Raw genomic sequence first — 114,606 nt, 5'->3', positions numbered from 1 at the left:
ACATTATGAAATCGGTCACAATTTATACAATATCCTTGATTTTGGGGCATTTTTTTGTTCTGCATGGAGGTCTGGAATCACAGCAATTTCAGTCTGGGACTAAATGGAGCAGTATTTGTCTGCTGGTCAGTGTTGAGAGTGACATGTCTGCTGGTTCGATGCTGCTAGAGGCTCTTATATCTGTACTAATGATTATTGGTCATTATGACAGTGGCTGTGAATGTGTAGTTTGTGACATAGGAGGAGAGATCTACTATAGCCTGCAAAGGATACCAATTCCATTAGTGGAGACAGAGGTGGGCTGCTAAGGAGAGGACTGAGATTTGAGGCAGATTGACTGCATGGATGGGGAATAACTGCTTTATGGCTAAAACTATTTTGTGAAATGAAACTCTTTTTTACTTAAAGAAGAATAAGGATGCCTATACAAAACTGTTAATGAGCTTCAATGAATATGTTAACAATTCCTGGCTGTCACTGATTTCTATAAACAGAAGCATAAAATATTAGAAATCCTCTGATCTTTGCTGAGTGAGTTGTACCCTGCAGTGGTAGTATTTGCACACTGCCCTTGACTTGTCCTTTCCAAACCTTTGTAACCAATATTGTGGTATCCTAAGAATATGGAGCCATCCGTCATCCATACCTTTATCCAATCAGAATGCAGAGCTTCTGTGAGCAATTAACTGCTGAAAGGGTGAATATACAAGGCTGATTAAAAGGAAAGGGAGAGCTTTACTGCAAGCCAGAGTTTGCAGATGTGAAATGGAGTCACAGCAGGAAGAAAACACAATGCTTATGTGTAATAATACATATATTTTATCAAGCACAAGGGAAAATGTGCATGTATATATAAATATATAAAATTGTATGTTACTGAAGACAAAAACATAGAGAAAAACCCTTCTGCATTAAAAGAGAAACAAAGAAACAGTGACAACAACCAACTGGGTGCAGGTATCATTGGTTCATTCAGAATTATTATTCTTATTTTTTGTGAATGCAGAAAATACATTAAGGTTTTCTTTTTAGATTGAATTAAAAATAGTTTTCATTTTTAAATTTTTTTCATTTTAAAATGGATAATCTCAAGAACCAAACATTTAAAACTAGCCTATAAACCAACTCGTATTTCTTTTAATCAAACTGAAATGACCTGCAGGCACATGAGCTCTTTGACTGTATTGTCATTACTGACCTGATTCTCTCACCAGAACCCTATAAGTCTGTAATTAATGAAATGTTTAACGTGACGAGATGCAAGATGAGATATCGGAAAAGCTCAGAGAAATGGTGTCGAGAGAGGAAGCTCTAGGATGAGTATTCAGAGTGTACCCAGCAGACACAGCATGTGAATTAAAGGGCATATTACCCTATGGATTCTTGAAATGGCTTTAAGCAGGTCAGTGAATGAAATAATTATTATGTCTACTATTTAAAAAATTCAGGCATGGTGAATTCAAACAGCATATTTATTTATAGTAGACATTTTAAACAGTGGTGGTAAATCTGGGTCCAGAAAGTAAAAGTTCCTCCCAGGATTGTGTTCCAGTGATCCTATGCATATTAGAGAACTCTTCGGGCTGACACTCTGGACACTGCAATGAACTCTGAATCCAAATATCAGCACAGGGTGAGCAACCAGGCTTTCACAGCAGACTGCGCACACTGGATCTTGCATGATTTCTACAAAAACATGGAAAACAAAGTTTAGCACAAAAAATTCAAAAGAAACAAATACATGAGTTAAACACATAAAGATAAGCCAAATCAAATGAAGTTTACTCAAGCTGACCTCTGCAAGCCAGACAAGTAAACATATCCCTCACATTCCTTCTTTTCTGGTCATAAACAGTGTTTTCTTGGTTTCTCGCCTGGTTGGTACTGGTGACATCAAACAACCCCTGAGCAACCAGGACCTCTATTTTTTCTGACTCAATTGTGAATGTCATCATGTGTGCATCTTGAGAAACACAAATGTCATGTTTAGAATAAATAAATGTATATGTATAATATTAAATTAGGGTGTATCTTATACCTTTTATCTAAAACAAAAGCAAAGAACAATAACCACAAAAAAACAACAACAATAATTTCAGGTGCAGTTACAGATTGCTGAGGTGGAAGTCAACAATCCTCTTACTTACAAAATTTTGTTGGCGAATGTGGAAATCATATTGGAAACAGAATGCCAAGATGTGTCTGGCATTCTGCTTCCAATTATAGGAGCCTATATTTGCACATTAATAGGAATATAAATTAATCAAAGTGATTATACATTGATTTCACCACATTTATGTTACTCAGGGATACTGTTTGTATTTGCAGTGCTTTATAATCACTAGATGCAAGGCCACATCTGTGCACTCTGTGTGTGCCTGTGAAGGCAATCACACTAGCCTAATATGCCTTTGATATTCTTTGCTGCTGATGTTAATAGCAGAAACTAACAACCAAATATTATTGCAACATACTTTTATTAATATGTTACTATGTTTGCTATATGACATTCAATTAGACACTTGACAAACACTTAAAAAACAATTTTACTTGTGATTCCTTTTCATATATCAATTTTTCTATTCCCGAGTTGTCATTCACAACAAATAAATAAATAAAAATAAGAATACCTCATGTTTCTTCAGAGTGTAAAATTTCCATTCCATTGTGGTCCAAGATAAGTGGCCCCCCACTTCCCAAAGCTTCTTGGACTTTCACTGTGGTCATGATTGGGACATTGAAATTCTGCTCCGTACATCTCACAACCACCATTCTTCTGTTCACAAGCTTTCCATTCTTGAATTTTCCAAGATTAACATTTCTATGAAACATTACGACTGCATTTAGCATCACCAAGAAGGCTAAAGTAAGTCAAGCAACTGGACTCCTGGACTCAAGTTCATCTTCATAGTACTATTGTGCCTTTATAGTTACAAATACAGAAACCATCAGGAGACATTACATATAAAGTGCTGCTATTTGGTTGGTTTTTTTGTTTGTTTGTTTTTGTTTTGTTTTGTTTTGTTTTGGCAGTACTGTACTGTAAAGCCTAAAGCTATTTTATCTTCATTTCATCCATCCTGTTAACTTAAGCCTTATTCAAAATGGGATTGTCATATTCAATTTATCCATAGTTACTGAAATAAAGTATGATTAACATGTACATATTCATATTCACCTCATTTTATTCTCTACCTCGACTGTTGGACTGTTGGTTAATGACCATATCCTCGCCACAATAATTTAAAGGATGCTACATTGGCCTATGTTTCCTTCCCAAATATGAACTTTAAACATACATTCGGTATTGGGTCCTGGCCGGCAAGGACGCAACTGCCACACTGGCCCCTGACGGAGCTGCCAAAAGCGCACCTGTGTGCAGACGCGTCTCAGAGAGTTACCCTGCTGAAGTTAGAGTTAGACTGCTTTCACCCAGAAAACAGCTCAGCCAACGGACAAAATAAGCGCCTTCTGCTAACAAGCTGGCTGTCTATCAGATGCTCGTTTGCTAGGCAGCATAATCAGCTAAAAGCACTTCCCCCCTGAGGTTGGACTATAGCTACACCAGCAGCTCTGTGTGTTTGTTCAACATTATAGCCATTTCAGTATCATTAATGCGTGTTAATGTCATCGACTAACATTTAACCGACTAACATGGCGATAACGTTACCAGCTAGTTAGCCAGCAGGCTAGCCATACAATGTAAAACAAATGAGCTCAATAATAAAACGACACTATATTTTGCAGTATATATGTCATGTCATCGTCTCTCAATGCTTGTCTTTGGCTTGGAGTGAAAACCACAAAACCGTTCTAACGATGACCTTTAATTGGCGATTCCCGGCTCTCTCATCACGCATAAATCCCGAAATAATAGTCAGAAACGGATAAAGTTGTTTTAGAGTTTTGTTTTTTTTTTAGTTGTTAGGATCATCCATTTTACAATTAAAAAGAAAACACACCTAGTTTTCCATACTTTTAACCACATCTAAACAAAACTGACTCATCTTCACATTCTCCAAAAAAAACACAAAAAGACAAAAAACTGAATAGCCTAAATGAACGAACCAGTGACACACGGAACAAATGTTGGCATATATCTATTGCAACCTTATTATAATTTGCAGGATTTCGCAACGTGATTTCGCAACTCTTTGTCCTGTTGTGTTCCTCTTGAATAAACCATAACGCACTGAACGCACACTCATTATTGTTTACCTGAACAATTTCGTGAGTGATATATCAGTGAAATCACACTGGTACCCCAGGTATGACATTTTATTCGCTCATCTACATGCGCTTAACAAATGATCTTAACGAAAGCAAATCATACTGTCTGAGGTTTCCCACTTGCGCTCTCTTCGATTTGCATCTCATTCGTAAAAAGGTCCGTTAGCATTGAAATGCCATTTGGAAAAAAAAAACAAAAAAACGCCTCTGCCTTAAACATCACAACTCGTTCAACTGCACAGGCGTGCGTTTTCCACGATGCTTTCACGATGTTTCTGAGCGATAAAGCACCCATACCGATGCACTTACCGGGGTCACCCTGACTTCTCCATGGCTAGCGAGCGGGTATTCCAACGAGCCTTGCTCAACTGCGAAAAATCAAATGCCGTGATCACAGTCCACGTCTCTGCATATATACCACAGTATAACATAAAGGATGAGCAAAATTGCGAAAATAAACAGAGCCACTAAAATAGCCTTAGTCACTGGAGATATAAGAGACTGCATGTCAGCATCCAGCTGCTGAAGTAGAACACAGTTCAGCACAATAGTGGAAGCGCGTGGATGATGGGAAAACCGAAACCCTTGAATTTGGGTGACGAGCGGAGGCGACGAGAGGCGCGCGGGTGCCTTACTTCAGACTTTGCACAAGTGGTCAGTGTCCAAAAGCCAGATTGTCTTCATGCGAAAGCCGGTGTCACGTACAAAATTTTGGAGTCATGGCGAGATGAGCGATTTTGCATCCCAAGTTTGACGGGTCAGCTTGGTGCCCACAGCTCGCGGCGCCCGTGCTAGAGAACAGGTTGCCTCTCACTTTCCAGTTCCCACGGGAGCTTTGGAAACTCCGCGGAACGGCGATATCTAGTAATGCCCCCTGCCTTAAGGATTAGCAAAGCGACTCGAGCAGTGATAGAGGAAACCTGTTGATAGGAAACTTTGGACACGCATGATTTTCATAGTTTGATTAGGATGACCACAGTTACGATGATGATTATTGATAGCAATCGTATGCCCATCTCGTATGTTATGTGTATGCTATGTGTTCATCTAATTCTGGTGGTTATGTTAGTGATGTCATCAGTACCATATTCCACTGCCTTGTTTTAACACCATACTGGAGTTAATGCATGTAAACCAGCGGGTCATTTAGACACTACGTTACTTGGAACGCTTGACGTGCCTCGCACTAGTCCGTGCCAGAATATGTCTACAAAGCCAAGTCTATGGTCTCTACCGACACGTAGAAACACTAATAAATTACAGCATGCTTCGGAATGGCACGAAAATGCGTTATTGGCAAGGTGCAGCGTTAGCAACCAGCGTTACGGGTTAATACGTTGGGCTTTCGTGGCTTGATGAACGTCTCCCTGGCGATACGCAGTGCTTGTTGAGATATTGTACCACGAAGGGTGGGGTGTGCCAGGTGTATACTTAAAAGGAGTTAAAGGAGTCCGGAAACTATGAGTGTGTGTTGCATTTTTGTAGCATGTAACCAAAGCAATCTGCGCCAAAGACAGCGATATCCAAACACCTCTTATAAATCCCGCAATTAGCAGAACTTTAATACTTTAACGCTCAGCATTACACGATATAAGTCGCTATAATCTATGTTCCCAATACATTACTAATAGGCCTATCAAACGGGAGTAGAGGTGGACTCTTAGGGCGTAGTGCGTGGCGTTGCCGCGCGCACCTTCTGCTACCGAGCATCCTTTTTTTGCAACTACTTGACAGAAAAAAAAAGAGTTTTCTTGCACACAATTGGATCCCAGGCGAGTCAGTCACGACTGTGGGTGGCGGATCAGACTCCGCGCTGGCACACCCTGGAAACTTTATAAAACTAAAGGCTGTGTGGAAGTTGCCGACCCACTGCATGCACGCGGCCGCGGACCTGCGATTATTTAGAAGTCAGAGCTGCACAACCTGGACGGTGTCCTTGCTGAACTCCGGAGCGCTTAGTTCAGTTTCATCAGCGATGTCATGCTTGTGGATTTTGTTCTTTGGCAGTCTTATTGCGACTGGAGTGAGGACGCAAGGTAAGCTTTTTTTCAGGAATAGATGTTGATATTTTTTTTAATAATAGTTTAATCACGGTAATGAAGTTGCTCTTAAGTGTAGATAAACCAAACGCGAAAACACTTCGTCTTGCTAGAAACTAAACAGAAGTTCTCTGAAACCTCAGCCTGTAGTCGAGTGACTGAAATCATGGAAGGCTTATAAATTCATTAAAGCGGACATTATTCTACCATTAACAGATTTGCTGTCTACACCAGGCAGTAACTCACGATATGACAAACCACATTTATAATGCCCAGTAATCGGGCAGTGTTACTTCGACCGATAATATTGATATGTGATGACATTTGGTATTATGGAAAAATGGTCGTCATGCATTATTAACTACTGGAGCCCCGAGACAGACGCGTTGTGCTATGTGAAGTCATCGTCTCTCCCTCAGCAGTCCACACCAGGTCGCTGGATTGTGCCAGTACATTCTGTTCCTGATGGGCAGCGGCCGTTGGCTAGTGTCTCCTGCTTACCTCCCTAGTCTCACTAGTCGGACACACGCACACTGTGCCTTTCCCGTTCCAGTCCAACCGAATGTGCTTATGCCCCAAAACAAACACAGGCACTTGGCTGGGTGTCCCTCTGAGACCATCCCATTCAGCTGGCCTGTCAGAGAGACTGTAAAGAAAGAGTTATAGGCAACAGTAACTGAATCTCAGCTCCAGCTGCGGGACACCGCCCTTCGACTTGAGAACACATCTAAATTATAAGAGGTCTGGTCTGGATTCACCCTGAGGAGTTTCATGAGCAGCTCCTTCCCTTGGCCCCATGCGTGAGAGAGCTAGTCACACCACACGCTGCCTTGGCCTTGTTTTGTTTTTTTTTTATTGTGGGAGGTGAGCAAAGACTCTTTGTTTGGGTCCACGTGTGCATGTGTGTAGCTGGGTGGGCAGGTGCGTTGTCCACCTGTATGCTCACAGTTGTCGCAAGCATTATATTCTGTAAGCCTCCTGGAGACACGCAACACTACTGTGTAAGCAGTACCAGGGCAAAACAAAAGAACATACACAAACAGAATAGAGAACTGACTAAAGGTTTTATGAGTGAACGGTTGAGCAAACAATAAATAGGGAGAATATAGAAAGCACACAGGACTGAAGCCCACTTTAGACCAATTGTGTTGTGAAGAAGTCACATTCTACACCAGTATCAGTGTGTTAAGGTGGTTTTCTGTTTGAAATATGAAAATATAACATCACAGCAAACGTACTAACAAACCTACCAACCAACCACTGTCGAGTGATGGCAAGGTGCATCTCATTAGTAATCAACATTATGTATTGCTGTAATCATTTATAATTTTATTCTTGTGTTTCAGAGGAGGACTCTGAAGGTTCAGAGGAGGCCAGTATGTTGAGATTTTTTCACATTAGCAGAGCTATAACATTGGAGTGGTTCACACACACACACACACACACACACACACACACACCACAACTACACAAAAATACAAACACACATCTACCCATTACAAACATCATGCTTTTTACACAAAAGTGTTTCAAACTGGGGGTTTTGCAGTAAGGTTGTTTGGTAATTGCTGTCGCCTATGGTCTTTTTCAGTATCAGAGAGTGCTGTAATATGTAAATGAGCCTTCTAACAAAACATAGATTTTATTGTCTATTGGGAGCACCCTGACGAGTATTAGATGAGTGCTCTATCGGTGTTTTGATGGATGGCATTCACATGCTAAATTATTTTTGACAGAAAGATGCAGGCCAGTCTAATGTGTCGATATATGGGGAGACATGTCATAATCATAATATGTAGCAATACAATCAAAATTTAGTTTATTGTGAAACTATGGTGTCTCACATTTTGGCCACCTTTCCTTTATACATTTAAAATGATATTTTGTATCCAGAGGAGAACAAGCACTAAAGTCTGACTAATGAAATATTAAAAACCAGACTTCAGTGCAGCAGTGCTGTGCATATTTAGGGGCCCCACTGATATAACACATTAAGGATTGTAGTTTAAAAGGCTACATAAATACCTCATCCAGATTTGTTCACACTGAATATGATCACATTGCTTATGGTGAGTAGCCCGTCATATTTCATCTCAATGTTTCAGACAAAAACGAAATGGCGACAGACCTGCCCCCAGTAGAGGCAGAGGGCCCATTTCCATCTGAGGATGGCGGTATGCTTTCACCGACACTGCCTAACTCTCGTCTAGGGTCAGCCCCTAGACATCATAAGAAGCTTCTACTATGTCTAGCCATGTGGGAGTTACAAAGCTTTCTGTCTGCAAAGACATGGTTGTCTTGGTCATACACAATACTCAATCTGATCAATATTCTTCAATTCGAAGGAGAGCGAACTTCTGATATAGTTGTTAACAGGCTCATAGTCAGTTATTTAGACTTAGCTAAAATGTCTGATATTATATACATGTTGCATACATAATATGAGATATGATTAAATCTCTAGATTATTTATGCTTCTAAGCATGATTTCAATGCAATTCTGTTTAAACCGTGAACAACATCAAATCTGTGTGTAGTTTTGAGCCATGATTTTAAGCCTGTCCAAGTTGGTAAAAGTGGTTTTGTGTTAAACTAGCCTGTCCATTTTATTTATGTACTTCAGGGGAAAGAAGTCATAAGGAGGCCCAATACAATGCGTCTGCATTCTTAATTTATACTTCTGCTTAGCTCATTGTCCATTGTCTGGGGTTTTTTATGTCCCAGTATGACATGAAATACAGAAGTGTGTGTGGAGCAGACAGATACCATGACACGGCATTTTGTGTCTTTCAGGAGCTGGCGGTCCAGAAGCTACTACTGAAGGTTGATGCACTTCAAAAAAGTTTTGATTTGTGGTGAAATTGATAAAAAAATGGATAAATGTCAAAGAATGTCGCTAGACAAAAACTCCTTCTCTTACATTACTCTGACATTAATAAATACAACATCAGACATTCCTGTTCACAGAGACAGTGATGGTACGGGCAAACCTGTTACTGATTATATCTTTAACTTTACAGCTGGCACAGCAGACACTGTACAAGCTGTTGAGGAACCGGCTGAAACAGGTTGGTCAAAATGCACAATACACATGCACATATGAACAAGTACACACACATGCACACACATTCATCCACACATAAGCAGAATATTTGGTGGTGATTCTCAATCATCTTTTGCAGTGTTGCCGGAAGATGAACCCGAGGTGACTGTTTCAGAAAAAGGTGAAGACCTTTAGGCATATACACATCGACATGCACTGTATTAAACCAGTTAGTAAAACAGCTAAAAATGATTTAGAGGAATGCGCTTTGTGAATATGATATGAATATCTGTTCTTTCTACTATAGATCCTCTATTAGAAAAAGAAGAGGAACCAATAACTGGTACAGCAGCCTGTGTAAATACTATATAAATACAGTGTAAATACAGAACTTCCCCCTCCTGGACTAACCCTGCACTCCACAGTGTGGCACTGCGCATGCTCAAGGTTCAGCTTTGAGATGAGTTATCCTTCTTGAACGCAGGTGTTCAGCGAGTCTCTGGTTGAGGAATCCATGTGTGCAGGGCCCTTGACAACAGTGTCTAAAAGCCAAGGAGGAGCATTATTTGTCTGTGCGGTAGAACGTCATTTTATGAAAAACTGATTTGCATATGTGTGGCAAAGGCAGAGAGCAGCGACCCACCCAGGCTTAAAGCCAGGCCTTCCAGATGGCAAACATGTGCCTGCCCAGCAAACCAAAGCGCCATCTCCCTGGCACAGAGGCCAAATATTTACACTCTTGAGGGAAAGTCTTCATCACACTGCTGTCTCCTTCAGGAAGTGATGGCCTCTGTCACACCGCTCTCTCCTCTCAACAGCGGAGTATTATTGCAAGATAACAGGCCTCACTATGCATGCATCATTTCAGTGAAGAGTCTTACATACATCCTGATAGCAACAGCTTTGCTGTTGTTGGAATATTTTGTATTTCTGAAATGACAGTCTAAGGTCAAAGTTCTTGTTAACATTGCAACAGTCATTATCTAACTAAGATCATATAACTTATTTGTATGCTTGGTTGCAACTGCCACCGTGTGATTGGTGACAAATACTTTTTTTTTTCAGTCTGTGGATTGTTGAATGCAATATCAGATTAAATTAGATTAAATTATATTCTGCTGCAGTGAAGAGCCATAAGTGTAGATTGGTATGAACATAGTGACAGAGAGGGATCAGACATGGCCACCAAGGGGTGTTATGGGAATTGACTAGAAACACTGCAGAAAACAGTCCCGTGGATATACTGTTTTGCTTCTCTTGACCAAATCCTACTTGCATTCACTAGCTGGTCATATGAGACGTTCAGTCCAAAGTTCTCTTGTCAAAACGCGCAGAAATGTGACCCTGTTGTTGTGACTGTCATTATTATTTTGACAAATGCCTTCGGATATCTATCCCAGCACATGCATAAAGCAAAATAACAGACAACTTTAGACAATCTTTTTCTGAGAAAGCAGTATGTTTCCTAGGCTGCCTTTATCCTGTTAGAACATGGGTCACTAATTTAATACTGCTGATGAGCAGATGTGGCCCAAGCTTTGGGCTTTTCATGATGTACACATCCAAGGAAAGAAAGCCTCTCACATAAGCAAAGTATTTTTTTTATTGAGCATAGATTGGATGAACTTTTATTTTAAAACAATCTAAATGCATGTAATTTAGGACACGGTTGTTAGACAAGCACTTGTTACTAACATTTATATTTGTCAAATACTAAGCATTTGTCAGACATTGTTATTCTTCATTTAATAATGGTGCATAGTGCTTATGGTAATATGATTAAAAAACAGGACATAGTCTCATGGAGAATGTCTTGTTTTGTAGAAGCCCCTGAGATGGATGGCACAACTGCAGAATCAGGTAGGATGATAAATCACTGTTCAATCTCTTGATAATCTTACGTCTTCTGAAGCACTCGGTTGCCTAGTTAGAACAAAACAGGTTTAGTCTGGAGAAAATTCATGCAAATGGACATTCAAACATGTCAAATGTGTCTTTCTGTGTGTCTGACCAAACATGTACGCTGAAGTATTGCCAGGTGTTTGATGAAACGTGTGTTAAAGTTTGTATATGATTGATAGGAATCGTTCAAGAGGAGGCCCCCACTGTAAACCCTGAGGGTCCTGAGGGAGGTAATTAGACATTATAGTCACCTTAGAGATATTATATTCACCTTATATCACCTTATAGACATATTGCAGTCAACATTATAACCACTATAACAAGTCCCTTGTAAATGCTCATGGACTGGAATTGCATTTGAAAGCTTCTGTTCTGATTTCAGTTCCTAGACTAGAGGAATATTGGCCCAATGCATTCTCATCCAATCTGTGTGTGGTGATCCTTACTCATGGCACTCATCCCTTATGTTAATGGAATTCTACACATTTGGTGGATCTGCTCGATGTCTCCCCTGATGTCATGAGTTTATAGTGCTTACAAGTCAGCATAATTGTTGGCTTTTCCAGAAACCACGTTATATCGAAATATCCTGTTAACCTTGTATAGAAACCTTGGCTGTGTAACTCTTCTATAATTCTTTCTGTGTGAGATCACAGTGGTTGGTGTACACTCTGCAGTGCTTGTGTGAATAGTGAATGCATGTTTCTGTGTGAGATCACAGTGGTTGGTGTACACTCTGTAGTGCTTGTGTGAAGAGTGAATGCATGTTTCTGTGTGAGATCACACTGGTTGGTGTACACTCTGTAGTGCTTGTGTGAAGAGTGAATGTATGTTTCTGTGTGAGATCACACTGGTTGGTGTACACTCTGTAGTGCTTGTGTGAAGAGTGAATGCATGTTTCTGTGTGAGATCACACTGGTTGGTGTACACTCTGTAGTGCTTGTGTGAATAGTGAATGCATGTTTCTGTGTGAGATCACAGTGGTTGGTGTACACTCTGTAGTGCTTGTGTGAAGAGTGAATGTATGTTTCTGTGTGAGATCACACTGGTTGGTGTACCCTCTGCGGTGCTGAATGCATGTTTCCACTCACCACAGCAGAATCAGAACAAACTGAAGGAGAGTCTGATCTTTCAGGTAGGCTTTGTGTGTTTGTCAGAATCCTGCAAACTCACAATATCATTATATTTTACAGTTGACAACTAACTAGGATATGATTATAAGGTGAAATAATTCAATTATGTACATTATGTTTTTATTTTATATTATTTTCTTTTAAACTTATAAATAATTTCATAAGGATGTTGTCAGCTTTATTGTCATATATTAACCTTATTTGCAAGTAAAAAGATAAAGAGTTTTTTTTTTCCTATATACTTTTCTGTCCTTAGATCAAGTGAACAATACCTCATCACCATCAGAGGAAGAGGGTATGGAACAGTTTATCTTGCAACCAATCAGTCAATCAATCAACTGATGAATGAATCAATAGTTAATCAATCGTCAATAGTAATCACTCAATAACAGCAAAGCATTCTCTGTACACTAAATCTACAGTAAATATAGTATGCTACAGTAAAAATAGTAATTTGGCTAACTGCATGATGATGATCTCTGAGCTTTTATTAGTGTCCGCTGATCACATTGGCTAACCGCATGGTGATGATCTCTGAGCTTTTATTAGTGTCCGCTGATCACATTGGCTAACCGCATGGTGATGATCTCTGGGCTTTTATTAGTGTCCGCTGATCACATTGGCTAACCGCATGGTGATGATCTCTGGGCTTTTATTGGTGTCCGCTGATCACATTGGCTAACCGCATGGTGATGATCTCTGAGCTTTTATTGGTGTCCGCTGATCACATTGGCTAACCGCATGGTGATGATCTCTGAGCTTTTATTGGTGTCCGCTGATCACATTGGCTAACCGCATGGTGATGATCTCTGAGCTTTTATTGGTGTCCGCTGATCACATTGGCTAACCGCATGGTGATGATCTCTGAGCTTTTATTGGTGTCCGCTGATCACATTGGCTAACCGCATGGTGATGATCTCTGAGCTTTTATTGGTGTCCGCTGATCACATTGGCTAACCGCATGGTGATGATCTCTGAGCTTTTATTGGTGTCCGCTGATCACATTGGCTAACCGCATGGTGATGATCTCTGAGCTTTTATTGGTGTCCGCTGATCACATTGGCTAACCGCATGGTGATGATCTCTGAGCTTTTATTGGTGTCCGCTGATCACATTGGCTAACCGCATGGTGATGATCTCTGAGCTTTTATTGGTGTCCGCTGATCACATTGGCTAACCGCATGGTGATGATCTCTGAGCTTTTATTGGTGTCCGCTGATCACATTGACTAACCGCATGGTGATAAACTCTGAGCTTTTGTTAGCCCTCCTCCTGACAGCATGTGCTGATGATCTAGTTTTTGGCCTGTACATTTTTCCAGTGACAGCATCAGTAGTGTCTCATAAATGTGGTACTGGTTATGTGAGGCCAGCTCCTCCCATCCAGCTGGCCTTGAATACATTTTTTTTTTATCCCTGATCTAGTGTTTTTTGGTTTTTTTTGCTCCCTTCTACGTGTGTTTTAATTGGTTACAGAGTGTTCTTATTTTTAACTAAATACAGATGGTTCTTGTTTTTAATTGGTTGCAGAATCCACTTATTTCTCTACGAAAGCCTCAGGCTCAAGGCATTCAGTACACTTATTAGTGAGGCAAACAGGACAGGGAATTTATAAGAGGAAGAGGAATACTAGTTCTTCATGAATGCTGTGTGTTGATATATGTTTTTTGTTAATTTTGCAGCAACAAAAGCTGCAGCAGATCTGGCCAGTGAAGGGGACGTTTCAGGTGAGGATTACACATATCACTGGTGTTACATTTACCTTTTCTGACTCCTACATTCATTCTGTATGCATTTTCATTTTTTTCTTGCTGATTGATATTAGCACCAGACAGCCATGCAAACTGAGCAATCTTTGAACAGGAAGTAGTTTGTGATGACAGTAGTGTCCTCCTACGAGGTCAGTGGGTTCAGTCCAGGTATCCTCATATGACCTGGCGAGGTTCAATGTGAAGAAGCAATAGGTTGGCCATCACACTTGTCTACTTGTTGTTCTAAATGACTCACGTTCCTGATGATAAATGAGATGTGTTAATGTGTCTTAAAAGCTGAAAACAGCATCGGTGGTGCAGAAAACCCAAGCGATGGTGCAGGCAAAGGTACTGCTGTCCTATCATCTCTCCAACATTTGATCTTTTGCCCAAGACACCAGACTGTGTTTGTTGTGCCAAAGAATCACATCCATCACCTGACCTGCTGAGGCTGTTGTTATTAATACTAAAAACCATGTAATGTAAATTAATGTAAATCTTTGATCTCTTTCTTTATTCTGCATTATAGTGCGCATTGCTGGAGCCATGGCTGGACCAAATGGTATGATATAGATTTTTTTTGTTGTAGTGTCTGTCCTTATATTACATATTTTAATAGCTAGCAATAACAGCCAGTCTTTCTCGGCACACACTGAAAAGCCCACCTACATACAAATCATAAAGTCATTTATTTGGAAACACATTTAAAATATTTTGAAAGGCAAACACAGACACAGACAGACAGACACACAAACAGAATAGAGGACTGACTAAAGGTTTTATGAGTGAACGGTTGAGCAAACAACAAATAGGGAGACTATAGAAAGCACACAGGACTGAAGCCCACTTTAGACCAATTGTGTTGTGAAGAAGTCACATTCTACACCAGTATCAGCAGCATTATGCATTGCGTTAATCATCTGTAATTTTTTTATTCTTGTGTTTCAGAAGAGGAATCTGAAGGTTCAGAGGAGGCCAGTATGTTCAGATTTTTTTTTCACAACACTGGAGTTGTTCACACACACACACACACACACCACAAATACACATAAATACGCAGTCTTAACTGTTAGTCTACACTGCGCCCTGTATATATGAGCAAATTCACTTTAGAAGATTACCTTTGCCCATTACTTTCAGAGCTTCCTTCATTGAAAAAATGTCACCCTGTATGTTTGAACTTCACGTCATGTGTTATCTGTTGTAACTTCATGTCATGAAGTTACAATAATAATTACAAGAAATTATTTTTTACTTATTTTATGCTGATTCTCTAGCTGTTTATCTATAGTCTGTTTTTCAGATTATAGTACTGGTTAGTTATTGGAAGCATAACTTTCAGATATCTCTTTTTTGGTTCTTTGTTCAGATATACTTTGCCATTCACTGGACTGATTGTCAATGTCTGTCTGACATCATCTAGAAAGGTTCTTTCTAACAGTATGCATACTTTGAAATGTTTGTAAGACCATTACTTGCTGTTTGTTTTAGAACTTACAAGGTCTGGGCTTGGAGCGAAGTGCAGGTTTTTTGCATTGGTAAAAGCTGTTTATTCTGGTTGGGTAATTAATGAATTAGCTGCGGGTCTCTTACATGTGCTGACGTCAGTACATTCGTAATGCTCCTAATTAGTTTATTTTCCACACCCTCCTCCATTTGTGACTACAGAGTCAATCACGCTCGGTTTTGCTTGTCATTTTTATAATTTTTTCACCTCCTTCAGTCTCTCTCTCTCTCTCTCTCTCACACACACACACACACACACACACACACACACACAAGAATTTGTCATTTCTTGTTCTGCACTGTCAAACCCTGCAGATGCCCCAGTAACTTCCTGAAGGGCCCACTTGTGACCGGCGTACAAATTGTTTTGCAGCAGGTCTGTGTGGAATGAACTGCTGATACCTGCTGGCCTGCATCAGTGCTCATGATAGATCCTAATCTGGCCTATTGTATGGCATTGCTTAAGGCTGTGGCATGGTTAAAACATGACCCAGCACTACACCCACACAAACATGCACATTTTTTCACAGTATCACCAAGAACATTTATGTATGCAAGGATAGCCAGAGCTTCCCTGTTTTTGGGTAACACAAGCCACTACGGGTGCTTGGGCTACTATTACTATGTAACTGTGTTGATGTCATTCCAGAGTACCTCTGTGGTTATGCTACTCTGGTTAGTGTTGGTGTGTTTGAGCTGTAGCTGTTTGAGGTGTAGGACCTAATCACAGCTGCTTCTAATACAACAAAATGGAAATGATTTCATATTATTGCCTAGTATGATGTAATACATTATAGTTGAGGATAATTTAGACTGGAAAGCATTGTTATTTGGAGTTAGTATTTGGGATTTCTATTAAATATTCTACATCAGTGAAATATTAGGTGGTTCAGAAAATGCTGGTGAGGTCTTGATGAGTGGCAGGCACTCTTTGAAGTTCATATTGTGCATGGTGTATCTGTGACTGATGGGGTGCAGTATTGCAGGATTATTCTTCCCAAGCTTAAGTTATTTTATCTAGTTATCTAGAATAGATTTGTGTTATGACAAGTTTAAATAGCATGGAACTATAGTTTCTGTCAGGACAGCTAAATTGTAAATCCAACATTAAAACTAGCCAAGTCAGGCTTTTCCCTATGGAAGGTCAAATTAGACCAAAATACAAGAGAAGGCAACAAATAGCTCAAAAACAGCATCCAGGGTTCTATATGGTTTTATTATTCTGATATATACTTTTATTGTTTTAAACATTGATGACTTTTATTTTGAAATGACAATTGCTTTTTATAAGAGTCACCTATTCAAGAATCAGTGGCTGCTCATAAACAGAAATGGTTTTTGCCTTAGGATGATAGTGCAATACTGCCAACTGGTGGTCATATGCGCATATTTTTTGCATGATTATACTGCAGTTTGATGTTCTAGTTTACAAAATGAGATGCAACTCTAAATAAACATATTGACCTTCACATACTATATGTGTGCAGAAACCTGCGGCATGTGAGCGCTTGTTTTTGTTTCCCTACACAGGGCTGGGTTCAGGCATCGTTGCTGGGGTCGTGGCCGCAATCATGATGGCGATTATTGGCGCTGTCTCCAGCTATTTCACTTATCAGAAAAAGATGCTATGCTTCAAGGCCCAAGGACGTAAGTGCTTTCTTGTTAGACAATGTCTTCTCATTTTGGATTCTGCAAATTCAGTTTCACTGTGTACAGGAGGTTACTTTATTACTGCATAATGAGTCTGTAATAAAGCTAAACTAGTTGTAAAAATGAACTGTAATAAAATAAGCGCACAAATGTAGATATGTTCTACAGGGGGGTCAGTTGAAACTATGCATTTAAATTAATCCCACTATATATATGTTGAACCTCATCTTTGGACAACACATTGTCCTTTACAATTCCCAGTCAGAAACAAAGCACTTGCAATTGAATCAAAATTTAATTGATCATGCAGTTGACCAATGTGCAAAGTAGTTGATTAACCATGTTATGCCCCTTACCCAGGCGATCCCGAGAGAGCCAAAGAGGAGAACAGGACACATAATGACCCTCAAGGTGAGGCCTCCCCTCAGCTATGACTTCTATCAATCATTACTAACTTTAAAAGAACAATAATGAAAACAGTACTCTCCGTGTTCTGCACAGAGCCTCAGCTCTAGGCCCAGATCAATAAACATTAGACAGGGGGTATTCAAAGATACACTTACTCTGCCATCCTAATGTTTTAATCATAAAAATATGATTTAGAGTGCAAGACATGTAGTCACACACACAACTGCTCTATGTATGAAATTATGTAATATGATGCCTACAGACATTGCAGTGATATATCTGTAATGTATTAGGGGCTTTATATGTTTTTGGTATTTTTTATTTTCTTTTACAGCACTCAGCAGCCTCCTGAACTCAGCGTAATCTTCAGTACATGATGAAAACAGTTGGAGAAGGCCACACGATATAAAGCCGCTGTGAATCGGTTTACAAAAATAGTTGGGACAAAAATGCTAATGGAAATTTCAATAAATGAGATCTTGAGGCGCATTTTAGCAGTCAGAGAACTGGAATGGTTCTCATTTGTTCTTAGCGAGTGAGAGGGTGAGAAACACGGTGCCTGTCCAATATCTAAGAACACTGATAATTTGTGTCTGTGGAGTTTTCCATCAGAGCAATGGCTTTGATATTATAGTTTAAATACACTGACCACACGGGTTTCTTATTTTCTTATTTTGATTTGCCTTTAAGTTGCTTTACCACCAAGACAAAGGGACCTTTTTCATACTTACACGTCCTGCATCTTGGATTACAGTTTCTGGTATTACTGTACCTGTTCGACTGTTATATTCTGAATGTAAAATGCATACATGATGAATGTGTGTGTGTGTGTGTGTGTGTGTGTGTGTGTGTGGTCCTGTGTGTCTGTGTGTGATCACTTAGCTAGAATTTACATTTTGGGGGGAGGCACTTTCACTGACACTAAACTGTGTTTGTTTTCATATACCTTCAGTTCCTTGCTAGTACATTTTTTTAAAACAATCTAATCCCCTAACATGTTAGTTGTTACATTTCTTCCATTGACTGTTAACTATTTTTGAAAATATGTGATTTTACCAAATTGAGTCCCAAGCACTTACATTGTTTAGTTAAGAAATTTTGTAAATAACAATGAAGCATTTGAATAAAGTGTTGGTCGTATGTCTCTTTGAGCTGGTTGATGCGTTTTCCTTAGTTCAATAGGCTACTGGTAATCTAAGATTACTTTACCTACATGTTTAACATATTGTTATTGTTCCTGTTCATGCATTTATAAAAAGAAAATGTATATAAACTAGTAATAACTATATAAAGTAATTCTAGTCTTTCTGTATTACCATTAATGGATCTAACTATTGTGCTTATTTAAGATTTGTCTGTCAAATAAGACGTAAATCAATTAAAAGACGGTTACCTTTAAAACAAACAGTATTCTATTAGAAATCTTAACTTTACCGTAAATAACATATCAAACGAGCTTCCCGTTTTCTGTGAGTCCGTAGTAAGTTTCCGCATTGCAAGGAGCTTCTTAGCCTTCAAGACATTTTGAACATTTACGGTGAAAACGTGACCTATGGAGACCTACGATATTTGGCAAGTTGTGTAGAAAACAGACTGAACGAAGGTAAGTTCAATGAAAACGAAAATGCTAAATGTTTGTAACTTGACCGCCCCTGCTTCACTTGTCTAGATGTCTCACCTCGGTATAATAAACTAAAATAATCGTTTGAACCCTGACTAGATACTTTGTTCGTATTTTTGTCAATTAGCCGTTAACGGCTATTTAACTTTGTACTTATGACCTGGGCAATGGGGATGTTGTGTGTTAATTTCAGACTTGTGTCGCATTCATTTGACCACAAGGTCCACGCCTTTGCCCTTTAAACGGTCCCATAGTGGAATTTAACACCTCAAGTACTGTTTGTCTTACAGGAGAACTGGATAGCTCTCCTGATGGAATATATAAGACTGAGGTATGATCTGTGTGTCAACTCCTGCGTCAGAGTTTCAGAAAATACAGTGTAATCATAATCATAGCACTTGTTTGAGATGTCACATTTCTCAGTCAAAATGCTTGGCTTCATGAATATTTGTTCATGCAGGTTTCAGTCTCTGGGATTATTCCTCCTGCTCATCCAAAGCCAATGTCTCTCAAGTGCAGGGATCACCAAGCCCAACTTTGTACTTATGATGGTGGACGACCTCGGCATAGGGGACATTGGATGCTACGGGAATGATACGATTAGGTAAAAGAACCTCATGGATTCTTACAAGAAATACCGGCAGCTTTGTGCTGTGACTCCTAAGATTAGTGTGTGTCTTGAGTTTTCCCCAGAACCCCAAACATCGACAGGCTTGCGCTGGAAGGGGTGAAGCTCACACAACACATTTCTGCTGCTCCTCTCTGCACACCCAGCAGAACTGCGTTCATGACAGGACGTTATGCTTTGCGCTCAGGTGTTTGCCTGTAACACTTTACCTATTTTACTCATTTTAAACAGACTAGATGTACAATTCCCCAGAAGCACTGCAGAATTAAGGTGACCTACAGAGAATTTATTTAAAATGCTCACACTACCATTTCAAAATTATCTTTGAAGGACTCCCCCTGTAACTGTTTTTTTAATCTAGCTAGTATTTGTTTTTATTGATAGTGGTCTTATAATGGACAGGAGAGGAATAAATGAAATAACTGAAATTGGACAAAAATGTGTCTAATTTTAGAGCTCCCCTGTGTGTAATTCACAGCTGTCATTCATCACTAACATACAGAACAAGTATGGCATGCAGACAGTGTGGTTCTTCTAGTTAATGAGTGAATGTGTTTGTGTCAAAGGTCTTGGCAGCACAGGGAAAGTGCAGGTTATTCTCTTCCTTGGAGGCTCAGGAGGTCTTCCTCCCAATGAGACCACCTTTGCCAGACTTCTCCAGAAGCAGGGTTACAGCACAGGCATTGTGGGTGAGGCACTCACTGCAAACCCGTAAGTTCTCACTTGTGAGGTGGCATTTATCATGTTTTTTGGATCTGGATCAGTTTGAGTTTTTCTGCAGGTAAGTGGCACTTGGGTGTGAACTGCAAGAGCAGGAATGATCACTGCCACCACCCCAACAACCATGGTTTTGACTACTTTTACGGGCTTCCCTTTTCAAACTTTAATGACTGCAAGCCGGGGGAGGGCAAGGACATTCTGGTGGACCTTCAGGTGGCGCTGTGGCAGTTGTCCATGCTGGCGGGTCTAGGCTTTCTGACTCTGGTTCTGGTGAGGCTCACTGGTCTTCTGGAGGTCAGCGTGAAGCTGCTCACAACTCTGGCAGCCCTGTGCCTCCTGGGCTTCATGGTATGGTATGCACCCTTCGGGCTCATGCGGACCTGGAATTGCATCGTCATGAGGAACCATCGGGTTGTGGAACAGCCCACGAACCTGGACACGCTGAATGAACGGCTTATGACAGAGGCGGAGCGGTTTGTAGAAAGGTGAGGTCACACCGGTCACACCAGTCACCAGTGAGTTTTTTTTTTTTTTTTCTTGATCTAGCCTATGTATATACCACATAGGCTAGATCTGTATATACTATACCCAAGGGCTCTGTTTGTGGTTAGTAAATATTTGTGTGATCACTCATGATGTCTTCTATATTAGCATAAGAATGCATAAATTCTAGGTGCCTCTTATTGTTTTATGTCCCAATAATAATTATTTGTTTCGATGGGCAGCTTTCACGATAGTTACTCACATCTGGAATTTGTCATTTAATTCCCAGTGGCTTACTTCTGTGGGGCTGGGATATTAATAGTCATGTTAATTAAAGATCTTTAAGGGTTTGAGGGTCACCTGTAGGTGACGTATAATAAAGTATGTCAAAGGACACCGACACCTTCCTACACAGAGTCTGCCTTGTGTTTTGCCCCATGGAAGATAACAACTTTGATCCACCTGTATAAACAGTAAAGCATGAATTAATTTATGGTCACAGGAATCAGAACAGGCCCTTCCTGCTGTTCCTTTCGCTGGCACATGTCCACACGCCACTGTTCATATCGAGGGACTTTTCTGGGAAGAGCAAGCACGGTCTGTATGGTGACAACGTGGAGGAGGTAGACTGGATGATTGGTGAGACAAACCTGGTACTGTCTTTCAGTTTATTCTGCTTTTTGCGGACAACTCTTTCTGTCATTCTCTGTACATTATGCAATGGTTCAAACACACGCAGATGTCTCCCTGTTTGTTTCTTTAATTTTGCCCTCTGATGATTCATCCACAGTGAGTTGTATTATTTTGCTCTTCGAGTAGACAGCAGTAAGTTTCTTGGCTTTTGATGCTGATTCTCGCTTACCTCTTACAGGCAGAATGGTGAAGACTGTTGAGGAGCTCAACCTTTCTGAGAGGACACTGATGTATTTTACCTCTGATCATGGAGGTCATGTTGAGGATTCAGACACACATGGCCAAAAGGGGGGCTGGAATGGAATCTATCGAGGTAATGCACAATTATGAAAGATTTTATCTTGGTGACAAGTCAGATTGTGAAAACTAAGAGCAAGCACTGGTGGAGTCACACATTTCAGTAACAGTTTGGATTTGACATAAATGCATTCTCTATCAATTTGTACTTTTCTTCTCTTATGTATATAGTTTTGTGTTATGTAATTATTTAAAAACCTACATATGCATTTAAAGTATAAAGTTGGAGTTGTATATAAATATACTCAATTGAAAAGGGGGGAAAAAAAAGAAGCCAACTCATGATGCAGAATCTTTCCAGCATTCACTCATGCTTAGGTTCAAGGGTCTTTCTGTTTACAGTCTCTCTCTCTCTCTCTCTCATCCCCACTTAATTTCTTGTGCTATGAAGGACGCTGTGTGTCAGCCACACTGATCCAACAGCGGTCTTTTACAGCAATATGTAATCATCTGGTTCATTTGTAAGCCAGGATAAAGTGAATAACAGTTGAATGTCAACTGGTCTTGAGCAAAATTCATCTCACCTTATTCCCCCTTTTCTCTATTAATCAGTTTATTAGAGCCCAGTTATCTGTGCTTCCTGGGGTCAACATGAACTTATAAACTTCTAATAACTTCAAAAACTTAATTTAAGTAAAAAAATTTACTTAATAAAGAATTACTAGAGCAAAGCTTGATGCATGGCTTCTAGTTGTGCTAAACATTTCATGTACTTTTAACGTGCATGCTTCTTTACTGTTTTGTTCTCACTTTATTACTCCTTCCTTTTGCTACTCATATTCATATTTTCTAGCTGAGTAGTTTGTTCCGGTTTACATACTGTGGATGTATAGTTGATTATTTCACTGTTAAACCTTCATCCCATTGAGACCCATAATGTGACTTGCTTTTACCCTAACACCAGATTTTCAAAACAAAAGTTTTATACTAATTGTAAAATGGAGCTGTTGTGATTTTTCACAGCTAGGGTTATCACAAATTGACTCCTACAGGCTTCATTTTAGATTTTGCATTTTTTCTTGCTTGTGGCTTTTGTACATAACAGCTTATTTCCCCCATATTTTTGTTTCAGTTTGTCAGCATGCTTTTACAAGACTGCTCACAGCAAGCAGTTAAACAATGCAAGACAAAGCAGTAAAAATATTCAGTGGAATGTTGATTTCCAGAAGCGTCATTTCAACAGCTTTTTGAGATGGAGGGGGCGGGGTATCTGATGATCAGTTCCACACCTTTCTTGCATTTGTTCCTGTAGGTGGGAAAGCCATGGGGGGCTGGGAAGGGGGCATCCGCGTACCAGGAATATTCCGCTGGGTCGGACGTCTGCCCTCAGGCAGAGTTCTGGAGGAACCCACAAGTCTGATGGATTTGTTCCCCACCCTGGTGAAGCTAGCTGGGGGAGAGATGCCCCAGGACCGGTGAGAGGAAATGGTGGTGATACTAGATGAATCATTGGTGGCATTTTAAAGCATATTGTCCTGAGTCACTTTTTCCCAGTGTTTTGTAAAATTGTTGTGTCTGCAGTGCCTTATTTCACTGCTGAGATTTGGTTCTTTACAAGTTGCAGGGTTAGTTGCAGGGTTCTGAGGCAATCAGACCCAGCAACCTGTAGATGTGATCGAACTACTGATGAAGTTTATGAAAATCCCGATTGTACTAGATTTATCAAACCCATTTAGGACAATGACCTGTGTGTGTTCCAGTGTCTCAATTTAATTGCACTTGATTTAATGTCATTGATTTATTTAATTAATGTAAAAACACAAGTCACCTTGAATTAAATTGCTGGTGTTGGTTTGTGTGTGTGCACACATGTGTTTTCAGAGTTTTGGATGGACATGACCTGATGCCACTGTTGGAGGGGAAGACGCAGCGCTCGGAGCACGAGTTCATGTTCCACTACTGCGGCGTGTACCTGAACGCTGTACGCTGGCACCCTCCTGACAGTAAGTGTCAAACACACACACACAAACACTCCTGAACATGCTGGAATCTCCATGATTGAGTGTAGGTGGCACTGTCACATGTGCATTCACATGTGCATTTATTTCTCATTTTATTTTAGTTAGGTGTCAGTATCTTGCTACCCCATAATTGAATGTCAACCAAGGGGCTCAGCACATACTTAACATGCTCACAAATCATAAGCAGGCAGGAGGATTTGAACAGTCTTTCATCTTACCTTTCTTCTCAGGCGATTCTGTCTTCAAGGTGCACTTTTTCACACCCAATTTCTCCCCTCCTGGAGCTGTGGGCTGCTACCATAGCAAACTGTGCATGTGTCACGGCGAATTCGTCACCTGGCACGACACGCCACTCGTGTTTGACCTGTCTAGGGACCCGTCGGAGAGGGCTCCCCTGAGGGGAGAAACAGAGCCCCGCTATGCAGAGGTGCTGTGGCGGGTCCAGGAGGCTGTGGAGATACACCACAGGACACTCAGCCCCGTAGAGAACCAGCTCTCCTGGGGAAACATCTTGTGGAAACCCTGGCTGCAGCCATGCTGCGGCATATTCCCATTCTGCTCCTGTTCCGAGGACAACTCCACCTTCACACACAACATTGGGGAATTATAAAGCTAAATACCAGTGCAGCTTTGTTCAAGTTTTGAGACAAGGGAAACAGTCTTGATCAACACCTTTTTAGGCTTTCAGAAAGCCTGGGGTATAGTCAGAATTCAGCTTGCTCTTTAATAAAGTAGGGCTACCATCAACACCCCCCCCTTTGAGTTAGATGCTCAGAGATTTAGCACGCATAGTTGTATAGCTGTAGATGAAACTACTCTGATGTACTGCACAGGGTTTACATCACAGTGGCAGCTTACATTGGTCATTTGTAACAAACCTCTTTTGGCTTGTAATAAACAAAGAAAGATCACCCGTTGCCTGTCCATATTTCCATAGAAGATGCTTTCACTCTACAACAAAAATGCATATTTTAGAGGCCTAGATATCCAGTAATTATATGGTTCACTTGATTTCAGTAGTGCTTTCCAGCTTTCCGAAGGCACACAGTCTACCAACTCTTTGACTGTAAAAAGTATTATTAATATGCTCTTTTCATGTAAGGGAGCAACAGCTTTTGGAATAGTAAATCATGGAGATTATAGAATGCTACATCATGCAGTTCAAGGAGCATTTACCCAAAGCCAGTTGGTGAAGCTAGGTTCTGCACCAGGTTATTGAAGTGTTGCACTTCTCTCTATATTTTACCTTCTAGAAGGAGTTAATTATGATCTTATTCATTGACTCTAGTGCCATTATATTCTAGAGACAATTTTTTTAAAAAAAGATGCAGTTAAATTGTTATTTAACTGTAAAAAAACATTCAGAGAAATTACACTTGGACTTTAAAATTGCAAACTAAAGGATTGACCTGTACATCCTTTAACAGCCACTGTGAGGCGCTCTTTCCATTGACAAAGCCCAAGACATTTGCCCCACTGTGTCTGAAGCTATTAATAAAGGGAATATGAGCAAATATTGACACTGTGAATTGAATATGCACACTTTGATCATTTGGAGAAGACTGAAAGGCAGTAGGCCTATACCTGAATGCCAAAGCAAAGTGTAGGTTAAAATCACCTGCCAACAAAGGACCCCACAGCCAGTTACTAGACGATAACACCCCCCCGCATACTGCACCAGTACTGTGACCCTGCTCTCAAAGGGCCAAACTCCTGGAGAGTTCTGTTTCAGCTGTAATGTAACACGAACCTGGTTGTGTAGTGTGCAGAAACTGCTTACAGTTTGATTAGCTGGATCAGGTGTTTTGAATTAAGGTTTGGAACTCCACTGTGTAGAAGGGTAGCTTGTGCAGGACCGGAGTTAGAAAAACACATCTCTGTCAATGTCAGAATTACAGTTCAGAATTTCAGAATCAGCTCTAAAGTCAGTGACTTTCGTTTTTCTTTTTTTTCTCTTTCCTCATTACATGGGTTATGGGTAGTTATACAGATCAGTTTTTATTGCAGTTATTTTTCATTTCTATAACTGTTTGCTTCGGTTATTGCAGAAATTGATGGTATTGATTGCTGTGAGCGTTATTTAAAAATTATATACTCAAAATCCCTCGTCTGGTTGGTTGCACTGGCTCAAACCATATGCTTTGGTTCAGGACTGTTTTCTTTACCTGGTGAGACAGAGGTCAAACTCCTGCTGTCAGAGATAGCAAATCTTCTCCAGTGATGATATAGGCAAGGTTTATTCCTGCCACAGAGTCCCTTGCCTTCTTTTGTAAGCAGCAGGATCCCTTTGACTCTGGTGTTCTGGATAGTGTTCCACAGGAAGTTTCCATTGAAACGTTTTGGTTCACAATGGTTTAAAATAATTTTTGAAGTGCATAACAGCAGATGACAGGTTTCACTGAGCAAGCATAGGATAATCGCTCTAAAACTGATCCAAGGGTGAATGTGTTTATTTCCACACCAAAAATGGTTTGAATGATGCTTCCATATTATCTTCTCCATATAATAACCAACAATGATGTTCTTATTTTAAAGTTCTAATCTGTCAAACCCACAAATCATCAAGGCTGTTGGTCATGTTGAAGTGCTTGATGTGTATTTTGTTGTAGTTTTGTGATGGCCTTAGGCTAGTTTTTAATGAGACTTTTTTGCCCTCTTTTAATGCGTGGACAGTGAAGGTTGGATATTAAATCCATTCATCTTTATAGTGGTAACAGATGTGGTTATCGCATTTTGCCTCATGTGCCTGTGTGCATTCACAACCCCCGGAGTCCTATATTCACATTCCTAAATTTAAAGATATTGGAAATAGATTAATTCTATGCAGACCTCCCAAATTACAACATCTAACATGTAGCTGCCTTAAGATTACTTCCTCATTTCTCAAATTGTGGTCCAGGAGAAAGATGTGCTATTCTTCTACTCTTATGTGTGTGAAATACCTGTACAGATACCATATCTTTGGCATAGGCATATTACTGTTGAAGACCAGTCTGTAGGACAGTCAATTACTTCAAAGTGTTTGAAAATGGCCTGCATGTCTTTAGAAGGCACATTATTTTGTCAGGACCAACATGCATGGATAATTTTCAGTCACCTAGTTATCGAGTAGGAAACGTGAAATAGAGAGTAGCTGCTTATGGAATTTATTTATAGAAATGACTGTTGATAGTCTGACAGTGCAGCAGAGCTGTTCATTACCCATGCAGTTGCTTGTTGGAAGAGAATCTAGAAGGGAGTTCCCAGTATCACTCCAGAAAGGATAAAGCATTCATTCTCATCTCGTCCCTCGCGGTGCTTTTTTTCTGTTCAGAAGTGGCTTTCTCCCAACATGAAAAGATATGTTTTTGAGGGTGCTGAATCATTCCTTTGTTGTTCACAAAGCTACTGCCAGATGTCCATTGAAATGTGGATTTTATAGACATCTAATGTCTTTACTAGCATTGTGTGCATGCTAAAAGAGGGAGTCATTCTTTGTTTCTTAAGCAAAAGGACTCCTGCTGATTTTATACGGGTTGAGAATCACAGCAGGAATCTGCAGGATTTACAGTGTCAAGTCCTGCATTTGTCATTGGTTTCGGGTGTGTCGAGCCTGGGTCTGCCTTGGTAAGAAACTTGAAATACAACAGAACACTGCAAAGGAAGTGCATGTCCAAAGGCTTGTTTGTGGCTGCATCAAAATCAATAGAAATATCAGTAAAATGGATGACTCAATCTCTTCACTGGATTCATAACATTCATATAATTAGATATAGCTCATTAGTCAAATCCTTTTTTTCTGCTGTTGATCTTTGCATCCTTTTTCAGCAGAAATGCCACCCTAATCTTCTCACAGATAGGAAGAGCACAAGATAAACTAAGTGAATTATTTCCTAAAGATTTTACATAATGCAATCTTAGAGAAAGGGAGATGCACCTCACTGACCTGGAACCATTGAAATTCAAGTGTCCTATGAAGATATCACATCAGACCTCTTCTATCCACAGTCACATGATTTAAGCCGTCCTTGGAAGGCTAAATTCCAAACCTCTGGGTTCACTGTTCCACCCTCCCCCTTCCCCGAGAAGGATTCCTTTGTCTAACCCTGGCTTGATAGGAGACACATCATTCCTACTTTTCTTAAATTGAATAATGTAATTTCAGTATTTATGGGCTTCATGCTATTTGGACTGTTTTGGATGACTTGGCGCCTTGTCCAGTGTGGAGTGCTATTGGCCATCCTTACCTCACTGTCTCATTCTCTCTTAGAAAAAACATCATGTTAACCTTTATTATATTAATGTGTATTTGCATTATATTTTTATTGTTGTTTATTTGTGTTATGTTGTTTTATGTACTAGTATGTTTACTGCACAGATAATTAAATAAATTATAAATCTTGCACAGTGCTATATTTGCATGGTAAAGTTAGCTAAGTGTCTAGTATAGTTGAACGTCAGTAGGCTGAGCTCAGTGAAAAGGCTGACGCGTGCACCATGGCTAACGTTGGTGCTGATTAGTGAAAGGCACTGCTGTGGGCCTCTGCCTTGAATGGGAAGAAGAAGTGTATTGCACAAGGTCTGGCAGCACCGTTAGAATGGTCTTCCTGGACTCCATAACAGCAAGTGAACGATCAGCTTTCATCTGTGAGTATACACATGAGACAGTTTCTCATCGAAAGAAGGAAAAAGTAAAATATTCAAGCTCAGCCCATAACACTTACAACAACCTGATGTGCTGTAGAAATTACAATGACCTTTTCTGTGGGATTTGTAAAGCATTGAGAGATTCCAGGGTAATTCAGGAAATGGCTGAGATCAATTACATATTATTTTAAACAAAATAAAGACATACTGGAAAACTACAGAGTAAAATGTTGCTTTAAGCATTTTTCATTTTTTTTTTTTTTTTTTTTTTTTTACAGTTTTATTTTTATATGCTTTTGATTAAGTATAAAACAAAGCAGGTGAATCTCTTATACTGAATGTAATCAGTTCTAACTGAAGGCAATACCAGGCATGTTTTAAGTGACACTGAACAACTTTGAAACAAAGCCATGGTGCTTGGTTGGGGTCTAGCACATCACTGACCCATCATGCTCCCTTAACACATCATGCTTAAGGCTGTGCCAACACCTCCCAGCTCTGGGTTTCCACCATGATTATTAATATTTTCCAACATTTTTGCATGCATATAAACAACTGTATTCAAAAACTAATCTACTTGTTATCAAATATCCCCCAGGATCCTCACTCACACAAAACCAAGAGTGATCAAGACAAAATAAACAAAACAAAAACAAACGACAACAATAAAGCTAAGGATAAATAAAATGTCTGTATATGTGTCCACGTATGTGTAAGGTGGGCTCAAACCCAGGTCAGCTTAGTGACAACACCAATAGGCTACTGTGTGAGCAACCACACTAACAATTTGCAGAACAGGTCTAACCCAGCTGTTGGGTGTTGAGCCTGATTAGTGGTGTGGTTGACTCGAGGCCTCCTGGTGGCCGGATAGGAGCCTTGGCCTGGTGCCAACCCTTACAGTACCCCCCCAGAAGTGGCGGCTCCTGACGTCCCAAGGCCAGCCGAACAATCCTGCCGAAAAGCCCGAATGAGTTCATGGTCCAGGATGTGATGGGAGGGGACCCAGGACCGCTCCTCGGGCCCGTATCCCTCCCAGTCCACCAAATACTGGACTCCATCATGAATTCGCCGGATGTCCAAAAGACGTTTGACCGTGTATGCCGGTGTGCACCGTTCACCATGCGCAGACCCGGCGGGATGGAAGGGCCCACCGAACATAATATGGGCCTAAGGCGAGATACGTGGAAAGTTGGGTGGAAAGTTGGGGGAAGGGCAAGGCAATGAGAAACAAGATAAGAGTTTATGCGGCGAAGAACCTTGAATGGCCCGATGTAGCGAGGGGCGAGTTTGCGGGTATAACCACTCAAAGGCAGGTCCCTAGCTGATAGCCAAACCCGCTGTCTCGGCCTATAAGTCGGCGCTGGTCGCCACCTCGTCGGCATAATGTTTTTGAGCAGCCGTAGCTGATATGAGAGCCCTGCGCACCCTCTGCCAGGCCAAGCCACAGTGCCTGACTGTATGCTCAGCAGACCGGACACCCACGTCAGCCTTTTGGTTGGCAAACATGAGCGGAGCATAATCGTACTGGCACTCAAATGGTGACATGCCTAAAGAGGAGTGCCACAGGGTGTTGTTGGCAAACTCCACCCATAATAGGTACTCAGACCAAGAGGATGGGCAGGAAGAGGCCAGACAGCGGAGGGTGCTGGTTAACTCTCTCGGTCTGGCTGTTGAATTGGGGATGGAAGCCAGAGGACAAGCTGGCTTCTGCCCCCAACAATCGACAAAAGGCCCTCCAGAACCGACTAGTGAATTGAGGCCTGAGGTCTGACATGATGTCGCTAGGCAGCCCATGAATACGGACAACTTGAGTAAGTAATAGTTTAGCTGTCTCTTTCGCAGATGGCAGTTTTGGCAGTGCAACGAAGTGGCCGGCTTTGGAGAACCTGTTAACGACCACCAAAATCACAGTGTTGCCCCTTGATGGGGGCAGCCCTGTGATAAAATCGAGTGACCGATGAGACCAAGGGTGCAACAGACCACTGGGCCTTGTTCTGGGGTCCTTGCACTGAGCACAGATGCGACAGGAGTTCACAAATGCTCGGACGTCGGGTTCCATGCGCCGGAGAAACTAAAGCGTCTGTGTGACTCCTGGGTCATGCATGTCCCCACTCGAGGACCTGAGCTCTAACCACCTTAGGTACATACAGCCGTCATGGTGAGCCTCCATCCAGGTCCGGTTCAGCCACGAGAGCCTGATGTACTGCCTTCTCAACTCCCCACTGGATTGGCGCCACAATGCGGGCCCTTGGGATAATGGTCAAGGGCGGAGCAGAAGGCAGCAAGGATTCCCACTGGCAGGAGAGTGCACCAGGTTTAATGTTCTTAGCGCCTGGCCGGTATGATAGGGTAAAATCAAACCGGGCAAAGAACAGTCCCCATCTGGCTTGGCGTGGATTAAGTCGCTTGGCCTGCTGTATGTAGGCCAAGTTCTTGTGGTCCAGCCAGACCAGGAATGGGTGTTTTGCCCCCTCCAGCCAGTGTCTCCACTCCTCGAGTGAAAGCTTGACTGCCAGTAATTCTCAGTCGCCCACATCGTAGTTCCGTTCCGCTGAGGACAGACACCCGAGAGAATTTGGCACAGGGATGCAGTTTTTTGTCCTCTCCTGATTGCTGGGACAGAACTGCACCAACACCCATCTCAGATGCATAAACGATAGTTCTGCATTGGAAGTTCTGCATTAGGGAGCCAAAGAATAGGAGCCATGATTAGATGGCGCTTTAGTTCTTCGAATGCCTGCTGGGCTTCGGTGGACCAGCAAAACCGACCAGACGCTTTCCTGGTCAACATGGTCCGTGGGCCTGCAACCATGCTAAAGTTCTTTACGAACCTGCGGTAGAAGTTCATGAAGCCCAGGAAGCATTCGACCAGACGCACCAAGGTGGGTCTGGGCCAGCTCTCCACAGCTTGTACCTTGGCTGGGTCCATGCATAACATGTTATGGGAGACAATAAATCCCAAAAAGGAAATGGTGCCAGAGCACACCCAGTCAGAAGGGAGATGCTCACTCTGTGGGGAACCAAGATGGCTGCTGCTTGAAAGCCAGTGAGCATTGAAGGAGGAACCCCCTACAACCTGAGCGCTATGCTGGTGATGCAGGAGGGGTAGGGAGCATTGGCTCTGAACGTGAGGTGGGCAGGATTTGGGCTGGCTCTGCTAATACTGTAGCCCCAGCTCCCTCCTGACTAGGGGCAGCCAGGGGCACTGGTGTCCACGTCAGGAGGTCCGTCAGGACCTGCAACTGTTGCAGGGCCTGCTCATGTCGACCAACAGTCACCCCCTGCTTAGTCAGAGCCACCTTTACCTTTTCCAGATCTAACTGTTGAGCTGGGTCCATGGCTGGGTTTTTCTGTAAGGTGGGCTCAAACCCAGGTCAGCTAGGTGACAACACCAATAGCCTACTGGGTGAGCAACCACGCTCTAACAATCATGGGCCCATGTGCAGAACAGTTAAATCTTGGATCAGGTAAAACAAAAGTAAAATAACTAAACACCCCACTGAGCATGGAAAAAGGGAGAACAAAGAACGCCACAGGAAGAAATGGCAACCCTGATGTACTGGGGAAAGCCAAACTAAAGCTTCCAAAACAAAATGGGAAGACAGGGAGCAACTTGAATGGCTAAGGGAAGCCTCAGGAAAGAGACAGACTCAAGAGGGAAAACTGGAGAGGGGAGGGGATGTGTGAAATCACAAACACCCTCGCAGACAAGAAGTGAGGTGTAGCACAAAGGCTCACAGACCTCAATACATGACATTACCGGCTAGGCACCTGGCTCAAAACTTTAGCAAAGACCCAGCACTGAATGACTGGGTCACTGGGCTTTTATAAGGTCCAACCCAGCTGTTGGGTGTTAAGCCTGATTAGTGGTGTGGTTGACTCGAGGCCTCCCTCTGGTGGCCGGAGGGGGCCTTGGCCTGGTGCCAACCCTTACAGTATGTGTACCTGCTCATAATGTGTAGTGGTGTTCTAATCTCATACTTAATCTGTGTACATGAGCAAGGGAAGGCTAAAGAATGAAGAGAAAAGAGAGAACAAATAAGGAGGAAAAATAAAGAGTGAGCGAGATATGTGTTTGAGAGTGAGGATGTGTGTATTCAAGGGTGATAAGGAAGAGGGTATATTATTGGATATTTATGGAGAGACTGAGTTAATAAAGGGGCCCAGTCTTGATGATGATGTTGAGTGAAATTGGATAAAACAGACATTATTTCTAAGGAGTTATGTTCTATATTGAAGCGAGTCCCTCTGTTTTATACTTTTTTTTTTTTTTTAAGTTTCCCTGTTCAATAGAATGGTTTTCTTTGCAATAGTGGTGGCCATAAGTGAAATTGACTGCGGATAGTATGTGCAATGTGGTCTGCTACAAAGAGATAGTGAAGTTGAAACTTGACAGCCCAGATGAGAGGAAAGGAGTTCAGTTATTTGTTGCCAAAAGTGTTACACAGGTGTTTGCTGCCAGGTGTCATTTAGGGATACATTTTCCTTTATGTAAAGGGTAATCTATGGAGAATGTTATACTGAATGAGTAGGAGATTAGCTTTGTTAGTTATTTTGGTTATGTTATGGTGGTAAATAGGGATGGAGAGAGTGGACAACCTAATCTGGCAACCCACTGCAGTTCTAAAAGTGGTGAAGTAAGTCCATTAGTTGTAACTGTTGCCACTGGATCAATGGTTCATTAAATCTGAATTTATGTATTATATTAAAAAGAAAAAGGACCAACCAACTTTATTGACTGCCTTCTCTGCATCGAGTGATACTGTAATAGTATCATGTGGAATATTCAGTGACACCACTGAGTCGTGACCTTGATGCTGATGCAAAGAGGTGAGCCATAATATGGCATGAAGAAGACCAGCAAAAACAAAATGTAGCAGTGCCAAAAAACAGTCAAGAAAATAGTCTAACTTTGGATTTTTCTACCACCATATTTGCATAGTCAGTTTACTAGATGCCTTCCTTGGCATGTTGAATAATGGGCACCTTTGTGTCTGTGTGTGGGATGTGTGCTTTGGTAAGCACACGCAGTGCTGCTGGTGTTGTGTGCCATTTAGACTTGGATGAAATGAGAAGACCCATGTGGTGAGGATGAGGGAGACTGTTATGGGGAAATCAGGCTAATGGCTTGGACACCTCACTGCAGAACTCAGGCCTGTTCCCGGCATGTGGACAGGACAGGAGATGAGGGCTAATTGAGCTGAAGCCTAAATGACAAGGACTAAGTTAGGGGAGTTTCATTCAGGAAGTATATAGGTAGTGGGGAACTGCAGTCCGGTTGACTTCTCAAAGAGTTACTTTACCCAAACGATATTAATGACACTATCAATAACTAGGGTTAGTGTTGGCAGCAAGTATGGCATCGTGCACATTGGCTTCATTCTTTCAGTCTTTGTTGCTGGAACGGTCCCTTTAAAACATATGTTGTTGTTGGATAGTGTATGCTCGAGAAGCTATGGGACACCTGTAAATAACAATAAAAAAACACAATCGGAAAAAAGATGTCACACGGGTCTATGTGTCTGCCTCTGCCTAGTTCATCACAACTTTTCCATCACTGGTACATACAAAACAACTGATTCGCTAAAGTAGAATGGGGGAAGTTCACTATTTTTATATCATTCAACCTTTAGAATAGTTAAACTCTCCAAATACCCAAGATTACTGCCTGTGCATGTTATATAAAGACATGTCTAATTTATAAAATATACATTACATGTCTAATTTATGTACAAGGATAACATATTCTAACATGTGTAAGATAAACCATGCATCTTTGAACCACGGTATGCCATGCATGCAGTAAGGAAGTTCTGTAAGTGTGCCCAGATGTAACATTTATGTAACAGGAAATGGGATCCCAGCAGATGGAGACTTTCCACTATAATGTGCTTGTAAAAGCACAAAGGAATGCATATAGATCATATACAACTTAAACTGCTTACAATTTATGTTCATTTTTCAGCAATGTCTTGTGGATTGTTTTGCATACTGAATTACATTTTTTTTTAAATCAAATTATTTTCAGAAGGGCTTTCAATAGAGATCAAACATAAAACTAACCCATTATGCTAATTACTGGAATCCAATATGCACAACTTGGTTAAAAAAGGATATATGGTACATACTATTTTTATTACACTCTGCAAATATATGGCATGTTTGGGACCATTCCCTTGAGGTCTTCTCGACAGTAGCTGAGAGTTAATTAAGAGCCATTTAGGTTTGGATTTTGCACAGTTGTTCTTCATCAGAACAATAAAACAGGTCTATGTGAGTTGCTCCAAGTCGCCTCCTCCAAATCCAAATAGGGCTGTTTAGGAATGTACACATACAAAGGTGCCATTGGAATGTAACATCTGCACAGTCTGTTTGTCCATGATATAATGGACCTAAAGCCAGAGGGCATCAGGTCAAATAGATAACATCCAGCGTGGATTGGGTCTTTCATAACAAATGTTAACTGCTCTACTGAAGCAATGAGAGCTGAATAAGGCCCCACAGAGGGAGGTGGGCAGCGAGTGATCATCTGGGCAGTATTGATGACCCTCTGAAGGGATCTCCTGTCTGCTACTGAGCAGATGATACAGTATGTCAACATGATGGAACAATGGTAGAAGGACACCAGCGCCTTCTCCTGTTGGTTGTTCTTTCCTGAGAATCCTCATGAAGTGCAGTCATTGCTGAGCTTTCTTGACTGCTGCTTTGGTGTTGGTGGTCCAAGAAAGACCTTGAGTGATATACATACACAGGATCTTGAAAGCAAGAACCCTTTACACACAGTCCCAATTGATGTATAATGGATCATGGTCTGCCCTGTTCTTCTGGAAGTCTATTATGAGTTCTTCTGATGTAATAGTTCAGGATGAGATCATTCTCAGAAAACCATGCCGACAGTCTTTGGACTTCATTCTTGTATGAGGGCTCATCTCCTATTGAGATGCTTCCAAACACAGTCATAATTATTTAGCATAATTATTTTATAGCACCTTTCCCAAGCTCAAGGACACTACATTCAAACAAACAAATTAAGTAAAAAGTGCACAATAACAAAAAACAAAAAAGACACTACATGCATAACACTCACTTGCGTAAGGAGAACTGGTAGCATAATGAAAATAAGTAAGTATTTAACAAAGATTTAAATGATTATCCACTCATAGAGGTCTAATTAAACTTTATAATGTGGAGGCCTAAATGTTGCGGTCTTGCAAAGGTATGGGATGTATGGATGGAGAAGCTCCAGGTAAGAACCAGGTAATGAGCTGGTAGGCCATGCAAGGTTTTATATCTACTAAGAAGAACCTTGTGCAGAACACAAAAGGTAATGGGTAACCAATGTAGATTCTGAGTGATACGGCTGATATGGTCAGATTTCTTAAAGTTGGTGAAGATTCTAGCAGCAGTATTTTGTACATACTGTAACATATAGAGAGTGTTACGAGGGAGACCAGATAGAAAAAAAATTATAGTAGTCTATCTGCAAAGTCAATAATGCATAATGTGTTTCTAAATCTGCTAGACTAAGGAATGACCAGAGACGAACAATGTTAAAAATGGAAAATGGAAAATTGTTGATTTAACTTTTGATATGAATGTAGAAGAGAGTGTGGGGTCAAAATTAACTCTGAGATTATGGACGTAGGAAGAAGCTTTTACGAAAGATGAGCAAGATATTAGAGCTTTAGCATTGATTATGGGCAACTCAATTTCACTAGCATTCAGTTTTAAAAAGTTAAAAAAGACTTTGGCATGAATATAGTCAGATAGGGCTTATGGTGGTATAGTCTGAGTAGGCTAGTGCTGACTTAAATGTGAATGTTGTCTGCAAAACAGTGAAAAATTAAGGCATGATGGCATATGATCAAGTGGAAACATAAATAGTACAGAGTACTGGACCTAAGACAGAGTCCTGCGGGATGCCTCGAGTCACAGACAAAGTAAAGGTTTTGTTGCCAAGATAAAAGGACAACCAAGAAAGAGCAGATCTAGTAATACCAATGCTGTGCATTTGAGACAGTAATAGATCATGAGATATGATATCAAAAGTGGAAATAAGATCAAGAAGCATGAATATTCTAAGAGCTCCAGAAGAAGCTGCACATTATTGGTAACTCTTAAGAAATATAGTCTTTGTACTATGCAAAGGGTTGAACTGGACTGAAAAGACTCTCCCAAATTATTAACTTCTAAGTGGGACTGCAGTTGGAAGTTCCAGTGACTTAGTTGGAAGTTAGAAATAATTATCTAAATCAGCAGAGTTCAAATATGTTCTGAGATTTACAGGGATACAACCAGTTACAAAACATATATTAGTAAGGTATGTGATAGGGATGGTTATCTCGGTCTTACATTCCTTACTACGGATCTAACTTACAATATGTAAACTTGGACTTTGTGATCAGAGGTAGGAGTCAAATGTGAGAGTGGCCAGATCATACCAAGGGAAAAGAGATCATGAACAGAATGATAGACTGACGTAATGGGATAGAAGACGTAATGGCATATAAATTTTATAATGAAAAAAGTAAGCAAAATTGTTGCATAATTTAACTGAACCAGTATCTACAACAGGTGGTTTATTAATACTGTTGAACAGAGCTGGCTTGAGGCACAGCAAATGACAAAGGATAAATGAGTGGAACGAGCCCTGTTTATATGGTCTGCAGAGACCAGAGAGTAGGTCTGTATAGTAAGCTGAGTACTTCATATCTCTTAGTGAGATGATAAGTTATTGCCTTGGTCATCATCTGCCTTTTCCCCATTGCTGAAATCAAACGTAATTCCACATTAACTTAATATAATAAACCTTATAAGTGGTGGGCGAGGCAGGATGCAGAGGCGAGTGGTCACGAGCACAAACGTTTACTAAATACAGCAAACACAAACAAAATCGAAACGCGATGAACGACACTGGAAGTTAGCAGTACAAAACACGACGAACAGTTTTAGGCACAACGACAAGAGCCCGGTAAGGCATCTGAAGCTGAACGCGCACCGGGTCAAACACCGACGAATGACACCCTAAACAGGACCTTAAGCACGTGAGAAAGACAGGGCGTGACACATAACGGACTAACAGAGGGAAATTCTACTTCTCGTGAATTTCAATACTAAATTACTGTTCTTCCACTGTTGGTTTGCCAAAGCACTGGATGATTGTACATGTACAGCGTGTTTGTACCCATCAAGGGTGATTGTGACTGCCCAGGAAATAGGCTGCATGACTACTTTCATGTGCTTTTATAATTTTCTGTCACTCCAATTTCTAAATCTTTTAGTGATAAAGTCAGGCTCTTCTTTTGGTGCCATGGGGTTTTTCTTGATACACTTTCTTGTAATAAGAAGAATGTTAACGAAACCAGGGCTATTCCTCGTGACGCAGGGCAAGAAGCAGGACGTACAGACTTTCTCCACGTTTATTAACATACATGAAGGACAACGGCACTCGCAAAAACGAACACAAATAACACACACACTATATCTGTGTTACGACAGATATAATGACTGACAAAGACGCACACGCCTACAGCGATTTAAACGCACACAGACATCGCACCACTAAACCACATGCAGGTGTGCGTGGTTACAAACAAGGCTGAACTCCCACTGCACGGCGGGCCTGACCACGTGGCCAGTGGGTGTGTTTTGAACTTTGGGTGTGGTCGACGTGGCTCTGTCCTCTAACTCGAGTTTTTGATCAAGAATGTGCTGAAACAGTACTAGGACTTGTAAGACCCTGCAACAGACTTTCATTGATTATTTGCTGTTGTTACTTATTTGTCCTTTATTGTTTATATTGTAGCTGCTGTAGTATCCCGTTTCCAGATGCCTCACTCTTTGAGTCTTGGTTCTTGTCAGGGTTTTTTTTCCTACTCCTCATGGGAGCTTTCTCTTAAACAAATTGTCCTGTGTCGCCTTTGGCTTAAACTTGGACATGTGTAAAGCTGCTTTTGTGACAATGGCTGTTGTAAAAAGCACTATATAAATAAATTTCACTTTGACTTTGACATTTTTGTTTGGGGGCAATTATTTTCCATATTTTACGTTTTACAAGCTATTACCTTTTGCTAGATATTTGTGTTTATTCTCAGAGCATTTCTGCACATAACAGTGAGGGTAAAAAACTCAATGCAAAACAAATGTCTATTACGCAACAGTTTTTCATGTCATTGTTATGCCAGTACAGAAGATACTACAGAGCATCTTTCTGAGGTCCTCACGTTTACCACCATCCTCACCAGACAAGTTATATCATCAGCATTATGTCACCCGGCCAGAAACTGGGGGGGTCTAAGGGTGTTTTCACACTTGCCCTGAAAACTTTCATCTCCACCCAGGACTGATTCTGGGCTGTTTTAAGGGATGGTTTGCATTTACACACAAGAACTCTAACTGAGCCATGGATTGATTGAACAATTCAGTGTGTCACTTTTTCTGTGTGATAGTTCACGAAATCGTAGAAAGGAGTTTAATCCGTTTGCTATTTTACTTTTCCTTGGACACAAATAATGAGGTGGCAAAGAACAGATGCATTGAATTTCACCATGAAGGAGCACAAGCAGCCATTCTCGTATGATAAGATTTTTGTTGCATTGTACATCTACAAACTGCTTTTGTACTATTTTTCACAGTGGTGTGAAAAATACATTGAAAAAGCTTATCTGGTTAGCAAGCGTTTATTTACTCAAAAAATACATGAAATTTGAAAATGGAGGGTCTGGGTCTGATATTTTGTCAGCTAGAGTTAGGGCTTATGTAGGTGTCATGTAGCTTTCTAAACAGGGCCCTTCAATAAAGCTTTCCACAGGTTCCATAAAGCTACCATAAACTCACTTTGACTGAACAGTGTCCCCCAAAAAACAAAGTTTCCACTCAAAAGTTTCCGTGCATGTCCAGTTTGATCCTGCTTTGGAGAGGGTGCTGTATGATGACACAATTTCCAAGGGACTCTTTGATGTTCACATAAGAATGGGGTTGGAGGAGGGTTTGTGCTGCACTGATTAGTGTGAGCATGTGTTGGAGCTAACATCGCCCATATGGCAGATCAGACCTAGAAACCTTACTGTACAGCTTTCCAAAAAATTCGCTCTGGGAGGATTACCTGTCACTTGATGCTATGCATCATAATGAAATAAATGGATCACATTGTTTATTTATTCACATGCTGTACAATGTGTAAGTAATTGAGAATAGCTGCAATTTTTTGTTTTGTCTTTGAACACCAGCACACTGAATTTATAAAACAAGTAATGGCTATGGGATTAAACTACAAAATATCACCTTAATTCTAAATGCATTTACATCTATATTGTTAGTTGTTGATATTTCTAGGGCATATTTCCCATCGGACTTTGGCAGCACAGTGTTTACTGGCTCACACCGTCCTGTTGGGAAGATCAGTCCTCTCCGGGCTTCTGCCGGAGCAGCAGGCCTTTTGGAAGAGTTCTGTATTTAGTAAAGAAAATAAAATGAACAATGTATGTTCTTTGTCTACTAATTGCTATCAATATTAAGCTATTTTAAAGGCTATAAAATACTTAAAAATGTAAATTAGTTAATAATTAAAAAGATGAAGGAATACTTCTGTTATTGAGACTGCTACAGAGTTTTTAGGCCTTACTCTTGGCCTTACACAGCCAAATTCGATCTATCACTAAATATGCAATGATACTTAAATTTCCCCAAGTTGAAGGCAGACTTATTATTCAAATCTAATCATGACAGTGGCAAGGAAAATCTCCCTAGAGCATGAGGAAGAAACCTTGAGAGGAACCAAGACTCAAAGAGGGGGGGCATCCTCTTCTGGCCGATAACGGTCACACAATAGTAACAATGCTAAGAGAGAGAGAAAAAAAAGAAAAATAAGCAAATAATGTCTTGTCCGGTTTTCTAGAGGTCCTAGTCTTGTCCCGATGGTGTGTGTCCAAAACCCATCCCGCAATAGAATGTCCATGAAGGGGAACAGAGAAGTAGTTGGCTGGGGTGGAGGTGTGGTTGTCTACAGCAGGGGACATCAGGGAGTGGTGGGAGTAACCATGGCAACTAAGACGGTTTGAGGCTCAGTAACATCATGATATCAGGGGTAGGTGTACCGTTGTTAAAATGAAAGACTTTTTTACAATATGTTGAGCGGACCATGTTTTAATCTTTTAGCTTGGACCATTTTTAATCTTGGACCATGTTAATTTATTCTTTATTACACTTTTTCAGATTTCTAATAAAAAGAGAGATGGATTTATACTAACATTAATACTATAAGTATGCAAACATTTTTTTATTTTATAACGCATACATTCCTAGTTAAATCTAGGTCTTCTGTTGAAACATACTGAATCACAAATACATAGCATTTTTCACTTGGTTCTGATGTTTTAACTATTTGGAAAGCCTTGGCTTTCCAGTGAACAAAATTAGACATATTGAATCTGGGCTCCTTCCTGATTTGGACCTTTTTCCTCTTAGTTTATTTGGGGGGACATTTGTCCTTCTCAGACATCTGGTACTCACAATGGAATTTTAAATTGTCTCCCCCCAGACAGATGAATCTTACAGTTACAACTAAATGGGTGTTTACACAGTTTACAGTATAAAGTACATCAAAGCACTAACAGCGATTCCTATATTTTTCTGAAAATCAAGCAATGAATTAACAAAACAAACTACGGTACATTAACATTAAAAGACATGTTCTGCGGAGAGCAGAGTCTGCTAGAGATCTTACTGGCAAGGCCTATAGAAGCCTTCATACTTGTTTAGTGTAAAAAAAAAAGCAGAGAATTATCCTGCCAGCTTTGTTTTGGTCCCATACTGGTACTGTTGTTTGTTTCATGTTATGTATTGCAGGAACTAGAGAGAAACCTACTGATCTGTGGGCAAGGTTTTAATCTGGGATTTGGGGAAATGATTAATAACAAACTCAACATTAAAAACACATTTCCCCTCTTCAGATTAAATAATATTCTACAGGTCCCACTGATATGTTCAATTAAACCCATGCTTTTTGAAATGTATATAAATGCTATAGGCTTTGGTTCATAATAGATTATACTTGGGTTGTGCTTTGCTTTATATTAGACTTGTAGCTCTCAAATAACTTTTTAGAGGGTTGTTTTTCCATGGACAACTGTAATACCTTGTTGTATAAGCCAAATTAAAATGACAAAAAGGGGAAAATAGGCCACTGGATAGAGCCTGGAGTTTTGTTTTGTTTTTTATTCTTTTTTCAAATGTTGGCACTATTGTTCATAACTTCAGAATTTAAATGAATTTTCAGAGTGGAATGCCTTTTTGCTCTTTCAAAACCCCGTATTGCAGCTTTCAGCATTTTTGTATTGTAGATTCGTCCATACTTGGAGCAGAGAAGAATTCAGGAGTCTTTGTGATGCAGGTTTTGACTTCGTTCAGGTGTTGAAACAAAACAGATGATCCTTTTGATTGGAGGTTTTCTCTCTGCTGTATAGCCTCAAGCTACAGAGGGTCTGCTTGTTTTCATGAGCTCATTGCTAGATAATACCACGTCACAATACTTATGACACTCCACAGTACTAATAACTCCATAAATACAGCTTTCTCATATCTCCATTGCCATGTCTTGGTTCTTCATCTTGAACTGGTGTTTGTTGCTGCCTGGGAAAGTAGAAATGCATGGAGAGACAGCAGACCTCCATCATGTCTTTCTATGTCTCCTTACTACAGTTTTGGTCACTGTACACACTGTAGACCACAAGCCAACCTTCAACCAATTCAGTTAGCAGTGAATGTGACAATGTTATTAACAAATGCAGCAGTGCTTTCATACCCGAGTTGGCATTTCACCCACTTTTGGGGTGGTAGGTGAGCTGAAGATATCTATTATATAAATTACTTGTAGCAATATCTCATATTTCTCATCTCTCAGTAATTACTAGGTTGAGGTTGTATAAACTAAACATTACACTGGTTACATCCTTTCTATGGCCCTTCTAAAGTCAGTTTCTAAAACATAATCCAGTGATAACCCCATAGCAATGATGAGTGTTAGCTCAGTGGCTAAGGTACTTGACTTGTAATTGTAAGGTTGCTGGTTCGCTCAAGTTGTACTCCGTCATAATTGTAAGTTGCTTTGGATAAAAGCATCAGCTAAATGCCATAAATCTAAAATCATAACAGGAAAAAATCTCTGACTGCTGCCCTGATAAAGTCATTACAATTACCACATCAGAACAGGATGCCTGAATATTGTGACCTTATTTTTTCCTTCAGTTGAAGGAAAACCCAGTTTCAATCTCTGATGATGTTGAAGAGGCCGTTTCAACACAAGGAGGAGAAGGTAAAGAGATGACAGGAGCACAGAGCCAGTCCTGACGGCCTGCCGAAAAGCCTCCTGTGCTGCCTTGCACGGATTCAGTGGTTGCCGTAAAGATTAGTAGCCTCGCGGGATTATGCTCACCCGCTCAGATATCACAGCCTTTCCCCAGCTGCTCCTCCTCTCATTCATCTATGATATTCTTTAACGATGTGCATTTCCCCTAACACCACAAAAAGAAATGCATTGTCGACTTCTGTGAAACATTTCAGAGTGCTTGCGTTCACTTTGACAAAGCTGAGTTGCTAGATTACTCAGGAGAATTATTTTTGTTGATGAAAAATTTACTCAGGTTCAGATAATTTAGTCAGGTTCATGCAACTATCTCTACAAAGTAATAAATGTGTTAAGATATATACTCTGTGTGCTCACAATGAATCGGAAATATAATCGATGAATCTAGAGCAGTTTTCATATATGTTATTTTCATATATGCTATTTTCATATATGCGAATGAATTCATAGACTTAATATTTGTGATATTTATTGGAAATATAGAAGTACAACCATGTATTTCTTACAAACAAGATATTCAACAGCTTACATTAATTAGTCTTTTAAAGACAAATAATTTACAAAGAAGGCAGTAAGTAAATATATAATGGCACAGTAACGGGAGGAGAGGCAGGATACCGAGTTGAGCTGGGACGTGATAAAAGTTTATTAACACACGAGACAAAAGATAAAAACGGGATGTGAGCAACATGAAACAAAGCAGGTGACTATGGTTAACTGAAGCACAGCATACATGGGTCAAACCCTGACAAAGACCAACTAAAGAGGAGGATTTTACATATACACGGTAATAACGTAAAACAAGGAACAGGTGTGATACACAGGAGGGGTGTGGCCATGCGTATGAACACACACACACACACACACACACACACACACACACACACACACACACACACACACAGGGAGGCATAAAGGAGGAGGGAGCTGTGACAGGCACAAACAATTATCTGACTTCTGATAAATGTCCATTAGTAGGCTTGTTGAAAAATATTTCAGAAGTGTATCAAATCAGTCTCTGAGGAAAAGAAGTTACTATAAAAAGAGAAACATTTAGAATCTAATGCATGCAAACAAATATAGTAATGAATATCACACAGTGGATTCTGCTCACTTATTATATATATATATATATATATATATATATATATATATATATATATATATATATATATATATTTGTTCCCTGATAATGCGTTTGCATGTGGCATTTTGACATTTTATATAGGTCAAAAACCATATATAGAATGTACCAAACTTGTGCCACCCTTAAATTAAAGGATTTGGGTTTAATGTTGGAACACAATATCACTTATTGTGCCTAGGGTACATGTCTCTACAAATCCTATATCTTATACATCTGCCTTGTTATCTATTTGTGGTGGGCTGAGATGTTTCAGTGGTTAGAGTAGGCCATTTCTTTCCAAAGTTGCTAGATGTTCAGCATAATTAGCTTTAATACATTATTTACAAGAATACCAGTAGAAAATAATACATCAACAAATTCTGTATCTATAAAATAAATCTTTTTTATGAACAGTATTCTGACTATGGCAGTTCTTTGGGCATGTACTTACCTCATTATTTTCAATCAAAACACATGTACATATGTTGATTTGGTATCACTACCAACTAGGTTTCTGGCAGTGCACTTATAAAAACCACTGTCCCTGCTGGATGGGTTTTGAATAATTAGAAAGCCTTGCGGGTGGAGGTACCTGTTACCATAGAGACGAGGCTGAGACCCAGCCTTGAGTTGGGTTTTATCAGGCATCTCCCACGTCACCTCAGCTTTAGGGATAGCAATGGCCATGCAGTTCAACTGGATGGCCACGCCTGGTCTGGCATAAGTTACCCCTGCTGGTCCACTGGTAATGCGTGGTGGGTATGCAATTACAATAACTGCAACTGACAGAGAGGAGAATCCATATTTGTTGGCAGACTCACAGCGGTATGTTCCTCGGTCATAGACAGAGGCTTGCTGAACACTCAGCGTGCCATTGTCAAAAATGGCATACTGTCCCATTCTTTGTGGTCTGGTCAGAACAACTCCACTTGGTAGAATCCAGGTCAGGTTGGGTGATGGGTTACCACTCGATTGACAGTTCAGCTGCAGGTTTTCCCCATTGATGATGCTGATTAATGTGTTGTACTTGTTACTGATGTGGGGCTCTTTGCCATACTCCAGTGTGACTGTCCTTTCTACATAACCAGCACTGTTGCGTCCCATGCACCGATATATTCCTACCTCTGAGGCTGTAGGCTCTCTAATGACCAAAGATCCATCAAGTTTATGATGGAAACGTAAAATGCTAGTCCCACTCTGAAGGGTTGTGCCATTGGGCAGGAGCCAGGTTATCTCAGGAGCAGGTTTTCCCTCCACAGAACAGTTAAGGGTCACTGACACACCATCCGCAATCTGGACGGATTCGGTAGCCAAGCTTTTCAGCTGTGGTTTCTCCAGTTGCTCCACTATGTTGAGCTGCACCTGAAGCTGGGCCTCTCCAGCTGCACTCTGAGCGATGCAGAGCAGTTGAGCAGAGTCACTCTTGCGCCAAGTGCGTATGTCCAGGGTACCGTTACGGTGCACAGTAATCCTGCTACCATAGTATGGAGCTGGCAGTACAACATTATCAGGCAGTACCCACATGACTTGTGGAACTGGTGTTCCTTCAGCATTGCAGTGAAGAAGAACCCGTTGGTCCTTCTTGGCAGTCTGTTTTGTCATACTGATCGGGCTTTGTAGTCCATTAATAATGGGGGCTGAAACCAAAACTTCTATGTGAACCACCTTTCTGTCCATTCCTGCTCTATTTCTGGCTGTACAAGTGTAGTTCCCACTGTCAAATTTTTGAACCTTCTGAATAAGCAAAGTTCCATCAGTAGTGAGTTGGTACTTGTCTGATGCTGGCAGTACAATGCGATTAGTTGGGGAAAGCCATGATATGGATGGGGAAGGCTCTCCTTTTGCACTACAGGTAAGTGATACGGTTTCACCATGGGCTACTCTAACCTCTTCATATGTGTTGTTACGAATAGTTGGTGCTGCTGCTAATACTTTAATTTGGATTTTCATCTCATCTTTACCCATCTGGTTTTCAGCAAAACATGTGTAGTTTCCCTCCTCCTTCAAACCCACATCATTAAAGTAGAGAGTTCCATTGTCAAAGACAACGTACCTTCTTCGTCGTACACCACTGTTATATGAATGCATGACACTGTTGACCATGCTTCCATCTGGAAGGCTCCAACGAATCTCAGGGTTTGGAAGACCTGAGGCAACACAGTCCACCTTAAGATCACCTCCATACTGCACCTTGTGGTCGCTTAACTGCTTCCCCTCAATCTTGGCTGCTTTCATCATGACGTTTACTTTCAGGAGAACATAATCATCCCCCATTTTATTTCTGGCCACACAGAGGTAGCCTCCCTGGTCCTGATCTGTTACTGATTTAATAGTTAGAGTTCCATTGTCAAAAACCTTCATTCTGGGATCAAAGCTGGAAAGACAAAAATGAAAGGTTAAAAAGGAGCCAGCATGAATTATAGTCAAATTTATCTAAAGTTCATCACACAAAAAAATGTTCCAAATATCCTAATAATTCTCTACAACGTTGTGCTTAGCACACAGAAGGAAGAGTAATGATACTAACTCTGGAAAATAAATCAGAGTAATAATAATAATAATTTAATAAATTAACCTGCACAACTGCAAATATGCAGTATGCTCCAGAGAAAATAAAGGTGACATGATAGCATGTAAATACATCTTTCAGCATACTAATCATACTGGCAGATATGCAAATATAGACTGATGAGTTTTGCCATTGAACTGATATGAAACCAAATGTAAAGGGATTCTATGTGTGTTGTTTCTGTGAAAGTTGGATGAACCCATTCACCCCTGAGAGTTATCCAACTCCAGGGATTAGGAATATGGACATGAGTCCTTAATCAGATGGCTGGAATAGAGGTGGAGGCATTTACTTTTAAACCAACAACAGATGTTGCACTGACATCTAAATTCCAATCTAGAACCTCTGATGACTAGATTTTTGCTGTTCTTTCTGCTGACTGAATTTTGCTTGGTGAATTCTCTTCTGCTATGATAGGTGCTGTGAACACATATTTTTAACACAAGGACTGCTCTAAAATAACCCACAAATCTAACTTCAACTGTATTGCAAAACTATACTGTTTTCATTTTAAGAAGATGCTCCCAAATTTCTTCAAATAACAAACTTTAAGTACTGTAAAGTACAGAAACCTAAAATCACCTTTCCCCCAGTTTGATCTGATGGGTACAGACCAGAGGAAATATCACATAACAATAATTCTGCTCTGATTCCATGAAAACATCCTGATAGCAGTATACTTGAACAACAAGAAAATAATCACTGTGATAATTTTTAGTGGCCAGTACTGGTCAGCACCATAATCCCCCATTCAATTCTACTACTGGAGGATATTTATTTCATAATTTATGTGGACAACATGTAGTTTTAAGAAGTCAAAGTAGTACAAAACATCTGCCAGAAAAACCTGTAAGGATAAACCACTTTTATAGTATACAGACCATAATGTGTAAAGACACCAGTAGCTATTGCAGCAGCTGTGAGATTTATATGCTCCAGATCTAAATCTTAAACTGCAGTCCAGTTTTGCCATAGTTAATCTGGCTATTCTTTGATACAAAACACTAAAAATAATTTAATTGCATTATTTTCCAGATTACACAATATTGTATCATAAATCCAAATATTTCAGATTATTTAGGTGCAATACTACATACTGTTGATTTAAAATAAACATTTCAAATTCTCTTTATTTTTGTGCTTGAGTTATCAACCTCAAATTGTATGGATGTTTAGAATAAGACATCATCCTACATCTTGATTCAACTGATTGTAGGACAATGTACCTGTAATGTGCATCAATTAATTTCTTCATAGGAGTTCTCCAGATGATCCTGGGCTCAGGGATGCCTGAAGCTCTGCAGTCCAGACTCAGATTGCCACCATAGCTGATATCCATTCTCTGGGGAGAGGTGGAAGTTATTTTGGCTGTAGTAGAATTCCTCTTCACCAGTAGACTTACGCTCCTCTTAATAGCACCCACACCATTTAGGGCCACACACTCGTAGGTCCCAGAGTCCTTTTCCACTGAACTGCGAATGTAGAGTGTCCCATTGGGGAAAACAAATAGGTTGCTGTTAATGAACTGGGAAGGGCGTATTTGCATGCCACTGGCGGTGACCCATCGGATTGAAGGAGTGGGGGCTCCTTTCGCACTGCAGTGGATGTGGACAGTCTGACCTTCGGAGATGGTGTAGTTCTCCTCCTTCTTCTGCTGGATCACTGGTGGAAGAGCGGCAACATGTAGCCGAACCACTGCAGAGTCTGCACCTGCCACATTGCTGGCAATGCACTTATAGTCTCCCCTGTCTGGATAACTAGTCTGCTTTATATGTAGTGTGCCATTGCCTAAGAGCATGATCCTCTGCTCACCAGTGCTAACCATGTGCACCACAGTCCGGCTTGGAAGCATCCAGCTGATGTAAGGGCTGGGAAGGCCCCGTGCACGACACTCAAGATTAACACTGCCTTCTAGGTATGCTGTCACATCACGTTGCTTTGGCAACAACATCCTGGGCTTCTGGGCCAGAACCATCAGGGTGACCATCATCTTATCGACAGCATACGGATTCTGAACGGTGCAGAGGTAGCGGCCGCGATCCTGGAGCTGAGCGCTACGTATCACAAAGGTTCCATTGGGCTGTACCTCAAACCGCTGGATTCTGGTATTCACTGACATAACAGCTCCTGGAAATACAGGAAAATATGGGAAACCAACGTTATTAAATATAGACCTGCATATGTATGCATAATAATGCAGCCACATAAAACAAAGATTATTTGACATATTATATGTAACAATATTGTAACATCTGTAGCTAAAAATTATTGCCCTAAGTCAGTCCTGTCGGATAAATTGAGATAAATCTTCCTTGCATCATCTATGAGAAACATAGAATGCACACATGTTCCCCTGCTTTATATTTTCCATACTGATGATGCATTCGTCTTTTTACTCTGGGGCAGAACTGCCATGTCAGCTTGTGTGCAACAAGTTCATCAAACAACAAATTAAAAAAAATCACAAATAAAAGACAGACTCAAAACTTAAATATATAGAATGCAATTAGTAATCCAATTAGAAATAATTAACAGTTAGTGCAACAAAATACATCAAAATTTGTTAAAGATCTGTTTGTACCTGTAGAGACTTTGGTCCAGGTGAGAAAAGGTTTGGGATCTCCCACAGACTCACATGGAAACCGCACATCTGTTCCAGCATCCACCATGATTGTGCTAGGATTAACAGTGGTGATTCTTGGCCTTGACTTCAGCACAGGAACAGGTGGGGGCCGTGCATGTGAGACCATCAAATGTATGTGTCTGTTGGTATGTGTCTGAAAGGTTGTGGGAGGGGAGGAAATTGTAGTTGATGATTCAGTAGTGGATTTAGATGACAAGATAGTTGATTTGATGGGACTGACTGTTCTGAAACCCACTGATAAATTGTTAGTTGATGGTGTACTATGATTTATATGGCTGAGGTGATAATGATACCTATAATTAGAGATACTTCCATTATTTCTAACAGGAATGTAGTTTGTCAAAGGATGTCTTGAGTAAAGTGGAATCCTATTATCTGTAATTGGCTTGCTGGGTTCTGATGTTCTCTTTGCATCTGTGTTGGTAATGGTAGGGAGGACAGTAGTAATATAAGTAGGCACTGCAGTTGTTACAGTTGTGGTTGAAATAGGTTGTGTTGTGACTGCAGTCCTGACTCTAATGGCTGGCGGAATGGCTGCAGGGGAACAATCACTCGGTGTTGGCGCGATGCCAGTGGGTCTGGCTGTATTCCCAAGTTCAGACAGCAGGACTTCCCCTTTAGCAACCTCTAAATCCAGATTTGCAATGATGGAAGTGATAGCATTTTTTTCATACTGAGTGTGTGGAGGTGAGTTTGTGGTGCATTTGTGGTGAGGTTGCGGTGAGTTTGTGGTGAGTTTGTGGTGATTTGAACTTGAGCTGTGTTTTACTGTTGCGTATCTTGTACGAATAAATAGATAAGGATATAGTGGGTCTTCCTTAATGTTAGTGCCCTGGTGTGAGTTGTGTGACTTAATGTCTTCATATGGAAATATTGCAGAAGAAGGCAATGGACTGACTGGAGGAACCACACTATTGACTTCAGATGCAACACCTTCAGCAGAACTGAGTATTTTTGAGTCATAGGTTTCACTGAGGCTTTTGTCTGGGTGTGATTCAAGTATGTAAGGACTATCTGGCAGAGGCACACCAGGGCTCGATGTGGAGCTGGTGTCATTTGATTTAGCTTTACCAATGGCCTTTTGAGATGGTTTCACTGCTGAAAGTATGTTTACAAACTTGTCCTGGCTAGTGACCAGAGTAATGGCTTTGTGGTCTGGCTCAGATGTAGGAGCAACTTGTGGAAAAGCAATATGTTTAAGAGCTGTGTTTTCATTTCTCCAGCCTTCAATGGGTGCATCTTCATTTTCTCTCTTGTAAGAGACACTGCTTGTAAGAGACACTGCTGTTGGGATAATGTTAATTGAACTGTATTCTGAGAGTTCTGCAGTGGGTTGAATTTTCTGGTTGGTGGAATATTCACTCCCCTTCATTTTGTTGGCAAGAAGATTGATTCTCTGATCAAGGACAGAAACATGTATTTCATTATTTCTAATTCTATATGTAAAGGGTTTCTGGTGTTCAGGGGTAGTAACATCTCTAGCAGGAGAACCGATGCCCATGGTTTGGGCAGGTGATGAGGAAGTTGTTGTAATGACTGATGGCAGATGAGCTCCAGCAACCTTGGATATTGTAAACCGTGGGCTGCTAGTTTGCAGGGCTGAGGATGGTCTTAACCTTATTCTGTTTATTCGCTGCCTACTTCTAAATCGCTTTCTGGTGTTCCCAGAGATTCTTGAATTTGGGGGCACCATGCTTGATGGAGCCATTGGCTTGGTAAAATAGGACGGCGCACCTTTGGCTGGTGGTGTTGAAGTGGTAAAAAGCAATACTGATGAAAACGCAGATTTACCCAACACATATGTTTCATCGACATCCGCGGAGTGTGAGTGTAATCCAGAATCCAATGACAAGCTGTGTTTAGCTGTTACTTCTGAATCTGGCACAGCAGCAGGCCCTGTAGATATTGGGATATTTTCAATTTGTTGATGTCTTTGATCTTTGTCTGAAGAGCTGCTAGTTAAAATGTTGACATGGTTTCCTTCCAGGGCATTCATCTCAATGACATAATTGGATGCAGATGTGAGCTTTGCAGTGTCTGGTCTCAGTGTTACTCTGTCAAATTCAGTACTTAAATTGGCTGTAGCTATTTGATATGAGTTAAGCAGGCCTTCAGCATGTGTAACTGTATGTGTGTTGTACGTTCTTTGATCTAGATTTCTGTGATATTCTTCCTTTGTTAAACTTCTGTCATCAGAAGATCCTTCTGTGTTGTCAGAGGATCCTTGACTATTTATGTTAGGCTTTACAGTCTGAACTCTTTGGAAAAAGTTAGGTGGTGTGGTTTTTTGGGCATTTTTTTCACGAATTTTTGCCAAAATGTAAGCCCATCTCTGAGGGTCTATTTTGTTTTTTGATGTCTTACTATTTCTTCTGTTCTGAAGTTCATTGTTCCTTTGCTGTCCTATGAATAGGCCTTTCCTTATAGGCCTTCTAAGGTCTGGAAACCTTCGCTGAGAGTTCCTGAATGAATGTGGCCTTGACTGTGGCCCCCTCCTTTGGTTAATAAAAGGCCTTTTTGATGGCACTCTTACTTGGGCAGCCTCATCACCCGAGGACTCCTCAGTGTCGTCCAAAAATGTTTTGACCTTTGTAGACAACCCTGCTGCAGACTGGGGTTTCATGCGATAGTGTCTGAGAGTCTCTATTTCTTGCCTTCTCATGATATTGAGCTTTGTAGCCAGAAAATCCACACCATGTTGATTCAAAGCCACACATTTGTAATATCCACTGTCATTAGGTTTACCACGAACAATGAATAGTGTGCCATTAGAGAAGACGAATCCTTTAGATGAGTTTGCTTTGGCATTTATCACACTGCCATCTGGAAATATCCAGTCTACTACTGCATCTGGTGATGCAGTTGAATGGCAAGGCAGCGAGATAGACTCACCTACAAATTTGGATACGGCAATTCCAACCTCATCACCTATGGGAGGAGTGGAGGACTCTACAACAGATAAACGGAAAGCTAGTAGATCCACATTTCCTTGGATCTCAGTGACGCAGTAATATACACCAGAGTCTGAATGCTCAACAGCTTTGATGAGAAGTTTCCCAGTAGCAGACAAAGACAGACGACTGCTTGGGCTGCTGAAAGGAGCTTTAACCTTAGAGCCATCAGGCAGCATCCACAAAATTGATGGCTCTCCAGAACTTTGCGCACTGCAGTCCATCTCAATCATACCACCCACAACAGAGCTAAATGTAGTCTGGGTCATGTTGTTGTGTTCAATGATAACCCATGATCTCCTCTGTTGTTTTGCCTTCACACTGTCTGTGGTAGATGACATTTGGGTTGTGAGAATGAGCTTTACAGACTTGGATGTGGAATAGCGCCTATTCAGCTGCATACTCAGAAATGACTGCATGAGCCATGATGGATGGGATAAAACATTAGCTCGAACTCCAGTATAATAGTATGCATCTCTCTCAATGTCCTGCTGGTATCTATAGCTCAGTTCAGGCTCTTTGCTTAGCATTAGCTCCCTCTGGAGGTGCACAGGTATCTCACTATAGTAGGCAAGAAGTCTCCATAAACTGTCATAGTTTCCTTGCTTCATTGGACATTCAAGGTCAAAATACAAAGTCATGTTAGCTATAATTTGCAAAGACTTAGTGTAATTCCAGGTGATTTTTTTAGACTCTCTTGGTTTTAGGATTTGGCAGATCAAATCAACTTTGTTGCCATGCTCATCAGAAAGTTTCAGTGTGACATTTCCAAAAGGCAGTTTGAACTCCTCTAGTGATAGCAGCTCACTGAGGTTCTCTTCTGCTGGCACATCCCTCCCTGGAGAGCTGATTACTGGTCCCAGGCACTGGGGCTGCTTCAGTTGAGAGAATTCTTTCCCTCGTAGCTGCTGTGGCGAGGAACAAATTGGACATAGCTGACCTTTGGCATATGCTTTGTCCTTCTTACATTTCATCACCCCTAGAAAAGAAACAAAAATAAAATATTTACTACTACTGTTCATGAACAATATCCAAACAGAAACAGAAACAAAACATCTTACAGATCAAGATTTTTAACGAACTTTAATGACCTTTTCAAAGACCCTTTGATTTACCTGGATGCTGAGTGCTCCAGTCTGGGACCCAGTCCAGCCTGCAGTCACATGTCCAGGGATTACCATGCAAGAAGAGATTCTCCAGTCGAGGCATGGTCCTCAGCATATCCCCGGGCAGGGACGTCAGGAGATTGTCCGACAGATAGAGATGTTTGAGAGTGGAGACTGGGAAGTGCTGAAGCAGAGAGAACGTGCTGAAGGTGGCAGGGTGGAGTTTCTGCAGGTGATTCCCATCCAGCTGCACCAGGCGAAGTGATGTCATCCCACTGAAGGCATCTGGGTGGATGAACTCTATCCGATTGTGGTCCAGGTGTAGTCTCACCAAGCTCTTAAGGCCAAGTAAGGTATGACCAGTAATCACTCTCACCTTATTGTAGCTCATTTTCAGCACCTGAGGAAAGAGACATAGCACACACATTTTCACTTCACAGCGAGTTTCCCACCTACAGTCTCCCTAGACCAAAAGAACACTTAATTTAAAAAGTATTAATGTATAATGACAGTGATTTTGCTGTGGTAACATAATCTTGATAATTGCATTTATGATTCAGAGGTTGTCCATTTCATATCAGTGTTGGAGCTTTTTCATTGTTTATTTAGTCTATAGCAGTGATGCCCAGTCCCAGTGCTTCTTCCTTTGCAAATGTCTGTTTCTTTGCTGGAAGCCAACTAAATGAGCTCATGAAGTACTTAGCAAATAAATTAGCTGATGAGTTAGAAACATGGACTCCCCAGAGTGAGTTGGAGAGCTACTACTGCATATAATATATTATACATATACATATACATATATACACATATACATATACATATACATATATATATACACATATACATATATATATATATATATATATATATATATATATATATATATATATATATATATATATATATATACATATACATATACATATACATATACATATATATATATATATATACATATAATACATATAATATAGTATAAATATAGTCTCTGGATTTTTTGTAGAAATTACTTGCTTTCTTAGATTGTTTTCTCTTTAGAATGAGGACTTCTAAAGACTGAAAATGGGCTCTTTACCTGCAAGGACAGCAGGTCTTGAAAGATTCCATTGGGAATTTTATGGATATCATTCCCATGCATCATCAAAAGCTCCAGTTTCCTTAAACCGGCAAAGGAGTGCTGTGTAATCCGAGTGATGATGTTAAACCTGCAAGATGGAAAGCATCTTAATCAGTGATTATCTACTTGCACTGCAAAGCCATGCTTTCATAATGCTTATATGTATATATATATATAAAGCTAAGCACGTGCAGTTCATAACTGACACCGTTTGAGAATTTTATAATAGAAAGTTCCTCTTTTGGTCAAAGGTTGCTGCTTACCCAAGATTAACGCGCAGAATTGATTTCGGGATAGCAGCGGGCACGGCGCCGAGGGAGCGAAAGGTGCAGTGCACCTCAGTGGGAACGTAACACGCGCAGGGGCGCGGACAAGCGACGCTGGTGTCGAAGAAAGTCGCGAGCAACATCAGCACCGTCAGTGCAAAACTGCCCACGGTGCGCATGTTGATTTGTGTCTTCAATGGTTTAATATTAATGCTGTCAAAAAACACACAAACCAAACTTTACTATCAAACTTTACCAATTGCCTACTTTCTTTTGTCTGGGTGTACACACAGAAGCCAATCCGAATGAAAAATAAAGAAAATACGGCATTTCTTTCAATTTCCATTTGTATTATTTATCAGAGGCCTACAAAAAAAATTATATCTAAAAGTTTTAAATAACTTAACATCCCTAAAATAATGAATGAATGAATGAATGAATGAAATATTCTGAACGTTGAAACTGCAACGTAATCATTAACTATTTAACTCATTGGATTATCAAAAAATATTTCTGTAAAACTCACATGTCCATTGGTAGCTTTTTGATGGTTGGTAATAGTCAATTGTGAAAAACTTTCGTAATGTAAGGTACTGAACAAATATCTTTCGGAGTCTGTCACCAATTAATCCTGACGTCCACAGCAGTGTCGGTCTCTCATTTCCCTGCAATTGCTTATTCAAAGACAGGATCCCACAGGATCATATTAACGTCCATTCAATAGATATTCCTCATTTTTTTGTTCATGGAGCTGGTGAAAAAACGAATACAGCTCTATAAAGGCTTTAATTCAATGAAATTAAATGAATTATTTAAAATATGTCCGATATGTCCATCTAAATGCGTCCGATTCCTCACTCAGTATTCAGAACCTAAGAGTGCAGGGATCTTCACTCAGTGCAAGGTTGGAAATGTGAATTCGGACGCGGTGTCCTTAATATCCACACGGTTCACAGGAGGACGAATATTCTGCCCTGCGAAGGCAAGAGAGGACTTCCAAACTTGTCGTGACGGCCAGGACTAAATAGGAGGAGCGAGTTTGAGAAAAATATCTCATATTGCATCTCCCTCTGCACCTTTTCAGTCTGTCATTTACACACCAAACGGTTTTTTCGACTGACATTATCATTCAGTAGTTTTTTGGAAAGGTAAGAGGACGATTTGGAATAAAAAGGTTTTTTTTAAGGCTTGTATCCACTTTAAGACACTTCCCTAATCTGAAGTCGTCTCAGCACCTTCTTTACTATAAGTAAACCCTTTTATGAATGAACAATTTGTCACTTATGTTCTATCTCATCTTAGAAGTTTCGTCGGTGTAAGCACGGAGACTTAAGCCTATAAGCATTACGTGCACGTTTGGTCATCAGGTCTGTTCAGCTGGGGTGAGCATGGCCTTTAAGGGGTGGTCCAAGATGGTGATGCAGCTAAAATAAGAACGTCCAAAATAAAAGGTGTAAATAGTTGGAATTATTGTGGGAAACATAGTATCTGTTATGGGCATTATTTCAACACAAACGGCAACTATATTTAGCTTTTTCTGGTTTTTTATTTTTTATTTATTTTTTATTTATTTATTTTTTTTTAAGAATTTAAGGTATAAGTGCACATAGGATAGTTGCACAGATAACATTTTCAGAATTTTTTTTGCCAATAGATTTTTACCCACCCATCTCCCCCCCCCCACTCTCTCTCTGGGTGTGTGTGTGTGTGTGTGTGTGTGTGTGTGTGTGTGTGTACAAACTTGATCATTTAAGGTCATATTGGTTATATTATGATCTATCTGCCAACTTAATTTAAGTAATAAATTGTAAACTGTGACAGAAAATCCATAACTATCCCTTTCATGAGTCACTCAGAGAAACATCAAAGCAGTTGCTGTGTTTTTATTAGGTGCACATATAAAATGCATGATATGAGTTGGAGGTAATCAGAATGGGAGCAAAATGAGCATTGTGTTTCTTCATGTGTGTTGTCTAGGGTTATTAAGAATTTCTCTTCAAGATTCATTCTCTTTGAGACATTACACACATTCATTCTCTTCAAGACATTACACACATATTTTAACATTCACTCTAAAATGGCACTTTATACAATTGTGCTGCTCTGAATGTTCTTTGCCACATTACATTTTCCACTGTCAAAACATAGAAAACCCCTCCATTAACCCACCAGCGAGAATTATTTGCATTTTTTTTAGGAATTACATTTATAATTAGCAAGGGTGTCCCGGTACTTTTAGTTGGATGGTATGTATAGTCCAATATCAGTATACCCTCAATATACCACAAGCAAAGTAGAATTGTTTCAGCATATTGATACTAAACAGTGAACATAGGTACATAAACTCTAGTGAGACCATTTTAATATAGGATTTTTGAGTTTACTCCACATTGTAACTTTTAAGGTCTGCATAGTTTCAAATGTTATTAAAAAGATTTACAGCTGTAGTGGGCTTGCAGGATTAACATAAATATCCTAAAATAATAACATATCTATCCAATTCTAAATAAAATATGATTTGGATGTTGATTTGTTTCTGGTTTGCATGTGTTCTGTGTTCCAAGTGATAAACTGGAATTCCAGATTTCATCTGGGTTCAAACATAATCTATGACACCTTTGAAACCACATTTTTCACATTCTGCACCATCAGGTCTTCCGTCATGTAAATATAGGAGGAGTGACATATGCACATTGCCTTCAAGACCCTGTCAACAACACCTGTAGGAATTACAAATGAACCGGAAGCATTTTAGTGGCCGATACATTTTTATACTTATTTATGTACATATAAGTACACAAAAGATACTTAGACAAAGTTGTATATTGACAAAATGATTCACTGGAGAAAAAGTGACTTTATGTTTTGTTTTGTTTTAATTATTATTATATTTTTACCTGTAAAACTACAGAAAAAATAATATTAAAAAAATGAAAGATAAAAAAAAAAAAAAAAAAACCCAAAACAAATCTGTAGCTGGGACCAATCTGAAATTAACAAAATGTATATTTTGAAAAAAATAATATTGTAACATGTTCTCTAAAAAGCACAATGGAAAGGTGTTTCATATCTTATAAGTAAACCTAACCTATAATAAACCTATAACAAGTCAAAGCCACATGCAGGGTAAGGCAAACATGTTCAAGCTTATGTTTCATTGTGCCTGATTACAGAGAACCAGAGATACAATAATAAAAACTGGCTGTAACATGGTTATCTAAACACTGAACAGTGAGTGAGAATGCTAAACATACAGTAACATATTACCCATATCTCAGTCCTTTGTTTTAAACATTATAGTTTGCTGTATCATAGATTTGTCTGATTGATTTATTGCTTTTTAAAATCAAGTTTGATAAAAAAATGTAAGATTTAAATAATTTCTTTCTACAAAAACTGAAATATTATTATGATTTACACATGCTTCTTAACATTTCTGTAAAGTAGACTAAATTACATCACCAATCACATTTCAAATAGTTCAGTGTGAGCAATATGTTTGGATCAAAACCACATGGCTGAAGCTATACTAAATTCCAGATGTAGCAAATGACTACAGAGGGCCTGACTCCACAGTATAGTGGATCAATGATTTGATACTTAAAACAGCAATCTGAGAGATCCTACCTGCATTTGTAACTTAAACAAAAGTAGATATTTTTTGTTCATTACAGGACAACGTGTAATAAAGGAGGAAGTTTAGTTAATCCCATTTATGTAAAGTACATCTCTGAGTATAACTTTATCATGGAGTTGAGTTTGGATGGGTTGAGTTTTTTAAGTTTGGCTCCTATGAAGGTTTCTTTCACATGCCATCTCTGCGATATTTTCAAACTTAGTAAATGTTTTACATGTTTACCAATAAGGACACATCACAGTTAATAAAAATGGCTTTAATATTTCCTTAAAAACAAATAAAATCACCTTTATATGGCATTTGAACTGTAGAGCAGAGACACTAACAGTCTCATTTGATGGATGCTACTTTTCAAAAGTCTCTGTATTTTCAGGGGAAAGGCATAAAAGCAATCAAAAACATGACAAAGGACATGAGACAAGCGCAGAACATGGCCCTCAGAAGAAACTCAGGAGACCCATTAGGCCTGAGGGGATGAGCAACAGCACAGTAAACCGCTTTACTTTGCAGGCAAAACAGTGATGTCCAAATACCTTGAGTGGTTTAAAGGTAGGACGACCTCATTACTTGGAGGTCAGGAATGCTTTTACAAGGTCTCTGGGGGACCTTAGTAGACATGCTTTTACCCAGAAATAAAGCTGGATAAAATCAACATGATCTCACAATCGAACATTTGCACAACCTAAGATGCATGAGCAGGAATTCATGTTTAATGTTAGAGCTGGTGTTAGGTTTCATATCATTATTACTGAATCAAATGACTGTCTTGCTTGTTGTAATTCTCGCAAACTTTTGTTGAGATCACACTTAAAAAATAAACTTCTGTACTGAGTCCCAAGGAATACCTAATGCAGGTCAGGGTGGTTCTACCATACCTGTTTTTTTTCTTCTTCACACTTTACATTTTCACATTCCAGATGAAATGCAAGGCTACAGCTGAAATCTTTTGCGCTCTTACTAAAGTAGTGACAACCTTAGTGGGCTACAAGTCTCCAGCAAGCTGCACTTTGTGATCTGCTGCGTATCTGATCCAGCTACATATAATTCAGTTCAAATAGCTTCATTCAGTTTTACCACTTTCGTTAAAAAAAAGTTTGCAGATGGGAGTTAAATGAGCGATACAGACAGTTTATCTTTTAACATGACTTCTGTTGTCGAAGCTTTTAAGTTATAAAATATATTATTCTCAGCTGTAACATTTCAGTTCAGATTGGAAAATTCAGAAAAGCACATTGCATTTTTGAAATCATGGTGTATCCAAGGGTTTGTCTTCCTAACAGGTGTTCTCCAAACTTTAGAATTTCTGAATCACCTTTAGACTCTTTAGTTTCCCTCTTTTGTATATTGTATCTTGGGTGTATTGTTCATATATACTTAATCTTTTTTACTGTGTGTTGCATCTTAACAGTCCCTTAGAACACACACTGCAGCTAGTGTCTGCTCTTGATTCACTGTACTTTGCTTCCACTTTATGTGTTGTTTGGATAAAAGCACCTGCAAAATAATTATAATTATAATTTAAATGCAGTTAGTTCAAATTTGTCAACTCCTCAACATTTAAGAAAGACTGTTTTAATATGGTTGACATCCAAGCTAGAATGACTCTTTATTCCTGCTCTAATCATTAACAGAAGGGTGATCATTAGTTTTAGGAATCTTGTGCAAGGACCCTTATTGGGTGTAGTAGCATTTTTTTTGCACTTGTCTGACCCAGGAATCTAATGTCAATCTACTTCATGCAGGTGGGTGGTCTTAACCACCATGCTGTCCTTTTGCAGGTAAACATGGAAGTACCTGTCCTTAATGAGCATATGTGCAAGTACATGAGCACAGCCTAGGAGGCAAATGGAAATATCACCACAGGGCCATAGCACCAACTGACAGATGGAGCTGCCCACCAGGATTGCAAAACTAGACAGACAAATCTGAGTGAGTGTTGTTCGGACTTAATATAGGAAAGTATACTCAATGCCATACAAATGGCTGCTTCAATGCCTAGCTGTTTAAAATTATTAAGACCGTAAGGGCCTTCATTCAGAACTCGAAATACTGGAAGACAGCACTAGAAACAAACTCAAAGAGAATTGCACAGGTAACAATAAAGTGTGGTACATATCAAGGAGATACTCTGTCCCTACTGCGGTACTGTACAGCCCTGAATCCTCAAATCAAATCAACAATCTAAATTTATTTATACAGCACCTTTTACAGCAGATGTTTAATTCTCTCAGCCAGATCATCAATAAGAATGGGTATCTTTTTAAGTAAATAATCATATATATATATATATATATATATATATATATATATATATATATATATATATATATATATATATATATATATATATATTATCCTTTATAGTGCAGTATAATAAGAGATGTAGAGATATTGTTATACAGTACACAGAGTTTCCAGAGAAATAGAATGTTTCAGACAGAGGTCCTTCATCAGCTGTGCAAGCAAAGTGCTACACACAAACTTTGTGTACTTTACTACAATTTTGAATATATATATGCAGAAATTGGAAGGCTGTTTAAGTTGAGAAATGAGAAAAGCAAGCAAATCACTGACTAAGATTTCTTGCCCACATCTGCCATGACATCATGGCTAAAAGACAAGCCTTGTCTCTGAGACTAAGCAGATGTCACCACACCCTCTGGAAAACCATACACATGGGTCATCCACATCAGCACCACCTGCGAATGACAATCTCTCACTTTGTCTATACACAAAGCACAAAGCAGGCTTTATTAAACTTTTGCAGGTAGCTCTATACATAAAATAATACATTATTTACATCATAGATATAAATACAATTAAAATAAATAAATATATTAAAAAAAAAAAATTAATCCATAGAGATCTTTAACTGCCGAGAGCCATATACTCAGAGATGGCTGAATGATAGCTGTACAAAGAATCAAGCATGTTCATGGGCATGATTGACCTTTACAACCCCAAACTAATGAGAGAAAGAGCTGATGTGCACAGTGACCTTGTGCTTCCACCAAGTTGCCCTTGGACGTGTGTCATCCATGTAGTGTGAGCCAAACATCCTGGAGCAATGAACCTCATCCCAGGCCTCACAGCCAGTCATTGTTGGATGGCCTAGTTTTAAGAAAAGCAACTTCCCTCATTGATGCAGTGGGCTAGCCCTGCCAGAATTCCCTTGTGAACGCTTTGGTGTTGCGAATTGAGGATTGTTAATATAATGGAGAACTTTCAATGTCTTATTTTTCTGCAAACACAAATATAGTCTATTCCTAAACATTTTTATAAGGGCTGTTAACTGACAATTCGTTTTAGACTGTATGGGTAGATATGACCCATGGAAAAAGTCTTGGCTGCTCTAAAGATGTTTTATCCTTGGCAGTATTTAGACATCTCTGTTCTTGTCATAATTAGCATTTTATCAGTGTTCCCAATGTGATTAGTTTGTCACTGCTGTGATTTTTTTTGAGTAGCAATTCGTATGGCTTGGTACATTGACTATCCATGCACAAACAATCTAGATGATGTTGACAAATTGATTAAGTAGTCCTTAATTGAGAATTGCCCACAGCCGCAATAGCAAAGGCATCCAACAGACCATAAAGGCATCAACAAGCAAAGAAGACATGCCTGTCTATTGTTTTTTTCAGGAAATGATTTCCTCCCATCTGTGCTGCTCCCTGACAATTTGCCAGCTAGTTATGGCATAAATCAGAATTAGATTAGAATAGCATAAGCACTGAAGATCCTATCTGGCCAAGCAGCCTGATGTCCACAACCAGGGACTGAATATTTGTTGGATTTATAACAATGCATGATTTAGGACAATCACAAATGAAACATCTGGTTTCAGGTGGTTGTGTACTCTTTATTCCTAATTAAATGAGTTTCCTATGACTTGGATACTGTTAACAACTTGGATTAAGGACACTTCAAGCTGTCTGTCTAATAGATCTTTAAGAACATCGCTGGCCTGACATCTTCCTATACTTTTAAGGTTTATTCTTAAATGTTATGCTATGAGCCAGATCTTGACCAACCTAATCTCAAAGTCTAAATTATGTTTGATGCATGAATATTACTCTTAAAAGACACAGACCGTACTTCTTAATGTTATTCAAAGTAAGCATTGCCCCAATGAATGAGGACAAGTATCCTTCCAGTGTTAAGGTGCTGGCAATTGAAGGAGACTCTAAAATGGATTATAAATATTTGTGCTTTTGCAGTTCCTTAACAAATGACTCCAGTAGAAGAAATTGTTGGATGCAGGAATTTCCAGAAGGGTCTTTCATTTTCTGAAGCACATTTGTAATAAGATGTCATAAGTGCTATTTCACTCCTCTTGTATTCCAGACACGTTTGTAATCTATCTGGCAGACGTAGTCCTTGCTAGACCACTATTGCTGTTATTATATACAACTGACAAGCATTCAGCCATTGGATAAAGCCTTTAATTGGAACATGCCCAGGGACGCATCATGGATTTTCATTTCAGCCAGGATGGCATGAAGTTTCACTGATTTCTAAAGAATTTTGAAATTCCATCAGAAATTTGCATGCCATGGCTACCACAGTGTTTGAAAAATAATTTAAAAAAATCAAAACTAAATCTGAATTCTTGCTCTAGTCATCCCACTTTGAGATTCTTGATAAAGACATACATTTCATTACCATGATTTTAACATGAGATTGTAGTCACACAAGTATGAGACATTATGTGTTTATCTCCACCAGTTTATGAGTCTGAAATGTCCTGGCTTGAAGAACTCCATAATAGAAACAGGAAGGCCATCAAAACAGTCAGGTCTTCAGGACATCATCTTTCACTAGCAAAGAGTACAAACCCAGCCAAGCTTGATAAAATGGACATCTTCCATAGTCTGTGGACAGATATGCTAAAATGTTTCCTCACCATGAAAATAATGTTTGCAGATCAATACTACTGAAGTGGTTTAAACAGAACACTTAAGACTATAACTGAAGAAAATATAGGATCTAAATGTAAATCTGACTGAGGTGTGCTGCAAAAGATTATTATGAATATATTCGCTTTACCAGCCTCATTGTTCAATTCATTGCTTAATTTGCTCAGATTGGATTTGCCTATCTTGATGGTTCACATTCAGAATTGCAGGTGACCCACATAACCCAGTCCCATGGTCCATCAATAATGGCAACAGCAAGTGATGCACTAGTCCTCAGGAGCAGTTGGTTGAAATGTGTGCATGTGGGAAAGCTTCAAATATCATGACAGCTGCATGCTGCTGCTGCTGCTTATTTTCACTGTAATACTTAAGTAACAATCCTTAACAACTAACAGGGCATTGCTAGAGATTTTCATTAGGTGATCATGCCCCAAATATTTTTTCTTCAGTCCAAAGGTTTGGTAGAATATTAACTGTTTTTAAAAGGGACATATAAATAAAACACACACACACACTATATATATGCGCTTGTGCACATATATTTGAAAAGCAAACATATATTTGAAACAAAACTGAAGACAACCCAGACTTTTTTTTTTTTTTTTATGGGCTAGGTCGGAAAACAAATGCTAAAAGAAACCTCAGATTTGACTCCCCTTATCACGTCAAGAGGGGAGTCATTGGCATTACATTGTCCTCAATCTATGGAGTGTAACGGCCCGAGTGCCGCAGGGCAAGCAGCGGGACGTACAGACTCCCTTGACAGTGACATCCATTTATTAACATACGATAAACACAATAACACTCGCACACACCGAGCATGCCCACTTTGACCACTGCCACAGATAGCATAAACACATAACATGAACAATGAAGTACATGGCAACAGAGGTTTAAATACATGCACAAATGAGAATGAACTAGGTGCAGGTGTGTGCTGACAAGTCACAAACAGCCAATGAGGAATTCCCACTGCACGCAGCAGGTCATACCATGTGATCAATGGGAAGGGGAACGTTCCGTGATATGGAGTATCTCTATCTGGAGAACTACCAGAGACTTTCTAATATAACACTTATCTGGAATTACCTTTGCAAAATTGCACTTTTTTTTTTGGTTGTGCTCGTGTGGTGCAGACTATCATGATTGCTATCATTATGGTGACGCTAAGAGCTCTGTTGGCAACGAAGGCCCACACAGTGGGAAAAACCTACAGTGTTACATATGTGCTAACCACTTTTCCCAACCTGGGTCACCACAATGCAAGACTGGCAACAAAACCTTTCCGAAAAGAGAGCTCAGTGCCAACTTTGCAAGGCTCAACTGCAGACAAGGGAAATAAGTCTAGCTAAGTATTTAAAAAATAATCATGGCAGCTATGTGATTCTTTGGCCGTTTATCATTAGCTAATGCCAATGGATAAGGTAATGCATTACATGTAGTTTTATAGTACTTGGGCTACTTGCTTCAGATCTGCAATAATATTAATGTTTGTCATCTTTTGTTGTGTTTCCTCATCCTCCCTCCTGGCTCTCTTGTCGTTTCGGTTTGTTTCTGGTAAGGGTTCTGTTGCTGCTCCCACTCCTGTGTCCACGTCTGTTCCTGGTTCTTGCCCTGTTGTCTGCACCTGTTGCTCCAATTCCCACGTCTGCTCCTGTTGTCTTCGGTTTCTTCTGCTCCTCATCACGTCTGATATTTTGCTCCTGTTTCTGGTCTGTTTGTCCCTGTGTCTCATCCAGTTCCTGTCCCTGCCCGTTGGCTTGCCCATTCTATTGCTGTCAATGTCTTGTCCTAGTCTTGTTTTTGCGCACTTTGGTGGGGGTTACTGTCATGATTGGCCACTCCCTAGTATCCTATTGTCATTGGTTCATTTTCTCCAATCATGTTTCAGTCCTTTTTTGGGGGTTTTCAGCTCATTTGTATCACCTGTGCATTGTTAGTCCTCATTACCCCGTATATGTAAACACGGCTTTTTGCCTGTGTGTTTGTTGGTTATTGTGAATCAAAGTCTCTGTTTGTAAACATGCCTCTTTATTCTCTGAAGTTGGATGTACTACACCCTGTCATGTTTGCTCTGCCAGTGCTCTTAGCTGGTCTGTGTAGTCCTTTTCCTGTTAGTGTTTTACTTTATCATGTTTCCTGGATCCCTCCATGTTGGTAAATTGACCCTGGACTGGGACTATGACTGATCACATCCGCCTCGTGATCGGTCAACGTTACACTTAACGGGTAAATAACATGAGAGTAAAAGACACAAAGTTAGCTGACCAAGCTAAGTTAGCAAGCAGCTGTGCTCCATTCAAGTAATCAGGGGTTGGTGAAGTTAGCATGTTGTGCTACGGGGAAAACATGCTTTACATCCGTCTATAACTTGGCAAGTGGGCACGCTTTGCAGTGTGTAGGTAGAGTGTTTGAGTGTGTTTTGCTGCTAGAATGTGCAGAGACATGACATCAATGCAAATCTGGATGTAGTTCAAACATGTATGTTACTACAAGTAAAGTCATTCCTGCCAGAGAAAAGAGTATGTCTATAGTTAGCGTATGCCTCATCCTTCCCTGAAAACAACAGTCAAGTGAAAAACACTGAAGTGTAATCTCTAAACAAGTGCCTCACACAGCCTGCACTAATGAATTCATTCTCAAATGTCACAGTTTTTAGTTTACTTTAATTCACTTTGAAAGAAATCTGTACTAAATTGAGTCTTTGTACACATATATTATAAATTGTATATGTAAATATGCATACTTCTTACCTATTTGTCTCTAATGTTATTACGTACATGGTATTAATTGTGGTGTTCTTGCCCCATTCCCCCTTTGTGTATTTATTCCATAATCGTTAATGTCACTACACCTGTGTGTCCGCTCAGCGATAGTCTGTGAAGCAGTTTTCACCATAGTAGCTGAATCCTAGAAATGCCCTAGAAATTCCCCTGACAAATAATGTTAGAGAAATGCATTTGAATATTTTCTTCTCTGCAATGATGCTCAGACAGCATGACACAAAATCATCCACTCCGATTGGTGAACATCAGTATCTCATGGAGTTTTGGGTCATAAGCTGCTGGAGCCGCAGCATTGCTGTATTTGCTGCAGACCTCAGTCAGGGTGCCTAGGTGTTCGTGAGCACCCCTTTGTTCACTAAAATGTGACATGGGATACACTACAGTCTCACAGTTGTCATGTGCATTTGTGAGCTGCAGGACTGTGAGTGCACCATTTGGAAGCTGGCTTAATCTGGGTTGGGGTCTTTAGTGTGAATGCATCTATCCTCCAAAACAGCATGCATGTGCATATTAATGTTTTTGCATGAGTTACCACCAACAAAAAAAGTCATTGGTGAGATGACTCGTGGTATTACAACCAGCAAAACGGATGCAATAGTAGCTAATGTATGCATTGCGTTTTGCTTAGTAGGATGGCACAGTTCTTCTGTACATGATCAGGTGCTGGCTAATGATGATAATACTGAGCATGCGTCGCATGAATTCTGATCTGACTGTTCTTATTCATGTTGCGGAGAATCGGACACATGCAATATAGGACCACGTGAAAATGTGATGTGAAAGTAGCCTTATTATTATAAGTACTATGTTAGCCTTCTAATGTAGTACTTATCTTGGTACTAATTCAGTAACACTAACTTATGTGCTAGCCTTTTTGATGGACATATTTTGCAGCCCTTATACTGGTAACATTGTAAGTCATTGCATTTGTAGTTCTAGGAAGTGAATCTGCCAGGTAATGTCTGTAAGGTAATTAATAAACACGCTCTGGAATCACATATTACTTATTCCTGTAAGGTATTTGTCTGTATTTGTCTGACTTTGTCTATAAGGTAATTAATAAACGCATTCTGGAATCACATATTACTGATTCCTCTTTCCTGAAATGGAGTCTGACCAGCTGCAGCCAATTGTGAAAACAGTTGGTACTAGTTTGGCTCAAGAAGCCACAGGTAGACAAAAATTGCAAACACATGGAGATAATGGATGACACAAGTGGGCAGGTAGGTTCTCGCCTGAAAAATGAAAGCACACAATAAGTTTGCAATAATCACAGTGATGTTTAGGCCTTGAGTCTGTTTACAATGCCATCTTTTCTGAAAAATGGGTTTCAGATTTTAACAAAGTATTGTTTGGGCATGAACATACAATAAGCTAATATAGGGTAACCTAGTGCAGGGTATTTGCTTATGTCTTGCTGACAGTACTTGGCTAGTAGAAGTCTATTGTCGGCATATAACTTTTATGTACATACACGTCCTTCCAGTGTACAGTGTGGCGTGATGGGCACTGCTCTTTGAGTCATCATGTGGTTTGTAATGGCGAGTCATGATGGGACCCGTGGTAAGTAGTTATTTTACTGTGTCTGTTGCTGTACTTCTGGGTGTTAAGGAATAAAGATCCATGTTTCAGAAAGGCTGCCTGATGTCTTGTCCATTTTGCTCTTAATATATTAAAGACATTTCAAATAAGTATAATGAAAAATTATTAAAATGATGTTGTTTAAGCATATGAACACACGAAGAGAACAGTGTAATTACAATAATCAACACGTGGAGAAAATATGGCACAACAGTGACATTGCAAGGAACTGCATGTCTCTTTAGAACTGATGAGAAGACCAGGAGTAAACTGATCAGAGAAGCTGGCAGGAGGCCTCAAGGACCATTAAAAGAATTGCAGCAATTTCTGGCAAGTACTGGTTGCTCCCTACATGTGACAACAATCTCCTGAATTCTTCATATGTCAGGCCTACAGGACAGGGTGGCAAGAAAGAAGCCTTTTTTAATAACAACAACAAGGTTACAATTTCACGATAAAGGCAGAAAAGGTTCTGACACGTTTTCTCATGGTTTAATATTTTTTTACATCACAAAAACCTGCCACTTTAACAGATGTGTACACCTTTTTGTGTATACACACACGCCAGGGAGCGAGAGAAGGAGAGAAACCTTTACACTAGTGTCAGCTTAATCACTACAAAATGTAAGGCATTTAAACTGAATTATATAGCTTGGGGAATTCACCTAATGTTACAGAAGGCACTTTTAGATTCTCATTTGTGCTTAAAGAAAAAAGACTGACAGATCAAAGCAAAGGTCCATTAAGACTGAAACCTAATGTAGGGTCTGTGGATACTGCCAGATGACCATGGAATGTTAAGCCTACGGTTGAGCCCACACATACTAGTTATTGGCAGTTAAGGTGTGGAGATGGTATGTCAGACATTTCACTGTCTGGTTGGAAGTACCACAAAACATTATGTAGTCCACAGTAAAATATAGCCTATTACCTATAAAAACAGTTTTAAACAGTTCTACAATAACAAATGCAGTCTACTGTGTGACAATATCACTAAGTGCAAATTGCAACTGTTAGTTAATTCAGTCTAATTAAGGATTTTTATAGTTAAAATGCCCTTTCCAGCATTACCCCTTCTGGCCACCAGAGGTCCGCCTAACCGGAATACTAGTGCTGTTTCCTAGTTACATTATACTCACCTGATTTCCATCACCAGCTATCAATCTTCCTACTTAAACCACCAACTACACTACTAGTAAGGTATTGCCATAGTTTGCAATACCATGTGGATTCTTGTTCTGTAATCCTTTCTGTATACTGATCCTTGACTGTCTTTCGGTGTACTGATCTTTGACTGTCTTGTTTTGTCTCCAATCCCTGCCAAGCCCTTTTGTACTTTAGCTGGTTTTTGCCCTCTGCCTTCTCTGGTTTTTGATTTTGCTGGGGTTTTTTTTGGATTAGTCTTTAACTGGCCCTTTCAACTAGCTCTTTTTCTGTTAAATTATTACCTGCATATGGATCCTTCTCATTTTCTTGAGTCTCACTCATTATAGCCCTAATTACATTTGGCCATAATATTGTCCAACCTCTGCACCTACTGCTAATATAATCACCCTAAACAAGTCCAGTGCCAAAGCATATGACGTAGTTGATATTCATCTGTAAGCAACTATAGTGTATCTTCTCTCTTTTAGAAGCTTACTCTGAAATGTTTCCATTTTGACTTGTTTTAGCTGTTGTAGAGTCAGTTTCTGAAATTCAAATGTTTGTATAAAAGTATAAAAGGTAGAATTTACTTTAATGTTTTTCTGAAGCTAATTAAATTATGTTTTAAGTGCAAATAAGTGGCTAGACAGAGAGTAATCATGCTAATGGAGGTACTAGCACTATATGGATTTATTGTATAATACAGTGGAGACTTAATGCAGACATAAACAAATACAATTACAGTGTTACTGAAGAGGCAGTGAGGACACTCTGACAGAACTCAACACCAAGGCTGTTGGTGTTGGCTGCATCCAGCAACAAACTCTTTTTTGTGTAAACGCTTTGAAAGGCTAAACAAGTAAAACATAAAAAACAAACCTGATTATTAGATTAAACAAATTATTGCCCTCGAATGTGTCAATATGATGAACCTCAGGTGATGTCAGGTAGTGACCAGCAGATGGTTGGTTTAGCCCATTTGTCTGCTGCCTGGCCTCTGCTCTGGTCATAGATAAACCACATAAGACTGTGGCTTATGTTACAGGAGAGGAGCGCCCTCCCTAGCAGGATGGATACCATCCTGCCCTAAAAGGCCAGGCTTGCCCTCGAATGTGTTCCAATTATCTTTAAACCCCTCACTGTTTTGTGAGCACTGCTTGGACATCCAGCAGTTCAGCAAAGATAACTAGCTGTACATTATAACGCCATGCTGCATTGGGATGGGACCAGAGCATACTATAGCATTGGACTTTGCCTTCGCTAACTGACACACCTCTGCAGTAGTATTTTTAGTAATCCCTGTTGCAAAATAGAGTCCCCTATAAACTGTGCTCTTTCAACAGGTTTCTCAGTGGGTGCCTCACTGAGTGGGGCAAATCTGTTGGACACACGGGAGAGGTGTGGTGCTCCCGTGGGTGAGCTGAAGCTCACCTATTTTGCTATAACCTCACCCATTCACCCCACTCCAAGGCCTGTAGTGCCGGATGTGAGGGCTTGTTAAATTTCGCCTAAAGAATCCAGAGCTTGTGCTTCAAATTTCCTCGATAGGTCTAGCACTTTCTAAGGACTGGATATGCACCTCTAGCGCTAGAATCTTCTCTGTCAGACTAGCAATTAATCTACACTTCTCACAAATAAAATTATCACTAATGCCGGACAAAGAATAGCTAAACATGTTGCACTCTGCACATGAAAGAAGAATGGAAATGTTACTTACATTTTAGGTAGTTCTTTGGATGTAGTTTTTGGTGATAAAGTAGTCTTTCATGTCTAGTGGAAGTTGCCAATTTCCAGGTAGAATGTAGTTAAGTCCAAGGAAAAAACTGATAAACAGTTAGAGAACAGTAAGGGCTAGTATGCCTAAACAGTTATAAAGCCATAAGGGCTAGTATGCCTAAACAGTGGTGTTGCTGCAAAACAGTTTCGAAAACAGGAAGCAGCATCTGCTTCACTGCTTGAAATATTCTGGCACTGGAACCAGACAGTCGAGCTCCTAGTCCTACTCATGTGGAAAACCAGTCAAGATTATCCTGATTCAGTACCTCTTCCAGTGTGGTCTCAGTACAAGTTATGACTTTTGGTTGACTGGATAATCTGGATGATCCTGAGGCAGTTATTATGAATGCATGTGAAACATGGAATTAAAAGAGCATTATTCTAAACAAAAATCAAACAAACAACAACAAAAAACCCAACCAATGCAACTCAAAGTAGATTTTAGAATGAACTGTACAGAACATTAGCAGGACAGTACAAATGAATGCTCATCATCCTAAAGCCTGAAGCCCTGTACAGACCTTCCAAGAAACACTTGGTACAGTATTTAAGGTCAGGAGGAAGCTCCATGACGTTTGAAAGATGAGTGTCAGTTTGAATGGCTGTCCTGCTCTCTAAGATTCTGATATATGGGTAATAAAGGTTATTGAGAGAACCACAGAGAAAGGCAACCACCTGGAAATTAGCTCTCGAGGCCCACAGCCAAGGGCCCTGGCTTCTGGAATCGCCTAGAAGACTTTTTCAGATTGTCTCCTAATAGAATAATTTCCTCCAAACCACCCATTAACTTTGCTCCAAACAGACTATTCAGAGGCTTCAACCCCCTGGCTTCCAATGCCTTGTCATCTTTTTCACATTACAATAATAATTCACGTGCAGAAGCCAAACCTTTGGGATTCTAATACTCTGCTATAATTGTTGTAAAATAAATACTCTGCTGTAAACAAATACTTCTTAAACGTGTCCTATAGAATCCCATCTCACTCAAGGAAAACCATAGCTTTGAGAGTAAAATAACTTTGTTTCTCAAGTCATAATATGAGCTATTCGATTTCATTAATGGCATCAGCGTTCGTTTTATCTTCAAGATGAAATAAATCAAAAGCATAGAACATATCTAAAAGTAGCAGGTTGCCATTTCTCAGTGGGTGAGAGATGGAGATATAGATGTATAGAAAAGATGGATAACAGAACATTCTGATAAATAACCTGGCTTCTGACCCGCATGCGAATTCATCGGGTAGGAAAAATTGTTAGCCCAGATACAGCGTCGGTGGGAAGTGCTCAGGTGTCTATGTGGGATACAGTGGAATGGATAAAGCTCCACATCTTTCTCCAATGAGACAATGTCTGCTCCTGAAAGCAGAGTCATGTTAACCACACATCCTAGACATGACCATCAGCATCCACTACCCCCACTGAGTCCTGTAAAGCAATCAGCAGGCACTGGGCTTGGTCTGGATTTTTAACCCAAAGATAAGATGTGCCCTCTCTAAAGACCATCGTGGTGTCAAAGTGTTTTAATTGGTGAACAGAATGTCAGTGGAAAATAGGGGTTTTATCTTCTCCTACTGCTCTTATCTTCTCAACAGAGGTCTTTTATTGGCTTGAAGGTCAAGAAGCCAAACTGAACTTTAAAAGAAAAGTCATCTATCAAGACCCCTGTAGTGGCAGTTTCTTCTAATTCCTGAAGTCACTGCATGAAACTCCTCAGAACCTCCTCAGAATCCTGTGCTGATATGTCGGTTGTATTGTTCTATTGAACACCCCTCCTCGTATAACACAGTGAGCTGTTCTTTCTTAGACACATTTTAGCACTGGCAAGCACAGTGAGAAAAGGAACCTTGATCAGAAATAACAAACAGATCCCCACAAAAAGTACTTGTTCTTTTATGTCAGTGGATGTCTGATTCTCTTAACATATTTATCTGTTCAGTTATGGCCTCACTATGTGTCTATAGAACACCAATGTCAGGAAGGGCCTTTAGAAAAGATCAGAGAAGATGGCTGGAGGCTTTCTGCATGAAAGCAGAAATTCTTCTGCCAGTGTATTAAGGGATAATATTGCTGTTTCCTACTTCTAATATCTCAACAGATGACATTTTTAGTATTTATTTTGGACCAACAATCTCTTTTACAGATTGCATCAAAGTAGTTTCAAGAATAACTGAAAAAGCCATCTGTAAGAGGTGGAAAATGGACAGCATCTGCAGATGGGTTTCAGACTGCCAATTGAGACATGGAGCTAGCCAATATGGCAGCAGCGGGCTGGTCTGAGCCAGGTACATACAGTACTGATGGTGCTTAAAGGTGTTTATGCGAGCACTGGTAATGTCATACTGGCCATGGCACTGCTTTTTGTATTTCTAATTCATCATTAATTAAAGAAAATAGCTGCATTCACAACGTTAGCCAGCACAAATTAAACATAAAACTGCTTTTGCAGTTTATACTTAATTATCAATCAACACGATAGTACTTGAACTTCTGCTTAATAAATAAATAATAACTAAATGGAATTCAGCACTTTTACTGTTGTTTATGACAAATCATATAAAATATATTATGCAATTTTTAGAAATTATGTGCAAAATTGAATATGGCCAAGATATTGCAAAAATAAGAAACTTGAACTGAACTTTCTTTTTCCTGTAATTCTTGTGCAGCAGAAAAGCACTATAAGACAGGGACATTCACCAAGCATATGCCCAGTTTTAAGAAGTCTATCCACTATACAGAGTCCATCAGTTTTGAGCGTGTTTTCAGATAAATACATTCACTCATGAGCCCCCCCCCCCCCGAAAAACAAACAAACAATGGATTCAATCAAATGAACACAATTTATCACAATAAGATGCTACTCTTTAATGAAGTTTCATCTAGCACCATTCCAATTGTCAAGAGCTACATTACATGGAGAAGTCCTAAGGAAGGTTTCCAAATAATCGGTTATTTTTTGATTACATAACATTGCACGAAGGCTTGCTCCAAGCACATGCTCCATACTTCTTGAAAAAAAAAAAGTTTCAAAACTACAACCAACCATGAACAGAAACTGTATTTATATTCAATCAATTGTAAACCTTTGCATTTGTCTCCTGGTAATGGTTGGTCATGTAGGAGTACCAGTAAGGCCAGCACATGCTGGTGCTGTGGCAGACTAGCCTGAACTAGGCTACTTTGGACCCCTGGGCTCACTTCACAGTCAGTAGGATATCTTGGAAAGAGGTGAAGTCCAGCTGCCATTGAAGCAATCCTTCACACAGTGTTAACATCAACAAGTAATAATAAACAATTAATTATTCTAGAATAAATTCTAGAAATTCTGAGCATTATGTGCTACCCACAGATTTATAGAAATCAAACAGAGTGATAATAAAACTGTAATAATAAATGAAATAACTATTAAAAATTCACTGAAATAAGCAAAGGTCATATTAAGAAGCCAACATTAAGCAGAAGATAATTTTTACTTTAACACATGCAAATAGAACGATGAGATTCCAAAAGTAAGAGGCACAATGAATTGTGACATGAATGAGTTGTGTTAGCATTAGCATTAGCCTGTTTAGCAGGCTGAAGGAACACTGCAGTCATAGCAGAAGTATAGCAAAGCTCCGCTATTGATTTGATACGATTCTCACACATCACTAAACTCACTTTAAAGTCACAAAGAATATGTCCTCTGTGAAAGGGCAAAGTGAAAGGCTTTCCACATAAAATGCTAACACACACACACACACACACACACACACACACACACACACACACACACACACGCAAGAGTTAGACCAGATGCAATGTGATGTTAATTTTAAACCAGAGTTGGCTCTACATCTTACAGCTGTGCAATACATACCTGCCACAAATTATTGCATTGTGAGTAAAAATACAATAATACCTATCAACCAGGGAGAGAGACACACACGCACACACACACACGTTTAGGCAGACGTGTTATTCTACTATGACTCCTGCCAAGTAAAGTTTCTGAGGGGATGATGAGTTTTTCAAAAGATTTTAGGTGAAAACAAAGCATATTTTTTTTGGAAATACATTTAGTTCTTAGGAAGCACAAAGCACTGGGCTTAAAGAAAAATCTGTATGTATTTAATGGATGGGAGGAGGAGGCACACCACAATTGCCCTTCAGCCAAAACAGATAATTGACTGCAATTGTCACTACCAGAACTGCTTCCATCATCCTAAAAATAAGTCTGCATGCAATTCAACCCATGTTGGCAAATAGGAGAATTGTGAATGAAGGTTCATGTTGGAACATACAAAAACATTTAAAGCAGAACATTAGTTTTGTACATTGTTTGGCATAAGTCAGTCTTGGCTCAATGCATGCCTATAAGCATGATATATTTAAAATATTACGTTAATACAGTGGCATGGACCCAATAAATATCGTTATTTGGACATTTTCAGTCTTGGTTGCTTCATAAAGACTTATGCCGTTTGTTCATGTCTGTGCGTTTTAAAATTGAGCCCGTTGATGTTATCCTAGCTTTTAAAAGATGGCAGTCCTTCCATGCCCACGCTGTCAACACAAAGACCCATCCATATATAAACATTATAATTCTAAAATTTGTAGCCAGAGAGATGCTACAAAGAGATGACCTGCTAGTGAATTCTGGGTGGTTAGGGAACAATACCTACTAATCTTAGTAAAGCACTCCAGTCAAAGTTGTTTTGTAAAATGGCATATGTAGCCTTTATCACACAACCAAGCATCATAATGTCAGACAAATGAAGAAGCAGCTACCACTTTGATCCTATTTGCATCATATACATACAATTACAGCTTTAGAGATGCACTTACAATTTCAGACAGATCAATTTTTACCATGAAGTTAAACTGCATAGCTTATGTTGCATAATAATTTCCCAGAGAACTAAGAGATATGATATGAAAGGAAGCACTTGCAATAACATACTATATAGGTTATGTGCATTTGCATAACAAAGATTTAACCAGTGCATATATTTAAGTACATTACAAGTCTATAGACAACACAGAACAATACTGGGTCAGGTGAAAAGATGCAAAATGATTATCAAATAAATTTTACTTCATATTCATACTCAAAAGTTCTTAAAAAGTTCCAAGTCTTTTGGAGACACAACAGGCTCTTTTTTCCGTTTCTCTTCAGGGTAGGTGTCAAAGTTTGACGAATCACCGTCATGTGCAACTTCAGGAATTATAGTTGGCTGATAGAGAGAAAGAGCACGGTGGACCGTAGAGGGAAAGAAAAGGTACAAAGACCCAGTTTCAGTGCCTGTGTCTTATCCTACCAGATCAGGGAAAGTACACCATCACAAAAGATCCACCAGATGAGCCTATCACTATTTAGCTGTGACACCTGCATTTTCAACAGTCATGACCTTTTGAAAGCGTGAAGATATACTGGGGAATTATAGGGTCTGAGGGATGAGTCACAGCATCAGAACCTATATTCTTATAGTGTTGCACAGATGCACAGATGTAACTGATCAGAGAAAAGTACATAGCAAAGGGTTTTACCTTGAGTCTTCTCTGTGGCACCATATCCCAGTCTACAGATCTGAACCATCTGTGTTTCTTCACATCTTCTGCTCCACTCTTGCAGTCCAAAACAGTGCAAAGTACATATAATAATCTCAACATCATTGCCAGGAGTTTGTTTTCAGTGTTTTGTGTTTCCTATTTTAGCAGTTGAAATCTGCATAATCATTAATTTGCTACCATTCACCCTAATATATACACTGTAAAAACAGAGAGGATGTGGGGATCAGTGTGGTGATCAGAGATATTATATTAAAAAAATGCATCTGTAGATCTGAAGCCTTCAGGCACTCAGATCAAATTCACATAAATGTTGCAGTGAACGTCAAACAGAAGCGTGTGAGGCAAGCGTCTGCTGAAAGCAAAGGTAACAGGGCCTCTTTGAAGAGTCCTGATCAAAGCTTCAAACCAAACAATCCCTCTGTGCATATAGGAAATACACTAAGTGTGGCCTGCTTGATTAGCATCTGTAAAAGACTGCCCTTTCTCCTCACTGAGCCAGCGGGTCTCGGGGGGAAAGCTCCTGGGAGAGGAGCATGAGGCAACAATAAACTAAATCTGCCTGAGATTTTCTGTGTTTCCTCCTAAACCCGTGTGAGCCCGCAGGAGGCCTGTGGAGTGACGTGGAGGATCAACCATCAGCGTAGCTTCACCACAGCCACACGTTTCAGCAAGTTGGCGGACACGCATGCAACAGCAAAAATGCTGGCCGAACAGAGGACAACCCTACTGCGGGACAAAGCCAAAAACGGACCAGCCCCTTCATACATGAGGTCAATGGTCAAAGCCCGATCCGTACCTCGAGTACTTCGAACCTCAAGTACGGCTCGGCTTGAAATACCGTGCTTCAGGTCTCATGGATGACAAGCATCGAGACTATTTTCTGTCCTGGCTCCAAGATAGTGGAATGAACTCCCACTTGCTGTCCAGACAGCAGAGTCTCTTGCAGTCTTCCAGTGCAGACTGAAGACCCATCTATTTGCAGAATATTTAAAGGACAACTGACACTGCTCCCATATTGACTGACTACATTAGTACTTATTGTAGGATATTGTTTATGTTGTTTAACAAACTCTAGCACTTATTGTTTATAGCACTCATCATTGTTTAAGATAGACCTTGTGTATTTTGTACTTCTAGGTATCAGCATTCATCTCTGTATTCTACAGTATTCTAGTTCATTGGTATGTTTGATTCTAACCTACTGCACTGTACTAGGATGTATTCTATGAGGAAATGACAAAGCACTTTTGTAAGTCGCTCTGGGTAAGAGTGTCTGCTAAATGTCGTAAATGTAATTGTAATTGTAATATGGGACAGAACTGCACTTGACATGTCTCTGCATTGATGTTTCATTGGGCACATCAGTTTTTTTGTAAATAAGACTTAACCAATACAGATTCATGTGAATGAAGTACAGAATGAATCATGTGCCGGAGTTTGTCCGCACATGTTTATGGAACAATGTATTTAAAAAAAGTATTAAACAGACTTCTAAGGCAAAGTCATGCGTCATGTGCAGACAAAATCGATTGGGTGTGGATTCTCTGGGGGGGATAACCTCAGCAACAGGGGACAGAGTGGAGAAACATGAGATGCAAGCAGATGTTCTGTTGTTAAATAAACACATGTTGTCCAGTAGAGATGATGATGCATCATTCTGTTCTACTGGGTCAACTGGTTTCTTATGATACTGTGTGGTTAGAGAGGGAGCTAAGGGGGGAGCTCTGTGTTAACACAGCTGCTATTGGAATCACCTCCACACACTAGCCAAACTGTATAAACACTCTGCAATATCTGCGCATGGGAAAGCACGGTGCAGCAGTCTGAGGACTGCTTCTTCCTAGAGACATGAAAAAAACCAATAGAAAGACCACACACAAGCACACAGGCTCAGTCTCTTTGTGTCCTGGGTTCATGTCTAACTTGCACTGCAGAAGCTTGCGGTATGTGGGGGCAGTGGCTGACCAGAAATATCTCATACCTGAAAATATCCATTGTGCCAATAAACTCAACATATTTCAAGCTGAAATGAAACAGTAGCACTGCTTCTGTCTAGGCTTCTAATTGGCAACAGTGTGAAGAGCCTGGAAAAAACAACCTTTCTCACAGGAATACATTTTTCTTGTTACAAAAGCAAAAAGCCTGCAGCACTGTTGGCTAGTGCTGTTGGCCAGTGCTGTCTGCTTACATATTAGTACAGAAATTAAACACCTGTCAAGATCAGTATATTTTAGCTGCCTTTTATAGACTGGCATAAGGTCATTCACACAGGCAGTGTTGGAGATGAAAATAAGACATTTATACTTTGTGTGGCACCTTGAGATCAGTGATTAAGTTCAACTAGTCAATTTAGCTCATAACTGATGAATTATGTCACTGTAATTGTAAAAGAATATCTTTCAAATTGGCTGTCATCTCTGTATATGCTATAGTTGCATAGGGCCATCAAAGAGCTGTGTTAACACACGTAACTGATCAACAAGGAAAAAGTTGAACAATTCTTTGCAAGAATTCTGCATATCTGGTGAGGGACTAAGTTAATTTATTGGGCGTTGTCTCCAGAGTTTCAACATGATGACTTATTACTTCATACAAGTGAACCGAGCCTAGAGTTGGCCCAGTACACTTCTGATATAATAGCAGCCCTTTGGAATCTGCACACAATGTTCATCTTTTCCACTGCTCTACTACATCATTAACAGGGTGGATAAGTTTGACAATAATGAAATCTTAGACATTTCTGTTAAAATTCTTACATCAGCAGTTTGATTACTTTTGTAATAGCATGTAAATCAGCACATTTGCTGTGTTTCTGTAGGAACATTACAATTTCCACAACAATGAATACTGATGAGAAAACTTTAATGATAATTCTTCTTTTTCTTTGCAGTAGTATTAGTAATAGTAGTATTAGTAGTAGTAGTAGTTTTTGTTTTTCTACAGGTCAAACATGCACATGGTTTAACAAATTTGAAGTGTCTTTTATTTTTGTTCTACACTATCTTATATTTTTTCCTCTTTTCCTGGGTTTTTTTTGTATATTTTATCCTGTAATAAAGACAAGGATGATTTTGAAATTAGCTTATCATTTTGTTTCGTTTGTTACTTTGTTACTTTCGTTTTATAAAATTAACTTTAAACCAAAACCTTTTGGGAGGACTGATTTTCAGGTCAACAAAGTGTTCACAGCAGTTAAGGGACACTTATTCTGCGAAGCAGTTGTTAAAACAAACAGATGGGAAAGAAGCTGCTCTAGGTTGTTACTTTGCACTGGACAGACCCAGAAATGTGTCAGTGCTAACTAGAGACAAATGCTAGTAGTAGATTGAAGCCCTGTTCCCCACAATGACCAGACAGCCGCAGTTATGAGCAGCACACACAGGATAGTTCAGCCACTTCTGTCTGGCAATTTTCAGCTGGTATCCCTTAAAACAGTTTAGTTTTTAAGAGCTTAAGTGTGAGAAAATACTGTCTTGTCCGGCCAGTGTGCTTAAATACAATTCATTCTCTAGGCCCTCGGAAAACAGGTTCCAAGTTTGTGCCTCATAAGGTAACATATGAGAGATTTTGATTGTGACTATGGGTACATGAAGTTGACCCACTAAACCATTTGAGAAACTTTAACTTGTTCAATCTATTATTAGCATTTTTATTATTATTATTATTATTATTATTATTATTGTCACTTTCGTATTCCATATTCAACTCTGAATTTGACTCTGACAGTCAAAACACTAGAAGTACTGAATCCTTTTATTGACCCCGGTATTATTCAGTTAGCTTTTAACATAGATACAAAGAATATACGTATACTGGAGGACATTAGAAAGAAATTGTCCCAGTTTAAATAATGATCAAGATGATTGCGTTGAGGTTTTATATAATCCTCTGTCAATACCTTTTGGATAAGCCTATATACAGGTATGTAAAAAACATTAAACCAAAATGACAGAAGATTAGGAGGAAATGAATGATCTGCCATACAGTCACTGAGAGAGGTAGCACAAGTATACTTTGGATTATATCTTTAAGGCCATTTAAGAGATGGTGTAAACCAATTACAAACAGCTCCTAAAATAAACAATTCCACTTGTTAAGTGCTACATTCATTTAACCTGACACCAGTGTAGCTCTCAAAGAGAAGGTGAATCCAATCACTGACATGAAAAAAAGACCCATTAGTGTGGATTTTAAGAGGTGTCAGGAAGCAGCAAAAAATGTAGAACTTCTGGAAACGAAGGACAAATAAGCTTCTGGTAGTCCATGGACTTGGAACTGGAAGGTCAAAATGAGCTGCTGATCTGACCCTAGTCAGAAAATATTCGGTCAGGGTGGCATTAGACTAGGCTTTAGTGAAAATCATGGAGCCTAACCCAAAGTCAACAATAGCAACCACAACAAAGGAGTATTTTTCAGAGCAAACAACAGCAGTGTTCATTTGAGCTCTGACCCACCATTACATTCTGCCATTACATTCTGTACTTTTTATTGCCCCCCCCCCCCCCCCCCCCCCCCCCACCTTGTAAAATTCCATGGGTGGAGAATGCCAAGCTTGGGTGTGGAGTGTGGGGTGAGTAAAGGGTTAAGTGGCACTAACCTCCAACCTGCTGGAGCTCATTAAGACACATGGAGGGGGAGATCAGAGGCAGTGCGGCTTTGTGGGTTTGCTGGCTATATTTAACACGCTCTACAAAATAAAAGCCTCCCATTTAGTCCTCTCTGTAGTGGTGAACCAAACCTTTACTGCCAGCACAGTGAAGCTTACGCTATTGCTGTGCCAACCCCATGTGCCAATATCGGCCACCCAGGACAGCGTGAGGAAACCACTGACTTGCTGATAAAGATTATAATTAGAACCACTTTGCTTAGACGATTTCACATTAGTTTCAGATTTCATTAGGGACACAAATATATCTGTATCTTTCCTTCCTGGTGACTAAGTGGAATATATGGTGCTTTTGGGGATTTTTTAATCCTGACATGTGAAAGCTTGGGGATGGTGTGAGTGTGGATGCCTCCAAGCATGGAGATGTGAAGGCTTGGATCCTTACCCTCAGGTTTCCCAGGCGCTTTGCTCGGTCAACGACTAGGAGCTTCTTAATGAGGTCTCTAGATTCAACATAAAGCGGGAAGTTTAAAGTTTTACCATTACTCACTGGTTTTTTTTCTTCCCATGACATCGTTCAGAAAGCATTCTGAAATCAGGTTCTCTTAATGATAAGGACACTTGCTATAAGACCTAAATTAGAACGTACCAATTTAAACATAAATCTATTTATTCACTGAAATATTGTTTGTAATCTTGCAAAGGTTATGTGTGGAGCCTGATATATGCTGTAAAGTTAATAGAATTACATATGAAAGTTAGCTTGAGAGTTAGAGTTAGAGAGTTAGAAAGTTAGAGTGTGTGCAGTTTTATCATTTTGTGTATCCAGGTACAATATTTTTTGTACACTACAGAAAGAAATGAAAGGGAGAGAGTCACAGGCCAGGGAGGGAGAGAGTCACAGGCCAGGGAGGGAGAGAGTCACAGCCCAGGGAGGGAGAGAGTCACAGCACAGGGAGGGAGAGAGTCACAGGCCAGGGAGGGAGAGAGTCACAGCACAGGGAGGGAGAGAGTCACAGCACAGGGAGGGAGAGTTACAGCACAGGGAGGGAGAGTTACAGCACAGGGAGGGAGAGTTACAGCCCAGGGAGGGAGAGAGTCACAGCACAGGGAGGGAGAGAGTCACAGCCCAGGGAGGGAGAGAGTCACAGCACAGGGAGGGAGAGAGTCACAGGCCAGGGAGGGAGAGAGTCACAGCACAGGGAGGGAGAGAGTCACAGCACAGGGAGGGAGAGTCACAGCACAGGGAGGGAGAGAGTCACAGCACAGGGAGGGAGAGTTACAGCCCAGGGAGGGAGAGAGTCACAGCACAGGGAGGGAGAGAGTCACAGCACAGGGAGGGAGAGTCACAGCCCAGGGAGGGAGAGAGTCACAGCCCAGGGAGGGAGAGAAAAAGCTGAAAAAGTATTCTAAATGTTTCTGTTTCTAAAGCTCAAGTCTAAAACTGCATGCTATATTAATGGTCTTTGTTTTGTTGTTAATGTATACTTACTTTACATAGAAATCCAGATGCCGAGGGAAGTTCAGTTTCGCAGAAAGAACCTTCTGATAGATCCCAAAAGGATTATCATCAAAGAATGGTGGATACCTTAAACAGAAAATAAAACATTTTATGCATTGTTTCATTTTGAGATTTTAAACAGATTTTAAAGACATAGCTAGAATTCTTTGCAGACATTGTTAGGTTTGGGCTCTGTATGGCACAGACAATACCAAACTGCCACCAAACCTGGAAGCTGGAAAGTCAACTTAAAGCAGGTTTTAAATTGAGTCTTGCCATCAGTTCGCTGTTTCTAGTGGATCGTCTACTCAAAGAGAGAACATTCAGGCTCAGGCCCAGTCTAACTTAGTTCATCCCAATCCATCCCAGTCCAACAAGGCCATGTGAGGATCCTCATTCACCGGATGCTATCAGTGTGAGGTCATGTGCTGTATTCCTAAGCAGACAGGGCCCAGAAAGGCTGAGTGATCTGTCAGAGATGACAGTTATGGTGTCTGTATGGAACATCGATCACCATCAGACTATCCCATATGTGCCTTTTTTCCCCTGTATTGACTGTGCACAATATGTAGCTTCATATAACTGTATCTGCAAAACTACAGTGTGAACACAAAATCTTTACTCATCATCTGTTCTCAGAATTTGAAATGTCCTTTCAGATGTTTCATGCCTTTGGCTCAGGTTTGAGAATTTTTAATTTTTTTCAAAACTGAATATTGATGTAAATGGTTTAATTAAGTTGGTACTGTTTAAAATGTGTTGAGGACACTGATCATCTCTAAAGTATTCCAAATACACACTTTTAATTATATATTGGATTATATATAAATACAATGTATTATATGCTTATGTAAAAGAGTACATAGGACACATCATATAAATATTTTTTAACACAAAGCAAAGCATTGTGTTAAAATTTAGGTCAGCTATGAAGAATGAGAAAATGAGTGTAACTAACTAGCATATGTAATGTAATGGAACACTGATGGATTAAACAGAGCAATTGTTAGTAGTTAGAAAGTGACCTGACTAAGTGACATAGCACTTACGTCCTCAGATGGACATGTGCACAGGATGTGATATGGAGACATGGAGAGCCAACAATCTGTTCATGTTTTTTTCTCACTAATGAAAAAACAGATTGGCCTGTTGAAGTGCTTTGGGTATTGTAGTCCTACTGCTACTATGGTTATGTAACATTTTTTTCACTCAACACCAACTCCACAGGGATAAGAGCTGACATCTTCAGAGGGTGCATATGCATAGTTGTTCTCCATCCAACATCAACAAATAAATGCTGTATTTTGACATGAGAACATCAGAAGAAGTACTTTTGAAACTCAAACCTCAAATGAATGGACTGCTCAAAGAGTAATTTTGTGGGTTTTTTCCAGCGATTACGTTTCCCTGCAGTCTAGCGCCCCAGAGCTCAGCAGGTTAAAAGCTAAAAGGAGCAGTCTCAAACATCACTGAAGGCTTACAGGTGGCCCAGATGTTTAACCATTATATAACGTAGTCTGAAAAAAACAATATCCCAGTCCCTTGTCCTCTGTGCTGCAAATGACCTGTTCAGGAAGAGACAGCTGAACGGATCAGCACCTGAAGATGTGGGTCCTGGGGCAAAAACAAGCTGGAAAGAGGCAGGCGGCTTTCGCAGGGAATGTTCGCAGGGAATGTTCGCAGGGAATGTTCGTTTCCCTATCGGAAGGGTCTCGTGAATGGTCAGAAAAGCCACAGGGGCAAAAGGAGCTTTGCCTGCAGGGGTCAGGACTTCAAAGCCTGCTCTGATTTACAGCCCCCCGAGCCCCACTATGGAAAACAGGTTAGCAACCTCAAACTGCATTAACTGAGACTGAAGCACGTCAGGATGGGGTCTGCCTTCTTACAGCAAAAAGAGGTAAAGAAAGTTATGATCCCAAAAGGTGAAACTGTCAACCAGCAGAGGGGATTTCAAGCAGTCAGTAACACAGCAGGCTACTGCTGACCATGGAAAATGGACACAGATAAATGAAAACCCCGGATCAGGCTACATGGTAGTCAGTTCCCAGCCTGACTCGCTGGCCATACTATGTGTTCTCAGGAAACGGTAGACGATAGAAAGCCCAACTTCCTTCCTTATCCGCAGTCTCCGAGAGAGAACACACGCCAACCATAACATGACTGCTTGCCCTGAAGTATACATGCGCATACATGCACCCACGCAACCACTCACATATACGCATGCACTTACCCACGCACACAAACACCCAGCTGGAAACAGGAAGGCTGGGAGATTGTGGGCTACCTGAGAAAAGTGCATGCAGCAGATGTGCAAGACCTCCAGAGGACTAGAGGAGTAGAGAGTAAGATAGTCAGATCCAGAGCAGTGTTATACCCAGAGCACGCTAGAGTCTGATCTAGAGCAATTACACACCCACAGCAGGTTAGAGTTGTGTGCAGTGCAGTTACACCCACACAGTAGGATGGAGTCAGATCTGGTGTACTTCTATGTACAGAGAAAAAGGTAAGAGCTCCCTCAAATTCAAGGCATTGCTTACTCTGTAGCTTTATCAACCCTACATCTGTACTGAATCAAATTAATATTTGTGGAGGTGAATGCATTGTTCTTTATTTTGGCTCATGCTGTTAGCATGCCCTTAAAATATCATAGATCATTTCAGTTACAGCAAAAGGGGAACAGTAGAACAACCGTTCCTCTATTTTTTAAAGTATCAGCTCAGATCCAAACTTATTAGTATTGGCAACATGATATGCCCAGCTGCCCAAACATCTCAGACACACAACTGGATTTAATTTGCTGATCAACCAAAAACCAAATCTAGGCCAATTCTCATCTCCAACCAGCTTTGAGTCTCTGCTTCCTATTTAATCATGACATACAATGAATATTTATTGAGCAAAGTAGTTGGTAGTCATCGATACAAATGATGAAAATAGTAGGTAAGAAAGTGTCTGATTTAAAAGTGATTGTTATACATATATGTTGTTATATGTATATTTTATGTTAGACAGAATTTAGTGCTACAGTTGCATATTTCAAGACCTCTGTTGACCCCTAGTGGTGGCTCATGTGCACACAACCTTGCACAGTCGGTATCTCACTCGGCCCGAATAAAATTTTCTCACTTTGAGTTCTCATATTTTATGGAACCTGTTCAAAACATTTGTTGTAGTAGTAGTCACTGTCACTGCCATTATGACTTACACATGCAATCTGAAGTCAATATCGCTCAGCTGTAGACAGTTGCGGCTAGTAAATAGCATCAAGACGACTGTGTCCCATATTGAGTGCCAGCCAGTCCAGTGTTGCCTTGAACGTCTGACATCAGAGAGCCAATACCGCTGTGACAGTTCCATTGCCAGGAGGGCAGAGTGCTGACAGTTAGATTAGACTGTTATGGCAGCATGCAGGCCTGTCACCTCATAGAGAAAAGGTGAGCGCATTTGTTGCAGCGTGAAGCGTGATCCATTTGGCAGTGTGTGCAGCAGTGGTGTGGGTCATGTGAGTGAGAACAGGCAAGGTGAGTGTTTCACAAACCAACGCTGCTTAATTGCAATTACAGAAGCATCAGCAACAATCAGGTTTTTCTCTTTCAAGGATGCCTGTTTAGTGAGACTGGAGAGAAGAGTACTATCAGATCGAAGTGTTACTGAACAGGCAGTACTTAGATTTTGGACAAATTATCTTACAGCTTCAGAGGCACCGGTGCTGCAGAAAAATAGCCAATGATCATTCCAATTTTCTGGATATGTTTAAATGAAGTGACTGGTAGATACAGGACATGCACTCACCCAGACAGCATCTCAAAGATGAGGACACCCAGCGCCCACCAGTCCACAGCAAGGCCGTGACCTTTGCCCTGGATGACTTCAGGGGCCAGGTACTCTGGAGTTCCACACAATGTACATGTCCTGCATGCACACACACACACACACACACACACACACACACACACACCAACACCCCCCCACACACACACACACACACCAACACCCCCCCCACACACACACACACACACGCACATTTTTGTAGCTGATGTCATATCACTGTATTTGCCTCACATTCACACACTGGAGTGGCTGACACTAAAATCAGCACACACGCTTCACAGCACTGCCAACACTGAAAGAATAAATGACTAACACGAATGGTATATAATCATGTATCTATTATAAACCTAAATATGTCCTCCAGGAATGTATGAAAATTTGTGAATATTTTCATAACTGTGGGTTTCTAAAGGAAGTCATAGATGATGCTTTTGCTTGTGTTTTACCTGTTTAGACAGTGGACGCACTGATCTATGGACCCATTGTCCTACTGTTCAGACAACAAGAATTCCTTTGCTGCTGACTTATCCTACAAATAAAACAGCGGCTGATATTATACTTAAACACTTCAGAATCCTCCAGGACGATGCAGAGACCACATCCCTTTTTAAGGATCCTCCACTACTCCTCCTCTAAGACGTGCTCGTCAAGAGCGAGATAAATGACCATTCAGATAACAACTGTGGTACTGTAGCCGCTCCAGACGTGCTACGTATACATTTATTAACACAGCCACTAAAATAACTGGCACAAAAGGATCAATTGTCATTAACCATTACTCGTCATGCATTACTACGGGAGATATCTACTGTATTACTTGCAAGAGATCTTTATACTGGAGAAACCAAGAGATGAAATCAGCCTTATTTTGGAGAAACCAAGAGGATTGCTGATTGGGTTGTTAAACACCTTCAGACCCTCAGAATTAGAAAGATTTGTTGTTTCTAGTGGCAAGGCTCTGGAAACCTTGTGAACATATATATATATATATATATATATATATATATATATATATATATATATATATATATATATATATATACACAGAAAAGAGAGAGAGAGAGAGAGAGAGAGAGAGAGAGAGAGAGAGAGAGAGAGAGAGAGAGAATGAATATGTATTATAGTTCCAGTGAAACAGGACATATTGGACAAAGTTCTTGCCCAGCTGATGAAGGACCTCTGAAACAATGTTTCAGTGTTTCTCTGGAAAGTCTGTGTACTTCATTACAATTTTGAATATCTCTACATTTCTTATATATATCTATATATCTATATCTATCTATTTATATATACATACACACACACACACACACACACACACACACACACACACACACACACAGATACACACAAATCTACACACAGATTAAATTTTGAATGTATACAGATGTATATTTGAATGTATAGGAATGTGTATTTTTTTTTTTTTATAGTAGTGCCCTATCCATCCAGAGCCAGAAAGCTGGCACCTGAAATGCATCAGACTCATTTGTGCTGCAGTTCTGTGGCTGGGGCTCTTCCCAGCTCCGAGCAGATGGCTGGCCAGACTCTCGAAGTCCTGCGAGCCTGGGGAGGTGCTCAGTAGGGTGACCCGAGCTTAACGCCAGTATGGCTCTGCCAGACTGGAGCAGAGTGCTGTGACGTTTCAGAGACGTTTTTGAGCCTACACTATGCCAGGTCTTGAGGCTCCTGACTGGTGCAGTTGGCTAGGACATTGCTGTCTGGCTGCTTGGATACATCCCAGCTACTGTAAGCTATCCGTAGAAAGGAGTGCAAGAGAGCACAGTCAGCCATGCCCTAATTGAGTAGGAGGGCTTATTCCCTCTGTCTGTCCATTCAGACTGATGACAGGCATTTGTGAGCATTTATAAGGACATATACAGGATTGGAAAGATATCCTTATAAGCCCTATAATAGATGTGTTGTTTGGCTGATCTGAAGGAAATATGTATGTATTGGTTCTCACCGAGGCTTGGTGGCTATCGTGGAACCACACATGTTTATACATAAAAAAATAGATCTGATTTTGTAGTCTCAAAGGATCACCCCCATGTTTTGGTTTCTATATTCATACCCCACGGAACAAATAAGAGCTGATGGTGTCTTGTGGACACATATGGGACAAATATAGAATTCCAATTTATATACCAAGTGTTTCTCTCTCTCTGAAGTGTGACAGTGGTCCCAGGCTGCATTATAAAGACACCAGGCTCTCAGAGGGAGAATGACTCCAGTGCAGAGATGGGTCTGGTGAGCAATCCGTCTCTGACCCACTCATCTATCTCTTGTTCTCTTGCCCCCCACCCCCACCCCCACCCCCTTTTCTCTCTCTCTCGCTCTCTCTCTCTCTCTCTCTCTCTCTCTCTCTCTCTCTCTCTGGAGAGGTCATTAAGTGCAGACGTATGCAGTACAATAGCACAGAGCACACTGCTGTGGTCACTCTGCTCCTGATTATTCCTGCTATCAAAGTGATAAAATACTCAGCAGACATCTGGTCATTCCCCCCCCCCAGCTACTGATAAATGATTCTGGGTTTCCAATCCAATTAGGTCATATTTTAAAATGGCCCTGTTCAAATCTCCTGTTACAAGTTCATGATAAGATTGTTATTTATTATTCAGCCACAACAAATAAAGAAAAAAGCTTTTTCAGAGTTATCTGTGTAATAAACCCAAATGTATTCAAAATTGTGTTTGCTGTTATAATTAGTAAAGCCTGCCCTGGGTTATACTAGTAAAGAGGGATATTGCTATTTAAACTGTAATAACTGTTTCGTGCTCTTTTGTTAAAAATGTTACATTGAAATGCTAAATTGCAGGTGAATATCCAGACCCTATCCACCCCTAATCTGTATTCAGTCTGACTACTTCTGCACCACTGGTATTTCCTTCAGACAGCAGAGGCACTACATGTCATAGCCATTGGGGGGCATTGTTTATTCACTACGTGATGTTCAAACAAATGACCAAGGTTGATTTTCCAGGGCAACTAACAATTAGAAATGGATTCAGTGTTTTTGTTTTTTTTTACCACAGTAACTGAATGAATTGACCTCTAAAAAATTGCAGTTTATATATATATATATATATATATATATATATATATATATATATATATATATATATATATATATATATATACATATATACACACACACACACACACACACACACACACACACACACACTGTTATATATACTCTGTTATGTGTTTGAGGTGTCATTTTCATTATGGTTGTTGCATGAAATATTTGCCCATGTTTCCCATGGGACACATTTGCTCTTACATGTCTGCAGTGTTCCGATGCACTAAGCATCCATTTTGGAAACCAATGTTTTTTTTCCCCTTTTAGCTTGTGATAGGATGCATAATGATTTTGATCTAGCTAATGGTACTGAAACAGATGCTTCAGTTAAATTAAAGACACACGGGCTTACATGGCTCTGTCTCTACAAACCTGACTGAATTCCAAAATCTAAAACAGAATTAACAGTGAAAATTAAATAAATCAATAATGACATCACTATATATTAAAATTCCAGGGAATCTATTATAAAGCATCAACATGTTTGTATAATATTAAGTGTAGACACTAGAGTGTTATATTTAACATTCAGTAAGTTTTTAATTTAAAAAAAAGAAGCGGAACAGAAATTTGATGAAGCACTGGTCAAAATCCAACAAAGCTCTCAGTACTAGCTGAGAACAGTCTTACATAAGCTTTAACATGCGAGCACCCATTCAACATCAGTGGAGAACTTCTGGCAAAATAAATTCGTAATTTTCTTTAGAACAGTATTTGCAAGCCACACTGTATATGAATATTGTGTGCTCAGAGGAGCAAGGTGTATTCTAATCTCTGCATACCATTTTTAAATGCTTCAACTAATGGAAACAGACAAATCAATCACTGGTAAGAGTGCATTAAAGCTACATGTTTTCTAGGTCCCTTATTCCTAGTTATGATAACAACGCTTAAATCGTCCCCTACCTGTCGACCACTTTCTTGGCAAAGCCAAAGTCAGTGAGCTTGATGTGACCTTCCCGGTCCAGGAGGACGTTTTCTGGCTTCAGGTCCCTGTAAACGATGTCCTTGGAGTGAAGGTACTCGAGTGCGCACACGATCTCGGTGGAGAAGAAGAGGGCCGTGTCGTTGGCAAACTTGCCCCTGCTCCGCAGACAGGTGAAGAGCTCACCACCCGGCACATACTCCATCAGCATGAAAAGACAGCGTTCGTCATGCCACGTCCAAAACCTGAGCATTCGGGATACAAGCCCCGAAGCATCAGAAGGTTCCTCAGGATCTTCAACTCTTAACCCTGACCTACATGTTACCAAGGCTTCTAGTACATGCAGATGGAGTGGACAGAGGCAATGTTAACTACAAGATTCAAAGGAGAGGCTGTCTGAGGTTTATAGTGTCCTACAGTGCCTAGATGCAGTTTTGCAAGAGTTTTAATTTGGGCAGAAGGAACTCTTTGATCAATGGCTTGACTTTAGACATGTTGAGATGTACAGGCACTCATAAAGAACCACCAAAGTCCAGCTCAGTGGCTTCTGCTCTGATGTGTTGCTATGCAGCAATGCTCAGAGACTAAGTAAAGTTCATTTTGCCTAACGTTTTCTGGAATGCAATGTCGGACAATAACCTGAGAATATGTCCAAAGCATGTGTAACAGAGTTTCAAGAAATCCTCAGAACTGCTCTGAAGAAAAAGTGGCAGACCAATGCTTTATTGAAAGCTAAAAATACAGAAGCTTGTGCCAGTGGCAGTGGCTTGTGCCAAACCTCCTTCCTTCAATCTGCATCAATCTATGTCATGTGACTAAGTGAAGCACATTTTCAGGAAGGACTCCTACCATTAATCCTGTTTGTTGAGATTAAATTGACCCCTGATTTTATAACTCTTATCTACTGTCTTTATGTTCAACTACCCATGACTAATTGGGAATAATATTTTTTTAAGTTTATAACTTTTTCTTACTTGAAAACATGAAAAGAGGAAGCAGTTGGACACATCTCAGTGAAATATGAAACAGACAAGAAGAGTGAAAAATTCTTGATCAATAAAATCAAATGCTTAAATCAAGCGCTTTATACATTTCCATTGCTGAAGATAAGATCAGAAACTAAAAGCATCTAAATAAACTGAAACCAAATCACCGAGCACATCCACGTCTGGCAGACCATTCATAGGGAAGAGAGCCAGCGTCTGGAGTGTCTTTGCATCATCCGATCTGGGTTAAAGTACCTTTAGCAGAAAGCTGAGAATCGGCTCTTTATTCCCACAGGCCATTGTGCTATTTCAAATCCAAAGTCGGGGCACACAGATCAACACCTCATCTTAAGAACATGCATATAAAGTGCTTGGACCCGTTCCTTCCCATGAGCCAGAGAAGATGCCACTATTGCTGATATTTTAGATTTAATACCTTTAAGCATTAATATCTACAATACTTTCAAATTATAGAAAAAACAACCTTTAAGCATACTGTGCAGATTAACTCCAGTTTTACTAGTGTTGAGAAATAAGTTTCATAACAAGCAAGAAGTGTTTCAGAACATATGAACAAAAACTAATTCAACATCATACCAGCTCTTAATATAAGTCAAAACATAATGATCAATCAGCATTAATTTTATACAAAATCACCAGTATTCTTGTACATCCCTAAAACATTCAAAATCTTGAACGAAGGTTAAAATGTGGAAGGAAACGATGAGCTGCCCAGAGGTAACAGTGACAAATGCATACAAGTCTCTGTTTCATCCAGAAAATACCTGCTCCAATTGGCCAGAAGCATAGTGGCTTATTTTACATTATTAAGATTCAGCCTTTGCTGCTTTGAATCACCTTTACGAACCCACCAAGCCACCTTTTGCTGCTTCTAATGTAACGGCCATAAAGAAGAAATAAAGACAGAAACGAGACTCACAGCTTGACGATAAAGGGATGGTTGACCTCCATGAGAACTTCCTTCTCGTTATGAACATGTTGCTGCTGTTTCAGCTGGATCAGGTCCACTATCTTCATAGACTTTAGCGCAAAATAGCTCTTAGTTCTCCTGTCTTGAACTAATATTACTCTGCCAAACGTCCCCGTGCCTGCAGAGAAATAAAGCAAGAGCTGAATGAATGACACCCACAGTCATCCCAGTCAAAACAGCAGTAGTGATATTTTTTTCTTATGCATGGACTTCCAGAAGCAAATTTGTAACTTGTTTCTAAAACAACTGTTTTATTTTTAATTATCTCATAGTCAGGTTCAATTCACATGATGCAAATGCATCTCTTGATCTTTGTTTCATTTAGTACTAAATAAGGGAATGAGCAAAGGCTTCTACTGTGTAAAGGCTTGCTCCATGTTCCTCGATCTATAACCTTAATGTGCAATCTATTCACTCCTTGGGTTCCCCATGTCATCATAAAGCCAAATTGAAATATTTTTTTTGTACCTCGTGGCTTTATCCCTCTTCCTTTTGCTGGAGGTTAAATTCTGGTAGTACACTATAGACATTAAACTAGATGCATCATTTCAGAGTATCGATTTACTAGATTGTCAGGTTGGTTACGGGTTGGATTTACTCACCCACAGTGGCAATGGACTCCAAGATGCCCAAGGAGAAGTCTCTGGCGCAGGCCTGGGGCTGGCAGGTTGCACCGTCCGGTAAGTTTGCGGTCCTCTTGCTATCATCCCGAGATGAGTCTGTGCCACCTCCTGTCGATGTTGTTGCCGCTGTCATCTTCTAGCGCATGGCGGAACACTACAAACTGTGTCCATAGCACCGTAAAACGCAAAACCTCCGTTCGTTTTTCGCGCCACACGCTTGCTTCGCCATAACATCAAAGAAACACGTCGCCGCGCGCCGGAGCCCGTGGGGCAGCTTTACGGTTATGTAAACGCGCTTGTGCGCGCAAGTGGGGCAGAGACGTTTTGTTTTCTGCAGCCGTGAAGACAAAGCCAGAGCAAAATAACCCCTCACTGCGCGTTGGGCTGTCTTTAAAATTATTGCAAAATAAAGAGCCTCTTAACCAACGCATCTAATGTAAACGAACCCCTGCCTCATGGTTAATAAGCCTCGTCCATATCTCCCCTCAGGTCGGAAGCCTGAGCTCCATTTGGGACCTCTGCTGAAGAGACAGGACGTCCGGCAAGGAGGAGTCTGCCAGGGCTTCTGCACTGCAAACACGGCTGGCTTTTTATTGGCACACTTACGCAGCTAATTTTCTGCAACAAAATGAAAACTAAATTAACGTGAATATTCTTTGATTGAATTAATACATAATAGTATTCCCCCTTGATCAATAAGAAGTATTGTGTATTTTAGTCTATCAACATGGGTAAAAAGGAAGGCAGGCATATCATAATTCCACATCCAACGAAAACAAAATTTAACACAATTGTGTCCCGTAGTTTTGCCATGACCTGAGAAGGCTGTAAGTGAGCTCCACTGTGAGCTAGGATGGCCTAGTCTCGCCTCAGGACTGAGGTGCATGCCTGGTGAAGTGTTACTAATGGCCTACGCTAAGAGAGCCCCTCATCTTTTATTCTTTAAAATCCTCCCCACTTCTTGCTGCAGTAACTCCAACATAAGCTCCATTTGTTAGAGAGCTATTCAGCGGCCAGTTGCTGAAATGCATGAATTATGCATTGACTTTTCATGCTCATTTATATTATATAAATAGAATATTAACACACAGTAAGATCACCCGTGTTAACACAGTGAGTGTACGTTAGAGATCTACACTGTTCACACCTCAGACTGTTCCAACGTTAATTTGACACACATCATTTTTCTAGATCACTTAGGTACCATCTTGATGGCAATCGTGTAATGACGTATTTAATTATTATGCTGATCAAACTATATTATAAAACCAATCTGTTTTGGTGCAAGTGGGTTTATATGGTATATCTGGCACTGCTACTTTGGTTATTTTTATGGTACATTTGACTTTACTAAAAGCTTCTTTTCCTATACTTCCCACTTACTTACCTTCCAAGCATATATATATTCTTATAATAATAATATCCACATTTGATATAATGGTGCTGCCTCTGACATTCCCTGAATATTGTAAGGCATTTTTTTTTTTTTTCTGGTTTAGTTTTGCTTTTTTTTTGGCCAAAAGTTTTCATATTGTCTTACATACTCACATTTCTAATCTTTAATTCACAAACAGGCTAACCTCTATTCCCACCAAGCACCAACCACAAACCAGCGATCAGCTAACTTTGGAACCGACAATAAACTGTCTCAGGAGATGCAAATGCATAAATAAATATAAATAATCTTCTACTAAAGTCTGAGAAGGCATAACGCATTACAATCCAGTCTTCTCAATCTGACTACACTGGAAGAAAGTCATCGGTCCAACAAATATGTGGTTCAGTCTCAGAATCATGGTTATGAAACTCTGCCCTTGTGATAAAGCCTGTTTTCTGATTCCGGCTATTTATAAGACAGGCTTTTGCCACAGATTTGTCTATAAACAGCTCATCTCACTTTTATTTGAATATATTATTCAGATGCTATTCTGTCAGAAATCGTCTGGATTATTTAACGTCTTGAGTTCATCAGAGACACTTCTCTAAAAAGGGTGTTAAGATGTCTTTCTATTATTTTCTAAAGATGTACTGGAGGTGTTCAAATGCCAGAAAACCCCACTATATTGCTAAAACCTCAGCAGTTGCAGAACTGTAAAATTCCTGCGTCCTACAACACTGCACCCAGATCAAAAGGTTGTTTTGCCTTGAGGAAGGCAGACCAATGCAGGCTAAGATTATATTGGTTTAATTGTCCACTACCCATTATATCCATTAGTCCAAATTTAGGTGATTGACCATAAATATTTAAGGAGGCCTAGTACTTCAGTCTTAGAGTACTTTTTTCTCCTCCATCAGGGCTATTGGCCAGCTGTGGAGAGACAACAGCAGACATGAACTGCCTCATGGGTAATTATTGAAAATGAGATGATCAATATAGCTAATGTCCATTCATCTACTTTGGCTTAATCTAAAATTCCAAACACAGGGAATACATTTTTTTTTTAAAGAAAACGACAAAACTGACTGCTCTAATTTGTTGTAGATGAAGCCTTAACTTTCTTCCAAAATACAGCAGTAAATATATAAAACATCTTTTATAAGAAATAATTCCAGCTTGCATTACACCCAGAGTGTTGTGGCGATGTAAAGTGTGTTGTCCTTATCTGATAAATGTGGCGACTCTGAAGTTCACGGATAAAACAGGCCGTCATTTACATTCCAACAACGTGGCCGATGCAAGCATGGATCAAATGCAATCTGGCCCTCCAGCTGAGCTGGCATCCTCCATATGCCCAAGGAAGAACTGTTATTTTATGTTTAAATGAGGAAGATTATTTTATATTGTAATAATCATATTTTTTAAAAATACCACCATCTATGCCAGGGCCTGTAATCTTTTAAGCTCCTGTAAGGTGTCCCGAATAAGCCCACATGCCGTGCTTTCCTTGAGAAATGTATTCATGTCAAGAAGCAACAGCAACAAACCCCTGATTTGTTATGCCTAGAATTAGATTTTCTTTTTGCCATTTTACGTCTGCTTGGCATGAGTGAGCAGCTGTGATTTAGAAGTAATGGTAAGGTTATATGTTTTACACTATACATCATAAGGTAGATTATCAGAATGCTGACTAAATATTGAACCTTCCCTACATGCATATTTTCATGCACACATTTCTGTCAGGGGCTGCCCTGCTACGTGTAGGATACGTAGCCACTCACAGAGGCCTCTTCATCTTTGACCTGCTTTGCCTACTTCACCACCCGTTGTTCAACCACACCTGCAGCTCATGACACCGATTAGGACGGAGATACCATTTATATTGCCAGTGCTGCACTGAAGCGCTGTTATGAAATCACCTGCACCTTGTGGTCCTATGATTGCATTTGTTTTGTGTAAGTCATATGGATGGAAATACACTGGGACAGTTTACCTCAGGATAATTTAAACACCTGGACATGATAGAACCCAGCAAACCAGCCCTATATTCCAGTTACAGCCTAATTCAGAAACATTTTTATATTCAAAATAAATAAACACAAATGTCCACAGAGCTTTCTTAATGACCAGTGCATAATTTTGCCCTGAATGTGCAGACTCCAAAGCTCTTTGCTGTTTGTCCGTTTCTCACTGCCATCATAACACTGAGGAATCCTTGTACTAACAAAATGACATCACAAAGTGACAGTGACCTCACTTGCTCCGATAATGTATACATTTGCGTTACATTCCACAGTATACTCCGAGAGTGCACATTCATTAGATCAGGGTGAAGTCTTTAAAGCTGAATTTTCTGTTGTATACCAGTAAAATATTATGAATGGCCAGATGATGTTGCATACTGACCAAAGGTTGCTATTCTGCGAGAGGGCTGATTTTGTCTTTCCTTCCATAGGTGGTTGTGAGGAGCAGGAGGTCGACACCACAAATCAGAGGAGCTGAGAACAACAAGCATTAGATCCTTTTTAAGACTGCCTGAACCAAACACACACATCCATCAATCACATCCACCTGGGCTTTACTCTGTTCATAAGCATACATATTGCAAATGTTTTACCCTCCATTTCATATAAAGACACGCTAGCTTTGGGTGTGAGCCTTGCCCTGCACAGCTCCGCAGCAAGAATGTTAGATCAGTTGCATGCGGCTAAAATCCAAGGACGTTCTCGGAAGTTTGACACTACCTTTTAGTTACATTGTTTTCATAATTAATTTTTTGAAATGATAAAATATCTAAGTGAAAAGCAAGTCAAAACAAACAATAACCACCTCAGGGAACATGTTACAAACACCAGGAACCATGTGCTGCCCCACACCTCTTCTCACACATGCCTCCGATCCAGTTTTCCAGAATACTAGTACATGCCTGATAACCATTCTCCTCATTACTGGCCCCTTACTTAAGCTACGTATGTATTGCCAACCCTATGCTGCATACTGAGCATTCTAGATATGTGTTCCAGATATGTCTTCCTGGTTTTCGACTTCTTCCTGTGTTTCAGACCTCGTCTCCTGCCTGACCACTGGACACCTCCCGGGCTCTGCCCTGTGTTTTCGATCTCGGACCGACCTGACTACGAATACCTGCCTGACTCCTCTAATCTGTTCAATTTCATCAATAAAACCTCTTGCAATTGGATCCTCTCCCTTGTGTGTGTGTGTGTGTGTGTGTGTGTGTGTGCGCGTGTGCAATCGTAACATAACATGAGCTACATCCTTCCAGCCCATGTGATCGTTTTGTCTTCATCATTAAGGGGTGATCTGATAGTTAGGCACATTTTCAAAGATTAGCGTTAAGCCCAGTGACAGAATAAAGTGGCCTGTCACTAACAAACCATCTATGCTATGAATGAAAAATAAAACCCTGCCATAATCACTGTGAGAAAAGTGGAAAATATACATTTATATGGAAAATTGTTAATGGTAATCTGCTCCTTCACCATAGAGTAATTGAAATTTAGTTTGTTTCAAAATGGTTAGATTAATATTATTTTTCATCTTATTTTTCTTAGTAGGCAAAATCAATTGCTTTTTTCCTTTTTAAGCTCAGTGAAAAGTACATTGTGTAGTGTTACATAATGAACTGGCATTCCCAGAAACCACTAGCTAGCAACTCTTAAGAGTAGGGGTTTAATCCAACCATATATTACCCTTTTACTGTGCATTACATTTTCACATGAAATATACAGTAATGGTCATAGCTATTTTAGGAACAGTGTTTTCAGCATCTGAGCTCAGCGTTTTCATGCAGTTGCAGTGCTTGTAGGGTATAAGATGCATTAACAGAGCATGTGAGACAGACAGACAGACAGACAGACAGACAGACAGACAGACAGACAGATAGATAGATAGATAGATAGATAGATAGATAGATAGATAGATAGATAGATAGATAGATAGATTGCTTGATTTAAGCAGATCACCAGCAAGATATGCCCTGGTTTCAGATGGTGTGTGAAAGATAAGAAGAACATGTGTAAGGTCTGAAATATATATGATTAGTTACCTGGAAGCTTCAGTCTGTATCATACACAAAGAAAACCACTGGTTGGAAATAAACACACACACACACACACACACACACACACACACACACACACAAACAACTATGGAGGAGGATGATTTGTGCTTGATTTTCCTGTTAGGTTTGAAATTGATGATGTATACTGTCATATAATCACTTCTTCAATGTTGAGAGGGAAGATTTGAGAGCCAGCAGTACTGAAAATGCACAGCAATCTTTGCTGTTGAAAAATGCTGAAACATTCTTTTCCAGCAGAGAGAGAGAGAGAGAGACACAGAGAGAGAGGGAGAGAGAGAGAGAGAGGGAAAGAGAGAGAGATATCAGTATAAAACTTCAATCTCAGACCCTACAGTGACGGCAATGATGGAAAATGTCGTAGGCATTTTCTCTGAACATTAGCATGTGTCAGCAGGGCTGATGTGAGCTACATCGGTAGCTTTGCTGCTGAACTGAGACATCTTTATGGTTTTGTCATAATAAATAACAGGTATGGCAAGTGACAAAAGGTGATCCCAGGTAAGATCAAATTTCCTGATATCCTGACGTCACTGAACCCAGTACTATAAGTGTATACTCAAAATACTCAGACAGTATTCAGAGGAGCTTATCTAGAAGATCAGCGGTAGCACAGACTGAATGTCTATTACTCAGACAACTGAGTATAGAGTCAGAAGATGGAGCTGTGGAATCCACAATCTAATCTGGTATATCGTTACACCTACAAATCAAGAGTTGATACATATTTTTATATTGCTGATTGCAAGCAGATGTTCATAGTAGTGCTTACATCATAACTTCAAATACCAAAAAACCTTAGGACTGCATTTTGTGTTACCAAGTTCTTATCACATAGGCAAATTTCCCCTTTTAAACAGTGTGATATTTAAACCGATAATGGAAATCTTCTGGAACCTATCTTACAATATCTCTGTGGAGGAAACAGCTTGTACCTGCAGTTGTATTTTGTCAGATTCCCGCCTATGGTGATCTACAGCTCAGTATGTTAACACAGTGTGATGTCCTCCTCTGACCTTACCTAGGCAACCAAATTACGTCCGTCTGCTGCCACTCCTGTGAGTCTGTCCTATTGTATGTTTGGGCAGGACAGGTATGTGGTTGACGTGGCAGCCGTAGGTGTGGACAGTGTAGGGGCCTGGCATGGCTGCATCTGGAGGTCTGTGTCTGTTCTGAACTGTTATGAAGTCAGGATCTGATCTGCTCTGTGATGTGGCTGTGACCTGAGAGCCAATATGTGGATCTAAAGTGAAACTCATATCAAACCCTTTCATCATATCAAAACACCTCTACATTCCATAGCAATGTCGACAACATATCAGTATTACATACTCGCTCTCACGGTTGACACATGGTGGAGCTTGTGTGTGAGGGTAACACTGTGTAAACTGAGCAAAGATGGTTTAACCCTACAAGTGCCAGCCAGAGAGACAGAGGTGGGAAGACATTTTTACAGCCAGATCATGCTTGATAATTAACTTAAGCCATAAATCACATGCTATATTGTAGTACTAAGAAATATTTTACACTGGAAAAAACTCATGTATGCATTAAAATACTACATCAGTTATTTTTATTGGATTTAAACATTTGTGTAAGCCTTAAATATTGCAGCTGGAGAAAAGTGTTGAACATAAATATTTAAGGAGGCCTAGTACTTCAGTCTTAGAGTGCTTTTTTCTCCTCCATCAGGGCTATTGGCCAGCTGTGGAGAGACAACAGCAGACATGAACTGCCTCATGGGTAATTATTGAAAATGAGATGATCAATATAGCTAATGTGCATTCCCTGTAGTAATACATACATTTGAGTGTTTATATTTTGTGTTTGTGTGCATGCAAATAGTTTTTTTTTAATGTAAATAATTTCTGGTAGGCCAAAGTATATGTATATGAAAGTATATAAAAGAAAGACAATTTACCAAATTTAACTTCAGACTTAAGGACATCGTCATATCATTAAATTCTTCTATCATTTATCTTGGAGGAATAGATACAAAGTTTCCTCTACTACATGATAAGTGCTAATATCATTATTTACTTTTGAGCTTGACTATAAGTCAAGGCAGTTGTAAATATGATAAGTCCGTCCACAGAAACCCCCTTATTGAAATCAGCCATAAAGCAAAGCAACTGCTTCTTTTCTAGTCTAACACAGATGTCATTTTCTGACAGACTTGAAAATCAGATTCGTTTCTGCATCTACTTTTTTGTGTAATGTGTCTCCTCCTGCAGGCATGAAATGCCCAGTAGAGTAACATTAATCCAACAGTAGCATTAATCCAACAGAGTCTAATTTATTGCTGCTGTCTGCTTGTGACTCCTATGAGTAACTACCGAACATAAGTGAAATTAATCCTTCCACATTCACTACTGGGTTTTTCATCAAACTCTGGCAGCAAGACTGCTGTTTCTCACCAAGCCAGGCTGAATGTCTCCCCCCAGTCAGCTGGGCTCCAATTCTCTGTCATCTCTGACGGGGAGACAAAGAAATCGGAGAGAAAGAAGATATAAATGTTTCACCAGTGCATCACTTTTGTAGCCTTGGTGAGCAGGTGACTGAGTGCCACTTCTTGCTCTTAACCTTCTCCCAGATGCTACATGTCGCAACGCTCTACAACATGCAGGTGTTGGAATCTTCTATACAATGCAGCTTCAGGACCCTGGACAGCAGCAAGCTTCTCAAGAATGACTCAATAAACCTTCCTTAGGAAAGTACCACCTTTGATGTTATGGTATACTGTACTTGATATTTATCTTGAGCAAATGTGATGTATTATATTACAGACATGCTCACAGCATATTTATTTTTACCATAACTCATCATTTTCACATTCTAATAACCAGGCATTCAGTACTGCTCCTCCTGGACTAGTGTGACATGAAGAATTCATTTATAAACAATCAAAATCACCCTACTGGATGTTGTTTTAGTGGCAGTGTAAGCCAACATAACAGATTCTTGCTGGCATTTACCTAACCATATACGTTAAAAGTATGTGTTTGTTAGGTGAAAACTAAGATGTGGGCCTTAGATAAGAGGACTAGAGGAATAGCAGGCTAACTACTTGTGAGATGTGCTTCCGTGTATTGTTCTGTAATACTTCCAACAAGCCTCCATCTCCACCCTGGAACAGTTCCATCCTGATCCCAAACACTGAGCTTTTTATAGTGCCGTTTCCATGGACATTTCTAGTGATTGATTGCAGTCGTGCAAATGCACAAACTGTGGGGTAAGCAGTAAGACAGGCTCTGCCTAAACCTGATTGGACAATGCAGGACCGGAATAAATGACATTTTCTGAAAATCCCAAGGTCAGTTACACAATCGGCCATCCTCTGATAAGCACACGTTTTCACCTACTACACATATAATACTGCTTACATACTGTTATGAAATACACACGGGGGCTTTTGTTTTAACAATAAAATACGATATTCTGAACACATGTTGCCTTCTGTTGTCATCTGTTTCGATCACTACAACACGGAGAGACGTATACATGTCTTACTCATCACCCTGCTAGAATGCTTTGCTGGCAGTCCACGACAGCTAATTATGATCGATTCCCCACCTCCTGTCAGAGCTGTTTCCAGGCTGAGCTGCCAGTAGATCTGTTCTTCCCAGTTTAATAATGAACCTTTTTCATTGCCCCCTATGTAATTTTTTTCTTCTTTGCTTCCACATAGGCTACAGTATAAAAATGGCCAGGAAATGAGTACGAGTATATCTGAAGTCTTAAAGCCCAAAGCGGAATGATGAATGACGGTCAGAATTAATTAATTCGTATTGTGGCGAAAAGAGCAGATTAGTTGATGGTACTGATAGCCCACAGGGTTGTTCGCTGGGTTTTACTAATCACTAGTCTGATATAGTGTCACTGAATAAAAAAAAAACAGAAAAAAAAACATGCAGAAAAAAGGGATATGAGTTTCACACGGTGTCTCACTTTATTTGGATCAGACGTGATCCGCTTGTCTGCAAGAGCCAAACATTCTGCATCAACGGCAGTGCCGTTTTCCGTTTGTAGCCGTGCTCCCACGACGGTCTGCAGATCAACCCTTCCGTGCAACAACGTCTCCTCGGGAATAACAGTCACGAGACCCATTTGTCCAATACCACGCCTCGTGCATTTAGGGTCGGCGGTGACGGCGCGCTCGCTCGACAGCGAAGTGCATAGGTCAGTGCCGCGAGCCGAAAGAGGAGACAGGGTAAAATAAATCACACCGTTAACGTCGCGTTCACGACAGCTGAGCCACTGACACCCATTATCCCCAGTGTGCATTTCTTTATTCCGTGGAAGAAGAGGAATGTAAAACACTGCGCTGTCGCCTTTCTCCTAATTACAGAGTGGGACGGGGATGAAGGAAGACCAGATCTGGCGGCTCAGTAACTAATTCCAGCAAGAAATGACCTTGATATTTATGACAAATTGGAAGTAAAACGATGCAACCAGTATATTTAACACATTTGTTCCCCTGCATTTGGTCAACTGCTAGTAGTGAAGAGACCCCCAGTTAACAGTTAATAAAAGTTAACATTGCCAGTAACTGTTCTTTAGTCGTTTTAATCGCTATGTTCAGAAAAAACCAAACAATTCAGATTTCACATACGTTTCCATGACTCACTATACTAAAGGGCAGAGTAATGGGATAGTTAGAGGAGATGAAAGGATAAATAACGCAAAAAGCAGGCCTACTTATGCTAGAGCACAGTAAAACGTGCTAATGATGCAATGCCGTGTCTGTCACGCTCGGATAAGCACCCAGCTGCACCACGATCCCAATCAACTGTTTACCGATTATTCACCACTAATCACTCTCACCTGTTGATTGCGTTCCTTCAGTTTTTTTAAACCCACTGGTACTGGCCACCAACTCGTCGCATTAGCCTCCACTGAGATCAAAGCCGCGGTCGTTCTGTAGTCTACGAGAATTTGTTTAATAGGAGTTATGTAGTTATCGTGCATACACACACACACACACACACTATACAAATACTCATATAACGTGATGTCACAATGTCCAAGTCAGTTGGCTACAATGAACACAGGTTGCTTCATGGGGCTATGGTCACATTTAACTCCCTATTGTCTGACTTGCCATTCGTACAGTGCTTGAACTGAGCATCATGGAGTTAGTTGCGTTTGTATTCAAAGCAAATAATGAAATTTGCACAAACTCTTAATGCAGTTTAATGAGGATTCCGTCCCAACGACATGTAAAGGCAGACTCAAATTGTACCACTGCAGGGCCATTTGAAGGAAATACTGCGGTTGTCCAAAGTCACCCAAATAAGCCCAATAAACTATGTTTTGACTGGAAGATCTCTGAGCAGCACAGGGCTATGGAGTGGTTAGCGTCAACACAGATATATATAAGGCTCACTAGTTTACATAAAAAAAAACTATAAACAGAACTCATATAGAGAGAAGGGCTCCCAGATCACCATAAAACACAAACAGGAATGTGACAGGCCACACTGTGACAAAATCAATCAATCAATCAATCTATGTATTTATCTATGAGAGAGTGAATAATGAATGATGGAAGGACACATCTGCTCTAACAGATCAGCAGTGACTCAGAGCGCCATCTGCTGGCTTTTGCTGAAAACAGCGACCTTTAACCCAAATCGATCTTACAAATGGGCAGCATAATATGCTACACTCACATATGTTAATCAATGCAGAATAGACCGTTAAACAATTATACAACATCTAACATGTTCCTCCTTATATTTTCATTAGTTTTTAATGCTGTAGACTTTAAGAAATTAATACATAGATTTTCTTGTGACAATATTCTTGTAGGGATTTGAATATTAAAAACCTTCACTTTTCATAATCCAGACTGGTAACTATGCTGTTCAGTTACTCAGCAATATGAATATTCAAATATGCAGATGGATTGTTTTGTGGTCCAACAGAATAAATGCTCCGGCATGTTAATCAGAGCCTGGTGAAACAAAAAAAGGGGAAATCTCTATAACAAGTGTATTTTCCTGCTTGTGTATGTATTGTTCAAAACAAATGGTAAGTTTTACACATTTAAAATACATTTGAAAGATTTATTTAAATTGAATACTTGAATGCACATCAAACTGTAATTACAGGGTCAAATTTCTATGTCGTGGTATTGTATCATGTATCAAAGTATTGCAGACAAGACCATTGTAGCTTTATTGACAGTATTACTGACTATCATAGCAGGCAAAAACAAGTTTGTCACCATTGTAAAAACATAGAAGTGTGTTCCAGGTGTAGCATAAGTTTTAAATTGTGTGGAAATCACATAACTGACACTTCATGTTCTGATAACAGCCTATTCAGTAAATCCACTGGCCATCGCCAAAGCGTCATTTGGAGAAATGAAACACCATTGCCACTTAAGTTCCTGTTCACTGGATTCTTGAAGATCAAAGTAACATTTATCAGAACTTTCAGCATTGCTGTCTTTTTAGTGAGGCTGGGTTTCTCCTTCTCTCCCACAGGACCTATCATGGAGTGCGTTAAGATTCCTGATGCTTGAATATGGTATATTTGATTTGAATCAGAAAACTTGTGCATTGTAGGTTGAGTGTGTTGTGAGCCAAACACACTCAAACACAAGCTCAATTGTGTGCACATTCCACACTACTGAAACCTTGTTTAATATAGTTTAGTTTAATATTCCACTAATAAACTAACACTATATAATTGAGTATGCAGCTAAAACCACCAATGACTGGAACTGACTACACCTACTTGTCATTATTCTTCGAATGTTTCATGCTTCATTTATGGAATAAATGAAAGTGGACTGAGTACAGCAGTCCAGAAAAAGATGGGTGACACTCTGTGTTAATCTGTGTTAATCCAGTAGCATCAGAATAACAATATATTTAAACACTCAGATGTCTGTTTGTCTGTTGTTGTTATGGGTAAACCTTTTGATGAACATGTTGCAACACTGCAATGGGATTATTGGAAATAATTTTTGTAAACAGTTAATTGGTGTTTTTTACTCTTTGTAACACTTACAAAGTGGAGCTGTGTCCAGCTAGTGTTAAATTAGCACTGATCATGTATGATTCTCCCATCCACAACCAGTATTGCCTGGAGTGTAGCCAACACCACAGGACACTCCATTACACTTATCTGACAACCAAACACCACCGTACACTCCATTACACTTATTTGACAACCAAACACCACAGCACGCTCCATTACTCTCATCTGACATCCAAACACCACAGCACGCTCCATTACTCTCATCTGACATCCAAACACCACAGCACGTTGCATTACTCTCATCTGACATCCAAACACCACAGCATGCTCCATTACTCTCATCTGACATCCAAACACCACAGCACGCTCCATTACTCTCATCTGACATCCAAACACCACAGCACATTCCATTACATCATCTAATATCCAATTCTAAATAAGGTTGTGGAAGGTGCATATTTTCTTTTCCAGTTTTATACAATGACTGCACTGAGTTCCAACGGACATGGAATGCCTTTTGAAATTAGCTTATGACATTTGTGTATCTCCATAATCATGTATGACTGGCTTTGAATACTTTGTCTCATAGATGAAACTGAAGCCAGTATGTCACTCCTTTTCCTTTGACAAATCCATGTGAGTTTAGCTTTGAGGGAAAGCAAAATTAGTTGAGTTTAACATTACTCATTGCACATTGTATGTTCTTGGGGTTTGAAAAAGAGATTGAACTGAAGTCTCAGACAAGGCCTTTAAAGTACATTGAGTAATATGCAAAATAAGTAATCTTATCAGCAATATCTGAAGTTCTAGATGGTTTACAAGACACTAAAATGTAAACATACCATGTACAGCAACTATACAGTTCCAAGAAAGCTTGTAAACAACTTTGAATTACCTGCACTTCTGCATAATTGTTTATTTAATTTGGCCTCTCACAACATATACACAGTTTATTTACAGGAATAGCAATCGTACTCATTGTCAGTGCTAAACACATTCAAAGCACTCAGTCCAGGATGGATAATCATGTGAAACACAGTATTAATTCTTTAGTAGCAATAACCTTCAACCATTTCCTATCGCAGCTGGTCAGAGCCAGAGGAGGATGCCCCCCCCCCCCCCCTTTGAGTCTTCCTCTCAAGGTTTCTTCCTCGTGCTCTAGGGAGTTTTTGATTGCCACTCTTGCCCTTGGCTTGCTCACTGGGGGCTTGGACTTGGACATTTGTAAAGCTGCTTTGTGACATCTGTTGTAAAAAGCGCTGTATATATTTAAAAAATTGATTTGATTTACAATCTGTAGAAGGAATTTTAGACAATCTTTCCTTAGAAAACTCTTGCAGACATTGATGTGAGTAGTTCTCTTCAGTTCATGCTGTAGTATTTCAGTTGGGTTAAGGTCTAGACTGTCATGATCATTCCAGAACACCAACTTTCTTCTCTTTACACTGTTCTGCTGTTGATTTATTTTGAGTTTCAGTTCACTGCTACTAGATCAGAATCTTTGAATATTCAAATAGTCATTACATGTAAAAAACCTCCCAAAGAATATTAATTAAAATCAAATAGTTATTTGGTTTATGATAAGCAATCTGCTCAAATCATATGTCCTTATAAGTGTATGAACTTTATTCTCAACCAGAAGGAAGAGTGAAACATGAATTTTACATTTTATCCATTACTAAATGATTACTAACATAAAAAAGTGGGGAATGTGTTGAGTTGAATCCAGTAAAAGCTATAGCATGTGGTATCACAGAAAAATGCTGTAAACATTCACCTTAAGCACAGTTTTCATCAATATAGATTGAATTAAACAAAACAACATAATTGTGTGAATTTGTCATGTTTGGTATCAGATAGGCTTTTTTCAAGCTAAAAAGCATGAGGAGTAAGACCTTATACTGAGATTACACTAGTGTTAGGTGAAAAGATGCATTTCTTTTTCTTAAAGCTTTTAGACCACTCTCTATACGATGTCCTCGCTACTGTAGACTGCCCACTCCATGTAAGCTTCGTCACACAAAACCTACAGTGTGTGTGAGTGTGTGTGTGTGTGTGTGTTTGTGTGTGTGTGTTTGTGTGTGTGTGTTTGTGTGTGTTTGTGTGTGTGTGTGTTTGTGTGTGTGTGTGAGTGTAAGTGTGTGTGTGTGTTTGTGTGTGTGTGTGTGTGTGTGTGTGTGTAAGTGTGTGTGTGTGTGTGTGTGTTTGTGTGTGTGTGTGAGTGTAAGTGTGTGTGTGTGTGTGTGTGTGTGTGTTTGTGTGTGTGTGTGTGTGTGTGTGTGTGTGTGTGTGTGTGTGAGTGTAAGTGTGTGTGTGTGTGTGTGTGTGTGTGTGTGCATTGGGGTGGGGATGAATTGTTGGAAAATAATTCAAGTAATGACTAACAAATTAAAATATCAAATTTGATATCCCTAAATGTATATCCCTAATTGATACCTTGACACATCTATAAAACATTTTGGTGGAATTTGGACTAAAATCTTACCCCAGTGATAACAAGCTGTCCATGCTAAGGCAGTAAGGCAGCCCATAAGGATTCTTCCACTATGCTCCACAGTGAGGTTGATGTTGGTGTGCTGTGATTTTACCCTCCGTATTGTTGATCTGTCAAAAGGTCAATCTTTTGTCTCCTCACCCCCAGCAATGTTTTTTATCCTTTTATTTGAAAAAAAAAATGCATTCCCTCCATCCTTCCATGAATACCTTTCCTGCTCAATTTGTTTCTTTGGCATTAACAGAGACTTTGGCAAGTTCAAGAGATTCCTGCAGATCCTTTGCTTTTGCATTATGGTTCTTTTTTTTTTTTATCTCCTTCAGCAGTGCATGCTGTGCTCTTTTTGTGTTTTTTACAGGAATCCCACTTTCAGGGAGAGTGTTGACAATGCTGAACTTCCTCCATTTGTATATATTGTGAATGTATTCCCCCACTCTGCCTTTTCCAGTGTCATATGTCTCAACAGTTTTTTTTTCTGTAGTTTCTTTTGACCTCGACATTTTTAACAAAACACCAATTTCTAGAGCTAAGCAGACTCAGTAACTACACTTTGTGTGCTTTGCTGTAGGACAGAGCACCTCCAACACATTAATTTAATTGATTGGAATATCTGACTCCAATTAGCTTTTGCTGAAGTCATTTGCTTAGAGGTTCACATGCTTTTTCAAGGTTGGACTGTCAATGTTTTAGTATTGACAACATGCAATATAATTGCTTGCATTCAATTAAGTGTTTGTTACTGTGAACTAACTCAAAATCAAACCAACTTTTTATGGGGTATATAATTAAGGTAGTAATCTAGGATTTACAAATGTTTTCTTGCAACTGTATACATGTATGTATCATATTAACATGAGAGGTTTTGTAATTATTTAGTTGAAGACTTGGATAATACATTTTTCAGGGGGCAGTGTGTTCCCAGCTCAGTGTTTCATCTTTTAGGTAACAGTTCATTAAAGCTGTCACTATTCTGAGGTATAGTTGCTAACTTTATTTTTTACTATAGCGGGAGTGTGACATATGGCTCACAGTGTTGGTCCCATTATGCCTTATAATCCAAAACAGATTTCCTGTCATCGAACATCCATGACGTTGATGAGTTCCACTGAGGATTCAAACATAATAGCTAACATAATTATGCATCTATTTTTTATTCTAAGACGAGTAGATATCAAAGTTAATGGCAAAGGTTAATGACAGGACTGTGTTTCTGCTTAGTCATTTCTGATTTAATACAGAGCTACAGTGGGAATGGAATAGAGAGAGAAGCTCAGAGGTAAAGCCTGAGGCAAAACTCTCCAGTCTCATCAATTTAATAGACAATTTCTCAGATATGCACTTGTCTTCAAGGAATCTGACAACAGTTTTGATGCCTCTTCCAGGGAAGAAGAGGGATCAGTCAGGTCTTGTGAGCTATTCAATCATTCCAACATTTAACTGCATAACTGACACACTGCACTGAGTATGAAATACGATATCATTTGTATCCCTGTTCTGGACATGTACTGAGTATACAAATAAAGCAAAATACAAATCCCCACAGATCTGAACCTGCAGATAGAAACAGAACTGCTAGATCTTATGCAGTACTACTAATGATTTAGATACAAAACCACAAAGTGTAGTGGTCATTCCAGTCTCCATGTTTGTTTTGAGAGAGACATTTGGGCACCCTGGGATGTGGTCTTGTTACATATGCAGAAAGGTCAAGCATATTCCAGGAAAAAACAGAGAGCAATTTCTCAGGCTAAATGACTTTGGCAGGCGTTAAACTCCTTCACCTGAAACTCCCATGAATTGTAAATGCTACAGACTCCTAACCTATTCCTCTGGAGGTCAACATCTGTCCACGTCTGACAGCATTTAAATGTTAATTGTTATCATGTTCTTCCTTTAAGGGAAATAGGTCCAGATTTAAATTAGTTTTGGCAGAATTCCTGAAAAGACCACATCAGATGTTTTTTCTCTAATATAAATTTTGTGTTAATTGTTGTTCACTGTAATTAATACTGAGTCTAACCACATCTGCTTCAGTGACTCATAAATTTCACCTCACGTGTTCATTAGATTATGCACTCAAAAACTGAAACTGACGGCAAACAAAAAAGAAATCTACTTCTTAGACCAAAGCAAACACTATTGTGTGAAGCTGAAATTAGGAGCACACTCACTCACTTAAAGGTGTTTCAGAGCCCAGTCCTTCCTCTTGATCAGTGTTTGTTACTTTAATTAAAGCTGTCTGTATCACTTTGAAGGGGCACTGGTTGGTCCTCTAAGATCCAAAACCTTTTACAAAGGTTAAACAATATGATGTGAATAGAACTACTGGCTTTGATCTTTGATAATTGATCGCATGATGAACTGTGTTGATGGGTTTCAGCTGTGGAAGGTATGACAAAATGTGTTTGACTGGCATGCTGTCATTAGAGGCGACTGATCTGAAGTCTGCGGCTAAACTTCACCCTGACATCTTACAAATGGTAACAGTGGTGGGACGGAAGTCAACAGATCAGCTGTAAAAATGTTGATCCGCTTCTGTTATTTCTGACTATTGCAAGGGTGGTTATGCATAATCTAAAGGCTGAGCAAAATATTTCAGACATTTCATCACACACACACACACACACACACACACACACACACACACACACACACACAATAATCTCCTGGAATGTCATATTATCATGAATCTATTGCAGGTGTATGCAATGTTTTTAGAAAAATGAACAAAGGAACACATGCATTAATATACTTATCTTAAGATCATTAATTTCTACCGTTTTAACTTCAATAACCTGATGATTGATAAGACTCTATACCTAAGTAAATAATCAAAATATGAACTTGTCTTTTACTTTGGTTTGAGTATTATTGTGAGTATTTGGGTGATCAAACAGTTCCTTTTCTTAGTGCGGACACAAACACACACATACACACACTCCCACACACACCCACACACGTATGCCTGTTTGTCTGTACCATTGTGATATGCACTTATAAAGGACTGGAGTTCTAGAGCATGTTAATGACAAATGTCCCTGTCCTTCTGCATCTGAAAAACAAACCAAGGTTCAGTGTTTGAGAGGAATAATATGAAAAACAAATAAATAAATAACAGGAAAAAAGAAAATCTACTGAATGAAAAACAGTCACGAATCATCTAGCCTTGACTCAAGCACCTTGCCATAATACCTTTTTTTTTCCAAATGGAAAAGATATTTTCTTTTTAGAATAGGACGTGTATGTGAGTGTGTGTGTGACAGAGTGACGGAGAGCATGAGAGAGGAACACAGTATTAGCCTCTACCATCACACAGGGACATGCATTAATCCACATCACTTTAAATCATTTTTTAAGTGGCTCAAAAAGACAGAATTGCTCTATTGCATTGCCACAATCATGCCTGCAGAGCAGGACTGTAGACCTATTTTAAATGCTCTTTCAAATGGAAGTGTTTTTTAAAAGAAATAATTGATTTACTTCTTCTCTTTATTTTGCAATATTTTTTTGTTTTTTGGAGAAGCATAATTTTGCCAGACATCTTATCCACAGCAGATTATGTGTCAACAGTAAGCCATTTGAAATACTTAAACGTTTCTAAAAGCATATAATTGGACTTTTTGGCCTGCTAATAGTGAATCATGTTTGCAAGTCTTGAGAAGTGAAAATCTACAGGGTGGAATACTAGCCTAAGCTATTTTCTGGGCCCCTAGCTAATGTTAGTGAACATAATTCTTGGATGTCCTATCTGTATAACTAATTACAGCAACCCTTTATTTTTTATTTGTGGATGATTAATAAACTCTCAACAGACTGTCAGTAGAATATCAAAAACACATCAGTGAAGTGGCTGTAGTGAATCATCTAAAACATTTAAGTTAATATCTCTATACAGTCTGTAGATAGACAAAAGTTATTTACTAACTTAATGTTAGTAACACATTAACAATACATCAGCTTAATGTAAATGATTTGCAATGTACATTTGCAATGTACCTACTTAATCTAATGTATCAGCAAAATATCATCTTAATATAAATAAGGTATTAACAATATATCTACTTAATGTAAGTAATCTATCAACAATATTTCTACTTAAAGTAATATATCTAAAAATATGTATATTAATCATACATAACTTTTCTCCAACTAGAGACTGTATAAAGATATTAACTTGTATTAGACGATTCACTACAGCCACTTCACTGATGTGTTGTTGATATTCTACTGACAGTCGGTTGAGAGTTTATTAATCATCTACAAAGGACCACTCAGAATAAAGTGTTACCATAATTGCTTTATTAAGTGGAGAACGATAATGACTCCTCAAAGGCAACAATGTGCCCACGCTACAGAATTATTTTTTAATCTTAACAGATCTTAAAAACATAAGAGACCCCACAGATATGACAAATTCTACCGATAGTTTGTCCTTATCCATGCTTTTTTCATTAAAGTCTCCATAGATTAAAGTCTCCATAGATTAAAGTCTCCATGAGCAATGGATATGACTGACCAGTTGGTTGTGAATCATAGAATCTTTAAGAATTTTTTCATGACCTAACGTGACATTAGACATAGCAGAAGACAGTGAGACGACAGCTATGTTATTGTGTGCTATTAACAGTGAAAAAACTAAATGACAGAAAAAAAAAGTCTAAGTAAAGTCGTAGCTGTAAAGGCTTTTATTGCAACACAAGCTTGAGGTGACTCACTAGAAAAAGGAATCCTATATCACCCGTCCAGTGGATGGGGATCACTTTTCCTCACATTCTACTTGCTTTACTTCTAGCCAAGGCCTGGGAGTTTGAGGGTATGGCACAGTAAGTTCACTGTTCCTAGGATTGATGTCATACCTGGGATCTGTTGGAGCCACCCATCCATCATAGGGCTCACAGCCCAAGTGCCCCTAACACCATTGGGACAGCCCTGGTGTTACCAGTGCCTAATGTGGGTCCGACGCTCTCAGAGTTTGGCCGGTGGAACAAGATCCAGTACTTCTCAGAGCAGCCATGTTCCAAAACGTATTTATGTGGATCTAGCACCTCTTGTATAAATTAAAAAATAAAATAAAAATAAAATACAACAGAGGTATGTGCATTTGTAATCTTTCCAATCACAAGAATTTCTACAGAAATACACTTACCTGAGAACCTTGTGAATACACTTTTCTGCCTAAGATCATTCAGTAAATGACTAGTGTCTAGTGAAAGCACAAACATAAAGAAGATGCATGTATATCATCACATCACTAGTATTTCTCCCTGCTGGATAGCTAATGTTTGCTGGATAGCTACATAAATAAGCATAGAACATGCACTCTCTCATAAGCAGCATAATGGTGAAATAAATATGGCCAGTAACATTATACAGCCATAAATGCATTTACAAGCCAATGCATCCTCACATTGTTTCATATAAGATACAATCATTCTTAGAATTCTACTAAATAGTACTTAGAAAAATGCTGCATACCCAAATCAACCAAATTTAGTTTTATAGAGGAAGACTATTTTGGCAAACTATTGAAATGAGTTGGATAGCTATCTCTATACTACTTGAGAACAAATACCACAGATACATATGTATCACTAACTTGCTACACAAAGTTAGATGAATTAAAATGTGATTAAATCCAGCTTTACACTGTGCAACTACTTCAGTCTTAAACCTTTATTTCCTGATACACCATACGAGATGCTGCGGCTTAAATCTTGAACAAACTCCATGACAAACTGTACCATCTTTACTTGCACTTAAAATCAGACTATATACAATAAAGGACCAATCTAAATCTCTAGTCTCTGGACCCTTGGATTGGAGTTATGCAATTTTTGCTACCAAATTCGTCAACATCACATTGAATCTGTGAGACCGTGCAAGAATTTAAAATGTGCAATGGGAATTCAGCTCACCTCATTTCCATAGTTAACATCAGTGGGAAATTATGATACTGGAAGCAAAACACAGTTATCACCATTGCTCTAATTTACAATATTGTGCAATTAATATCCATCACTGGCACTGGAGGCAGAGGCTTTTATTATTTAACCCATCATTCATGTTCTTGCCCTCTAGGGCTGATCTGAAAAATGCCGTTTATCTTAATAGTTAAATATGTCGAATGTAAAATTCTCCTACTAGCTTTTAAAGCACTTCAAGGCCTAGCGCCCGCATATATTGCGGAATTACTCCATCTCTGCATCCCAACCTGCACATTATGGTGCTCTGGTTCTGGTCTGCTGTCTCCAGGTTTAGGCTGTCCACTGTGGGTAGCTGCTCGTTTACTGCTGCTGCACCCTCTCTCTGGAACTCCCTTCCCTCTACCTAAAAACCTTTTCTCTCAGTGTTTCCAATCACCATCTACCACTTCTCCTGATTTATTTTTGACTGGCTGATTTTGTATATTGGTATTTTTGGTCCTTTTTGTAAAGTGGCCATGGGGTTTTGTGAAAGGCACTATGTAACTTGCTAAATGTAACTTATTATTATTATTATTATTATTATTAAAATCTGAGTACAGAAAATCTTACACAGCCATAAGCCAGTACATTAGAAGTTATAATACATTTTAAACAGTTACAATTCAACATACAAATCACTCCATATGTAACATATGTTCATTAAAATTTAAATTTAAATTATGATCAAAACACTGATAAATAACTGGATAGCTGATGCTATTATAAACTCTCCAGCAAAAGGAGCGGCTACTGGAAGTGATCTGTCTGACTTATTGATATGCCCAATGCAAAAACATTTTAACATTGATTCTTCTATGGAGAATGCCACACTGTGCAGTCTTTCAGTGCAAATCAACCTTTTGTAAGGGATGTGCCAAAAAGGTCCACATGTGGTAGTTTAATGA

At 39.8% G+C, this 114,606-nt stretch overlaps 4 protein-coding genes and 1 long non-coding RNA gene across 11 annotated transcripts; 2 read left to right on the top strand and 3 right to left on the bottom strand.

Annotated features, from left to right (window-relative positions):
• Positions 1–5,872: 5,872 nt before the first annotated feature.
• On the top strand, positions 5,873–18,812 carry si:ch211-39i22.1 (uncharacterized). 5 transcript variants are annotated; one of them, XR_014125204.1, is made up of 18 exons: positions 5,873–6,266; positions 7,616–7,645; positions 8,375–8,443; positions 9,063–9,092; positions 9,290–9,337; positions 9,452–9,493; positions 9,620–9,655; positions 11,137–11,172; positions 11,394–11,444; positions 12,311–12,349; positions 12,604–12,642; positions 14,029–14,073; positions 14,395–14,445; positions 14,627–14,659; positions 15,046–15,071; positions 17,134–17,250; positions 17,614–17,664; positions 17,996–18,812. XR_014125204.1 is itself a non-coding variant. In XM_081720459.1 (18 exons), the coding sequence occupies exons 1-18, from the start codon at positions 6,104–6,106 to the stop codon at positions 18,022–18,024; spliced, it is 936 nt and encodes a 311-aa protein (XP_081576585.1). In that variant the 5' UTR covers positions 5,914–6,103; the 3' UTR covers positions 18,025–18,812. The 5 variants fall into 5 exon arrangements, 4 of the variants coding, with proteins under 4 accessions (XP_081576587.1, XP_081576585.1, XP_081576586.1 ...); XM_081720459.1 differs by having other exon boundaries at positions 5,914–6,266; positions 12,314–12,349; positions 15,046–15,075; XM_027025067.3 differs by having other exon boundaries at positions 5,922–6,266; positions 15,046–15,075.
• Positions 18,813–19,131: 319 nt separating this feature from the next.
• On the top strand, positions 19,132–24,975 carry arsh (arylsulfatase H). Of its 2 annotated transcripts, XM_027025084.3 has the most exons (11): positions 19,132–19,264; positions 19,573–19,613; positions 19,743–19,886; positions 19,976–20,097; positions 20,477–20,599; positions 20,692–21,115; positions 21,616–21,752; positions 21,985–22,119; positions 23,356–23,518; positions 23,925–24,046; positions 24,295–24,975. In XM_027025084.3, exons 2-11 carry the CDS (start codon positions 19,594–19,596, stop codon positions 24,672–24,674), a joined length of 1,770 nt encoding a protein of 589 aa, XP_026880885.3. In that variant the 5' UTR covers positions 19,132–19,264; positions 19,573–19,593; the 3' UTR covers positions 24,675–24,975. The 2 variants fall into 2 exon arrangements, with proteins under 2 accessions (XP_026880885.3, XP_026880886.3); XM_027025085.3 differs by lacking the exons at positions 19,132–19,264; positions 19,573–19,613 and having other exon boundaries at positions 19,747–19,886; positions 19,966–20,097.
• Positions 24,976–43,510: 18,535 nt separating this feature from the next.
• mxra5b (matrix-remodelling associated 5b) lies at positions 43,511–55,780 on the bottom strand. The gene is made up of 7 exons (XM_027025082.3): positions 55,358–55,780; positions 54,829–55,044; positions 54,524–54,653; positions 53,458–53,848; positions 49,329–53,321; positions 47,974–48,874; positions 43,511–46,552 (listed from the first exon to the last, which is right to left on the bottom strand). The coding sequence occupies exons 1-7, from the start codon at positions 55,363–55,365 to the stop codon at positions 44,644–44,646; spliced, it is 7,548 nt and encodes a 2,515-aa protein (XP_026880883.3). The 5' UTR covers positions 55,366–55,780; the 3' UTR covers positions 43,511–44,643.
• A 17,736-nt stretch (positions 55,781–73,516) lies between these two features.
• On the bottom strand, positions 73,517–93,315 carry LOC113586730 (cAMP-dependent protein kinase catalytic subunit PRKX-like). Of its 2 annotated transcripts, XM_027025074.3 has the most exons (8): positions 92,757–93,313; positions 92,104–92,272; positions 90,159–90,422; positions 86,129–86,248; positions 82,328–82,423; positions 81,281–81,338; positions 76,206–76,283; positions 73,517–75,892 (listed from the first exon to the last, which is right to left on the bottom strand). In XM_027025074.3, exons 1-8 carry the CDS (start codon positions 92,908–92,910, stop codon positions 75,767–75,769), a joined length of 1,065 nt encoding a protein of 354 aa, XP_026880875.1. In that variant the 5' UTR covers positions 92,911–93,313; the 3' UTR covers positions 73,517–75,766. The 2 variants fall into 2 exon arrangements, with proteins under 2 accessions (XP_026880875.1, XP_081576911.1); XM_081720785.1 differs by lacking the exon at positions 86,129–86,248 and having other exon boundaries at positions 92,757–93,315.
• A 6,533-nt stretch (positions 93,316–99,848) lies between these two features.
• LOC113586731 (uncharacterized) lies at positions 99,849–102,308 on the bottom strand. The gene is made up of 3 exons (XR_004775608.2): positions 102,203–102,308; positions 100,672–100,726; positions 99,849–99,959 (listed from the first exon to the last, which is right to left on the bottom strand). It is a non-coding gene; the product is annotated as an uncharacterized LOC113586731 (long non-coding RNA).
• Positions 102,309–114,606: the final 12,298 nt, after the last annotated feature.

This window comes from Electrophorus electricus, chromosome 9, assembly GCF_041902795.1.
Source record: "Electrophorus electricus isolate QZ-2024a chromosome 9, ASM4190279v1, whole genome shotgun sequence".
Lineage (NCBI taxonomy): Eukaryota > Metazoa > Chordata > Actinopteri > Gymnotiformes > Gymnotidae > Electrophorus > Electrophorus electricus.
This window is presented reverse-complemented; position numbering and strand designations above follow the sequence as displayed.

Excerpts from the sequence above, each read along its gene's own strand:
- mxra5b (XM_027025082.3), bottom strand. Across the intron at positions 54,654-54,828 it reads ATTCTGCGCGTTAATCTTGG|GTTTAACATCATCACTCGGA; the intron begins GTAAGCAGCAAC and ends TCCATCTTGCAG. Across the intron at positions 48,875-49,328 it reads CTGGACCAAAGTCTCTACAG|GAGCTGTTATGTCAGTGAAT; the intron begins GTACAAACAGAT and ends CTGTATTTCCAG.
- si:ch211-39i22.1 (XM_027025067.3), top strand. The coding sequence starts at position 6,104 with ATGCACGCGGCCGCGGACCTGCGATTATTTAGAAGTCAGAGCTGCACA. Across the intron at positions 14,446-14,626 it reads AAGCGATGGTGCAGGCAAAG|TGCGCATTGCTGGAGCCATG; the intron begins GTACTGCTGTCC and ends TCTGCATTATAG. Across the intron at positions 17,251-17,613 it reads ATGCTTCAAGGCCCAAGGAC|GCGATCCCGAGAGAGCCAAA; the intron begins GTAAGTGCTTTC and ends CCCCTTACCCAG.
- LOC113586730 (XM_027025074.3), bottom strand. The coding sequence starts at position 92,910 with ATGACAGCGGCAACAACATCGACAGGAGGTGGCACAGACTCATCTCGG. Across the intron at positions 82,424-86,128 it reads ATCTTTGAGATGCTGTCTGG|GTATCCACCATTCTTTGATG; the intron begins GTGAGTGCATGT and ends TTTCTGTTTAAG. Across the intron at positions 76,284-81,280 it reads AGCGCCTGGGAAACCTGAGG|AGTGGAGCAGAAGATGTGAA; the intron begins GTAAGGATCCAA and ends TTGGACTGCAAG.
- arsh (XM_027025084.3), top strand. The coding sequence starts at position 19,594 with ATGGAATATATAAGACTGAG. Across the intron at positions 21,116-21,615 it reads GCGGAGCGGTTTGTAGAAAG|GAATCAGAACAGGCCCTTCC; the intron begins GTGAGGTCACAC and ends TTATGGTCACAG. Across the intron at positions 23,519-23,924 it reads GGAGAGATGCCCCAGGACCG|AGTTTTGGATGGACATGACC; the intron begins GTGAGAGGAAAT and ends ATGTGTTTTCAG.